General features: G+C 46.6%; 1 long non-coding RNA gene across 1 annotated transcript; it reads left to right on the forward strand.

Moving 5' to 3' along the window:
• Positions 1 to 58,759: 58,759 nt before the first annotated feature.
• On the forward strand, positions 58,760 to 60,228 carry LOC123099953 (uncharacterized). The gene is made up of 3 exons (XR_006448314.1): positions 58,760 to 59,210; positions 59,326 to 59,460; positions 59,892 to 60,228. It is a non-coding gene; the product is annotated as an uncharacterized lncRNA (long non-coding RNA).
• The last annotated feature ends 83,951 nt before the right edge of the window (positions 60,229 to 144,179 follow it).

Raw genomic sequence — 144,179 nt, forward strand, 5'->3', positions numbered from 1 at the left:
AGTTTCTTTTGTTGAGCTTTCATATATTTATAGCTCTAGTGCATCCGTTGCATGGCAATCCCTACTCCTTGCACTAACATCAATCGAAGGGCATCTCCATAGCTCATTGATTAGCCTCGTTGATGTAAGACTTTCTCCTTTTTTGTCTTCTCCACATAACCCCCATCATTATATTCTATTCCACCCATAGTGCTATATCCATGGCTCACGCTCATGTATTGCGTGAAGGTTGAAAAAGTTTGAGATTACTAAAGTATGAAACAATTGCTTGGCTTGTCATCGGGGTTGTGCATGATGAGAGCATTTTTGTGTGACGAAAATGGAGCATGACTAAACTATATGATTTTGTAGGGATGAACTTTCTTTGGCCATGTTATTTTGAGAAAACATAATTGCTTAGTTAGTATGCTTGAAGTATTATTATTTTTATGTCAATATTGAACTTTTATCTTGAATCTTTCGGATCTGAATATTCATACCACAATTAAGAAGAATTACATTGAAATTATGCCAAGTAGCATTCCACATCAAAAATTCTGTTTTTATCATTTACCTACTCGAGGACGAGCAGGAATTAAGCTTGGGGATGCTTGATACGTCTCCAACGTATCTATAATTTTTTATTGCTCCATGCTATATTATCTTCTGTTTTGGACATTATTGGGCTTTATTATACACTTTTATACTATTTTTGGGACTAACCTATTAACCGGAGGCCCAACCCAGAATTGTTGTTTTTTGCCTATTTCAGAGTTTCGCTGAAAAAGAATATCAAACGGAGTCCAAACGGAATGAAACCTTCGGGAATGTGATTTTCGGAACAAACGTGATCCAGAAGACTTGTACCCTACGTCAAGACATCAACCAGGAAGCCACGAGGTAGGGGGCACGCCTACCCTCCCCCCTCCCCAGGCGCGCCCTCGACCCTCGTGGGCCCCCTGTTGCTCCACCGACATGCTCCTTCCTCCTATATATATCTACGTACCCCCAAACTACCAGATACGGAGCCAAAAACCTAATTCCACCACCGCAACCTTCTGTACCCGTGAGATCCCATCTTGGAGCCTATTCCGGAGCTCCGCCGGAGGGGGCATCGATCACGGGGGGCTTCTACATCAACACCATAGCCTCTCCGATGATGTGTGAGTAGTTTCCCTCAGACCTTTGGGTCCATAGTTATTAGCTAGATGGCTTCTTCTCTCTTTTTGGATCTCAATACAATGTTCTCCCCCTCTCTCGTGGAGATCTATTCGATGTAATCTTCTTTTTGCGGTGTGTTTGTTGAGACCGATGAATTGTGGGTTTATGATCAAGTTTATATACGAACAATATTTGAATCTTCTGAATTCTTTTATGTATGATTGGTTATCTTTGCAAGTCTCTTCGAATTATCAGTTTGGTTTGGCCTACTAGATTGATCTTTCTTGCAATGGGAGAAGTGCTTAGCTTTGGGTTCAATCTTGCGGTGTCCTTTCCCAGTGACAGTAGGGGCAGCAAGGCACGTATTGTATTGTTGCCATCGAGGATAACAAGATGGGGTTTATATCATATTGCATGAGTTTATCCCTCTACATCATGTCATCTTGCTTAAAGCGTTACTCTGTTCTTATGAACTTAATACTCTAGATGCATGCTGGATAGCGGTCGATGTGTGGAGTAATAGTAGTAGATGCAGGCAGGAGTCGGTCTACTTGTCTCGGACGTGATGCCTATATACATGATCATACCTAGATATTCTCATAACTCTGCTCGGTTCTGTCAATTGCTCAACAGTAATTTGTTCACCCACCGTAAATACTTATGCTCTTGAGAGAAGCCACTAGTGAAACCTATGGCCCCCGGGTCTATTTTCCATCATATTAATTTCCCGACAACAAGCTATTTCTGACGCCGTTTTTATTTTACTTTCTTTACTTTGCATCTTTATCATAAAAATACCAAAAATATTATCTTATCATATCTATCAGATCTCACTCTCGTAAGTGACCGTGTAGGGATTGACAACCCCTTATCGCGTTGGTTGCGAGGATTTATTTGTTTGTGTAGGTGTGAGGGACTTGCGTGTAGCCTCCTACTGCCGTTGCCGGGGAGGCTTACGCAAGGTCAAGTCAAGATTTGGACTCCCGACAATGAGCCATTTCTGGCGCCGTTGCCGGGGAGTCTACGCAAAAGTCAACATACCAAGTACCCATCACAAACCCTTATCTCCCGCATTACATTATTTGCCATTTGCCTCTCGTTTTCCTCTCCCCCACTTCACCTTTGCCGTTTTATTCGCCCTCTCCTTTTTCCGTTCGCCTCTTTTTCCGTTTGCTTGTCGTTATGTCTAGTCCTCTATCTTCTCCATTGTCTCCCGAGAATGAAGTTCTAAATTTTAAGCAAAGGGAGGGAGAAAATCTAAAAGACGCTTGGTATAGAATTTGCAATGCTCAAAATAGATCTACCCGGAAGCAATCTACTTCTGTTCTTCTCCGCAATTTTTATGTAGGCGCTACTCCTTGGTACAAAAATATCCTTGATACCATTACCGGAGGGAATTTCTTGGGTAGCCATACTTTTGATTCTTATAATGCTTTGATAGATTTGTTTGGCTCACCACCTCTTTTGGTTAATGGAACTATGTTAACTTTGGAGCATGTAATGCAATGACTTGAAATTATTGAAAAAAAAGTTTCTACCGTAGAGTTAATTGAAAATTTGGATAAAAAGATCCATAACCAAATTACCCAATACGGATCTAAAGTAGGAGTCACTTTGAAAAATATTAAGGAGAAGGAACCCATAGTTAATGAAAGAATAAATCAAGATTCCACTAGAATCGATAAACTTGAGGGTATCATTACCAACTTGGGAACCGCTTTTTTGTTCGTTAGTTTTTCTGTTTCCCGGGTTTTTCCGTGATTATTTTCGATCGCAATTTCTGACCCGATTTTTGTTTTAGTTTATCTTTTCGCTCGTTTATCGGAATCAGGCGATTCAAGCGCCTAGATCTTCATTTGGAAGCCCTCTTTCTGTTTAACCAACTTGAACAAGATTTTGCTACTGTAAAATTTGACTTAAGTCTAGATTAGTAAATGGATCTTGTTTCTTTCGCAGTTTGAGTTTTGTTGCTTCGTTTGATTTGATTCTTTTTGCAAACCGGAGTTCTTAAGTTGAACTTTCTGGTTAGATTTCTTCTTTGAGTTTTACCCGTGCTTCTGGTTGAGTGTTTATTATATGTTTGTTTTTTTGCGATAGAGTACCCGGAGTGCGAAGCGTGCTACTACGAGTCTCTAGGTTTCACGGATCATCAGCAAGGCAAGTAACACTTTGATCATACCTCTTTACTACCCAGTTTTATTGCATTAGATCAATCCTCAAATAATTGCATTGTTAGGATTTGATTAACTTGTGGGTTTTGGGAAGTAGATGAGGTAGTACATATTTACCTGTTTATTATCAAACCTATGGGAGTTACTTCTACGTTGCTTATATTCCTATGCTATGCTAGTAGACGTGGATTGGGTTTGAGTGTATCCATGACAGATGTGAGTTTGTTAATTAATGGTTCAACTTAAGGTGGCAACTTAAATAGACATCTGGGTGGATTGCTTGTGGGCACCTGGAGAATCCAGTGTTGTCCTAGGATATCCCCGAGGACCCGTGTGATCATCCTACGGTCCGCCACCCAGGCTCAAAGGGATCATAAGAGTTTTCATGCTAGAAACTTCCATGTGCAGCCACAAGCCATTATGGGCTCTGGCATAGTTGAGTAAGTTGCGTGAAGCTCTTGAAGAGGTAGACTAGCAGATGTAGTGGGTTGTAGGTGGTACTGTCTACCCAGAGTAGAGAGTTAATGCTTCAGAAAGACTGTGTCTCGAATCTCCGACCATGGATGTATTCGAGTCTTGTGGGGAAAAGTGCACAAACCTCTGCAGAGTGTACAAACTAATCATGGTTAGCCGTGTCCCCGGTTATGGACGTCTTGAGTATCTAGTTCTTGGATTATCATGTTGATCTCATCACTCTTAATATAATTTGATTGGGTTTAATGATGATGCTTAATTGGGATTGAGTTGGAGGAACCTTCTCAATGTTTAACAACCACCATGATAGTTAAATAAAATTTATTCCTTTGTTGTAGGGAAAAATTAGCTTTTCGCAAAAACATGTTAACCATAGAGTGTCCACCAGCCATATATGCATGTAGTGATAGCAACTATTCTATTCATTACTCTCTTGTGTTACATTGCCAGCATATTCCATGTGTTGACCCATTTCGGGCTGCAACGTTCATGTTGCAGACTTTTCAGACGAAGAGTAAGGAACCATAGGTCGTTGTCTTTCACTCAGTGATGCCGTTGGAGTGATGGACTCACTTTATCTTCCAAGCCTTCCACTGTTATCGATTTTAGATGGCGTTAAGCCATATTTATTGTAATAAGTTCTCTTTTGAGACATTCGATGTAATAAGTGTGTGATTGCTACTCTGTTATAAATCCTCAAGTACTGTGCATGTCAGCATTACCGATCCAGGGATGACACTGATGCACAGAGATCAGACTGTCTGAGGTATGGTCGCTACATTCTGGTGCTCGGTGAGGAAAGGTCCTCCAGGTCACGCCCGCTTGCCACAATCCTCGAGAGTCTGGAATCAGGATCTGGGGACGAGTCCGGCCTTCCACTGATGAGGGGAGTCCGGCTAAGCGCTAGGCCTGCCGATGACACTGTCCTATCTGGATCTGAGGTAATGAGCTCCGTAATTGTGGAGAGTCCAGTGGGATCCATGCTCCCGTCTTCGGACCCAGTAGACTGCTCTAGATCTAAGGCCAGAACGGTGGTCGGTGTCGTGAACCCCTCAAAGATCAAGTCTCCTCGGATATCGGCGACATATTTCAGATTTCCAAAACTAATTTGGTGACCAGGGGCGTAGCTGTCGATCTGCTCCAGGTGGCCAATCGAATTGGCGCGCAGTGTGAAGCCGCTGAATACAAAAATCTATCCGGGGAGATAGGTCTCCCTCAAGGCAGCATTATTGTAGATGATCGGTGGAGCCATCGAGCCTTTCGACGATGGCACAGTGGAACTCTCAACGAAAGCACCAATGTCGGTGTCAAAACCGGCAAATCTCGGGTAGGGGTCCCGAACTGTGCGTCTAAGGATCGAAGGTAAGAGGAGACAGGGACACGATGTTTACCCAGGTTCGGGCCCTCTCGATGGAGGCAATACCCTACTTCCTGCTTGATTGACTTTGATGAGTATAGGGGTTACAAGAGTTGATCTACCTCGAGATCGTAATGGCTAAACCCTAGATGTCTAGCCTGTATGATTATGATTGCCTCTATGGACTAACCTCTCCGGTTTATATAGACACCGGAGGGGCCTAGGGTTGTACATAGTCGATTTACAGAGAAAGGAATCTTCATATCCAAATGCCAAGCTTGCCATCCATGCAAAGGAGAGCCCCGTCCGGACACGGGGGAAAGCCTTCTACCTTGTATCTTCACGGCGCATTAGTCCGGCCCTCGTCACATGGTCCGGACGCCCGGGGACCCCCTATTCCAGGACTCCCTCAGCCTCGCCCTGCAAGAATTCTTCGACCTACACATCCACGTGTACGAGCACATTGTGTACATAGGTATCTACAAGGCCAGTGAGGACGCTACGAAGTTGGCCTTCTTCAACCGGCTGGAAGCCTTGGATGCCTTTGCTGAGAAGCACCTTGACCTCGCCACGAAAGCCGCCGCTCCTTAGCTGCCGGTCGGTGGCCCGACACACTGAGTTGAGGAGGAGGAGGTCGTACGTTGATGGATGTATCTTTCTTCTTGCCTCCTGTAACCACCACCGCTATCGCATCATCGTGTCCTTAATTCTTATTGTGCTATTGCATTCTCGTTCCAGTCAATACAGACATGTGCGATCCCTTTGCTTAATAATATGCATCACTGTAACTAGTATCCATCCGTCAATTTATAAGTTGTGCTGCTAGTGTTTGGGGCCAGCGCACGATCACGCACGTTCGTGTACATGCCGTTGTGCCGGGCGCGACGCGACGATGCGGTTACCCGCTGCAAAAACTGCCATGCTGGGGACGTGGCATTGACCATTGGGCGGCAACAGTCGGTCATCCGGTGCCCAATAAAGGATGCAAAGAGGGATCCTACACCAGCAAGGACCAGCTTCCCTACCGATAGCTCATCTAACATAACTCCCAAGTTAACTGTGCTGAGGCTGGAGTAGTCATCAGATGGGTGACCGGATGGGAAGTGGCCTCGATGTTAAATTAACTGATTTGATGGGTCACCGTAAACATTTATTTGCGTTGAATGCATATAGTTCTCCATCATATTAGTTGAATTAACCTCGAGGTCCTTGTTTTGTAATTTTTGACATTTTTTGTTTTTTGTACACATGTTGATTGGCTTGAAGAAGGTCTATCTCGTTACTTTTTGATAATTTTTGTTTTTTGAACACATGTTGATTGGCTTGAATGAAGGTCTATCACATTACTTTATGAAATGTTTCCAAAACATGGACCTCGAGGTTAATTCAACTAATAGGACGGAGCACTATATACATTCAACGCAATTAAATGTTTTCAAAAAAATGGTATGATTTCTCTGAAACTTATAAGTCATGTATGTCAAATTAACCTCTGTGTACTTGTTCTCGAATTAACCTCCGGGCCTTTTTGCCGCGTATCACACACATCTTGTTAAGTTGAACCGTTTATGTTCTCTTCCCAAATCGAAAACAGTTCATTAGACTGAACCGTATGCCTTATATCACACACACCTTGATTTGGCTGATCGTTTATGTTGCTTTCCCTAATAGCAAACAGTTCATCGGAGCGAACTGTATGTCGTATATCGCACACGCATTGATATGGCTGCCCGTTTCTATTGTTTTGTCTAATCGCAAACAGTTCGTCTGGATCAACCGTATGCCCTGCATCGCACACGCAACTAAAATATGAACCGTGTTTGATGGCTCCGCCATCGCAAACATTTTGCACATTTTTGACGGGTTTTTTACACCATCGTTTGCGATTATTGCATCACACACAGTTTCGTCGAAGGGTCTCTGATCGTAGTGTCGCGTTAGCAGCATCCTGCAGTAGTGATAGTAGCCTCTTTCTGTGAATCATTTGCTACTCATGTTGATCTCCCTAAGGAGAAGTGGTTTAAATATCATACCCCTATTAAATAAGAAATTAAAGAACTGGTATTAGCTAAAGATGAAACTATTATTTACAGTGTTGATCCAGTGCCTACTGCTTATATTGAAAAACCACCTTTCCCTGTTAGGATAAAGGAACATGCTAAGGTATCAACTGTGGTTCGCAAAAGTAATATTAAAGCACCTAACCCTCTGAGCATATTAAAGTAGAACTTAGTGTTGCTATGGTTAAAGATCTCTTGGTAGAAAATATTGATGGGCATGTTATTTACTTCTATGATGAAGCTCCTAGAATTGCTAAACTCGATGAAAAAGATAAACATAGACCTGTTGTTGGCATGCCTGTTGTCTCAGTTAAAATAGGAGATCACTGTTATCATGGTTTATGTGACTTGGGTGCTAGTGTGAGTGCTATTCCTTTTACCTTATACCAAGAAATTATGAATGACATAGCACCCGCTGAAATAGAATACATTGATGTTACTATTTAACTTGCTAATAGAGATACCATCACACCACTTGGGATTGTTAGAGATGTTGAAGTCTTGTGTGGGAAAATAAAATACCCTACTGATTTTCTTGTTCTTGGTTCCCCACAACATGACTTTTGTCCCACTATCTTTGGTAGACCTTTCTTGAACACTGCTAATGCTACTATAGATTGTCATAAACAAACTGTCGGTGTTAGCTTTGGGGATGAATCTCATGGATTTAGTTTCTCCAAGTTTATTAGACAACCCCGTAATAAAGAATTATCTAGTAAGGATGAAATAATTGGTCTTGCTTCTATTACCATGCCTCCTACCGATCCACTAGAACAATATTTGCTCGACCATGAGAATGATATGCATTTACGTGAAAGAAATGAAATAGATAAAATATTCTTTGAACAACAACCTCTCCTAAAACAAAATTTGCCTATTGAAACTCTTGGAGGTCCTCCTCCACCTAAAGGTGATCCTGTGTTTGAATTAAAGCAATTGTCGGACACTCTGAAATATGCTTATCTTGATGAGAAAAAGATATAACCTGCTATTATTAGTGCTAACCTTTCAGAACATGAAGAAAAAATATTATTAAAAATTCTGAAGAAGCATCGTGCTGCTATTGGATATACTCTTAGTTATATAAGGGCATTTGTCTCACTCTATGTCAGCACAAGATTAATATGGAACCTGAAGCTAAACCCGTTGTTGATCACCAACGACGTTTGAATCCTAAGATGAAATAAGTGGTAAGAACTGAAATACTAAAACTTCTGGAAGCAGGTATAATCAATCACATAGCTGATAGTAGATGGGTAAGTCATGTTCATTGTGTCCCTAAGAAGGGAGGTATCACTGTTGTTCCTAATGATAAAAATGAACTCATTCCACAAAGAATTGTTACTGGCTGTAGAATGGTAATTGATTTTAGAAAATTAAACAAAGCTACTAGAAAAGATCATTGCCTTTTATTGATCAAATGCTAGAAAGATTATCTAAGCACATACACTTTTGCTTTCTTGATGGATATTCTGGTTTTTCTCAAATACCTGTTTCACAACCTGAGCAAGAGAAAACCACCTTTACTTGCCCTTTTGGAACCTATGCTTATAGACGTATGCCTTTTGGACTATGCAATGCACCTGCTATCTTTCAAAGATGTATGACTGCTATATTCTCTGATTTTTGTGAAAAGATTGTTGAGGTTTTCATGGATGATTTTTCCGTTTATGGAACTTCTTTTGATGATTGCTTAAGCAACCTTGATCGAGTTTTGCAGAGATGAGAACAAACTAATCTTGTCTTCAATTGGGAGAAGTGTCACTTTATGGTTAATGAAGGTATTGTCTTGGGGCATAAAAGTTTTCAATGAGGTATTGAAGTGGATAAAGCTAAAGTTGATGCAATTGAGAAAATGCCATGTCCTAAAGATGTTAAAGGTATTCGTAGTTTCCTTGGTCATGCTAGTTTCTATAGGAGGTTTATTAAAGACTTATCTAATATTTCTAGGCCTCTCACTAATATTTTACAAAAGGATGTTCCATTTGTTTTTTATGATGATTGTGTAGAAGCCTTTGAAACACTTAAGAAAGCCTTAACTTCTGCACCTATTGTTCAACCACCTGATTGAAACTTGCTTTTTGCAATTGTGTGTGATGCTAGTGATTATGTTGTTGGTGCTATTCTAGGACAAAGAGTTGATAAGAAGTTAAATGTTATCCCTTATGCTAGCAAAACTCTAGACAGTGCCCAAAGAAATTATGCTACTACTCAAAAAGAATTTTTAGCAGTTGTGTTTGCTTGTGACAAATTTAGATCTTACATTGTTGATTCCAAAGTAACCGTTCACACTGATCATGCTGCTATAAAATATCTTATGGTAAAGAAAGATGCTAAACCTAGACTCATTAGGTGGGTTCTCTTGCTAGAAGAATTTGATTTACATATCACTGATAGGAAAGGAGCTGAGAACCCCATAGCGGATAACTTGTCTAGGTTAGAAAATATTCTTGATGACCCACTACCTATTGATGATAGTTTTCCTGATGAATAAATAGCTGCAATAAATGTTTCTCATAATACTCGGGATGCTGACTATGCTAATTACATTGTCACTTAATATATACCACCTAGTTTCACATACCAACAAAAGAAAAAAATTCTTCTATGATTTAAGACATTACTTTTGGGATGACCCACATCTTTATAAAGAAGGAGTAGATGGTATTATTAGACATTGTGTACCTGAGCATGAACAGGAACAAATCCTACGGAAATGTCACTCTGAAGCCTATGGAGGACATCATGCAGGAGATATAACTGCTCACAAGGTTTTGCAATCTGGTTTTTATTGGCCTACTCTTTTCAAGGATGCCTGTAAAGTTTGTCTTGTCTTGTGATGAATGCCAAGGAATTGGTAATATTGGTAAGCGTAGGAAATGCATATGAATTATTCACTTGCTGTTGAACCATTTGATGTTTGGGGTTTCGATTATATGGGACATTTTCCTTCCTCTAATGGGTATGCACATATTTTGGTTGTTGTTGATTATGTTACTAAGTGGGTAGAAGCTATTACAACTAGTAGTGTTGATCATAACACTTCCATTAAAATGCTTAAATAAGTTATTTTCCCAAGGTTTGGAGTCCCTAGATATTTAATGACTTATGGTGGTTCACACTTTATTCATGGTGCTTTCCATAAAATGCTTGCTAAATATGATGTTAACCATAGAATTGCATCACCCTATCATCCTCAATCTAGTGGTCAAGTAGAACTTAGCAATATAGAAATAAAACAAATATTACAAAAAATTGTCAATAGGTCCCGAAAGAATTGGTCTAAGAAATTAGATGATGCACTTTGGGCCTGCAGAACAACATATAAAAATCCTATGGGTATGTCTCCATATAAAATGGTTTATGGAAAAGCTTGTCATTTGCCTCTTGAGTTAGAACATAAAGCATATTGGACAATCAAGGAACTCAACTATGATTTCAAACTTGCCGGTGAAAAGAGGTTATTTGATATTAGCTCACTAGATGAATGGAGAACCCAAGCTTATGAAAATGCCAAACTATTCAAAGAAAAAGTTAAAAGATGGCATGACAAAAGAATCCAAAAGCGGGAATTCAAAGTTGGAGAATATGTTCTTTTAGACAACTCTCGTTTTAGATTCTTTGCAGGAAAACTCCTCTCCAAATGGGAAGGACCATATACCATTGAAGAGGTTTATCGCTCTAGAGCTATCAAGATTAATAATGCCGAAGGTACTAACCCGAAGGTGGTCAATGGGCAAAGAATTAAACACTATATCTCAGGTACGCCTATTAATGTTGAAAGCAATATTATCAAAACCATGACACCAGAGGAACACATAAAATAAACCTTCTAGAACACTCCAGAACCCTGAAAAAGAGGAGGTACGTGCTACGGTAAGTAAACGAACTCCGAAAAATCCGCAAAAATATTTTCTGTCAGTTTTGGAATATCACAAAATTGGGAAAATAAGAAATAACCAGGAAGGCAACCGAGGAGGGCACGATACACCAGGGCGTGCCTGCCATCCCTAGCGCGCCCAGGTGGGTTGTGCCCTCCTCGGGAACCTTCCCGACTCCCCAAGATAAAAAATCTTTATATACCCCCCGAATGTATTGACCACCGTATCGCGGAGAAATCCTCTGTTCTTGTTTCATGATGTTTTCTCACCAGATCTAGATCTCCATGGCTCCACCAAGCTCCTCCAAGGACAAGTTCTTCGAGAAGGTCATCAACCTGTACTTGTTGGAGGTGATGAAGCACCCTCAATCCATTGAGATGCATGAGGGGGTGCTCCACATCCGTGATGTTCAGGGGCCCAAGAGGACGGGGAGCATGGAGGCCAGGCTCGAGACGGTGGAAAAAGACATCTTCAAGTGCCAAGGGATGGTGGAGTGTGGACTTAGCGCCAATCACTCCATGATCATGGAATCCACCCGTGACCAATTGGTGGATGGCCGGTCCATGAAGAACATCATCTTCACATTCAATAAGCAAATCAATTTTCTGCAAAGCCAAATCTATGATCTTCAAAATCAAGTTTTCGAGTATGAAGCAAGATTTAAAGGTATGAGTTTAGCTGCCAGTTGCAGGACTCGAGAGACTCGTGCATCATCTTTTGATGCTGAGCCCCTGCCCTGGAAGCCGGAGGAAAAACCTACTACCTCATCACCACCACCTTTATCATCTTCCCCACCAAAGGAGACTTGAGTACACGGGTGGGCACTCCCCTTGGCTTGTGCCAAGCTTGGGGGAGATACCCCAGTATCATATCACCATCACTTTCACTATCTTTACATATTTTAGTCCAATCTTTAGTTATATCATGAATTAGTTGAATAAAAGTTTAGCATGATCTATCTTTGAGTTTTAGTTTCATGATCTATCTATGTAATTGAGTGAGAGTTATATAATAAAGATTAGTTTGAGTTTTTGCTTCTTTAATTTCTTGTTGCAATCAAATAAAAAGAAATAAATGAAAAAGATCATATGCTAATCTTATGGTAAGTAATGACATCACATAAGGAAAAGGATAAGAGGTAAAATTTATTGGAGATTGTCGGTGCAACAAACCCTGGGTTTGTTGCCCAGACTGTGCAAAGGCGCGAGAACAAGATTGAAGCACCAGCCCAAGTCAGAGTACAAAGGACCGAGAGATTCGAAGAACTAACACGCAGATCAAGCCAGAGAGGTAGGATATCATCAAGAAAAAGGCCTCCCTTGCCGGGCAGGCGAGCCCGGCAAGGGGCGAGGCCACCCCCAGGAGCAGGCGACCGAAGCGCCCCGGCAGGGCCTGCCGGGGCTCGCGAAGGAGAAACCGCCTCACCAACAACTCTACCACGACCCATGTCATCGATCAGTGCGGTGTCAAGCCGCAGAGTGACTAAGTGGCAGCCATTCGCCACATGGCTGCTTCTCCCTACAGGAGGAACCCACAGACGACACCCGTCCTACCACGTGTCAAGCAAACAGGTGCGGAGCTGGCAAGATAGCCTGGCAAGCATTGCCGGGCAACCAACGATGTGACGCTAAGTGGTGCATTTAATGCGCCCTGTCAGCCCGCAGAGTTAGGTATGGCAGCACTGTTCGCTATCATATCAGTGCATAATGACTAATTTGCCATTGTGGTGACCCCTTGATCTATAAAAGGAGGCCCGTGGCAACCGTAGAAAGGGTTAGAAGATTGGATAACTGACACCCCCATACGCGCGTAGTCGCTACTGCCCCAAGGCAACCCCTGTCAGGCAAGTATACTATGCTTCGCCACCACCTTTTCCACCATCAATCTACCAAAGCAGGAGTAGGGTTTTATGCCTCGCGGCGGCTCGAACCTGGGTAAAATTGCCTGTGTGATCCCTGCCGCGCTGCCCCACGCTCGTCTGCTCTTTGTGCAACGTGTCGCCCCCCTGCCGAACCAGCAAGGGGCCTCCTGGTCCCATAGGTGGTCGTGGTTTCCCGCGACATCTTTGGCGCGCCAGGTAGGGGACTCACTTGTGCGAACCTGAAGGCGTGTGCAGCGCGCCATCTTCATCACCATCTTCATCTTTGACGACGCCATCGACCATGGCGCCCAAGAAGAAACCCGGTCCTTCAGCTCACCCATCCACCTCGAAGGCTCCGCCGCCCGTGGCCTCTAACGCTACGGGGGGTGCGGAGGCACACGAGGACGCGGACGCTGCTGGGGATGTGGTCGGAGCAGGCGGCATCGTCACCACTTCCCCCGCTGCCGACGCAGGAGCAGGAGGCACCGAAGGAGAGTAGCATCAGCAACATCCCGACGGCCACACTCCACAAGGTACGGTGAGGGGGTTACTCCATCAGCGCCCCTCTCTCCCGCTGACGGGCATAGCCACAGCAACGGTGATCGCACCAGGGCAAACCGCCGCCCTCCGGCCGCCCCCACCACAGGTGGGGTCGCAGCGCGTGCACCTCCCCCGGGACGGGTCGACCAAGCCGTTGCGCCCGACGGAGCCACTGGCCCTCGAGCGCCTTCGCCACACCACATCCAGGTGGTCACCCCGGAGCGACAGCGGAGGCGCAGTACTACCGCCGCTGGCACCGTCAGGAGCCGAGCGACGGTACGATCGACTTCATCAACGTCCATGCCAAGTACAGCTTCAGAGGCCATGGCGCGAGCTCAACTGTTGTTGAGGTTTCCACTAGCGGCCGAGCAGATGGACGAATGGCGTGCCACCATCCAAAGCCTACTCGGTTTCGCTGAAGCTGGGGGCTCACTGCGAGCTGGCCGCCACGACCTCCTCAAGCGACAGCAACAGCTCATGCTGCTGACTGTACGGAAGGGGCCATCCCCATGGTGCAGTCCCCACCACGGTAGCCAGCGCGAGCGCAACAAAATCAAGACCCTGACGACGTCTCGATGGCCTCTTCTGACCCTCGAGTACGTCCAGGCCAATGTCGAGCCCCGAAGGATGGGTGGAGAGGAGACGCGCGCGTCGTCATCGAGCAACGCGGTGGCGACCTCCGTCAGACCGACTAGTGCGACGGCCTCAACGTCGACGAGCCTGCACTCGGTGTTGGCGGGTGCCTACCTTTCGAGGTTGGCTGCCCTGTGTTTACACGAGAGCTCCGGCAAGTCCATTGGTCGTACGTTCGCACGTTCAAGCCAGAGATACCTGAGAAGTACGACGGGAGGATGAACCCGGCAGAGTTCCTGAGAATCTACACCATCGCTGTTTAGGCTGCCGGGGGAAGAGATGAGAAGGTGTTTGCCAACTACTTCCCTTTGGCCCTCAAGTCCAATGTGAGGTCTTGGCTGATGATACGTCCATTTTGCATCATGCTTTTATATCGATATTTATTGCATAATGGGTTGTTATTACACATTATGTCACAATACTTATGCTTATTCTCTCTTATTTTACAAGGTTTACATACACATTATGTCACAATACTTATGCCTATTCTCTCTTATTTTACAAGGTTTACATCAAGAGAGGGAATGCCGGCAGCTGGAATTCTGGGCTGGAAAAGGAGCAGATATTAGAGACCCATTCTGCACAACTCCAAAAGTCCTGAAACTTCACGGAGGCACGTTTTGGAATATATAAAAAATACTGGCGAAAGAATCAACCAGAGGGGGCCCACACCCTGGCCACGAGGGTGGGAGGCGCGCCCTACCCCCCTGGGCGCGCCCCCCTGTCTCGTGGGCCCCCTGGCAGGCCTTCGGTGCCCATCTTCTGCTATATGAAGTATTTCGTCCTAGAAAAAATAAGAAGGAAGCTTTTGGGACGAAGCACCGCCGTCTCGAGGCGGAACCTGGGCAGAACCAATCTAGGGCTCCGGCGGAGCTATTCTGCCGGGGAAATATCCCTCCGGGAGGGGGAAATCATCACCATCGTCATCACCATCGATCCTCTCATCGGGAGGGGGTCAATCTCAATCAACATCTTCACCAGCACCATCTCATCTCAAACCCTAGTTCATCTCTTGTATCCAATCTTTGTCTCAAAACCTCAGATTGGTACCTGTAGGTTGCTAGTAGTGTTGATTACTCTTTGTAGTTGATGCTAGTTGGTTTATCTGGTGGAAGATCATATGTTCAGATCCTTTATGCATATTAATACCCCTCTGATTATGAACATGAATATGATTTGTGAGTAGTTACATTTGTTCCTGAGGACATGGGAGAAGTCTTGCTATTAGTAGTCATGTGAATTTGGTATTCGTTCGATATTTTGATGAGATGTATGTTGTCTTTCCTCTAGTGGTGTTATGTGAACGTCGACTACATGACACTTCACCATTGTTTGGGCCTAGGGGAAGGCATTGGGAAGTAATAAGTAGATGATGGGTTGCTAGAGTGACAGAAGCTTAAACCCTGGTTTATGCGTTGCTTCGTAAGGGGCTGATTTGGATCCACATGTTTCATGCTATGGTTAGGTTTACCTTAATACTTCTTTCGTAGTTGTGGATGCTTGCAATAGGGGTTAATCATAAGCGGGATGCTTGTCCAAGGAAGGGCAGTACCCAAGTACCGGTCCACCCACATATTACATTATCAAAGTAACGAACGCGAATCATATGAGCGTGATGAAAACTAGCTTGACGATAATTCCCATGTGTCCTCGGGAGCGCTTTCCTTTATATAAGAGTTTGTCCAGGCTTGTCCTTTGCTACAAAAAGGATTGGGACACCTTGCTGCACCTTATTTACTTTTATTACTTGTTACCCGTTACAAATTACCTTATCACAAAACTATCTGTTACCGATAATTTCAGTGCTTGCAGAGAATACCTTACTGAAAATCACTTGTCATTTCCTTCTGCTCCTCGTTGGGTTCGACACTCTTACTTATCAAAAGGACTACGGTAGATCCCCTATACTTGTGGGTCATCAGCTGATGCACCTATCGGAGACCATTTCATCATGGGCAGACCTGTGCCACGAGTTCATTGGCGCCTTTACTCGCGGTCATCAAGAACCCGACAGGCCCAACGACTTGTACCTTCTCCAGCAGAAGGAAGGAGAACCCTCCATAAGTATTTACAGAGATTCAGCAAAGTTCATAGAAATATCCCAAATATCCATCCAGCAGCCGTAATAGCTGCCTTCTAGTCCAAGGTGCGCAACCGTTGTATTCGTTTCAAGATGAACATGCGGTTGCCCAAGACTGTGAAGGATCTTTACACACTGGTGGATAAGTGTGCTCGGATAGAGGAGGGAAGAAAGTTGCTCGGAGAGGAAGATTGCTCCAGTGTTGATTCAGAGGATGAGGACGAATCAACCAGTCAGAAGAAGAGCAAGAAGCGCAGTAAGAAGCGAAGAGATAAGGCAGTGATGACTGTTTAAGGATTTGGTATGCCTAGTGCCAGCAAGAAGGCCAAAGCTGAGGGGCCCGACAAGGAAGCTGCCGCGTGCACTGACTGTCGGGAGGCCGCGGCTGCCGAGAAAGCTGGGAAAGGCGATGGGCCATACTGTAAGATTCATCGAACCAAGGGCCATGACCTTCAAGAGTGTTATCAGGTTGAACAGCTTATCAAGAAACAGAGAGCAGAGTATGAGAAGCGTGATAAGGAAAAAGGTCAGAATGTTGCTGCCGGTAAGGGCTGGGGTGGTGAAGTAAATTGCCCCGGCAAACCCTTTCGGAACCAAGTAAAGCCCGCCAGAGGTCGAGAGAAGGAAACCTGTGATGATGAATGTGATGGAGGGGATGAAGAGGAAACCAGTGAGCAAGAGTTTCCGAAGGCCACAGACGCCCTGTGCATTGACGGAGGTGCATCTCTGCACACTTCTCACCGCCAGCTCAAACGGTGGGCACGAGAAGTCAATGCCGTGGAACCAGCGCCAGAGGCCCGGAAGCCGCTCAAGTGGTCCCGTACACTCATAATCTTTGACGAGGAGGATCATCCTAGTCGTACCACTGTAGTAGGATGTTTGCCGTTGTTGGTCTCCCCAACAATTCGCAACCTCAAGGTCACAAAGATGTTGGTGGACGGTGGGGCCGGGTTGAATCTGATTTCCCCGGCAGTCATCAGCAAGCTTCAGATAGGAGAAGATGAGCTAGAGGTTACCGACACGTTTCAAGGAGTTAATCCCGGCAGGAGCCATCCTAAGGGAAAGATCACGTTGTCGGTAACATTTGGGGGAGAACTGAACTACCGGACTGAGAGGATTGTGTTTGATGTGGTTGATCTCCCCCTGCCGTACAATGGGATTCTTGGATGCCCGGCCTTGGCTAAGTTCATGGCGGCATCCCACCATGCCTACAACACCTTGAAGATGCCTGGGCCACTGGGAGTCATCACCATACCATCCGATGAAAAGGATGCAATCATTTGTGTGGACAAGATGTACCAGGACTCGGTCGCGGCAGAGACAGCGGCAGCGGTAGCTCCCTCCAAGGAGAGTAAAGGAAAGAAGAGAGATTGTAGGGACTCCGGTAAAGAGTCCGGGAAGCATGCCCCCACTGAGTGCACGGCACCCGTTGACGACGTGACAGAGTGTTCTAACAGCAAGAGATCCAAGGTTGCCGCACCCCAATTGAAGAAGGTCCCGGTAGGGCTAGCTGGCGTTGATGGTACTTTCACTATCAGCGCCACCCTCGATGACAAATAGGAAAGCGCGCTCATTGCCTTCCTGCGGGCGAATATCGATGTGTTTGCCTGGCAACCATCTGATATCCCCGTTGTTCCCAGGGAGGTAATCCAGCACCACCTTGTTGTCTGCCCACATGCCCGACCTGTCAAGCAGAAAGTCCGGAAGCAGGCCTTGGAGAGACAACAGTTCATTGTAGAAGAGATCAAGAAGCTTGAGGCAGCTGGTTTGGTCAGAGGAGTACTGCATCCCACGTGGTTGACAAATCCAGTGGTAGTCCGGAAGGCTAACGGGAAGTGGAGGCTTTGCATAGATTTCACAGATCTCAACAAGGCTTGCCCGAAAGACCCATTTCCCTTGCCGCGCATCGACCAGATTGTGGACTCCACTTCAGGTTGTGATTTGCTCTCCTTTCTGGATGCATACTCTGGGTATCACCAAATCTTCATGTCCAAGGAAGATGAAGAGAAGACGTCGTTCATCACTCCATGTGGTATGTACTGCTTTGTCCGCATGCCATTCAGATTAAAGAGTGTCGGGTCTAGTTTTGCGAGGGCGATCCAGATTGGTTTGAGCCACAGTTACACAGAAACATAGAGGCCTATCTGGATGATATTGTGGTCAAGACCAAGGATAAGGCCACCCTTATTCAAGATTTGGAGGAGACATTTGATAATCTGCGCAAGATCAATATGAAGCTCAACCCAGAGAAGTGTGTATTTGGTGTTCCCTCCGGCAAGTTGCTTGGGTTCTTTGTATCCCATCGCGGGATCGAAGCCAACCCCGACAAGATCAAGGCCATCGAGCAGATCCAAGCACCAAGGACAGTTAAGGATGTGAGGCGCCTGATAGGATGTGTTGCTGCGCTAAGCAGATTCATCTCCAAGTCTACCGAGCGCGCCCTGCCATTCTTGAAGATTTTGAAGAAGGCCGGCCCTATGAAGTGGACCCGAGAAGCATATGTAGCTTTGCAAGAGTTGAAGGCCTACTTGTCCTCTGTGCATACCTTGGTTGCTCCCAAACTCCAGGAGCTATTGTTGCTATACTTGGAGGCAACTAACAAAGTGGTCAGTGCGGCCTTGGTAGCGCAGCGGGAAGTGGATGAGGCAGAAAGTGAGCAGAGACCGGCAGAGTCAGAGAAGGATCAGGACATCAATGAGCACGACAACGAGAGCAACCCCAAGGACGTGGCAAGGAAGAAAGTGGTGCAGCGCCCAGTGTACTTCGTCAGCTCCCTATTACAAGGGGCTAGATCGAGGTAATCTGGCATGCAAAAGTTGATCTTTGGAATCATTATGGCCTCAAGGAAACTTCGCCACTACTTCCAAGCCCATGAGATCATGGTTGTTACTCGTTTTCTGTTGCAAAGGATACTCCAAAACCCTGAGGCTACCGGCAAAATAGTGGAGTGGGCTTTGGAGTTATCCAACTTTGGTTTGAATTTTGAGAGCACATCAACTATTCAAAGTAGGGCATTGGCAGAGTTTATTGCAGAATGGACGCCAACCCCTGATGAGGAAGTAACAGAGACAGTTATCCCCGGCAAGGAATCGCCCCAAGAATGGATTATGTATTTTGATGGTGCCCTTTCCCTACAAGGTGCAGGAGCTGGCATGCTTCTTGTTGCCCCCCTGGGGAGCACTTGAAGTATGTCGTCCAAATGCATTTTGCCCGCGAAGAAGCAACCAACAATACAGCTGAGTATGAAGGGCTCCTTGCCGGGCACAGGATTGCGGCTGAACTAGGAATTAAGAAGCTGATCATTCGAGGAGATTCACAGCTTGTGGTGAGACAAGTCAACAAGGATTACCAAAGTCCATTGATGGAGGCATACGTCGAGGAAGTGAGGAGATTGGAGGAGCACTTTGACGGATTGCAAACAGAGCAGGTACCCAGTGCGGAAAACAGCATAGCTGATAATCTGTCAAAGTGTGCTGCGCAGAAGCTTCCTGTGGAACTAGGGACTTTTGTTCTCCATCTCACTCAGGCCTCCGTATCCCTAGCAACAATGGCCCGGAAGAGGAGAAAGTTGGACTATGGTAAGCCTCTCCCGGTAGAGCCGTCTGCTCCTGGCAGAGACCCTGCCGGAAACAACTCCTCACAGCCTGCCGGACCACCCCCTCCAGCCGGGCCCATGGACCCCATAAATGAGGCTGGTGCTCCCGCAGCAGAGGAGGTGCCTCTAGTCCTCGTTGTCGAGCCCCAGGCTCCAACTTGGGCAAGGCACACTGTCCACTTCCTCCAAATCGGAGAGCTTCCCGGCGACCAAGATGAAGCTGAAAACATAGCCCGGAGGGCCAGTATGTATCAGTTTGTCAATGACACTCTGTACAGAAGGAGGCCCAACGGTATGAAATTGAAGTGTGTCTGCCGGGAAGAAGGAAAGGAACTGTTGGCTGAGAATCACAAAGGAATGTGTGGCTCCCACATTGGATCAAGGGCATTAGTTGGGAAAGCATTCCGGCAAGGATTCTATTGGCCCACAGCCCTCCAAGATGCGGTCGAGCTAGTCATGAAATGTGAAGCCTGCCAGTTCCATTCCAAGAAAACACACCTGCCTGCCCAAGCTCTTCAAACAATCCCTCTATTATGGCCATTTTCGGTCTGGGGGCTCGATATCCTCGGCCCCTTCCCCCGAGCAATCGGGGGCTTTGAATTCTTGTTCGTTGACATTGACATGTTTACAAAGTGGTCGGAAGTGACTGTCGTGCGAAAGGTGACTGCTCAGTCAGCTATCAAGTTCTTGAAAGAATTAGTGTGTCGTTTTGGAGTTCCGGCAAGGATCATCACCGACAACGGCACCCAGTTCATGCAACATCTCATTCGCCTCTGTGGCACACCCCCGGAGCAATGGACAAGCTAAGAGGGCGAACGCTGAAGTGTTGCGTGGACTCAAGAGGAGAACTTTTGATACGATGCAGAAGCACGGCAGGCGGTGGATCGAGGAGCTGCCGGTAGTTCTCTGGTCCCTCAGAACGACACCAAACCGAGCTACCGGGCAGATTCCCTTCTCCCTGGTCTACGGGGCAGAAGCAATTATCCCCACGGAACTCATTTATGGGTCACCTCGAGTGCTTTCCTATGATGAAGTAGCGCAAGATCAGCATCGGCGTGACGACGCTTTGCTACTCGAGGACAACCGTCTCCGGACTGCTACACGTGTTGCACGCTACCAGCAAGCCCTGCGTCGCTATCATAGCCGCAGGGTTCACGCCCGGTGTGTTGAGCAAGGTGACCTTGTCCTTAGGCGCATTCAGTCCGCCAAGGGTACAAACAAGTTGTCACCGAAGTGGGAAGGCCCTTACCGGGTAGTACGAGTCACCAGACCTGGCGCAGTCCGTCTGGAGACCGGAGATGGAACTCAGTTGCAAAACTCATGGAATATTGAGCATCTCCGCAAGTTCTACCCGTAAGGCGCGGCTGTCGGGCCCTGCCCGGCAGCCACCCATTTGTACAGGCCTTGCCTCAGCTGCATGTAACCCCTTATAAAAAGCCAGGGCGATGACCCTGTGCAAGAGAAAATAAAGAAGCGCTGTGGGGGGGCCTCGACCAAGATTGCATGCATGCATGAGCATACCAAGATCACTGCATAAGCATTTCATGAGCATTTGCATATGCATATAGATAGGATCGCATCCTGCATTCATTCTCATCCACATAAACTTGCAGGTTCCTGCCGTGAACTTGACTTTGACAAGGAGTTGAGAAGGATGCCCGGCACAGCGATCCCCGACAAGCCAAATAGATAAGTTTTACCTCCTGTCCATTTAGTGTTCTGTAAGCTATAACTTGTGCATTAGAAAGCCTCGCCACTCTTTTGAAACTTAGGTGCTCCCATCCATGACTCGAATGCTACTTCGGTCAGGGTGGTCGCACTGGCCTTTGGTAAAAGGAAGTTGGCGGGGGGCTGGTCCCTTTGTCTGTAACCCGGTAGACGCAGCTCTCCGGCAGGCAAAGAGGGTACCGGCAGGATAGCCTGCCGGGGAAAACTCGTTTATTTACATTAAAGAGGCATCTCACCTCTGCATGGACATACACATGCACGAGTTCCCAGCAAGGTTCGTCTTTTTCATTAATATGCTGATATAAGTACAAGCGTTACAGAACAAAAACATGGACTCGAGAGATTACATTATTTGAATTAAAATTTGACAAATGCCTGCAAATTTAAGATTGAAAAAAGATAAGTGCCCCGTAATGCCTTTGCCCCTGTCCATCTCCTACAGGAAGAGGTCGAAGAGGCCGAAGGCAGGCACAACTGGGGTTCGGCGCTGATAACCCACAAGTATAGGGGATCAATTGTAGCCTCTTTCGATAAGTAAGAGTGTCGAACCCAACGAGGAGCTAAAGGTAGAACAAATATTCCCTCAAGTTCTATCGACCACCGATACAACTCTACGCACGCTTAACGTTCGCTTTACCTAGAACAAGTATGAAACTAGAAATACATTGTAGGTGTTGTTGGATAGGTTTGCAAGAATATAAAGAGAGCGTAAATAAAAAGTAGGGGCTGTTTAGATAAAGACACAACTAAATTAGTTTTAGTAGATAAATTTTTGTCACGAGAAAGTTATTTGTCCCTAGGCAATCGATAACTAGACCGGTAATCATTATTGCAATTTTATTTGAGGGATAGGCATAAACTAACATACTTTCTCTACTTGGATCATATGCACTTATGATTGGAACTCTAGCAAGCATCCGCAACTACTAAAGATCATTACGGTAAAACCCAACCATAGCATTAAAGCATCAAGTCCTCTTTATCCCATACGCAACAACCCACTTACTCGGGTTTGTTTTCAGTCACTCACGCAACCCACTATAAGCGAATCATGAACGTATTGCAACACCCTACAGCGGGAATCCCTCACGCTTGCGCGACACGGAGAGCACCATAGGACAGCACCAATAATAAAACCTGCAACTCAAACCAATCTTGATCATCAAATAACCCATGGGAAAAAACGGATCTACTCAAACATCATAGGATAGCCATACATCATTGGGAAATAATATATAGCATTGAGCACCATGTTTAAGTAGAGATTACAGCGGGTAAGAGAGAGGTTACACCGCTGCATAAAGGGGGGAAGAGTTGGTGATGATGGCGGTGAAGTTGTTGGTGAAGATGGCGATGATGATGGTGGCCCCGGCGGTGTTCCGGCGCCACCGGAAGAGAGGGGAGAGGGGCCCCCCTTCTTTTTCTTCTTCCTTGACCTCCTCCCTAGATGGGAGAAGGGTTTCCCCTCTGGTCCTTGGCCTCCATGGCATGGGACGGGCGAGAGCCCCTCCGAGATTGTATCTGTCTCTCTCTGTTTCTGCGTTCTGTCTGCTTCCCTTTCACCGTTTTGTATATATATGGAGATCCGTAACTCCGATTGGACTGAAACCTTCGCCGTGATTTTTTCCCAAAAATTAGCTTTCTTGCGGCCGAAGAAGGGCATCAACCGCCTTACGGGGGGCCCATGAGGGTCAGGGGCGCCCCCCCTGCCTCGTGCCTCCCTCGGGCACCGTCTCGCGTGGATTTTCCTTCCAATATTCTCCGAATATTCCAAAAATAATCTCCGTCCGTTTTTAACCCGTTTGGACTCCGTTTGATATGGATATTCTGCGAAACATAAAACATGCAACAGACAGGAACTGGCACTGGGCACTGGATCAATATCTTAGTCCCGAAAATAGCATAAAAAGTTGCCAAAAGTATATGGAAGTTGTATGATATTGGCATGGAACAATCAAAAATTATAGATACGACGAAGACGTATCAGCATCCCCAAGCTTAATTCATGCTCGTCCTCGAGTAGGTAAATGATAAAAAAGATAATTTTTGATGTGGAATGCTACCTAGCATAATCTTGATCATGTAATCTAATCATGGCATGAATATTAAGATACGAGTGATTCAAAGCAATAGTCTATCATTTGACATAAAAACAATAATACTTCAAGCCTACTAATAAAGCAATCATGTCTTTTCAAAATAACATGGCCAAAGAATGTTATCCCTACAAAATCATACAGTCTGGCTATGCTCCATCTTCACCACACAAAATATTCACATCATGCACAATCCCGATGACAAGCCGAACAATTGGTTCATACTTTTTAACGCGCTTCAGCATTTTCAACCCTCACGCAATACATGAGCGCAAGCCATGGATATAGCACTATGGGTGGAATAGAATATGATGATGGGGGTTATGTGGAGAAGAAAAAAAGGGAGAAAGTCTCACATCGACGCGGCTAATCAATGGGCTATGGAGATGCCCATCAATTGATGTCAATGCGAGGAGTAGGGATTGCCATGCAACGGATGCACTAGAGCAATAAGTGTATGAAAGCTCAAACTGGAAACTAAGTGGGTGTGCATCCAACTTGCTTGCTCATGAAGACCTCGGGCATTAGAGGAAGCCCATCATGGGAATATACAAGCCAAGTTCTATAATGAAAATTCCCACTAGTATATGAAAGTGATAACTCAAGAGACTCTCTATATGAAGAACATGGTGCTACTTTGAAGCACAAGTGTGGTAAAAGGATAGTAACATTGCCCTTTTTTCTTTTTTTCTTTTTTTGAATGGGCTTCTTTGGCCCCCTTTTTTATTTAGGCTTCTTTGGCCTCTCTTTTTTTTGGATGGGGCAATGCTCTAATAATGATGATCATCACACTTTTATTTACTTACAACTCAATATTACAACTCGATACTAGAACAAAGATATGACTCTATATGAATGCCTCCGGCGGTGTACCGGGATGTGCAATGATCTAGCGTAGCAATGACATCAAAAAACGGACAAACCATGAAAACATCATGCTAGCTATCTTACGATCATGCAAAGCAATATGACAATAAATTCTCAAGTCATGTATATGATGATGATGGAAGTTGCATGGCAATATATCTCGGAATGGCTATGGAAATGCCATGATAGGTAGGTATGGTGGCTGTTTTGAGGAAGATATACTGAGGCTTATGTGTGATAGAGCGTATCGTATCACGGGGTTTGGATGCACCGGCGAAGTTTGCACCAACTCTCGAGGTGAGAAAGGGCAATGCACGGTACCGAAGAGGCTAGCAATGATGGAAGGGTGAGAGTGCGTATAATCCATGGACTCACATTAGTCATAAAGAACTCATATACTTATTGCAAAATTTTATTAGCCCTCGAAGCAAAGTACTACTACGCATTCCCCTAGGGGGATAGATTGGTAGGAAAAGACCATCGCTCGTCCCCGACCGCCACTCATAAGGAAGACAATCAATAAATACCTCATGCTCCGACTTCGTTACATAACGGTTCACCATACGTGCGTGCTACGGGAATCACAAACCTCAACACAAGTATTTCTACTAATCCACAACTACCCACTAGCAAGACTCTAATATCACCATCTTTATATCACAAAACTATTGCAAGGAATCAAACATATCATATTCAGTGATCTACAAGGTTTACGTAGGATTTTATGACTAACCATGTGAATGACCAGTTCCTGTCATCTCTCTAAATAGATATAAGTGAAGCAAGAGAGTTTAATTCTTTCTACAAAAGATATGCCCACGCTATAACAAATATAAGTGAAGCAAAAGAGCATTCTACAAATGGCGGTTGTCTAAGTGAAGAGAAACATGCAATCCAAACTTCAAATGATATAAGTGAAGCACATGAAGCATTATATAAAGCCATACTCAAAATATATAAGTGAAGTGCAAAGAACATTCTATAAATCAACCAAGGACTATCTCATACCAGCATGGTGCATAAAAGAAAAATGAAAACTAAATGCAAAAGACGCTCCAAGATTTGCACATATCACATGAATGAAACGAGTCCGAAAACATACCGATACTTGTTGAAGAAAGAGGGGATGCCTTCCGGGGCATCCCCAAGCTTAGATGCTTGAGTCTCCTTGAATATTTACTTGGGGTTCCTCGGGCATCCCCAAGCTTGAGCTCTTGCCTCTCTTCCTTCTTCTTACATCGAAACCTTCTCGACCATCGAACACTTCATCCACACAAAACTTCAACAGAAAACTCGGTAAGATCCGTTAGTATAATAAAGCAGATCACTACTCTAAGTACTGTTGCAAACCAATTCATATTTTTTTGCATTATAGCTACTTTAATATAACTTTTTCATGGCTTAATCCACTGATATAAATCGATGGTTTCATCAAAACAAGCAACATATGCATCAAAAACAGAATCTGTCTAAAACAGAACAGTCTGTAATAATCTGAACATTCATCATACTTATGATACTTAAACAATTCTGTAAAAATTAGGAAAGATAAAAAATTTGTATATAAAGACAGTTCAAAAAGAATCAGAACCGTTTGACGTTCCAGTAAAAAATGTAAAATCGCGCACTACAGCCAAAGTTTCTGTCCTGCACCGCACAAACCAACAAGCATTGTAAACATCCTAAAGGCAAATCTTGGCACATTATTTTTATAATACAATGGAATTGTACAAGGGGATAATTATTTTTGTTTAAAAGTTTCTGTAATCAAGATTCACAAAGTTTCCATGGGCATGAACAAAGTTCAAGGCTAGCTCCCATTTTAACAATGCTCGTCTTTCTCACTTTCACCTTTCTTTTTGAAAAAGTTTTAGGTTCCCCTCTTTATTTTTTTGTTTTTAAACTTTATAGAAGCACTCAACAGAAATAAATGAATCTCTAAAACTTCCGGGTTGTCTCCCTGGCAGCGCTTTCTTTAAAACCATTAAGCTAGGCATCTAGTGCTCAAGTAATGGATCCACCCGGATCCCAAGGTATATCAAAGCCAATTTTAATTAACAATGATTTGTAATATAGTAGTGAGCACAAAGCAACATATATCAAGCAATGACGAAGTCTAACTCTTTTCCTATGCATCGGCATGTCATAGAAGAACAATTAATGCACACAAAGTAAAGGCCAATGCATAATATAAACAGTTTCTTGCAATTTTTTCGTGTGGGAAACATAGAGAGGTAGAGATGTAGTTCCTCTCTCATAATCATTGCAAGTAGGAGCAGCAAGCACATGCATATTATATCTATCAAAATCATCATGTGTAGTAAGAAAATGCAACCCATCAATATAATCCTTAATAAGGGCAAACTTCTCCGATATAGTGTAGTCGGGAGAATTCAAAAAGATAATAGGACTATCATGCGTGGGTGCAATAGCAACAATTTCATGTTTAACATAAGGAACTATAGCAAGTTCATCTCCATAAGCATAATTCATATTGGCATATTGGCCACAAGCATATCAAGCATCATCAAAAAGGGATATTTCAAGAGAATCAACGGGATCATAACAATCATCATAGCAATCATCCTTCGGTAAGCACGAAGGGAAATTAAACAATGTATGAGTTGAAGAGTTACTCTCATTAGAAGGTGGGCACGGGTAGCTAATCCGCTCTTCCTCCTTTTGTTCTTCGCTCTCCTCCTCATCTTTTTCATCCAATGAGCTCACAGTTTCATCAATTTCTTCTTCCATAGACTCCTGCAAAATATTAGTCTCTTCTTGGACAGCGGAGACTTTCTCAATAAATGCATCAATATCGGCATTGTATTCATGATTCTCATAGCAATATTTAAGGATAGCTAAATTTTCAGGTCTATAAACAACATCATAAAGATTTTCAAACTCTTTGAACATAGATTCAATTTCATAAGCACCCATAAAAGCAACGAATTCTTCTATTTGTTCCACATCATAGTAATCATATATACCTCTAGCATAAGAAGCCGAGGTTTCATTATCATTAAATTTGCATGAAAAGGGAAGGTGTGGAGCCTTCATCCTAGAGCAACAAGTATAATCATATCTCAAGCATAGTTGCCTAGCATACCAATTCAATATATGAATTTGATCCCATAATAGTTTCCCTTTTTGAGTCAACCAATAATCCCTAAAGTATTCACGTTGATCCAAGGTGTCTCCCATAACATAATTGAATGGGGTTTTCTCAGGATTATCAAAGTAGTACAAAATATCTTTCACATAACCAGCATCGAGGGTTTTAGGAGGTTCCCCATCTCCATGAGTAGCAAGTAAACCTAATTTTTTTGGTATTTCGTGTTCCATATCCATAAATAAAGATAAAGAACAACTTAGAACAGCAAATAAAATCTACTTAGTGATAAAGCAAACAAGCACACACGAGAATATTCACCCCACGCTATTGCTCCCCAACAACGGCGCCAGAAAAAGGTCTTGATAACCCACACGTATAGGGGATCAATTGTAGCCTCTTTCGATAAGTAAGAGTGTCGAACCCAACGAGGAGCTAAAGGTAGAACAAATATTCCCTCAATTTCTATCGACCACCGATACAACTCTACGCACGCTTAACGTTCACTTTAGCTAGAACAAGTATGAAACTAGAAATTACTTTGTAGGTGTTGTTGGATAGGTTTGCAAGAATATAAAGAGCGCGTAAATAAAAAGTAGGGGCTGTTTAGATAAAGACACAACTAAATTAGTTTTAGTAGAGAACTTTTTGTCACGAGAAAGTTATTTGTCCCTAGGCAATCGATAACTAGACCGGTAATAATTATTGCAATTTTATTTGAGGGAGAGGCATAAGCTAACATACTTTCTCTACTTGGATCATATGCACTTATGATTGGAACTCTAGCAAGCATTCGCAACTACTAAAGATCATTAAGGTAAAACCCAACCATAGCATTAAAGCATCAAGTCCTCTTTATCCCATACGCAACAACCCCCTTACTTGGGTTTGTGTTTCAGTCACTCACGCAACCCACTATAATCGAATCATGAATGTATTGCAACACCCTACAACGGGAATCTCTCACGCTTGCGCGACACGGAGAGCACCATAGGACAGCACCAATAATAAAACCTGCAACTCAAACCAATCTTGATCATCAAATAACCAATGGGACAAAACGGATCTACTCAAACATCATAGGATAGCCATACATCATTGGGAAATAATATATAGCATTGAGCACCATGTTTAAGTAGAGATTACAGCGGGTAAGAGAGAGGTTACACCACTGCATAGAGGGGGGAAGAGTTGGTGATGATGGCGGTGAAGTTGTTGGTGAAGATGGTGATGATGATGATGGCCCTGGCGGTGTTCCGGCGCCATCGGAAGAGAGGGGGAGAGCCCCCCCCTTCTTCTTCTTCTTCCTTGACCTCCTCCCTAGATGGGAGAAGGGTTTCCCCTCTGGTCCTTGGCCTCCATGGCATGGGAGGGGAGAGAGCCCTCCGAGATTGGATATGTCTCTCTGTCTCTCTCTGTTTCTGTGTTCTGTCTGCTGCCCTTTCACCGTTTCGTATATACATGGAGATCCGTAACTCCGATTGGACCGAAACCTTTGCCGTGATTTTTTTCCTAAAAATTAGCTTTCTTGCGGCCGAAGAAGGGCATCAACCGCCTTATGGGGGGCCCACGAGGGTCAGGGGCGCGCCCCCTGCCTCGTGCCTCCCTCGGGCACCGTCTCACGTGGATTTTCCTTCCCATATTCTCCGAATATTCCAAAAATAATCTCCATCCATTTTTATCCCGTTTGTGTTGGGAATCGTAGCATAATTTTAAAATTTTCCTACGCTCACCAAGATCCATCTATGAAGTATACTAGCAACGAGGGGAAAGGAGTCCATCTACATACCCTTGTAGATCGCGAGCGGAAGCGTTCCAATGAACGTGCATGACGGAGTCGTACTCGCCGTGATCCAAATCACCGATGACCGAGTGCCGAACGGACGGCACCTCCGCGTTCAACACACGTACGGTGCAGCGACGTCTCCTCCTTCTTGATCCAGCAAGGGGAAGGAGAGGTTGATGGAGATCCAGCAGCACAACGGCGTGGTGGTGGATGTAGCGGGTCTCGGCAGGGCTTCGCCGAGCTTCTGCGAGAGGGAGAGGTGTAGCAGGGGAGGAGGGAGGCGCCCAAGGCTGTAATTCTACTGCCCTCCCCCCTTTATATAGCCCCCCTGGGAGGGGGGCGCCGGCCAAGATCCATCTGATGGGGGGGCGGCGGCCATGGGGGGGGGTAACTTACCCCCCAAGTCAAGTGGGGCGCCCCCCCCCCCCCACCCTAGGGTTTCCAACCCTAGGCGCAGGGGGGAGGCCCATGGGGGGCGCCCCAGCCCACTAAGGGCTGGTTGCCCTCCCACTTCAGCCCATGGGGCCCTCCGGGATAGGTGGCCCCACCCGGTGGACCCCCGGGACCCTTCCGGTGGTCCCGGTACAATACCGATAACCCCCGAAACTTTCCCGGTGGCCGAAACTGGACTTCCTATATATAATTCTTCACCTCCGGACCATTCCGGAACTCCTCGTGACGTCCGGGATCTCATCCGGGACTCCGAACAACTTTCGGGTTTCCGCATACTCATATCTCTACAACCCTAGCGTCACCGAACCTTAAGTGTGTAGACCCTACGGGTTCGGGAGACATGCAGACATGACCGAGACGCCTCTCCGGTCAATAACCAACAGCGGGATCTGGATACCCATGTTGGCTCCCACATGTTCCACGATGATCTCATCGGATGAACCACGATGTCGAGGATTCAATCAATCCCGTATACAATTCCCTTTGTCAATCGGTATGTTACTTGCCCGAGATTCGATCGTCGGTATCCCAATACCTTGTTCAATCTCGTTACCGGCAAGTCTCTTTACTCGTACCGCAATGCATGATCCCGTGACTAACGCCTTAGTCACATTGAGCTCATTATGATGATGCATTACCGAGTGGGCCCAGAGATACCTCTCCGTCACACGGAGTGACAAATCCCAGTCTCGATCCGTGCCAACCCAACAGACACTTTCGGAGATACCCGTAGTGCACCTTTATAGTCACCCAGTTACGTTGTGACGTTTGGCACACCCAAAGCACTCCTACGGTATCCGGGAGTTGCACGATCTCATGGTCTAAGGAAAAGATACTTGACATTGGAAAAGCTCTAGCAAACGAAACTACACGATCTTTTATGCTATGCTTAGGATTGGGTCTTGTCCATCACATCATTCTCCTAATGATGTGATCCCGTTATCAATGACATCCAATGTCCATAGTCAGGAAACCATGACTATCTGTTGATCAACGAGCTAGTCAACTAGAGGCTTACTAGGGACACGTTGTGGTCTATGTATTCACACATGTATTACGATTTCCGGATAACACAATTATAGCATGAACAATAGACAATTATCATGAACAAAGAAATATAATAATAACCATTTATTATTGCCTCTAGGGCATATTTCCAACAGTCTCCCACTTGCACTAGAGTCAATAATCTAGTTACATTGTGATGAATCGAACACCCATTGCGTCCTGGTGTTGATCATGTTTTGCTCTAGGGAGAGGTTTAGTCAACGGATCTGCTACATTCAGGTCCGTATGTACTTTACAAATATCTATGTCTCCATTTTGAACACTTTCACGAATGGAGTTGAAGCGACGCTTGATATGCCTGGTCTTCCTGTGAAACCTGGGCTCCTTCGCAAGGGCAATAGCTCCAGTGTTGTCACAGAAGAGAGTCATCGGGCCCGACGCATTGGGAATCACCCCTAGGTCGGTAATGAACTCCTTCATCCAGACTGCTTCCTGTGCTGCCTCCGAGGCTGCCATGTACTCCGCTTCACATGTAGATCCCGCCACGACGCTTTGCTTGCAACTGCACCAGCTTACTGCTCCTCCATTCAAAATATACACGTATCCGGTTTGTGACTTCGAGTCATCCAGATCTGTGTCGAAGCTAGCGTCGACGTAACCCTTTACGACGAGCTCTTCGTCACCTCCATAAACGAGAAACATATCCTTAGTCCTCTTCAGGTACTTCAGGATATTCTTGACCGCTGTCCAGTGTTCCATGCCGGGATTACTTTGGTACCTTCCTACCAAACTTACGGCAAGGTTTACATCAGGTCTGGTACACAGCATGGCATACATAATAGACCCTATGGCCGAGGCATAGGGGATGACACTCATCTTTTCTCTATCTTCTGCCGTGGTCGGGCATTGAGCCGTGCTCAATTGCACACCTTGCAATACAGGCAAGAACCCCTTCTTGGACTGATCCATATTGAACTTCTTCAATATCTTGTCAAGGTATGTACTCTGTGAAAGACCAATGAGGCGTCTTGATCTATCTCTATAGATCTTGATGCCTAATATATAAGCAGCTTCTCCAAGGTCCTTCATTGAAAAACACTTATTCAAATAGGCCTTTATACTTTCCAAGAATTCTATATCATTTCCCATCAATAGTATGTCATCCACATATAATATGAGAAATGCTACAGAGCTCCCACTCACTTTCTTGTAAACACAGGCTTCTCCATAAGTCTGTGTAAACCCAAACGCTTTGATCATCTCATCAAAGCGAATGTTCCAACTCCGAGATGCTTGCACCAGCCCATAGATTGAGCGCTGGAGCTTGCATACTTTGTTAGCATTCTTAGGATCGACAAAACCTTCCGGCTGCATCATATACAACTCTTCCTTAAGGAAGCCATTAAGGAATGCCGTTTTGACGTCCATCTGCCATATCTCATAATCATAGTATGCGGCAATTGCTAACATGATTCGGACGGACTTCAGCTTCGCTACGGGTGAGAAAGTCTCATCGTAGTCAACCCCTTGAACTTGTCGATAACCCTTAGCGACAAGTCGAGCCTTATAGATGGTCACATTACCATCCGCGTCTGTCTTCTTCTTAAAGATCCATTTATTTTCTATGGCTCGCCGATCATCGGGCAAGTCAGTCAAAGTCCATACTTCGTTTTCATACATGGATCCTATCTCGGATTTCATGGCTTCTAGCCATTTGTCGGAATCCGGGCCCGCCATCGCTTCTTCATAGTTCGAAGGTTCACCGTTGTCTAACAACATGATTTCCAGGACAGGGTTGCCGTACCACTCTGGTGCGGAACGTGTCCTTGTGGACCTACGAAGTTCAGTAGTAACTTGATCCGAAGCTTCATGATCATCATCATTAACTTCCTCCCCAGTCGGTGTAGGCACCACAGGAACATCTTCCCGCGCTGCGCTACTTTCCGGTTCGGAAGGGGTGACTATCACCTCATCAAGTTCCACTTTCCTCCCACTCAATTCTTTCGAGAGAAACTCCTTCTCCAGAAAGGACCCGTTCTTGGCAACGAAGATCTTGCCTTCGGATCTGAGGTAGAAGGTATACCCAATAGTTTCCTTAGGGTATCCTATGAAGACGCATTTCTCCGACTTGGGTTCGAGCTTTTCAGGTTGAAGTTTCTTGACATAAGCATCGCATCCCCAAACTTTTAGAAACGACAGCTTAGGTTTCTTCCCAAACCATAATTCATACGGTGTCGTCTCAACGGATTTCGACGGAGCCCTATTTAAAGTGAATGCGGCAGTCTCTAAAGCATAGCCCCAAAATGAGAGCGGTAAATCGGTAAGAGACATCATAGATCGCACCATATCCAATAGAGTGCGATTACGACGTTCGGACACACCGTTTCTCTGAGGTGTTCCAGGCGGCGTGAGTTGTGAAACGATTCCACATTTCCTTAAGTGCGCACCAAATTCGTGACTTAAATATTCTCCACCACGATCTGATCGTAAGAATTTTATTTTCCTGTCACGTTGATTCTCAACCTCACTCTGAAATTCCTTGAACTTTTCAAAGGTTTCAGACTTGTGTTTCATTAGGTAGACATACCCATATCTACTTAAGTCATCAGTGAGAGTGAGAACATAACGATATCCTCCGCGAGCCTCAACACTCATTGGACCGCACACATCGGTATGTATGATTTCCAATAAGTTGGTTGCTCGCTCCATTGTTCCGGAGAACGGAGTCTTGGTCATCTTACCCATGAGGCATGGTTCGCACGTGTCAAATGATTCGTAATCAAGAGACTCCAAAAGTCCATCTGCATGGAGCTTCTTCATGCGCTTGACACCAATGTGACCAAGGCGGCAGTGCCACAAGTATGTGGGACTATCGTTATCAACTTTACATCTTTTGGTATTCACACTATGAATATGTGTAACATCACGTTCGAGATTCATCAAGAATAAACCATTAACCAGCGGGGCATGACCATAAAACATATCTCTCAAATAAATAGAACAACCATTATTCTCGGATTTAAATGAGTAGCCATCTCGAATTAAACGAGATCCAGATACAATGTTCATGCTCAAAGCTGGCACTAAATAACAATTATTGAGGTTTAAAACTAATCCCGTAGGTAGATGCAGAGGTAGCGTGCCGACGGCGATCACATCGACCTTGGAACCATTCCCGACGCGCATCGTCACCTCGTCCTTCGCCAGTCTCCGTTTATTCCGTAGTTCCTGTTTTGAGTTACAAATATGAGCAACCGCACCGGTATCAAATACCCAGGAGCTACTACGAGTACTGGTAAGGTACACATCAATTACATGTATATCACATATACCTTTGGTGTTGCCGGCCTTCTTGTCCGCTAAGTATTTGGGGCAGTTCCGCTTCCAGTGACCACTTCCCTTGCAATAAAAGCACTCAGTTTCAGGCTTGGGTCCATTCTTTGACTTCTTCCCAGTAACTGGCTTACCGGGCGCGGCAACTCCCTTGCCGTCCTTCTTGAAGTTCTTCTTACCCTTGCCCTTCTTGAACTTAGTGGTTTTATTCACCATCAACACTTGATGTTCTTTTCTGATCTCCACCTCCGCTGATTTCAGCATTGAATATACCTCAGGAATGGTCTTTTCCATCCCCTGCATATTGAAGTTCATCACAAAGCTCTTGTAGCTTGGTGGAAGCGACTGAAGGATTCTGTCAATGACCGCGTCATCCGGGAGATTAACTCCCAGCTGAGACAAGCGGTTGTGCAACCCAGACATTCTGAGTATGTGCTCACTAACAGAACTATTCTCCTCCATTTTACAGCTGAAGAACTTGTCGGAGACTTCATATCTCTCGACCCGGGCATGAGCTTGGAAAACCATTTTCAGCTCCTCGAACATCTCATATGCTCCATGTTTCTCAAAACGCTTTTGGAGACCCGGTTCTAAGCTGTAAAGCATGCCGCACTGAACGAGGGAGTAATCATCAGCACGCTGCTGCCAAGCGTTCATAACGTCTTGGTTCTCTGGGATTGGTGCTTCACCTAGCGGTGCTTCTAGGACATAATCTTTCTTGGCTGCTATGAGGATGATCCTCAGGTTCCGGACCCAGTCCGTATAGTTGCTGCCATCATCTTTCAGCTTGGTTTTCTCTAGGAACGCGTTGAAATTGAGGACAACGTGGGCCATTTGATCTACAAGACATAGTGTAAAGATTTTAGACTAAGTTCATGATAATTAAGTTCATCTAATCAAATTATTCAATGAACTCCCACTCAGATAGACATCCCTCTAGTCATCTAAGTGAAACATGATCCGAGTTAACTAGGCCGTGTCCGATCATCACGTGAGACGGACTAGTCAAGATCGGTGAACATCTCCATGTTGATCGTATCTTCTATACGACTCATGCTCGACCTTTCGGTCCTCCGTGTTCCGAGGCCATGTCTGTACATGCTAGGCTCGTCAAGTCAACCTAAGTGTATTGCGTGTGTTCCGAGGCCATGTCTGTACATGCTAGGCTCGTCAACACCCGTTGTATGCGAACGTTAGAATCTATCACACCCGATCATCACGTGGTGCTTCGAAACAACGAACCTTCGCAACGGTGCACAGTTAGGGTGAACACTTTCTTGAAATTATTACAAGGGATCATCTTACTTACTACCGTCGTTCTAAGCAAATAAGATGCAAAAACATGATAAACATCACATGCAATCAAATAGTGACATGATATGGCCAATATCATTATGCTCCTTTGATCTCCATCTTCGGGGCACCATGATCATCTTCGTCACCGGCATGACACCATGATCTCCATCATTCTGTCTTCATGAAGTCGTCACGCTAATGATTACTTCTACTTCTATGGCTAACGCGTTTAGCAACAAAGTAAAGTAATTTACATGGAGTTATTCAATGACACGCAGGTCATACAAAATAATAAAGACAACTCCTATGGCTCCTTCCGGTTGTCATACTCATCGACATGCAAGTCGTGATTCCTATTACAAGAATATGATCAATCTCATACATCACACATATCATTCATCACATCTTCTGGCCATATCACATCACATAGCACTTGCTGCAAAAACAAGTTAGACGTCCTCTAATTGTTGTTGCAAGTTTTTACGTGGTTTGTAGGTTTCTAGCAAGAACGTTTCTTACCTACGTATGACCACAACGTGATTTGCCAATTTCTATTTACCCTTCATAAGGACCCTTTTCATCGAATCCGTTTTGACTAAAGTAGGAGAGACAGACACCCGCTAGCCACCTTATGCAACTAGTGCATGTCAGTCGGTGGAACCTGTCTCACGTAAGCGTACGTGTAAGGTCGGTCCGGGCCGCTTCATCCTATAATACCGCCGAAACAAGATACGACTAGTAGCGGCAAGAAGAATTGGCAACATCAACGCCCACAACTGCTTTGTGTTCTACTCGTGCATAGTAACTACGCATAGGCCTGGCTCATGATGCCACTGTTGGGAATCGTAGCATAATTTTAAAATTTTCCTACGCTCACCAAGATCCATCTATGGAGTATACTAGCAACGAGGGGAAAGGAATGCATCTACATACCCTTGTAGATCATGAGCGGAAGCGTTCTAATGAACGTGGATGACGGAGTCGTACTCGCCGTGATCCAAATCACCGATGACCGAGTGCCGAACGGACGGCACCTCCGCGTTCAACACACGTACGGTGCAGCGACGTCTCCTCCTTCTTGATCCAGCAAGGGGAAGGAGAGGTTGATGGAGATCCAGCAGCACGACGGCGTGGTGGTGGATGTAGCGGGTCTCGGCAGGGCTTCGCCGAGCTTCTGCGAGAGGGAGAGGTGTAGCAGGGGAGGACGGAGGCGCCCAAGGCTGTAATTCTACTGCACTCCCCCCCCCCTTTATATAGGCCCCCTGGGAGGGGGGGCACCGGCCAAGATCCATCTGATCGGGGGGGCGGCGGCCAGGGGGGGTAACTTACCCCCCAAGTCAAGTGGGGCGCCCCCCCACCCTAGGGTTTCCAACCCTAGGCGCAGGGGGGAGGCCCATGGGGGGCGCCCCGGCCCACTAAGGGCTGGTTGCCCTCCCACTTCAGCCCATGGGGCCCTCCGGGATAGGTGGCCCCACCCGGTGGACCCCCGGGACCCTTCCGGTGGTCCCGGTACAATACCGATAACCCCCGAAACTTTCCCGGTGGCCGAAACTGGACTTCCTATATATAATTCTTCACCTCCGGACCATTCCGGAACTCCTCGTGACGTCCGGGATCTCATCCGGGACTCCGAACAACTTTCGGGTTTCCGCATACTCATATCTCTACAACCCTAGCGTCACCGAACCTTAAGTGTGTAGACCCTACGGGTTCGGGAGACATGCAGACATGACCGAGACGCCTCTCCGGTCAATAACCAACAGCGGGATCTGGATACCCATGTTGGCTCCCACATGTTCCATGATGATCTCATCGGATGAACCACGATGTCGAGGATTCAATCAATCCCGTATACAATTCCCTTTGTCAATCGGTATGTTACTTGCCCGAGATTCGATCGTCGGTATCCCAATACCTTGTTCAATCTCGTTACCGGCAAGTCTCTTTACTCGTACCACAATGCATGATCCCGTGACTAACGCCTTAGTCACATTGAGCTCATTATGATGATGCATTACCGAGTGGGCCCAGAGATACCTCTCCGTCACACGGAGTGACAAATCCCAGTCTCGATCCGTGCCAACCCAACAGACACTTTCGGAGATACCCGTAGTGCACCTTTATAGTCACCCAGTTACGTTGTGACGTTTGGCACACCCAAAGCACTCCTACGGTATCCGGGAGTTGCACGATCTCATGGTCTAAGGAAAAGATACTTGACATTGGAAAAGCTCTAGCAAACGAAACTACACGATCTTTTATGCTATGCTTAGGATTGGGTCTTGTCCATCACATCATTCTCCTAATGATGTGATCCCGTTATCAACGACATCCAATGTCCATAGTCAGGAAACCATGACTATCGGTTGATCAACGAGCTAGTCAACTAGAGGCTTACTAGGGACACGTTGTGGTCTATATATTCACACATGTATTACGATTTCCGGATAACACAATTATAGCATGAACAATAGACAATTATCATGAACAAAGAAATATAATAATAACCATTTATTATTGCCTCTAGGGCATATTTCCAATAGTTTGGACTCCGTTTGATATGGACATTCTGCGAAACATAAAACATGCAACAGACAGGAACTGGCACTGGGCACCGGATCAATATGTTAGTCCCGAAAATAGTATAAAAAGTTGCCAAAAGTATATGGAAGTTGTATAATATTGGCATGGAACAATAAAAAATTATAGATACGACGGAGACGTATCAGGCGCCTCCCCAGGATCAGGACGGCACCACTCCCCAGCAAGGAAGAAGAAACCGGAGGGCAGGCGTGGATGGTGACGCTACCGGAGGACCATATGGGAGGCACGGAGTCGCCGGCAAACACGACTCGTCGGAACGGTCGTCCTCGTTCTTGACGCGTCGTGGGTTGCCGCTGCCGTCCGCATCACTACCACCCGAAGACCTCGGCGCGGCTGTCACGCCGGACGCCATGCTCTCTGGGTCCTCCCACAGAGAGCATGGTTGTCCCTAGGAGCCCTGACGTTAGAAGCCACCACACGTCCCGGAGACGTATGAGAAAGCAAGAAGCCTTCCTGTACGACAGGAGGACGACACCCAGGAGGAGCCAGATTCGCCCCTATTAGCGACGAATCTCTTCAGTGGCTCCTTCCCAGCGCCGCAAGGGGAAGAAGAATGGGGAGCAATCGACTACCACGCGCCATGCCCGCCTCGAGCCGCGACATGGTGTCATTCGCGTCCCCTCCCACTGAAGTCAAGGCCACGGGCGGCCCGGCGGCAAGCACGCCGGGATCGCAACTCCCGGCGTTGTTGCCGCGCCGCCCGAGTCCTCCTCCCAGATCCAGGGAAAGCTTCAAGGTTGAGCCCGGGGCACGACCCCAAGCCCTTTTTTCCAGCATAACCAACAGAAGCAGAAGATAAGAAGAGGAGGAAGAATGCGAGGTTGGATGACTCCGCCCTCCTCCACCCCTCCTTTTATAGGCGGGCCGGGGAGGGGGGCTGCTCCATCAACGGGCGCCCGCCGTCCCCCTCCTCCAATTCAAGACAACCGGGCCCTCACCTTGATGCTCTCTCGTGCCACGCGCCTCCGTTACCTACCCCGCACGATGCATGCAGCATACGTGGCAAAGGATAAGGGTGTGGTGGGAAGAGTGAATTGGCAGTTTCTACCCAGTGCGTTAAAGTCATTCACGGGCCATTACTGGAGCGGCCCCACCACTATTGGCTTTACACGACGCGCGGAGAAACCGAAAGCTGGCCCGGAATCAAGGCTAATGAAGAAGCAAAGAAGACTTCAAAAGACCAGCCCCTTTAGTAACCCTCGATTGTGCACTTATTAGGCCCTACCCCGACGATGCTCGACAGCGCATTCAGGGCAAGCCCGGGGGCTTCTGTCGGTGCAACAAACCCTGGGTCTATTGCCCAGACTGAAGCACCATCCCAAGTCAGAGTACAAAGGACCAAGATATTCGAAGAACTAACACGCAGATTAGAGGGACCAACATCAAGCCAGAGAAGCAGGATATCGTCAAGAAAAAGGCCTCCCTTGCCGGGCAGGCGAGCCCGGCAAGGGGCGAGGCCACCCCTAGGAGCAGGCGATCGAAGTGCCCCGGCAGGGCCTTCCGGGGCTCGCGAAGGAGAAACCACCTCACCAACCACTCTACCATGACCCACGTCGTCGATCAGTGTGGTGTCAAGCCGCAGAGTGACTAAGTGGCAGCCATTCGCCACATGGCTGCCTCTACCTACAGGAGGAACCCACAGATGACACCCGTTATGGGACGTTTCAAGCAAGCAGGTGTGGAGCTGGCAAGATAGCCCGACAAGCCTTGCCAGGCAACCAAGGATGTGACGCTAAGCGGTGCATTTAATGTGCCCTGTCAGCCCGCAGAGTTAGGTATGATAGCACTGTTTGCTATCATATCAGTGCATAATGACTACTTTGCCATTGTGGTGACCCCTTGATCTATAAAAGGAGGCCCGTGGCAACCGTAGAAAGGCTTAGAAGATTGGATAACTCACACCCCCATACGCGCGTAGTTGTTGCTGCCCCAAGGCAACCCCTACCGGGCAAGTGTACTATGCTCCGCCACCACCTTTTCCACCATCAATCAACCAAAGCAGGAGTAGGGTTTTACGCCTCGTGGCGGCCCGAGCCTGGGTAAAATTGCTTGTGTGATCCCTGTCGCGCTGTCCCACGCTCGTCTGCTCTTTGTGCAACGCGTCGCCCCCATGCCGAACCAGCAAGGGGCCTCCTGGTCCCATAGGTGGCCGTGGTTTCCCGCGACGGAGATTGACAAACATAGCATTGGTCAATGATGCAACTCATGAAAGAATTAATAAGGGAAGAGAAGATTCAGATGCAAATACACTATCTTGGACATCTTTTATGATTGTGAGCCCCCATTAACTATTATATGTCAAAATTGTTGACGTTGGACAAGGAAGACAATGTAATGATTTATGTTTGTTCATATTCACATAGAAGTTATATTGTCATAGGTCCTTCAACATGTGGTACTTGCTCAAGATCTTTGCTAGCCAAAATTCCGCACTAAGTAGAGATACTAATTGTGCATCCAAAAACCTTAAACCATATTCATGTTTTGAGAGTCCACCATACCTACCTATGGATTGAGTAAGATCCTTCAAGTAAGTTGTCATCGGTGGAATAAGGAAATAAAAATCGCTTCTAAATGTGTTTGATCATTTAGTGTACGAGAAAATTGAGCATTGTATGAACTTGTGATGGTAATGTAATAAAAGCGACGGACTGCATAATAAAGGTTGCTATCATAAGGGGCAATATAACGTGACGTTCTTTTACATTAAGGGATTTGGCATACAAACCAAAAATTGCATGACAACCTCTGCTTCCCTCCGCGAAGGGCCTATCTTTTACTTTTATGAATTTAATTTTATGCAAGATTCAAAGTATTCTTCCCAATTCCTTTTTATTTTCTCTTTTTGCAAGCATCATGTGGTGAGGAAAGATCTAGGCACATATATCCAGTTGGATATGAGGGAGCATGAGTTATTATTGTTGACATCACCCTTGAGGTGAATACGCTTGGAGGCGAAACTATAAGCCCCTATCTTTCTATGTGTCCGGTTGAAACTTTTTGATCATGGGTATGGTGTGAGTGTTAGCAATCATAGAACATTAAATGATAGTTGAGTATGTGGACTTGCCAAAAGGCTCCGATACGAGACCCTTCCTGAAAATACGATGAATTGTAGTTGCAAAGTTGACTGAGAACATAGTTTGTTGGTTTTCAAAAGAGTTTATGCTTTTTACTTCGATGTTGTGATGAATTGTTACTTGTTCATGAGAAGTTATATGATAAAAGTTATATGTTAAAGCTTTATGATTAAGTTTGCTGCTGTTATGATAATAAGCATGATGCTACTATATCCGTATTTTGCTTTTATCGACACCTCTCTCTCATACCATGTGGACATGTTTTTCGATTTCGGCTTTTGCTCGAGGACAAGCGAGGTCTAAGCTTGGGGGAGTTTATACGTCCATTTTGCATCATGATTTCCTACTGTTATTTATAATGTTTTATGCATAATAATGCTTTATGGAGTAATTCTAATGCCTTTTCTCTCATAATATACAAGGTTTACACAAAGAGAGAGAATACCGACAGCTGGAATTCTGGACTTGAAAAAGCTACGTCAGAGATACCTATTCTACACATCTCCAAACGAGCGAAAAATTTACGGAGAATTATTTTGGAATATATAAAAAATACTGGAGTAAATAACTACCAGAGGGGGCCAGCTCGTGACCACAAGACACCAGGGCGCGCCAGGCCCCCCAGGCGCTCCCTGGTGGGCTGTGGCCAGCCCGGCCCACCTCCGGTGCCAATCTTCTGGTATATAAGTCATTTTGACCTAGAAAAATAAGGGGAGGACTTTCGGGACGGAACGCCGCCGTCTCGAGGCGGAACTGAGGCAGGAGCACTTTTGCCCTCTGGCAGAGCGATTCCGCCGAGGAAACTTCCCTCCCGGAGGGGGAAATCAAAGCCATCGTCATCACCAACAACCCTCTCGTCTTTGGGAGGGCAATCTCCATCAACATCTTCAACAAACCCATCTCCTCTCAGACCCTAGTTCATCTCTTGTGTTCAAGCTTTGTACCGGAACCTTAGATTGGTACTTGTGGGTGACTAGTAGTGTTGATTACATCTTGTAGTTGATTACTATATGGTTTATTTGGTGGAAGATTATATGTTCAGATCCATTATGCTATTTAATACCTCTCTGATCTTGAGCATGAATATCATTTGTGATTAGTTACTTTCGTTCTTGAGGTCACGGGAGAAGTCATGTTGCAAGTAATCATGTGAAGTTGATATGTGTTCGATATTTTGATAATATGTATGTTGTGACTCCCTTAGTGGTGTCATGTGAACGTCGACTACATGGCACTTCACCATCTTTGGGCCTAATGGAAAGCATTGTAGATTAGTTATTAGATGATGGGTTGCTAGAGTGACAGAACCTTAAACCCTAATTTATGTGCTACTTCGTAAGGGACCGATTTGGATCCAAATGTTTAATGTTATGGTTAGATTTTATTTTAGTACTTCTTTCATAGTTGCGGATGCTTGCGAGGGGGTTAATCATAAGTGGTGGTTTTTTCAAGTAAGAACAGCACCCAAGCACCGGTCCACCCACATATCATATTATCAAAATAGCGAACGCAAATCAAACCAACATGATGAAAGTGACTAGATGAAATTTCCGTGTGCCCTCAAGAACACTTTTCTTATTATAAGAGACCGTTTTGGCCTGTCCTTTGCCACAAAAGGATTGGGCTACCTTGCTGCACTTTATTTACCGTTACCATTACTTGTCCGTTACAAATTATCTTGCTATCAAACTACCTGTTACCGACTATTTCAGTGCTTGTAGAAAATACCTTGCTGAAAACCACTTGCCATTTTCTTCTGATCTTATTGGGTTCGACACTCTTACTTATCTAAAGGACTACGATTGATCCCCTATACTTGTGTGTCATCAGCTGGAGGGGACAAGAGGAAGAGCGTCGTTGCATCTACTGCAAGAAAGACGACGGAACTTGGCGGCATGGCGCAGTGGAGTCTCGGCGATGAGGGCATGTTGATGGACACGCGCACGATGGTGGCGATGTGGTGACGTCGATGGCAGAATGACCCGGCGAGGTGAATGCGTTGATCACTCTTGAAGGTGGGACGACGGATGGCGGTGATAGTTTCTGCAGTGTGCGCATGCGGTGCGCGCAGTGGGACGCCAAGACCGGTTGGTGCTCTTAGCTTGCCAGGCGAGCGGCTTCTTGAGGTCACTTAGATGGTATCCGCTAATGCGGTCAGGAGACATTTTATACTTGTAGGTGTAAGGGTGGCTTTGGTGGATCTTTGTATTTATCTTGTCAGACTCTGTTGAATAATTAATAAACATGGCTACATACCGAGTGTAATCCCCCTTTTCAAAAAAACAAAGCATCTAAAACATAACAAAAATTACATCAAAATTCTGAGACCATCAAATAACCACTACTGCTGTCGACTCGTTGTTGTCGCCACTTCCCTACTGTAGCCGGCTTGGCCTCGTCGATGACAGTGGGAAGCCTTCGTGTGCCCCTAAGGAGCAGTGCCCTGGATCCATAGTTTTCGCCGTTGAGCCCTTGTATATATTAAAAAACCTGACACCAAATCGCCACATGACGAGAAACCCTAACCTCACTGTCTATGGAGACGGCGGAAATTTAAACCGGAGCTCCGTTGACTACGTCCAGACGGACGTACTCGAAGAGGATCGGAGCCCGGATGGCAAACTCGAAGAAGAAGCGCCGCCATCCACCCGAGTGCCTCGCCCGTGAAGGCTAAAAAGCCCTAACCTAAATTACTAGCCGGAGTGGAGGCATCGGGATTCCCCTCTTTGCAACCGGCTGCCAGAGCGGCAGACAGAGAAGAGGCAAATTCACGGGCTTGCCAGTGAAGTCTGGAGGAAGAGTTTGCCGTAGCCGTCTAGAGTTAGGGGAGCAAACAAGAGGAAGTCTAAAATATGACGCGTTAATTCGGTGTGAGTGTATCCACAAAACGAACATTTTGTTTTGAAGCAAATGTGAAAGCATTGGTTGCGTGTGCATCCAACTATCCATTCACACATATATGCACTCGATCACGATGTGGATGACAATAAATAGCTAGGGACAGCCACGTGCTAGCTTGGTGTGTCCTATGGAGTTGGAGCGACTACTCTAGCGGTGTGTCAAAGACATTGGATCCGCCTCTCCGGCGTGCATATAAAGCTACAAGTGTTCGCTGGCACCGGTCCCAATTGTCAGCGCCTAAGTACGAGAAAGCAAAGTGTTGACACATGTAAACATGCAAGCATCACACGGCACATGTTCTCGAGCAACTGAGCTACCACCAGTGTAGACGTAGTACACATTGTTCATGGGGCAGCCAACATGGAAATTTTTTAGCGACATTGTACAACTGGTTGACTAGCCGAGATGGGGACTGAGTGAGACTGCTGGGACAGCACAGCAGCCTATTCACTTCTCTGGTAGTATATGCGACCTGCGTATTAATATCGCTCGCAGAAATACCATGCATATTAATATCATGGAAAGGTTTTTTTAATTGTTAGGATTCTTACCACATGGGTCATGGTGTAGTACTCACTTCAGGAAGGAAAAGGACGTCGTCTTTTTTATTGAGCCGTCCCATGAAGCTGAAGGCTCTAATGCGGCTAAGGAAGCACGCGTCACGCATGGCAGCGGGCAACAGGCCTGGAGTTATGCATCTCCAGCGGCAACCTAAAAAAACTCTCACATCCGTTCATGAACAGGGAACAGTCCGCGAACATGGATACGGGAAGGTCAACACCCAACGCTAACCGCATACATTTCAAACTATTTTCAACAAACCGGAAGAAATTCATGCAAACACGACCGGATTTCGTACAAACATGATGGATTTCATACAAATACGGCGAATTTAACTACATTTCGAACATTTAGGACAAAAAAACCGCTCCTAAACCTATCCTACGGCAGCGGCGCCTGGAGTTCAAGCCTGTGTCGTCCTCCTTCCGTTGTCTCCATGAGTACCGGCAATAAGACCGATGAAGTGAAGGTGTGGTCTACGGTGAGGAAGAGTAGAACATGAAGACGGGCCGGCCCAGATGGGACACCAGGGCCCGCCGCCTCCCGTGGCCTACTCATCCTCGAAGGAGCCCGCGCCTTGTCCATCGCCGGTGGACGTGAGGTCCACGAGGGAAATGGTGGCGCCTTAGTCGTCGTTGTCCCATCGGGCCGGCTAATGGTTCATCAGCGGCGTGTAGGAGGTGTAGCTGCCTATGTTCTCCTCCGCGATGGCATGCAGTTGTGCCTCCGCGGCTGCCTCTTCCTGGCGAGTGGCGGCTTGAGCGCGGACGATATCGTAGATGGCACGCTGCTCTGCGGCGAAATTTCGGTTCGCCGCGGCCATGGCCGCCACAACCTCCTCGCTCGCGCGCTCGCCATAGATCTGGCCCTCCGCCAGCCGGTGCTGCTCCAAGAGGAACAGGTTGTACCGATGTTCCTCCTACGTCTGTTGGAACCCCGACAAAGGCGCCGACGCAGGCTGTACCTCCGCCATGGCAGCATTGAACTGCGTCTATGCCTGCTCCATGGTGAAGCCGGCGTGCACGAGAGGCGCGGAAGCCAGGGCGGAGTCGTCGGAGCCCGTCTCCATCATCAGTGACCTCGGGCGAGCTGGTCGGCAAGCCAACCTCGATCCGCCTGGCACGGCAGCTATGCCAAGCGGCGGCAAGGGCAGCCACCGCATGCTTCATCTCCGGCGACATACTATCCCACAGTGCTTTCCCACCGGCGATCATGACAGATGCAGTGCAAGGGAGGAAGATGTGAATGGGCTGGTGTTGTGGTGTGGAGTTAGCCAGGTGTGGTCGCCTTTATATATAGCGGATTCCGGTGAGACGAGGCGTCCGGGGGCGTCAATGCGCGGCGTCGGAGTTGGTTTCTCGGTCGGCGAGCCTGCATAATGGCGGCAGACGGGCGGATAGCGGCATTAGGCGGGCGCGGTAGATATCAGTCTCGTCCTATCCGGTCACGCGTCTCTGGCATTGAACACGCGCGAACGCGTCGCAGGCGGTGCCCTAGGCCAGCGCGCCGCTTCAATAGGTAGACAGTGAGAGGGCGCGTCCGCCCTGAGCCATCTTCAATGTAGAGCGGCGCGCTCCACAGCGGTATAAATGCGGGCAGCTGGCGCCGGGTGGGAGCATGCATGAAAGGTGGAGGGGTTTTTATGGGTCAGGGTGGTCAGAAAACGGATTTGGAATCGATCTAGACTCCTGCAAATCTCCTTACGTTTGTGTTCGATTTACGGAAGAAAACATGGCCAAAACTTGGTGAACCGATACAGGTCGGCGTTGGACGGCTTTCGCGGTTGCACAATGCGGTCCGGACGATTATGAGAGATTTACGTGTTCGACTTGCAGATGACCATACGCGCCCACCGGCGCCGCTCTCGTGTAGATAACATGTGCTGGCGAGCACGAACGAGGCGGACGACGCGCTGCGGTGCGACAGCGGTCCGAGAGGCCGTCATCCACGTCAGGCAGGCATTCACGCGTCTGAGTGGGGCTAGTGTTTCTATAGGAAAAAAAAAGTGGGGCTAGTACCCCTCGGAAGGGCCAGGCCGCAGGTTCAGACGGGTCAACCGCGCAAGACCCTCGTGCTCATATAGTCTCCTTTTCCTCTTTGCTCTTCACACTAGTGTCGGGCTTGTCTTTTGGGTCTGCCCCCACAGTTTCCGCGGGCAACCCTACGTGACGCGAGCCAGAACGATATTTATATGGAAAATACCCTTTGAAACACGATGGTAATTACACCTGCTTACGTATTTTATTTTTAGGTGTGCCTAGTACACATCTAGATGTGTTCTAATTATTGTATATCTAAGTGACCCAAGTCTCTACTATCTAAAAGAAACGTAGTGTTCCGTTTCCCCTCTTACGTTCGTCAAGCCTTTCGTACGATCCCCTCGCTTCCGATTTTCTTTTCTCCCGTCCCGACCCACCCCTCGTCCCATTGATTTTTCTTTCCCCCCTCCCGGTTTTCTCCCTCTGGCTTGCATCTCACGCCGGCGTCCAGCGCCACCGCTACCGACCTCCAGCCTTCGTCCCGTAACTCCTCCCGCGCGCCCTATCTCTCTTCTTCTCCCTTCTCCCTTCCCGACCTCTCTCTCACAAATCTCGTCTCTGACCCATGGATCCCGATGGAGCACCATGGATCCCGATGTGGAGCTCCACTGCGGCCAGATCTGACATGGGAGCGGCCAGATCCGTGCGTCTCCGCGTCGATCCGTGCGTCTCTGCCTCGATCCGCGCGCCTCCATGGTCCGCCGTCTTCTCGAGCGCCGGCGCTGCGCTCAGCCGCCGCTGTCCCATGCCATGGACGCCTCCCTCCAAAACGACATGCCATGGCCGCCTCCCTGCCTCTCCCGCAAGTGGGCCTCTGCGCGACCAGATCCGTTCCTCTGCGCCTCGCTCCGCGCGCTTCCATGGTCCTCCGTCTTCCCGAGCGCCGGTGCCACGCGCAGCCGCCGCCGTCCCATGCCATGGCCGCCTCCTGATGTCCAATTCTTTTTGTTGTTGCTATATTCAACCTCATCTCTGAAATTTTACATCTTCATGTGTTGCTGCTATATGCAGGTGTATCAAGTTTCACAAGGTCAGTGATTATTGAACCATCTGGTTAGGAAGAACTTGTTCACGCTTTTCTTTGTGAACACCAAAATTTTGTTATTCTAGCCTAACGAGTTTGACAGGAGTCTGTACTGGAGGCATACAGTAGGAGCGCGGTGCTGAACAGTTGAACAAAACTCAGCTTCAATTAATCGAAATGGTACCTTGCTCTCACTTTTCTCCACTACCGCAATTCTTTAAATTCCACTAGGTATACGCCCGTGCGTTGCACCGGGAGTTGAATTTTTTCTTTGACGCGACACGGGAGCATACGGGGACACATCATGATGCCAATAAAATAACAAAAAGGAGATTATGTTTTAGTTATGAAGCATAGAACTTCTGACAACTTTGACCTGAGATATACTAAAGCCAAAGAATATCACAGAGGGAAATCAAATTATCTGAACGACATGATGTTATTCCCCATAAGAAGTTAGATTTACATTTAAATTTATAATTTCCAAGTGGTCCTCTTTATATGTAAATAAAAAGGTGGGAGTCAATATTACAATGCACTTACCAAACATGTTTCTCTACGAAGAATTATCACCAAGAATCACCTGCCAATAATAAAAACTGAGAGCAAATCTCACTGTTCTTGCACACCCTTGAGAGCAGACCATTTTTTCCCTTCAGACTATACTCTCGTCTATGAACAGAAAAAGAGAACCATAGGAACTAAATTCAAGTCTGCAGAATAACACAAAGCATCATTAACAGTTTAGTAATATAATTACCATTTTTTTGCACACCATGTGAATGGAGACACACCATACCATCCTTGTTACCTTCTGACTGCACTTTTATTTGTGAGAATTCCAGTAAGTAGATGGCAATTTAGCAAAGGAGCTCATTTAACAGTTTGTATAGCGCATGTAGAAGCTGATCTGCCTGATGCTAATACGTGAATACAAGGAGCTCACCTCGGCTGGTGCGACGGACATGGCGAATGGAGTGCGAGGCAATGGCAGCCGTGGCGCAGCATCACCGGGAGGACGGCCTTGAGGTGCAGAGAAGAGATATCGGTACAATACATATATCTACTTTACCTATGAGTTTGATATAGCTACGCATCTGATGTAAAGGTTGTTTAGGTAGCTCACATCTTTCGCCCCTTCTTAGGGCTACTCAGGTTTGCATTTTTTGCTTTCGTGGTTGGAAGCTCTTCTTCTGTAATTCCGTTGCTCTTCTCAACCCCGTTGCTTAAGCTCTTCTTGTAATTATGTGAACCATAGTTGTGCGGTTATATGATTTGTGGTATTTGCTAAAGTGCGAGCTGTAAGGTTAGTACCTTATGCAACGTGCTAGCACCTACATATTCTCCAGAATTTTCTTCTAAAATGTCCATTTAGTACTGAGCCACAAATTTCAGAGAGAATCAGAATCTGTAGCCTTGCTCAGTAAGGCTCTAAATTGATGTAGTATCATCAGAATCTGTAGCCTTGCTCAGTTTTTTTTGTCTATAAATATATTATACTTCAATTCCGAGCTCGCACTGAAATCACACTTTGTCACAGGATGAATCAGAAACTGAAGATGACGATACAATGGACACAGAAGAAGCTTCCTCTGTCCTCATCGCTGCACTGTAGTCTTTCCATGCTCTGGTGAATGATGACGGAGAAAAAGATACCGAAACTGCTCTACAGACGACAAAACAGTAGACGATGCCAGGACGATTAAGAATCCGGCGGCCATGGCTTCCCTGTACACATGCATGTGTGGCTGGATTTCATTGTCGTGCATCAATCGTTCGTACTTCTGTTTTTTAGTCTATGGAGAATGTATGTGTATGCTGGTTCCATATACTCTATGTCTGGTTGGCAAGAGATCTCCTATATATGCGAGGTTTTGTATCCTTATTTTTTTTGCGAGAGATCCGGGAGGTTTTGTATGTTCTCAGGGGTTGCTATGGATCTTGCCTTGCATACTCAGCTAAATGTGGGCAGTGATGACAATCGACGGAATCTCTGTTAAAAAGTATATGTAATGGCTATCAGCATTCGATAATTTGTTCAGGGTTGTCCTGTTGTCTCTACCTAGGAAGGATAAACAGGGTCGGCCGTCACCACAGATAAAAACATTGTCGAGCCTTACTTTTTGCAAGTTGCCTTATTTCTGCTTCTTTTATAGCAGAGAGAGCAATTTCAGTCATTACATTCCTATTGCACAAATGCTGCTAGATCGCACAGGGCATTTGTACTAGCAGGCAATCAATCACATAAGGTAACCAGAGGCAATCATTCCAAACGCAATCAGTTCACATAAGGTAACCAGACATGATTAATCCTAACGCAATCAATTCATTCAATCACCTTCCTTCTTTCAAACAAACGGTGATCAATCTCTCCATCCTTCTTTCATTGATACTGTGGTCAATATTTTTCCTTCTTTGACTATCACCATGGTTTAGCTGGCGCCAATTGATATTGAAAAAGTCGTATCAGCCAAATTATGTCTTTTTAGCTGGCGCCAATACAAAATGAGGAGCGCTTCTCTTCCCGCCATATCTCTAATGCCATGCTATAAAAGTCATGCAGCGTTCTGACCATGAGTCGTGTAGAACAGAAATCGGGTCTTGGCAAAGATGGGCCGTCCTGGCTCAAAGAGGATCATGGCACCACCACCTGTGAACTTCGTTCCCGCTCCCGTTGGCTCTCCCCCTCCGATCAACAGGCAACATTAGTTCCATTCCTGCTATTAGTTGTTTGCATAAGTATAATCTGCATTATTGTTCTCTTTCTCAATGCTGACCAATTGCAGGCATGTAAGGTTCAACGAAATAGAGAACCTACACATATACAGTAGAGGTTGGGACGCAACGGCAAAGGTTTTGTGTGCTCGCATCAAACATACTCGGAGTGGAACTGCCGTCTTTCACGCCATCCTCATCGACCAGACTGTAAGAATTCAAAATGTATACAGTAAATTTCATTGGGGGGTCAAAATGGAAGCAACATGCTGCTAATGTATGCAATAAATTTCACAGGGGGTCAAAATGGATGCAATTTCACAGGGGGAATTTGGCGGAAGATGTTAGTTTACCTGTGTGCCGTTTGTGATGTGGTTGGCCTCAGCAAAATTCTGTCCGGCAACCCGGCAGGCAGGGGGTCAGCGAAGGGGTGTTGGAGCCTTGAAGGAGTGGAGACGCAGGGCAGTTGGACGGCAACATAACGGCGCGGCCGCACAGGCAGTCGTCGCCGATCGCTAGGGGGAGGGAGCAGGGCAGGGGGAGTGGCCCCTGGCTGCGCGATGCAAGAACCGCGAGGGCGAGATGACAACTTAAGCCGACGCCAGATCCCGGCGGGCGGCGGCTGCTCCTCGGAGGGCAGGTCGCTATGGTGGCCGGTGGTGCCCCCCTCCCTCTCCCTGGTCAGCGGCTGAGATGGGGAGAGGCCGAGAGGATGTTGTGCGCTGCTTTTTTTGAGGGATTGTTTTTTTAGGGATTTTGAGGGATTGTTGTGCGCTGCTGGAAACGGGGAAAGGAAGATACATATGTATTAATCACTTCCGCCTTACACTATCTTAAGATGCGCCAAACTCTGAACATATATGCTCACAAAAGAAAACCAAATGCCATGTAAGAATTGGCCGGATGTGAATGATGTTTCACATAACTGATGTTTTCCCGTTGCAACACACGGGCATTTAACTAGTAAGCATAGAAAGAAAAAAAAATACCCATAAGAATCTTCGCGTAAGATCAATGACATAGGACTTAGATGTGCAATACTTATGGCACATCTAGATGTGCTTTAGCAAAACTGTTTATAAAAAGAAACAGAAAAAGTCAAAACTTTCTAAAACATTTTCCCAACAACTTGAGTTGTCGTTTCTAGGATACAAAAATATTCTTCAACAAAATATTCTCAGACAAAAATGACAAATATTCTCTGACAATAGTGTGCACAGTACAACGTATATAGTGACAAATTTGTTTCTTTACGTCCACAACAACATGAAAGTCCTTTCTTCGCAAATTTTTTGAGTGCAACAATAAATCTAATTTGTACACAAAAAGTTTCAGATTTTTTTGACTTAATATTTCTTTTTTGAAACTCGGGTGTAATTACACCCAAGAGCCATACGTTCCCGTCCATATTAATATGCATTATGTATTTGCATAATTTTAAACATGTACATAAAAATGTTTTTGGTGTATACAAAAATGGACAATGTGTATGAAAAAAGTAAATATAAAAATCTATGTCTTAAAAATTGAAGACATAAACATTTAATTGAAAAAAAGGTTAATCAGGTATTTGAAAAATATTGAACAATGTATAAAAAATGTTTTGACTCTATATGAAAAATATACAATACAAAAATAGACATAAAAAATATTGACCATGTATTTAAAAAATGTAATAGATGCCTACAAATGTATACATAAATATTTATTTGCCAAAAAATGTTAATAATGTATTTGAAAAATGTTGAACATGTATACAAATTTTTATACTACATAATTTTTACAACATATATGCAAAAAGTAGACATCGAGGCATATATATTTAAAAAATGTGCTCATCTTTTTGATATATGTTAAACATGTATAAAAAATATTTTTGATACATATGAAAAAAATAGATATGTGTTGGAAAAGGAAAAAAACACAGAAATAAAGATAAAAGAAAAAGAAATAAGAAATAAGATAAAGAAAATCTAAAAACCCATAGAAAAACCAAAGAACCCGATGTGGAACCGTGTAATATAGTGAAAACCAAAGAAAACAGATGAAAGCGTCAAGAAAAACATTGTGAAAAGAAAGAAAAACCTAAGAAAACAAGAAAGAAACAAAAGGAAACTGAAGGAGAAAGAAAAGAAAAACATCAAAAGAACCAAGGAAGAATTAGAAAAACGAATACCAAACAGTGAAGTACAGTGAAAAGCAACGAAACCGGTGAAAACCGTAAAGAAAGAAGAAAGAAACAAAAAAAACCAAAAAACGGGCAAGTACATTATGTCATCGTGCTTATCGTAATGCTCTATTTATCATGAACTTAATAGCTCGCCATGCATGCTCGATAGCGGTCTTGAGAAGAAGTTAGTTGTGGGTGTAGTTAGATAACGGTATACATATCACAGATGTAATGTTTATACAAAATTATGCCATGAATGATCATAGTCATAAATATAAATATTGCAACTCAACTGTTGTCCAGCTGTAATTTAATCACCATAACACACTTACCTGCTTGGAGAGATGACGCTAGTGAACCTATGACCCCAGGGGTCTATTTCCATTACTGAAATAACATATACTCTCTCCTTCCATCTATATAGGGCCTAATGCGTTTTCTAAGGCTAACTTTGACAAAATGTTAGAGGAATACTATATAACATGCAACTTACACAAAGCATACCGTCAAATTCGTATGTGAAAGAAGTTTCCAATGATATAATTTTCACATTATACATCTCATGTACTATTAATCTTGTCAATAGTCAAAGAAGATCTTAAAAAACACATTAGGCCCTATATAGATGGAATGAGGGAGTATAAAAATACTTTTCGTCATGTAGTCTATATTGTTTTATTTATTTTATCTATCTCAATTCCTATCGTACCATGCAATTTATCCTTATAACTAGTAGGGCAAGAAGGTTCACAAACCTTCTTCAATCGTTGGGGACAAGTTCGCTCGACGTTTTGTGTGCAGGTACCCGTGTCTTTGTTTGCTGAAAGAACTCCTACTGATTCGATAAAACTTACTTCTCTATGGAGAGAAATGCTCAATAATAGGTTATTTCACCCTTACACTGGGGGCTTATTACTCAATCACTCTTACGATAGAGGAAGCAACCATCGCCTAAGAACTGAATTGTGATTGAGCATAACTGAATATTAGAACTCAAACAAAGCCTAACTTTACTTGTTATTATTGAGGATTTTGCACCCTATCGATGGTTAGGAGTCGTTCAAAGAGCATCCGCGTGTGGTTTGGCAAGTTCTAGGGGGAAGAGGAAGATGCAACAGCCGAAGGGAACGGCTCCACGCCGCACCAAGAATGGAACTCGGGGGATGGGGCGCGCTGCACCACGACACTAACGAATGAACTTTGCTACAGCTACGGCAAGTTTAACGGAAAGTACTTACGGACATGAGGTGGAAACCAAGGATTCAACACGATTTGGGCCCCACAGCTAAATTCACGGGGAAAGAATCAATCAGATTAGTCCAGCCTATCCCGTAACTGTGGTCCGTAGGAGGATTCCCGTAAGTCTAGCATTTTTGCTAACGAATCCTCCCTGCCGCCACCAGCTTCGCCGCCAAGCCCTTCGGTGGTGGCGTTTACGGTTTCCCCTGTGTTGCTGGGGGAGGGGGTGGCTATGCGGGGGATGGGGTCGGGATTTTAAAACAAATCTTTGGGCAAATTACGTTAACTCTTCTGTGTGTATCTAACTGAAAGTATCTCTCATCACGCTAATTACTGGGATAAAACGACTAGGATCAAACAATCTGCATTAGATTAACAAGCATGGGGGCAATTACAGGATATGTACAATACATGCTGGAGTCAAACAAGAATATAGTGTAATACCATTCCAGAATTGCCTCGTGCATTACATTCTCATTGAGTAATTAAGATGAAGCCGCTGCTGAAACACGACACTGCTGATTGGCTCGGTGTCATTAGTGGTGCACATTACATAGTCATCACCAGGCGATTTACCTATGCGAATGACGATGACATCATAGAGCAGATCGAAAGTGCAGCAGATATCATAGATTACTGAATAAAGAACCCTCAGAGATCTCTATATTTCAGCCGTTCTAATCATGTAAAGCACTAAACAAAGAGCATGCGATGATCTTATCTATCTAATCACTGTCACTCGGCGTTATTCCTGTCGCTAATTAACTAGGACCTAGCCAGCGGCAGCCGATATGCATGTACGCACTTCCATGTCAATTCATACGGGCAGTGTTTTTGCACCATACATTTCGCAATCATCTTGATTTGGTTTTCTCTCGGCTGGGTTCGTTGGGCTAGAATAGATAGAGCGCTGAGTGTTGGTAGTTTCTAGGAGTACCTTTTTGTGTAAGCAACCACGACCACCATTTCCAAAAAAAAAAAAAAAAAAAACCACGACCACCATTTCCACCAACAAGAAAGTGCTATACCTGTCAAGGGCAAGGATCTGACCCCTCAAACAAACTGAAAGACTTAGAAAGCGCGCGCAGAAAAGCGGAGCAAAGGAAACGAAAGGTCCAACGCTTGTCCACGCCAAATCAGCGCAAAGTCGCCGCGAGGTTGTGAAATCGACAATGCGTGGAACAAGTTGCATACTGCGCTGCTGATCTCCTCATCACGAATTCGATCTTTTCCTTTTTGGCCTTGTGACCGCAGGCCCAAGCACAAGCACAAGCACGTTATACTCGAGCGAGCCGAGCCGAGCCTCCCTGTTTTTCCCTTGTGGATATGCTGTTGTATCCACTACCCTAATCCAGATATGCTTGATATGTGTTCTTGTTTCAAGAATACGTGCGAAACATGTAGCTGCTCCACGTAGTATCTCCATACGCATGATTGCTATGCACTGTAGTTTTGGAGATTATCTGTGAGGGTGAATCGACAGTGGGTTAACTCTTGTTGTTCTGAGCCACGTCATTTACTTAGCTTGTTTGCCCTGCTAATCAACTGCCAAAGAGGGAGCCACAATAGACTTAAGCTGTGGACCATTGCCGACTAAAACTGAAGTTCAAAGATGGACTTAACTGATGCCGTGTCCATCGTCCATCGGCGACTCGACTAGTCCTACCGTGGTTGTTCTGTAGCCTGCGACATGTGGCAGTACGCACGCGCGCGTGCAGCCACACATACACGATGAGGCACGGCACGTGCGTGAGGGTGATAGGCGAGGGTTCGACGCAGGCAGGCAGGCAGGCAGGCATACAACAGTGGTGTTGGTGTGGCGCTCGGAAATCTTGAACGTGATAACCTCGGCCACTAGCGCGCTTGGATGCACGCAGCAGGGTCTCCGTGTCAACGCACGCAAACAGAATCCTACCTGCCTCACTCTGCCGACTCGCCGAGTATGCACGCTGGCCTGATTTTCGCACGATCGAGGTAGATGCGCTCAGCTACGTCCATGTACTTACGCCCAAACGACTGGAATAACAAAAGCAAACAGATTGACGAGCACGCAGACAAGGACAGAGTCCAAAACAAGACTTGAACTTGTAGGCGAAAGCTAAATCGAACCCCAAACTTCAAGTCTTTGAAATCAGCACATCAAACTCTATGATCTTTGTCTATTTTAAACCGTGGGAGCGTTTAGCTGGTATTCGCTGACGTGGCAAGTCAAACCTAACGATCGTTTTCTCGCAAAAAAAAACTAGGATCGTGGCTGGCTTTTTGTTAGGGGTAGGATTGTTGACTAGCCGGCTGGACATTAGAACAAATTGGACAGCCCATTAGCGCAATAGCTCAACCGCTCTCTTTTTTTACTCTAGCTTGCGCTGCTCGGAAAACCCTATTTGCCTGCGGCAAACTGTCGAGCCATCGCATAGACAGGGCGAGCGACTGAGCAATTTGGGCCGGCCCATCTGTTGTACGTAGAAGGTTCCGGTTTTAGGAATCCTCCAGAGGTTTCCCAGCGGGTTTTTTCGGGTTTGGGAACCTTCTAGAAGGTTCCTGGACCGGTCAATCTTTTTTTTCTTTTTCTTTTTCTGTTCCTGTTTCCTTTTCTTTTTCGTTTCTATTTTTTCTTTTATTTATGTCTTTCCTGTTTCTTTTGTTAGACAATTTCAAAAAATTGTTCCAAATTTCAAAAAATGTTCACGTGTTCAAAATTTTATTCACAATTTTCAAAAAATGTCCAGGAATTTCAAAAAATGTTCTTAATTTCTAAATTTGTTCACAATTTCAGTAATTGTTCATGTTTCGAAATTTTTCTTGTTTTCAAAATTTTGTTCATGATTTCAAAATAAGTTCATGTTTGAATTTTTTTCAGGGATTTCAACAAATGTACTTGATTTCCAAATTTTCTTTTTCTTTTATCCTCCCTTTTTTCAAAATATTCAAAATTTGTTTGTGTTTCCATAAAATGTTGAGTTCTCAAAAAAATGTTCTCAAAATTCAAAAATTGTTCTTGTTACACAAAAAAGTTCAAAACTTACTTACGAAATTCATATAACGTACCAGATTTTCAATTTTTTGTTCACATTTTTCAAAAAATGTTCATGCTTCCAAATTTGTTCGGGATTTTTCAAATTTGTTTGCTGTTTCAAAATTTGTTCTCGGCATTCAAAAAATGTTCATGCTTTATGAAATCGTTCGCGCTTCCAAATTTGTTCTTCTTTTCAAAATTTGTTCTCAAGATTCAAAAAAATGTTCATGCTTTAAGAAATTGTCCGCCCTTCCAAATTTGTTATCCGTTTCAAAATTTGTTCCCAATATTCAAAAAATGTTTGTGCTTTAAAAAATGTTCATGTTCAATTTTTCTTCTCAATTTCAAAATTTAGTTCTCTAAATTCAAAAAAATGATCGGGATTTTTAAAAGTGTTCATTTTATCAAAGCTTTGTTCACATATTCAAAAAAAGTTCAAGCTTTCGAGTTTTCCTTCTAAAGTTTTAAAAGTGTTTGCTTTTTAAAAAACACTTTAAAAAAATTGTTCAAGTTCGGAATTTCACAAAATGTTCGGATCTACATTAATTTTTAGCTGCGCGCGCCTTAGTAAACCGAGAAAGGTTATCTATCCCGTTGGCTAGGCTCGTGCGTGCGTAGAAGGAGGTCCCTAGTTCGATCCCTCCCTCGAGCAGTGATTTTTTCACTGCGTTGCCCTAATGGGCCGGCCCAGCTGGAGACGCGCCTGTGCGTCCGCTCGACAATTCACCGCAACGAGGGGATTTTTTCACTGCGTTGCCCTAATGGGCCGGCCCAGCTGGAGACACGCCTGTGCGTCCGCTCGACAATTCACCGCAACGAGGGGATTTTTTCACTGCGTTGCCCTAATGGGCCGGCCCAGCTGGAGACGCGCCTGTGCGTCCGCTCGACAATTCACCTCGTTAGGGCCGGCCCAGCTGGAGACGCGCCTGTGCGTCCGCTCGACAATTCACCGCAACGAGGGGATTTTTTCACAGTGTTTCCCTAATGGGCCGGCCCAGCTGGAGACGCGCCTGTGCGTCCGCTCGAAAATTCGCCGCAACGAGGGGATTTTTTCACTGCGTCGCCCTAATGGGCCGGCCCAGCTAGAGACTGCGTTGCCCTAATGGGCCGGCCCAGCTGGAGACGCGCCTGTGTGTCCGCTCAACAATTCGCCGCAACGAGGGGCGCATAGGAGCTCTCGCGCCGCTCGTGCGTAGGAGTAGGAAGCTCATATACGACATTTCTTACTAGTAGAATGCCCGTGCGTTGCCACGGGCTTTTAAAATATTTTTATTGAGTTGTATAAACATAATGCATGTTTAATTTCACATGTAGACATAAGATACCATGGGAATGTCGGTGCCTTGCCACGTGTTATGAAAATATTTTGCTGGAATTATGTAAACATAACACATGCAAATTTCACATGTAGAGACAAGATAACATGGGCAAAATCGGGTATGTATTAAAGTCCAATTCACTTGCAATGTAAATTCATAAACAAGATAAATTAACAATGTATACATATAGAGCGATGATTCAACTAAAATTCTATTACAAATTAATATCTAGTTGTTGTGCTTGAAATTCTCGCATAATATCAGGAATGTTGTCTTTAGTTTCATTCTCGCGATATTTGAGAATATAATAAAAACTTCTTCCTCGGCTTATACACATCTTACACAAGCAACGTATAACAGAGAATACTTGAAGTCAAAGGTCTTAAAATGTGCAACGGAGAATACTCATGGTGCTAATCGGACAAACTATTTTTTTACCATTCCATCAGAGCATAAAAAAACATAATCGCCAGACATAACCCTGCAATTTTCTAAATTAGTGTTATTAAATAGTGATAACAAAAATAAATGCTTGTATTTTGAATGTTGATGGTTTTGTAGTACAGTTTTCGGAACTATACGAAATTTCTGTGGTTTCTAGTTTTGCCCCTCGCTCACTCACTCACCCACTCGCTCAGTCGCCTCTTCACGCCCATTCCCCTCGCTCACCGACTCCCCCAAATGCTTTGCCCGCAGCGGTGACACACATCCCCTTCACCTGCGTCGGTGACTCAGCCGCGTCGCCGCCCTTCTCCTCAGGCGTTGCCGCCTCGCCTTCTCGTCCGCGCCGCCTCTCCCTCTCGCCCGCATCCTCTGCGCCACGCTCGAACCAAAGTTGGTTGTTTTAGTGAGGTCGAGTAGGAGCGTGAGGAGCATGTGCACGGCGGCCTTGTCCTGCTCGACGACGGCGGCGACGGACGCTAGCGCTCCTCGTCGCCATCGACCTGCAAGGAGGAGCGCCGTCTTGGACGCTGCTATCCCTGACGCTGCTGGTGTTCCGTCGCTGCTACGTGTTCCCCGTCACCTGCTCCCAGGTCGCCCCCGAAGTCGAGCTACCCCCGCTCGACCTGCAAGGTTTGCATCCTTAATTTTCCCCACACCTTTCCAATCTATGGAGCCTAGGATTCGTGGAAAGGCAAGGATTCTGGAACTGATTGTGATTGTTGCTGTGGATGGAATATGGATCCAGATGTACTGTGGCCAAGAACTGCTCTACCGCAGGAGTAGATTGGAAAGGCAAGGTGCAAGGACAGATTGGAAAGGCTGTTGCTGCTCCTGAACGATGCGGCTACTGCTGCCACTGCCTCTCATCTATTCGGGCATGGTAAAGACCACTCGGTTGCACTACTCCATGTGTAGCTCACTGAACTTGGGTGTGAGCATTTTGATGCCTCTGAATTCAGTAAATTCGGTACTCACCGGAGTACACTTTCAGTCAAGAGTACTTTCAGTACCGTAGGAGTACTTGTATTGTTTCTTAGAATATTTGTTTGGAGTAAATGTTGTAGTTTAACTTAAATCAACAAATCTAAAAATCATGTTTATCAATAGATTGTATTGGCTGAAATAAATATCTCTGAAATCATGTTTATCGTGTTGTAGTATTCTTTTTGTTAGGATTTAGTACTCTTGCTTGGCTCAAACCAAACTGATTCTGCTGTAGTATTCTTTTTATCATGCCAGAGTACTTTGATTGATCTACTGGGCTCAAACCAAACTGATTTTTAGAGTATACTCCATGTTACTCCATTTCAGAGCACATTCTTGGAGTGGATCTGCATTTCAAAAAGTCTACAAGTGGGAGTACATGGAGTACTACAGCTTAAATCGAGGAGAAGATGGTGCCTGCTCCGTGATGATGCCGCTGTCACCTACGACTTCCTCGACCACCACCACCACCACGACTTCCTCAAACAGGGTGAGTACTGAGTACTCCTCCAATGCTTGTACTCCTAGTCCTATCAATGTTTACTGCTGTAATCATGGGGCAGTTAGCTGCTGTAATCATGGCCGGAGTAATGCAACATTAGTTGGTAAGAAACAATGTCAGTATGAAACCTCTCTACGGTAACTATTTTTTCTGTCAGGAACAGTACAAGGTTTCTGCTTTATTTGCCCCATTCCATGTTTTGAAATCATTACCAAATCGTATGAAGCATGGTAACAATGTTCAAGCTGATTCGGTGAATCTGTAGTCTAAACTCTATCTTACACCTCACTGGCTAACGAGCGGATGAGCTTTGATGTATAATTAGGAAAATGCAGATGATAAGAAAAATAAGCCACGACAGATCTAAAATATTGTTCTGAATTTTCAAATGCGACATTCTTTCTGTTTGTTTCTTTATTGGTTTTCCTTTTTTCTGTTTTTTGAAATCAAAAAATTCAAAAAATATTGGTCTTTTCAAATATTGTTAACATTTTGAAAAAATCGAAATTTCAATGAAACAAAATTTGTGCAGATTTCAAAATTTGTTCAATTTTTTAACACAAAATTCACAATGTTTGAATTTTCAAAAAAATGTTCCAATTTAAAAAAAATTATTTGGTATTTCGAAGATTGTCACCAATTTTCAAATAATGTTCCTATTTATCAAAACATGTGCGTAATTTCCAAAACTGTTCGCTTTTGAGTTTATGAGAAAGTTAAAAAATGGAACATTTTAAAGAATTTAAAAAAATACCAAGATTTAAAAAAGTCCCTAACAATTCTTGAAAAAGAAGGTCATTTTTTTAAAACCCCAAAACTTTCTGAAATGCAAATATTTTTTAGTTTATGAACAAAAATTGAAAAACCCTGATTAATACGTGAAAAACACAAACGTTTTTTTGGAAAACATGAACAATTTTTCAAAATGCCAACATTCTTTGAATTTGTGAATAAAATTTGGAAAACAAACTTTTTTGGAATTTTGAATTTTTTTTTGAAATTTCTGAAAACAAAATTGAAAACATATAATTTTTGGATAAAGAATAAGAAACTTTAAAAATAAAGGAAAAAGGAAAATGCAACAGAAGCACGAAAGAAAGGAAACCGGAGAACCAGCAAAACAAAAAACTATTCAGGGAACTTTCTAGAAGTTTCCCAAAACTGGTTAGTCTCTATTGTAAAGTGGGCTGGCGCATTACTCGCACTCGCGGCACACGAAGCTAGCCACTAGGCCACTAGTGATGATACATAGCGTGACGTATATAAGAACAGAGAACTGCGTTCAAATATGACAAAAAATGAAAAAAAAATATGGAAACATTTCTTGAAAAATGTGAACAATTTTGAAAAGCTGAATATTTTTTAGACGCGAATAATGTACGAAATTTCAAAAACATTTTCGAAAAAAATGTGACAATTTTTTAATATCCAAAACACGTGAACAACTTTCGAATTATGAAGGTTATTCAACAAATGTGATTTTTTTCAAATCACGAATAGTTTTTAAAAATGCAAACAGAATTTGAAAATACGAAACATTTTTTAATTGTGACCAAAAATAGAAAACATGAACATCTTTTTAACTTTTGGCAATTTTTAGAATGTGCGAAAAAGTTGAAATTCCCGAACATTGTTTGAAATTATGGACAATATTTGAGAAGATGTACATTTTTTTGAAAATTTGTACAATATTTTTTAAATACACAAACATTTTTCAAAAATGCAATAATTTTTTAGAAAAATATGATTATTTACTTTCAATTCCTGAATATTTAAAATTTCTGAAAAAAATTAACACAAACATTTTTAGAAATTTTGAACTAAGTTTTAAAATGCAAACATTTCAAAAAAATGGCTACCTCTCTACGGTGTAAAGGGTCGGGCCAAATTCTCGCTCCCCCCCCCCCCCCCCGTCGCACGCAACATATCCTGGTTTAGACCTCCCATGTTTGATGCTTCCAAGCCGAACATGGTTGTTTGATGCTCGACTCGACCCCCGCTCGCCCCCCGCTCGGGTGACTCGGGGGCTCCCCAACCCTAGCCACCACCGGGCCTAGCCCATCTTCCTCCCCTCCTCCCGCCGCCGCCGGAGGACGCCGCCGGCTTGCGCCCGGAGACCGACGGCGGTGGCGGGGGCTCTTCCTCCCTCCCGCGTCTCAGGGATGGCGGGGCCCCAACATGCGTGGAGGTGCGGCCGATCTAGAAGCGACGGCGTTGGCTTCGACGGCGGCGGCGGTCGGCCCTGCCTCGGGCCACGGGCGGCGGCTGGCCTGGATCGGGCGGCGGCGCGATGCGTTCTTCGGCGACATGTCCTCTGGCTTTAGATCGGCGGCGGCGTCGAGGGCCTGGTGGACTGCTTGGCGGCACCCATGGCAGATTTGTTCTGGCCGGTGTAGCCAGTGGTGGTGGTCATCTTCTTCGTCGGCAGTGGTCGGCCAGAAGCTTGGTGATCGGATCTCGAGATCCATCATCTAGTCCCGGCTGCGAGTTGGGGAGACATGGTTGCCGGTGAAAACCGAGCCGACGGCAGGCGATGGCGGCGTTCTACGCCGTGACCTTGATGAAGGCATCGTCGTGTAACTACTGTCAACCCACTCGTGCTGCTCCGGGGGAAACCCTAGGATCTGGTGTTCCAGATCGAACGATGGCGGCACTGCGGTGTCGTTTCTCTCTTGGCAGCATTGTTTGTGGAGCAGCGCTGGAAGTCAGAGGCAGGAGGTGAAGCGGCTTTGTCTTGCACGGAGCTTCGATGGAGATGTCAAGTCATGCCTGACCGATAGGTGCTACGCTTTGTCATGCTTGGTCGGCAGGTGCTACGCATGACAGATCTTCCAAGGACTTCAAGCTGTGTCGGCTTGTGGTACTTGGCAGCATGGCGCTGAGGTGTATCAGTGGCGACCGTGACGTGCTCAGCTGTTTGCGCGCAGGGAGGAGGTGCCGTTGGGCGCCGTGGTGGCGTCGACGATAGCTTAGACCGAGCAAGGTTGATGCATCAGTACAGTTCTGAAGATGGAGCGGTGGCAGTTGGCGGCGGCGGCCTCTGAGAGCACGCCGGACCAGTGAGTGCCCCAGACCCGGCAAGTGGCTAGGTTGGGGTCTCAGGTCTTAGATGTTAGGCTTGGCTACGATGTCTGTTTGGTATTAGGCTCAGGCTATCTGCACCCCTTCATCAACTGGATAGGTGTAGCGACATTTGTTGCTTAGACGATGGCTTTAGTCTTACTGTTGTATGACTTTGTAAGGTCTTATGAGAATAATTAATAAAGTAGCCGTATGCATCGCACAGATGCAGAGGCCGGGGGTCATCCTCCTTTTCTTAAAAAAATGAAAGTGTCCGAATTAGTTATCGTTCCAACGACTAGCAAAGGAGAGTATGTATATATATCAATATACATAGCATCAAATCTGTATCATTAGATTAGTCATGAAATGAATTTTCACATTTTATTTACTTACTATTGCAGATTTTGATATTTTTTGGCTTCCAACTTAGTCAGAGTTAAAGAAATTTAACTTTCAATAAACTAATACACCATATATTTTGAAACAGAGGGGCTATTGTGTTTGGTGAGTGGGGAGACGATAGAGTGTGTTTTCTTTTTGTTTATAATATGGTGTTTCTGCTGGACCTTTCGCGGTGTGATTGGATGTGATCTACTAATCAACTCATACTTATGTTTGGAAATTTTTTACGTCTGTGTTTGCATGTACTATATTGGTGCTACCGTATCACATGTTGACACTTCTTTTTTTAGGTGGTGAGAGGGATGCCCGGGATTGATATGTTTTTATAGGCTGGTTGTTACTGATTGATACGAAAAATCATTAACCCGACCAAAATTGTGAACCAAACCCAAAATTGAATAGCTCAACTGAATGGGGGAGCTTTAAAATTAAGGAGCATAATGAATTAAATAAATCAATAAGAGAGTTCCTTGAGAAATTGTTGACCCAGTTAAAATTGCGTGACCCAATTCCAAATTCAAGAGCCCAATTGATTGTGAGGCCTCAACTGAATGGGAGAGCTTCAAATTTGGGGACATAGTGAATGAAAAGAATTTAATGAGGGAACTCCTTGAGAAATTATCGACCAGGTCAAAATTGGGTGACCCAATTTCAAATTGAAGATCTCGATTGATTGTGAGGCCTTAAAAAGTTTTCAATAAATATTTTTACACAATTTCAATAATCCAATTGTCTACTTTTACACATTGTACATTTTTATTGTACACGTGGAACATTTTGATCATTGCTGACTATTTTTTAAATATTTGTATGAACATAAATTATTTGATTTTTTAAGTACATGTTTAACATTTTAAATGGCAATAAACATTTTTAAAACTATGTGAACAATTTTTTCTTTCCTTTTTATTTTCTTTACTTTTTTTAACACAAGTCTATATTTTTCATACACATTCATACATGTTTAAAAAAATTCAAATACATTTCTTAAAGCACATGTTTTAGAACATTTTCTTGGACACATGTTAAACATTTTTCAAAATACTTGTTGAAACTTTTTTTGAATGATTTAAATATTTTAAACTAAGCCAAAAAATTTAAAATTGTATAAATATTTTTAAATAATGTCATGAACATATTTTAAAATGTAACCTAAATATCTTTTGAAAGGTAAATTTTTTATTACCTTGTATAAACTTTTTAATGTCAATTTTTTTTAAGTCGTTAACATTTTTTCAAATGTGACAAGCATTTTTTATTGCTATCAACATTGTTTTTTAATTAAGCTAATATTTTTTATACTAGGTTAACATTGTTTGAAATTCATGGTTTTTAATATATTTTTAGTTAATTTTATGTTTCGGAATATGTGTATTGATAATATTTACAAAAATAAGAAGAACAGAAGAAATGAACAAAATTAAAGCAAGGGCAAAACTAACTAACCTGGAACTGGAAGCTACCTGGTCAGCCCATTTATGTTGATTCTTGAGGTGAGCGCACCCGCTGTCCTGCAGTAAGCGGGACACGGTCACTTCTCTTCTTGGGGAGCAACTAACAAGAGGGCATCCTCTTGTTTGTGCTGCGAACGGTTGTTAGGGCATATTTTTCCTTAGTGGTTTTGGTGATTGATGATAATGTTTTTGCGGACTAATCGTGTGCATTGAGCATTTCAGATAAGCTATCATATGCCACAAGACGATTCGTGCCACTCGGAGCTATTGTGAAGATGGTGTTTTTCCTTCGTTTCATTTTTGGTGGATTTGAGTCGTATGAACACCGTACTATTAAGAGGGGATCCGCTTCGGAAAAGTTTGGGTGGAATCAACATGTACATTGTCTCTTTGCATCCTCGATCTTTCCCGTCATTTGAGCTTGTCCTTCCTTGTGCTTGAGTTTTTCAGAACAACAGCGGTAGTACCGCTCTGCTCAGCGGTAGTACCGCTCCAACGGTACTGCCGCAGAACAGTGCTACCCTCACTTCCGCTTGTTCTGTGCATCCTATAAATGGGTGGTAGTAGAGCGGCAATTCAGCGCGGTAGTACCGCTCCAGCGGTACTGCGGCTCTGACTACCAATCTACTACCGTAGGTTTACTGGGCACTGATCAGACAAGCGGAAGTACCGCTCCCCCAGGCGGTAGTACCGCTCCGGGGAACTACCGCGATCTTCTACCGCACTGAGTACCACTTGTTTTATGCCTTTTGGAAATCTCTGTCACACGAGCGGAAATAGAGCGGCAGTGGAGAACGATAGTACTACCGCCTTGTCTTCCTCTACTGTCGCGGATTCCAGCTGCTGTTCAACACCAAGCGGAAGTACCGCTGGTGGGAGTGGTGGTACCGCTCTGGCGGCACCACCGCCTCCCTGACATGCTCATTTGAACGCAGTGGCTAAAATCTTCCGTGCCAGAGGAAGTACAACTCACCTGAGCGGTACTACCGCTTGTGCATGGGCTGTGAGTGCATAACGGTTGGTTTTCTTCCCCCACTATGGAAGGAGTCATCTTCCCCAAGTTGACTTACGTCTTCCTCCCCCAAGGTCCATTGTTGCTCACAAGCTCATTCTTGCCCGGTCTCTCTCCCTAGCCAATCAAACTTGTTGATTCTTTAGGGATTGCTTGCGAAGACCTAGATCCACACTCCCACCAAGAGAAATTTGATTCCCCCCACTAATCCCTTGCGGACCTTATTACTCTTGGGTGTTTGAGCACCCTAGACGATTGAGGTCACCTTGGAGCCACATTCCATTGTGGTGAAGCTTCGTAGTGGTGTTGGGAGCCTTCAATTCGGTTGTGGAGAGAGCCCCAACCTTGTTTGTAAAGGTCTGGTCGCCGCCTTCAAGGGCACCACTAGTGGAATTGCGATCTCGCATTGTGTGAGGGCGTGAGGAGAATACGGTGGCCCTAGTGGCTTCTTCGGGAGCATTGTGCCTCCACATCGCTCCAACGGAGACGTACTTCTTCTCAAAGGGAAGGAACTTCGGTAACACATCCTCGTCTCCCCCGAATCCACTTGTGGTTATCTCTTACCTTTACTTTGTGCAAGCTTTACTTGTGTTGTTTATCTTGCTTGCTTGTGGTGCTGTTATTGCTAGCATCATATAGGTTGTTCACCTAGTTGCATATCTAGATAACCTATTTCTTGCTAACTCTAATTAGTTAAGAAAAGCTAAAAATTGATAGTTGCCTATTCACCCCCCTCTACTCAACCATATCGATCCTTTCAATGGTGCTTGGGTCACACAGGCGACTGCCAAGTGGTGCGCCAGCTGTCGCCATGTGTCACGGGCAATTTCTGTTTAGAATCTGCATCCACATCCGTTTTAAAGGATATGGTATGTACTTTCCACGAATCCGCCATATATGGATGCAGATACAGATTTGGTCAACGAGATATCCGGTGAGTATGGTATCGGTAATATCCGGCAGATGTGGATTATCCGGTATTTTCTGAGCTTATCGAATAGGACCATCCTATTAATTTATCTCATTGGACAAGCTCGAATACCGAATTAATCCACCAATTAGAATCACCGCATATAAATAAAATAAAACTATAACCCTAGTAGCACCGTAGTATATGACTACAATATCAGTTTCTCTTTCATGCGAGCAAGCGTAGAAGCTATAAGGACATGCATGTTTTGCGCATACATCAATACGGAGTCGTTTGGTAGCCCGCATCACCCCCAAACTGGCCCACTGGGTGTAAGAAAAACATGTTTGGTAGCGTACATGGCGGCATGGCTTGCACGTGCACGAACCTTAAAGCATCCCAGAGCCTGGCTTGTTAGGAATGCTCGAATTGGAGGTTTCTAGCGAGCTAGACTGGTCAAGCGCAAAAGGGAGGCATGGTGTACATGATGGTGCAGGGGAAATGGACACAAAGATGGCGGGAGACGAAAATCCATCGGTGCGAGATGGTGTGAAATCTAGCATCACCCCACCCCCATTACTCGCTCACCTCTAGCATTAGACAAACCCATCCACAGTTATCGTCTTATCGCCATGGTGACAGCGGCGACTCAGATCTACGAAAGCGCAGCGGTGCAGACTTCAGTCTTCGGCATTGGGACCCGCTTCTCCTCTTCATTTCTAACTCTATCTCGTCCTTCTTGTCTCCGCATGCACCGAATACGAGGATTTTGCTAGGTGGATTCAATCCAGGACCTATTTCTCCTCCACACACCGGATGGCAAAGTAGCCACATCTCTGTCACCGAAGGCCACATAGGTCCACACCCCATGAACACTAATAGTAAGATTCACTACTACATAGCAACACACCCTTATTACAACCCTTTTGCATCATTTTGATTCATAGATCTTAGGAAATGCTATAATTTTGTATCACGAGTCAGAACTAAATGTCGGCTTACATATACCACACCACACCTGTCATGGACCCCGCTTGCGCATATGCCCAAATCATCCCAACTATAAAAGGGGGCCATGTGCACCATAAGACTATAAGGCCGGATATGGCGATGGTGCGTGTGCGGGTGGATATAGTAGAACCAGGCTAGGAGAAGTTTTTAGTGCCCGAAGCACCTGAAGACATGTCCACGAAGCTTAGACGGTGCATCAATAAGTTGATCCTTTGGCCGAAAAAGACATAATTCTTGAAGGGATGTCCTCTCACCGAAGTTTGCTGCAGGGACAATATAGCGACATACCGAGCCAGCCTTCTCGTCCAGGAGATAGTGAAGACCACGTCACATTTTATGAGTTGCGAGATCAGTCATCGATATGGAGATTGATTATGTGGATCACTTTGAGAACATTGCCTTAAAGGGTTTGTCTCCTACCGCTATGGATCTCCGTCAATGCAATAAAAGAAGCTGATGCCAATGGGGCGACACCAACAAGAAAGAATATGGTTGGCATCGAAAGTCGGTATGTCTTCAAGAATGAGGTTAGGGTGTCCTGCAAAATACACTAGAGGTGAGTTGATGCTTGATAGGGATGCTATTCAGACCCTTGAGAGGGAGGGACTAACTCTGCATCAAGCATACATGATAGATGATACAATGCAGTGAACCCAAGGGATACCAAGACAACTTCCTGGTCCTGGTGCCTGATGGTTTTTCACTTCTATCGTAATTCTTGAGATGATAAATTTAATGCTGAGTACTCGGACTTGTGGCATTTGTTTAACCTAGGAAACTAGACATGCCCATGATCATACTATGAAATCTTTTCCATATCAAAGAGGCCAAGTACATTACGACGGACGTTGGTTTCATCGATCCTTAAATTTGCGGCACCAACTTAATAAAACTCAAAGTCTGTCTCCGAATACATTGTGCCGACATGGGTAGCTCAAAAAATTAAATCATACATCATCATGCCCTGCAAATTCATATAAATCTCTCAACCTAGCCAATTTTTTTTACAAACGTGCGCATGTCTAGTAATGTCCCTTTTGTTCCCCGTATGCAGAATTGACCATTGTATCCTTGTGGTTATCGCCCTCCCTTGGAAGAAAGTGTTTTATGTGATACTATGAAGATCAAAGATGATAATGGTCAAAACAAAAGAGATCTCAAAATGTTTGGTTAACCGGTTGAGACCGGTGCTTGACGGTATTATTTCACCAACGCGGAGTGCTTATATATCGGGGCGTATGATCACAGATAACTATTTAATTGCATTTGAGTGTATTCACCATATCAAGCAGGAAAAAGATCCCACAAAGAGTTTTTGTGCGTACAAGTTAGACCTCTCAAAAGCTTATGGTAGGGTTGATTGGAATTACCTTAAGCAAATGATGCCAAAACTTGGCTTCCCTCATCGGTGGGTTGACTGGATTATGTCATGTGTTACCTTGGTGAGATATTCAATAAAATTCAATGGAGTCATTTCAAATTCATTTGCACCATCCTATGAGCTACGACAAGGTGATCCATTATCCCCATACTTATTCCTTTTTGTGATTGACGGTCTCTCTACTCTTTTCAACAAGGGTATTGTTGTGAGTGATCTATCCCCGTTAAAGATTACTAGAAGAGCTCCGGGAATATCTCATCTCCTCTTCACGGATGACAAACTATTATTCTTCAAGGGAAGTGTGTAGCAGGCTGATACGTCTCCAACGTATCTATAATTTATGAAGTATCCATACCATGTCTACAACAAATTTATATGGTTTTGGTATGATTTGATTAGAACGAACCCGGACTGACGCTGTTTTCAGCAGAACTACCGTGGTGTCTTTTTTGTGCAGAAATATAAGTTCTCGGAATGGGATGAAAATTTACAGTGTTTTTTTATGGACCAAAAGAGACCCCCGAAGCACTGGAGCTAGGCCAGGAAGTGGCCGAGGGAGCCAAAAGCCTGGGGGCGCGCCCCTCGAGCTTGTGGGCCCCTCGGGCACCCCTCCTGGTGTGAGACCGACGCAAAAATGCCTAAAAATACCCCCAAACATCAAAAAGAACCCTCGATGAGAAGTTCCGCCACCGCAAGCCTCTGTATCCATGAAAACTCAACCGGGACCCCGTTCCAGCACCCTGTCGGAGGGGAAAATCATCACCGGAGGCCATCTTCATCATCCCGACGGTCTCCATGATGAGGAGGGAGTAGTTCACCCTCGGGGCTGAGGGTATGTACCAGTAGCTATGTGTTTGATCTCTCTCTCTCTCTCTCGTGTTCTTGATTTGGCACGATCTTGATGTATCGCGAGCGTTGTTAACATATTTGGATCTTATGGTGTTCTTCCCTCTCTACCTTCTTGTGATGAATTGAATCTTTTCCTATGAGGTTTAGTTATGTCGGATTGAATCTTTTGGATGTGAGAGCACTTGATGTATGTCTTGTGATGGGATATCCGTGGTGACAATGGGATGTTCTATTGATTCACTTGATGTATGTTTCGGTTATCAACTTGCGGATTCCCATGGTGACATTGGGGTAATCTATGCATCGGGGTTAATATGCGTTTTCATATTCCTTTCTCCAATAGAAATCTTGACGTACTCTTTGAAATTCTTTGTCTTGGATTGAATATTATGAATCTGAAGTTGTTTGATGCATATCGTATAATCAACTCACGGATACTTGTGGTGACATTGGAGTATCTAGGTGACATTAGAGTTGGTTGATGTGTATCATATGGTGTTATTGTAGTATGAACTCTAGGGCTGTTTGTGACACTTATATGAATATCTCTATGGATTGATCGGAAAGAATAACTTTGAGGTGGTTCCGTACCCTACAAATAATTTCATCTCATGTTCTCTGCAATAGGAACTTTGGAGTGATTCTTTGTTGCACATTGAGGGATTGTTATATGATCCAATTATTTTATCATTGTTGAGAGATTTTGCACTAGTGAAGGTATGAACCCTAGGCCTTGTTTTCAAGCATTGCAATACCGTTTGTGCTCACTTTTATCACTTGCTACCTTGCTATTTTTATACTTTAGATTAAAAAAACCTATATCTACTATCCATATTACACTTGTATCACCATCTCTTCGCTGAACTAGTGCACCTATACAATTTACCATTGTATTCACTACAAATAAAAGACACATCCGTGACATTTTGGCCCGAACGATTTTTTTCCTGTCATGCTTATGACACTTCTATGACATAATTGTGACAAAATCTAGTATCATCATAGATGTGGTGGGCTCCTACTTCTATGACAAAAAACCATGACAGAAAATGGGCTTTTCATCCTGGGTTGGCCAGAGACGCACTTGCATGACATTATTTGGGCCGTCCATGACGGAAAAAATCATGGTAGAAGTGAGGGCGAGGAAAATTTCGGGGAGTTCCCGGTTACGGTGGGTGGCCGGGGCCGAGCGATGCGCGTTTCTCTCGTATACGTACGTACGTACGCGCGTGTGTGCGAGGCATTGGGCTCTAACTGAACCCAAGCGAGGCGTTCGCACTAGCTACGTTACTGAACCCGAGCGATCGATCCCTTGGCTGTTAACTGAACCCGAGCGATTCCTTCGCTACTGCTGCTAACTGAACCTGATCGATCGATCGCTGCTGCTGTTGTTTCTTACTGAAGCTGATCGAACCTGTTGCCTCTTGATGAATAGTGAATGTGGGGGTTGGTTGAACGAGTCGAGACGTACGTGGTTGGGGTTGGATGAACAGTTCCCGGTGGGGGTTGGATGAACAGGACCCCGTGGTAGTAGGTCGTTGCCGCTGGATGAACATGACCCCGAGAGGAGGCCGCCACACCCAAGCTAGTTGGGAGTAGATGAACAGGACCCCGTGGAGGGCTGATTGAACAGTAGCCGGTGGAGGGCTAGATGAACAGTAGCCCATGGATGAACAATATCTGGTGGATGTAGGAGGAAGACGCGGTGGATGAACTGTGCAGGTGGAGGCTGAAGGAAGTCGACGGTGGGTGAACAGTAGCCCATGAAGTCCCGTTTTGCGGCACGCCACACCCCTCCCGATGAACAGGACCCCCGTTTTGACCGTAGCGCTCCAACACAAGTCCGTTTCCTCCGTTATGCGGTACGCCACACCCCTCCCGATCAACAGCACCCCGTTTCGACCATAGGAGCTCGAATACAAGCCCGTTTCCTCCATACTACGGTACGCCAGACCCCGTTTTGGCTGTTCCGTCCAAGCCAGTTGGCTCCCGTTGAACAGGACACATTCTGACCCAGTCTGTTGCCTCCCGATGAACAGGACACTGTTTCTCCGTTCCGACCCAGCCGGTTAGCTGCCCGATGAACAGGACGCCATTGCTGTCGTCCGTTGCCTCTCCATGTACACGTGCCCTGGCCGTATGTATGCGCGATTAGACGTTCGAGACCCCGCTCGTATGTACGTACATGGCCGTATTTTTTGGCATCTGGCTGTACGTACGTGTACACAATTTTGACTGGACTGTCTTAACTGCTACGTCGGGGGCTCTACTACTACACATGCCGCTGCTTGCTCAGCCACGGTTCATCGTTGCAGAGAGACCGATCGACCAGTATGTACGTACACGTTCGCGACCAGACAGACAACCCTACGTACGGTTCGACCGGGTGGGTCCCAGCTACCAGGGAGGATAAGGAGGCACTTCCTTGCGTGCGAAGATATAACTGGTGGGTCCCAGCTGTCAGGGGGAAATGTTTTTTTCGCAAAATACAAAGGCCCTTCCGGTGGGTCCCCACTGTCAGGTGGAGGAATACTTATTTTACGCGTAATAAGGAGGCACTTACTTGCTGCGGCCGTGCACCCATCAGTCAGCCTCTCCACGTACAGTCCTCTTGCGATGGAAGTTGTTCCTTGACCATGTTGACCTCGCCGCGCCGAGAGAACCAAGGCGGTGGATGATGGCGAGGCCTAGGAAGGGGACGACGTGGAGCCGGGGAAGACGCGGTAGTGCATGCCCACACGGAGGAGAGTACGAGGGTTCACTGGTTCGGCTGCGGTGTGAGGCTGCCGTCGCCGCAGAATAACAGGGGTTGTGGGTGAGTAGAGGGATGGTCTGGCCAGTGGTTGGAGTAGGAGGGGCGGTGAGGCCTGCGCGGCAGCACAACCGGCCACGGGAGGCAAGAGTAGGTGGCACGACCCGCGATGGTTTGGGCGTGTAACATCCCAAATTTTCAATTTGGAATGTTATACATAGGTCATTCATGCATATCATATTTTTATTGCATTTCGTTTTGCGATCCTCGAAATTCTAAGCAACTCAAGGACCCACAGAGAGAGTTGGGGATTTCACGTTCTTCATATTTGAATTTTATCAAATATCGAAACAAGGATCACTTTGGTTTTAATTATTTTTCTCTCCGAAAATATTTCATATTAAAATATATGAGAGGAGATAATATGACTTCAAAATAAATGAAATATTGGAGGGAAAATATTAAAATCAAATAAATTAATTTTATTTGGATTTTATTGCTATTTTTTTTTGAATTAGGAAAAATATGCTTTTTTCAAAAATTGCATTAGATGCCCAAATAAATGTTCACTTTGTCCGTAATATTATTACAGGACTGTGAAAATTTATTTCAGGATTTTTGAAGTCCGTTTAGTATTTCTTTCGTTAGTTTTTCTGCGTCAGTTTTTTTTAAAAGTGAACCGACCTAACCGGGCCGTGTCCGACTATGACTCCTGGCCCGGCTGGCTTTATAAGCCGAGGCCCGCGACCCCCCATGGCCCAAGTCGCGCCGCCGCCTGCCCTAACCCTAGCGCCGCCCGCCCGATCCGCCGCCGCCGCTGTCCGTAGATGAGTTTAGTAAGCTATCTCGTTATGCCCCTGATGATGTGGCCACAGATGAGTTTAGTAAGCTATCTCGTTATGCCCCTGATGATGTGGCCACAGATGCCGCGAAGCAGGAGAAGTTTTTTTCGAAACCCTAGATCGTTTTTTTATTTAGATCGGTTTTTTTATTTAGATCGGTTTTTGTTTTCTGCGGTTTAGCGGACGTTCGTCCGTATGTTCGTTTTAACGAACGCCGTTCATCCGTTAGCCCCAGACAGCGAACGCTCGTTCGTTAGCCTGTTCGTCAGTTTTTCTTTTTCCAAGGTTTTTCCGCGATTATTTCCGATCGCGATTTCTACCCTAATCTTCGATCTAGTATAACTTTTCGCTCATTTATCCAAATCAGGTGAATCAAGCGCCTAGATCTTCGTCTCGAAGTTCTCTTTCTGTTTAACCAACTTTAACAAGATTTTGGTGCTGTAAAATTTGACTCTAGTCCAGATTAGTAATCGGATCTTGTTTCTTTCGTAGTTTGAGTTTCGTTGCTCCGTTTGATTTGATTCTTTTTGCAAACCGGAGTTCTTCAGTTGAACTTACTGGTTAGATCTTCTTATTTGAGTTTTACCCGTGCATCTTTGCTTGATTGCTTATGTATGCTATTGTTTGTTTGCGATAGAATTCCCGGAGTGCGAAGCGTGCTACTACGAGTCACTAGGTTTTGCGGATCGTCAGCAAGGCAAGTAACACTTTGATCATACCCCTTTCATACCCAGTTTTTATGCATTAGTTCAACCCTCACACATTGCATGAGTAGGATCTCTTAACATGTGGGTATTTGGGAAGTAGATGATGAGGTAGAACCTATTGCCTGTTTATTATCAAACCCCTGGGAGTTACTTATACGTTATGCTTATATCGCCATGCTATGCTCGTAGACGTGGATTGGGGTTGAGTGAATCCATAACAGATGTGAGTTGTTAATTAATGGTTCAACTTAAGGTGGCAACTTTAATACACATCTGGGTGATTGCTTGTGGGCACCTGGAGAATCCAGTGTTGTCCTAGGATATCCCGGAGGACCCGTGTGATCATCCTACGGTCCGCCACCCAGGCTCAAAGGGATCATAAGATTATTCATGCTAGAAACTTCCGTGTGCAGCCACAAGCTATTATGGGCTCTAGCATAGTTGAGTATGTTGCATGACCTCTTCCAGTGGTAGGCTAGCAGATGTAGGGGATGTAGGTTGGTACTGTCTACCCGGGGTTAGAGTTAATGCTTCTGAAAGACTGTGTCTCGGTCATCCGTTTCTCAAACACCATGTAGTGCGAGAAATCCAACGGAGGAGATCGAGTCTTGTGGGGAAAAGTGCGCAAACCTCTGCAGAGTGTATAAACTAATCATGGTTAGCCGTGTCCCCGGTTATGGACATCTTGAGTATCTGGTACTTGAATTATTGATTTGATCTCATCACTCTAAATTAATTTGTTGGGTTGTTAATGATTACTTTAATTGGGATTGAGTTGGAGGAACCTTCTCAATGATGTTTCAACCACCATGATAGTTAAATAAAATCTATTCCTTTGTTGTAGGGAAAAATTGGCTTTTCGCAAAACAATATAACCTTAGAGCCTCCACCAGCCATATATGCATGTAGTGATAGCATTTATCTGTTCATTGCTCAACTGTGTTATATTGCCAGCATATTCCATGTGCTGACCCGTTTCGGGCTGCAACGTATCATGTTGCAGACTTTTCAGACGACGAGTAAGGTGCCATAGGTCGTTTGTCATGCACTCAGCTATGCCGTTGGAGTTGATGGACTCACTTTATCTTCCAAGCCTTCCGCTGTTATCTTATTAGATGGCCTTAAGCCATATTTATTGTAATAAGTTCTCTTTTGAGACATTCGATGTAATAAGTGTGTGATTGCTACTCTGTTATAAATCCTTCGAGTACTGTGTGTGTCAGCATTACCGATCCAGGGATGACACTGAACACAGAGACTTGACCGTCTGAGGTCGGGTCGCTACAAGATGGTATCAGAGCACACGCTAAATGTAGGACACGACCACTAAGATGAGCCATAGGTCACTCGTCTCTACTCATTTCTGACTCCTCTCCATTTTGTACTCTTTAGGATGGCGGACTCAAGGAACAAGTTTGCACAACCGGATGAAGACACACCCTTTGGATGACACTTGAAGGAAGTCACTAGGTACCTGAACATCGGAATACCAAGCTTCACCGGGACCTACACCACCACTTTACCAGAAGAGGAGCATTGGATGATCTGAGTTCAAGTTCCAGGAAGGACATTCACGCCAGTCACTGAGCCCATAGAGTTTTCCTTTGATGCACCAACCTGGAGTCTAGGCAAGAGCATGTCAGCCCACATTGCTATTGGACATATTGGAGAAGTCTACAATCAGGAGCTGAAGGATACTATCTACCAAATATGTGGGCCCCGAGATGAGCAATGGGAGATAGTTAGCACCAGGAGGGACAGGTCCATTGCAGCTTTCATCCAGGAGCTAAACCAACACATCCGTCGTCAGGAGAATCAGATGTGCGCAAGCATGATAGATTTGAAGAAGGCGATGGCTAGGATCACAGAGCTAGAAGAGGAACTCAAGTCTACACGCGATGGATATGAGGAGGAAATGACGATACTTGTGGAAAAGAATGACGACCTGACAAGGAAGTTAGGAGTTTTTATGGGAGACCCTGCGCCAGGAGGAGAAGATGACGAACCCAAGGAAATTCGTTCTGAAGACTACATCATCATCGACGACACCGACTCCGACCCCGACGATAGTGATGATGATTATGAAGACGAAGCTGGAGCGGATATCATGGAGTCTTCCACCGATCAAAATTTCTAGATGACCACCACATGACTAGTAGTATTCCCCTGTATATAGTAGTAGTCCAAGCACTTTTGTAACGATAGTTCTAGGCCGATTGTATGCCCTTGCTTGAATTGATTGGTGTGTTATGATTGTGTTTGTCTCATGTGCATATGGGTAGTGCTTTCTCACTAGACCTCATTTCTATAATAATCTCTCCCCTCTAAAACCCATCAGATGCCTCCGAGACGTGACACCGGATTTGTCTTCCCACCTGAGATCACCCAGTTGATCCAGCAGCAGAATGCCTTGATGCAAATATTAGTCCAGAACCAAGAAAACAACAACAACAACAACCCGCCTCCAGTTGACAACTTAGCCCGTTTTCTGAGGTTGCAGCCGCCGGTGTTTTCCAGTAGGACCGAGCCAATAGTTGCGGATGACTGGCTACGCAGGATTGGAAGGGAGTTGACCACCGCAGGTTGCACAGATGCAGAGAAGGTGCATTTTGCCGCACATCAGATGGATGGACCAGCAGCTTCATGGTGGGAAAATTACACAGCCACTTTCCCTATAGCCAATATCACTTGGGATCAGTTTCAGCAAGCATTTCGCACAGCCCATGTCTCAACTGGAGCTATGAGCATGAAGAAGTGTGAGTTTCGCAACTTGCGCCAGGGAAATCATACTGTGGCTTAGTACGTAGATGAGTTTAGTAAGCTATCTCGTTATGCCCCTGATGATGTGGCCACAGATGCCGCGAAGCAGGAGAAGTTTATGGAAGGGCTGAATGCCACGAAGCAGATGGTGGCAACATTTAACAACTACCAGGAGTTGGTAGACAAGGCTCTCATGATTGAAGGGAAGCAGCAGCAGATTGAGAGCCGCAAGAGGAAGTATGGACAAGGAAAATACAATTCTGGAGCTCAGCAGAAGCCTCGTTTCACCCCAAACTCGGGAGGACTTACCCATAATCATGGAGGCCATACCCACAATGGAGGAAGTTTGCATAACCTTAGTGGCCCCAAGAATGGAAACGGAAATGGAGCAAGCAGCAATCAGAACCGCTCTAATCCAGCCACGCCCACCAAGAAGGACCTAAGTCACATTACTTGTTTCAAGTGCGGGAAGACTGGACACTATGCCACTGAATGTTCTGAAGCAAGGAATGGCAATGGCAATGGAAGCTCTGGGAAGAAGCCCAACCCTTTCAACAGGGGACAAGTGAACCACGTGAACGTGGAGGAGGTTGAAGAACAACTAGCTGCAATCATCAGTAAGTTTTTGGTTAAGTCATTTACCGCTCTCGTTCTTTTCGATACTGGTGCATCGCCTTCATACATTTCAAGGGGATTTGTGGACAAGTTTAAGTTACCCACCTTAGCCCTTAGGACACCCTTGTTAGTAAGCTCACCAGGTGCAGAGCATATGGCTAGTCGATGGTGCGGTCGGATACCCTTAACCATTGGTAGCCATGTTTTCCCCTCAGACTTTATAATTTTGGAGTCACAAGGAGTGGATGTGATACTAGGAATGGATTGGTTATCGAAGTATGGAGGAAACATTGACTGTGCTAGTAGGTCAATTCTACTCACCACCCCGGAGGGAAAACGTATCAAGTATGTTTCGAGGCATGCACCGAGGAGGGCCCAAGTAAATTCTCTCATGGGAGTTGTTCAGGAGGAAGTGCCTGTAGTGAAGGATTACCCAGATGTATTTCCAGAGTTACCAGGCATGCCGCCAGATCGAGATATTGAGTTTTTGATAGAGCTATTGCCAGGCACTGGACCAATATCGGAGAGACCATACCGGATGCCCGCAAATGATCTAGAGGAGATTAAGAAGCAGATTAAGGAGTTATTGGAGAAAGGGCACATTCGACGAAGTTCATCACCATGGGGAGCCCCATTGCTCTTGGTTGAGAAGAAGGATGGATCTTTAAGGATGGTTGTTGATTATCGTGCGTTGAACGAAGTGATGATCAAGAACAAGTACCGACTGCCGATGATCAATGATTTGTTTGACCAGCTGCAAGGAGCTAAAGTGTTTTCGAAGATCGATCTGCGATCAGGATATCACCAGCTGAAGATTCGAGAAAAGGATATACCTAAGACAGCTTTCACCACAAGGTATGGGTTATATGAGTATACGGTTATGTCATTTGGATTGACTAACGCCCCTGCCTATTTCATGAGTATGATGAACAAGGTGTTCATGGAGTTCTTGGATAAGTTTGTTGTGGTGTTCATTGATGATATCTTGGTATACTCGAAGAATGAAGAGGAACACAAGGAGCATTTGCGTTTGGTTCTTGAGAAGCTCAGGGAACATCAGTTATATGCCAAGTTCAGCAAATGTGAGTTTTGGTTGAAGGAAGTTGGATTTCTTGGACATGTTATATCAGGAGAAGGTATAGCAGTGGATCCTACCAAGGTTCAGTCAGTCACTGAGTGGTTGGCACCCACCTCAGTTGGAGAGATCCGCAGTTTTCTTGGACTCGCGGGATACTATCGGAGATTCATTGAGAATTTTTCCAAGATTGCGAAGCCTATGACGGCATTGTTGAAGAAGGATACCAAGTTCCATTGGACTGAAGAATGTGAAGCAAGTTTCCAGGAGTTGAAGAAATGTTTGACTACAGCCCCAGTGCTGATTCTGCCGGATATACGCAAGGATTTCCAAGTGTATTGCGACGCCTCTCGCTTAGGACTTGGAGGAGTACTTATGCAAGACGGAAGAGTTGTTTCATATGCCTCACGACAACTCCGACCGCATGAGTTGAGTTATGCCATGCATGATTTGGAGTTAGCAGCTGTAGTGCATGCGCTCAAGACCTGGAGACATTATCTTATTGGAAACCGTTGTGATGTGTACACGGATCACAAGATTTTGAAGTACATTTTTACTCAGAAGGAGCTGAACCTCACGCAGAGGAGATGGTTGGAGCTCATAAAGGATTATGATATGAAGTTGCACTATCATCCAGGAAAGGCCAATGTCATAGAAGATGCTTTGAGCCGGAAGAGTTATGTCAATACCCTCATAAGCGGAGGATTGCCAAAGGAGTTAGCAGAAGATCTCAGGGAGCTTCGTTTGGAGATAGTTCCTAGAGGCTTTGTCGCGGCATTAGAGGTTCAGTCAACGTTATTGGGAAAGATTCGAGAAGCTCAGAAGGACAACAAAGAAATTGCTGAAATAAAGGAGAAAATGAGCAAAGGAAAAGCTAAAGGTTTTCATGAGGATGAGCACGACACCTTGTGGTTCGAGGATCGTGTTTATGTGCCCAATAATGCAGAGATCAGAAAGTTGATACTTCAGGAAGCTCATGACTCGCCATACTCGATACACTCCGGAAACACCAAGATGTATTTGGATTTGAAGGAACGTTTCTGGTGGACTGGAATGAAGAAGGATATTGCCGAGTATGTAGCCGTATGTGATGTATGTCAGAGAGTGAAGGCAGAACATCAGAAGCCAGCAGGATTACTGCAGCCTATGCCGATACCCGAATGGAAGTGGGACAAGCTTGGCATGGATTTCATCACCGGATTGCCCAGGTTCCAATCGGGATATGATTCTATCTGGGTAGTAGTGGATCGCTTGACCAAAGTAGCTCACTTTATCCCAGTGAAGACCACATATACATGTGCGAAGTTGGCCAAGATATATATGACCAGGATCGTATGCCTGCACGGAGTTCCAAGGACCATCGTATCAGATAGAGGAACACAGTTTACTTCAAAGTTTTGGCACCAGCTACACCAAACTTTGGGTACCAGGCTAGAGTTCAGTACAACTTTTCACCCGCAGACAGATGGACAGACCGAGAGAGTCAATCAGATTCTGGAGGACATGTTGAGAGCTTGTGCGCTGGATTACGGATCTAGTTGGGATGACAACCTACCCTACGTGGAGTTCTCATACAACAATAGCTACCAGGCCAGTTTGAAGATGGCACCATTCGAAGCCTTGTATGGAAGAAGATGCAGAACACCGTTGATGTGGGATGAAGTTGGAGACCGTCAGTTGTTTGGTCCGGATTTGATTAAGGAGTCAGAAGACAAGGTTAAGCTGATTCGAGATAGACTGAAGGTAGCTCAGTTCCGACAGAAGAGTTATGCAGATTCAAAATGCAAGGAGGTAGTCTATGAAATCGGAGACAGAGCATATCTGTGAGTGTCACCTCTGCGAGGAGTTAAACGTTTTGGAGTAAAGGGAAAGTTAGCCCCGAGATTTGTAGGGCCGTACCGTGTTTTGGAACGCATGGGAGAGGTTGCCTACAAGTTGGAGTTACCTGAAGGACTGTCCGGAGTTCATGATGTGTTTCACGTTTCCCAGTTAAAGAAGTGCCATGCAGAGATGGCCAATATTCCTCTGAGAGACACAGTGCCCCTGGAAGTGATTCAGTTGGATAGTGATTTTACATATGAGGAGAAACCTGTCAGGATTCTTGAGTTTGCCAGCCGAGTTACTCGCAGCAAGGTTATCAAGTTTTGCAAAGTTCAGTGGAGCGACCATACCGAGGATGAAGCCACCTGGGAACGAGAAGATGATCTACGCAAAGACCACCCACACCTATTTTCTAGCCAACCCGAATCTCGGGGACGAGATTCATCTTAAGGGGGGTAGGTTTGTAACATCCCAAATTTTTCAATTTGAAATGTTATACATAGGTCATTCATGCATATCATATTTTTATTGCATTTTGTTTTGCGATCCTCGAAATTCTAAGCAACTCAAGGACCCACGGAGAGAGTTGGGGATTTCACGTTCTTCATATTTGAATTTTATCAAATATCGAAACAAGGATCACTTTGGTTTTAATTATTTTTCTCTTCAAAAATATTTCATATTAAAATATATGAGAGGAGATAATATGACTTCTCCAAAATAAATGAAATATTGGAGGGAAAATATTAAAATCAAATAAATAAATTTTATTTGGATTTTATTGCTATTTTATTTTGAATTAGGAAAATATGTGTTTTTTTCAAAATTGCATTAGAGGCCCAAATAAATGTTCACTTTGTCCGTAATATTATTAGAGGATTGTGAAAATTTATTTCAGGATTTTTGGAGTCCGTTTAGTATTTCTTTCGTTAGTTTTTCTACGTCAGTTTTTTTAAAAGTGAACCGACCTAACTGGGCCGTGTCCGACTAGGACTCCTGGCCAGGCTGGCTTTATAAGCCGAGGCCCGCGACCCTCCGAGGCCCAAGTCACGTCGCCGCCTACCCTAACCCTAGCGCCGCCCGCCCGATCCGCCGCCGCCACCGCCGCCTCGCCGCCTCGCCTCGCTGCCGCCCCGCCGGACCCGACCCCGCCGCCGAGGTAGTAACCGCCGCCACCGCGGGTTTTCGCGAGAAAAACTGTTCGGTTTTTTTGAAACCCTAGATCATATTTTTATTTAGATCGGTTTTTGTTTTCTACGATTTAGCGGATTTCGCCCGCACGTTTGTTTTAACGAACGCCGTTCATCCGTTAGCCGCAGACAGCGAACGTTCGTTCGTTAGCCTGTTCGTCAGTTTTTCTTTTTCCAGGGTTTTTCCGCGATTATTTCCGATCGCGATTTCTGCCCTAATCTTTGATCTAGTATAACTTTTCGCTCGTTTATCCAAATCAGGTGAATCAAGCGCCTAGATCTTCGTCTCGAAGTTCTCTTTCTGTTTAACCAACTTTAACAAGATTTTGGTGCTGTAAAATTTGACTCTAGTCCAGATTAGTAATCGGATCTTGTTTCTTTCGTAGTTTGAGTTTCGTTGCTCCGTTTGATTTGATTCTTTTTGCAAACCGGAGTTCTTCAATTGAACTTACTGGTTAGATCTTCTTATTTGAGTTTTACCCGTGCATCTTTGCTTGATTGCTTATGTATGTTATTGTTTGTTTGTTTGCGATAGAATTCCCGGAGTGCGTAGCGTGCTACTACGAGTCACTAGGTTTTGCGGATCGTCAGCAAGGCAAGTAACACTTTGATCATACCCCTTTCATACCCTGTTTTTATGCATTAGTTCAACCCTCACTCATTGCATGAGTAGGATCTCTTAACATGTGGGTATTTTGGAAGTAGATGATGAGGTAGAACCTATTGCCTTGTTTATTATCAAACCCCTGGGAGTTACTTATACGTTATGCTTATATCGCCATGCTATGCTCGTAGACGTGGATTGGGGTTGAGTGAATCCATAATAGATGTGAGTTGTTAATTAATGGTTCAACTTAAGGTGGCAATTTTAATACACATCTGGGTGGATTGTTTGTGGGCACCTGGAGAATCCAGTGTTGTCCTAGGATATCCCGGAGGACCCGTGTGATCATCCTACGGTTCGCCACCCAGGCTCAAAGGGATCATAAGATTATTCATGCTAGAAACTTCCGTGTGCAGCCACAAGCTATTATGGGCTCTAGCATAGTTGAGTATGTTGCATGACCTCTTCCAGTGGTAGGCTAGCAGATGTAGGGGGTGTAGGTTGGTACTGTCTACCCGGGGTTAGAGTTAATGCTTCTGAAAGACTATGTCTCGGTCATCCGTTTCTCAAACACCATGCAGTGCGAGAAATCCAATGGAGGAGATCGAGTCTTGTGGGGAAAAGTGCGCAAACCTCTGCAGAGTGTATAAACTAATCATGGTTAGCCGTGTCCCCGGTTATGGACATTTTGAGTATCTGGTACTTGAATTATTGATTTGATCTCATCACTCTAAATTAATTTGTTGGGTTGTTAATGATTACTTTAATTGGGATTGAGTTGGAGGAACCTTCTCAATGATGTTTCAACCACCATGGTGGTTAAATAAAACTTATTCCTTTGATGTAGGGAAAAATTGGCTTTTCGCAAAACAATATAACCTTAGAGCCTCCACGAGCCATATATGCATCTAGTGATAGCATTCATCTGTTCATTGCTCTACTGTGTTATATTGCCAGCATATTCCATGTGCTGACCCGTTTTCGGGCTGCAACGTATCATGTTGCAGACTTTTCAAACGACGAGTAAGGTGCCATAGGTCGTTTGTCATGCACTCAACTATGCCGTTCGAGTTGATGGACTCGCTTTATCTTCCAAGCCTTCCGTTGTTATCTTATTTAGATGGCCTTAAGCCATATTTATTGTAATAAGTTCTCTTTTGAGACATTCGATGTAAGAAGTGTGTGATTGCTACTCTGTTATAAATCCATTCGAGTACTGTGTGTGTCAGCATTACCGATCCAGGGATGACACTGAAGCAGAGACTTGACCGTCTGAGGTCGGGTCGCTACAGGGCGGCTGGAGGAAGAAGACCAGAGGCTGAAGAAGCACTGGGGCCGTTGGATGGACATCGTACGGTCACCGCAGCTAGAATCGTTTATATTGACTAAGTTGACAAAACCCTGCGTCCGCGTCAACTTAGTAGGCCCACAAGTCAGCCTCCAAATATGGTGGGTCCCACCTAGCAGCGGGGCTATTCATTTTTTGTACGTAATAAGGAGGCACTTCCTTGCGTGCGATGATATAGCTGGTGGGTCCGAGCTGTCAGCGGGAGGAACTTTTTTTCGTGAAATACATAGGTGCTTCAGGTGGGTCCCTGCTGTCAGGTGGAGGAATCATTATTTTGGGTGTAATAAGGAGGCACTTCCTTGCGTGCGGCCGTTGACCCAGCTGTCATCCTCTCCATATTTGACCACGCCGTGCCGAGAGCACCAGGGTCGTGGATGATGGCGAGGCCTAGGAAGGGAACGACCCGGAGCCGGAGAAGTCTCGGCAGTTGTTTCCCACACGAAGGGGGGTACGAGGGTTTACTGGTCCGTCTGCCGTCGTCGGAGGATAACAGGAAATGTGGGTGCGTAGAGGGATGGCCATGCCAACGATGGGAGTAGTGTGGGGCGGTTAGGCCTGCTGGCAGCACAGCCGGCCACGGGAGGCATAAGCAGGCAGTACGACCGGCGCTGGTTTGGGCAGCTGGAGCAAGAAGACCAGAGGTTGAAGAAGTAGCACGGTCGTTGGATTAACAATACAACGGTCACTGCTGCTAGAATCGTCTGTGGACTAAGTTGATAAAGCCTTTCGTACACGTCAACCTTGTAGACCCACAAGTCAGCCTCCAAATCTGTCCCAAACAGGACACAGCCCGAAATTTCTTGCCTGATTCAAATTAATTTTAAAAATAAACATACCTTAATGTAAAATCCAATGAAATTTTACCTGCACAAAAACAATGAAATTTAAAATATCAAAATCAGAAAGAAAAGGTAATTTGGAACTAATTGCATGTTTGCTGTATTTTTCATTTTACATCCCATTTCTTGTTACTTATAGCCCATTTTCTGGGCAAGCCGAATGCATCCCTCCTCCTCTTGAAAGATTTCAGGCCCAGCAGGGCGTAGAAAAGAAACTAGGCCTCTGTTGGTTATTCTGCAAAAAAAAGTAGCTGGGCTAGCCATTTTTAGAAAGAGAAAACAAAACTGGGCTGGTTATGTGGTAAACATATATGAAATAAAAGCTTGGGCTAGACGGGCCACAGCCCCTGCACAATCCAGTTGATACCCTGCTCCGTCCCGAAAAGAAAAAAATAATATTGCATGAGCTGCTGGGTCCCGGGTGTCAGCCGCTCCTTGTGCAGTTATCTCGCTTATTGACTACGTTGATAGTGGCGTGCGACCTAGATGTCAGGAAACCATTAGGAGGAACCATTTTTTTCTTGTAATAAAGGAGGCACTTGCTTGCCTACTGCCATGATCCTGGTGGGTCCCTACTATCATCCTCACCATGTACAATTATCTCCTTATTGTCGGGGCAAACGACACCTATGGGATCACAAGGAATCCCTACTACAGTTGGCGGGGCGCGGGGCTGCGCAAAGGGCAGGTCTAAAAGATCAGCACGAGGGGGATTTTTACCCAGGTTCGGGCCGCAAACGATGCGTAATACCCTAGTCCTGCTTTTGTGTATATTTGGTGTTCTTGAGTTCTTGAACTAGCTGCGGTGCATGCCCAGTCCAAAAAGTCCGAATCCTTCTCCAGTACGCCTCGGGCCTCCTTTTATATGTCAAAGGGTTGCCACAGTGGCACACAGGAGGTGGAAAGTATGTACCGTGTACAAGTCTATCCCTGACATCGTGGGACAAATGCATTTAATGCGCCACCTACGTGTCCTCTTGCTTTATCGGGGACGGCAACGAAGCTCGTCCCGTCCGTCGCCGCCTCGCCTTGCTTCGACACGCGTCCAAGCTGACGGGGCACGCAGCGCCACGCTGGCTGGCTGGGTGCTGCGCCGGTGCGGTGGTAGGGTCTTCACGAAGATCTGCATGCCACCACGCAGGTGCTTAACTGGTTGGCCTAGAGGTTGCTTGCTACCACGTAGGTGCTTGCCTAGTTTGGCAGGCTGGTTGCCGTGTCGGAACGGTCGTGGGACAGCGAAACCTTGGTAGGTGCGGGCCTGGTTGTGGCACCGCAGATGTTCCCGGCAAGGATCTTGCCGGGGGTCTCGTGTCCGTCCCGGCAAGGGTCTTGCCGGGGGGCCTTCGTCTGTCCCCGGCAAGGATCTCGCCGGGGGTCTTCGTCTTCTAGTTCCCATCTAGATTTGCATGCCTTTGGTCTTCACAAAGATCTGCATGTCACCACGCAGGCGCCCCTGGGCCTTGGTCTTGATGTTTGTCCATGGTGTCAGGACTCTCAGGCTCAAGGGTGGCGGCCTTGCTGGTGTTGGGCAAGTCGCCCCGGCAAGGCTCTTGCCGGGGCTGCGTAGGCTGCCCCAGCAAGGGTCTTGCCGGGGGGAGGGAATCCTTCATGCCCCTTTGCTCTTCACGCCTCTAGCTTGAGTGCTGCCTCGGCAGCCTTGTACCTTCCCTTCCTCTGCCCGCCAAGCCCGGCCACAGGTGCGGCTACGATTGCCCGTGCACAAGTAAAGGGGTACAGAAAGGCCCCTACTTTTGTACACCGACAGGAACCCCCGGGTCTGGGCCACACATAAGCGCGAAGCGTTGTTGGGCTATGCCCAGAACGGTGCGCGGGCATGCGTGGCAAAGTTTTTACCGTAGTACCTTCTTCGCCAGTTGCGCTTCCCCATGATCCGCATTGAGTGCGTGACGTGGGGGTCGTGCATGGAGTGGCCGTAGCACGCTTGCGTCATCCTGTGGTGAATAGTAAAGAGGCGGCTTGCGCCTTCCCCATAAAAAAGAGGAAACCGCAGGGGCGCTACTCATTTACCCTCTGCGCCTTTTCCAATCTTGGAACCGCCGTCCCCTTCTTCTTCCTCAAGCGCAAAATCGAAGCTCTCGCCTTTGCTCGCCACCGCCACGCCCCTATTGCCCTCGATCCTTTATCCCCTCCCAATCGCCATGGCGCCCAAGACAAGCAAGGGCAAGGGAGCGGCCAAAGACGACGGAGGGAAGGAGGCGCCGGAGAGGGAGTTGGTGGAGCTTCGGACACAGCGCATCCTTTTCACCTCGACGGTCGATGCGCGCACCCTCAAGGACATGTTCAGGCCCCTGTGGAGAAGGGAGACATCGGGGCAGCCCGCCACGCGCATCGTCCCTGCCCCCTTCGCCGAGGCCAGTCCAAACCGGTATCCCTTCTTTGTTGATTATTTCTCCTGCGGGCTCTGCCCCCTTTCTCAGATTTCTTCAATGACATCATGCACACCTACGACTTCCACCTTCTGGATTTCAGGCCGTTCGCTATGGCGTGCATGGCCTTCTTTGCCCATCTTTGCGAGGGCTTTGCCGGAGTGCATCCCAGCACGACGCTCTTCCACCATTACCTCACCCCTCACATCCAGCCAGGGGGCGCCATCTCCGGCTGTATTACTTGGATCCCAAGGACCCAGAGTAGGGGCACGTACCTGGAGGGTGCCCAGAAGGAGAAGTGGGACGAGTGGCAGGGCCGGTGGTGCTAGATTGAGGAGGCAGATCCACAAGAGTTCTGTCGGGTCCGTCAGAGGCCGCCGGTCCGCGACAAGGACTGGAGCGATCTCGACGCCGATGACAAGAAGCTCACGGTCGCCATCACCAGGATCCATTGCCTCACTTCGGCTGGGCTCACCCTCGAAATGATTGGGGCTGACTTCATCCGCCACCGGTTTGCCCCACTGCACAACAAGGGGAGGCCGGCCTGGGACTTCAGGAACGCGACCGACATCATGAGGCTCCGCCCCAGCTTGAAGCCCAATTTCACGGTGCTGTAGCATGCTCATCTTTGCCAGAGGCTTTTTCAGCTCAAGGTTGACGAGGCCGGCGGGGTCGAGAGCACCGGCAAGGCCGAGAAGGCCGGAAAGGCCATCAAGGCCGTCAGGTCTCTGTTTGGGTTGCCAGCGGGAGTGGTCCCGTTGAGCAACAACTCTTGCCAGACCACCATCATCGCCATGATGCCGGACTTCAACGCGCACAGCCTCGATCCAACCTGGGGCGAGCCGGAAGCGGAGTTGGTGTAGACATTCTTTGACAACCTGTCGGAGAGGTATATTCGCGACGAGCCACTGCTCGTCCGCGACACCACTAAGGAAGAGCTGGCATACATTGCCGCCAGGGCGGCGGAGGCGGCACTTGCTAAGGAGGCCAGCAGTGTCGGCACCATGGAGGACGAGGCCGACTCGGCCATAGAAGAGAAAGAGCTTGCCGAGTGGGCGGGGTTTGCCGGGGAAGCCAGCGGCACCGGTGCCAGGGCCCCTCTTGTTGAGGAAGCGGTCGAGAAGTCGGCCGAAGGGGAGACCGAGGCGGATGACTCCTCGGCCCCGGGGAGGAAACGCGTCATGTGGCGGGCTAGCTCTGGCGAGCCGGTCCGGCCCGGCAGGACCATGCAGCAGCTACAGGTCCAGCGGCAGCCCGTGAGTCAGACGAGGGCTGCGGCAGCGAAGGAGGCAGCGGTCGCTGCCTCTTCCTCGTCTAAGCGGTGCAGGATCCCATCCCCTTCTCCTCCTCCTTCGGACGACACCCCGGAGGCCGATTTCGACCTCGAGTCCTTCAGCCCGAAGAGGAAGAGGAGGCCAGAGGAGGAGGAGTGAGCACCTCGCCCTTCATCATTTTCTGACCCTCAGCCTGTGCCATCTTATCCTTGCAGCGACACGAAGATGCTAGCCTAGAGGGCGGCAAAGAGGGCCAAGGCTTCGACGGGCGACAAGCCCCCGGCGAGCACTCCGCGCACGCCGGTGTTGGTGGAGATCAGCCCGGACAACAGCCCTCGACGCAGCCCCCGCTTCAGCCCCCAGCATGAGTTCATTACTCACTCCTCATCGATGGGCGTTGGGGCATGAATCCTTGGTGCTGACCTTGCCGGGTTTGCAGGAGGAGAGTGGCAACAGGAGGAGCCGCTGAGGGCCGCCCCCGACACACCGCCCTCATCGACCACGCCGCCCGGAGGGGCGTCCCGGCAAGGGCATCTACCACTGAGCCTACGCGCACGGAGGAAAAGGAGGCGGGCTTGGGTGCCGACGGCTCCGTCCCGGCCATGAACGTTAGCGGGGAGGGAACCACTTCTTCTCAGCTCGGCACGGGTAAGCGGCCTGACTCCCGTCCCTGTTCTTTTTTCCCTCTTCTTTGTTCTGAACCTTGATTTTGGCCTTGTTTCATTCCCCTTTCTGGTTTCCAGACCCACCCTCGACGGACCAGGAGGATAACGACACCGTCATCGAGGAGGTCGCCAAGGATGCCGAAGCCGAGGCCGCCAAGATCGCGGCTGGGGAAGCCGCCAAGTCTGCCGCCAAGGGGCTTGCCGGGGAGATCGGCGAGGCCGCTACCGGGGAGGCTGGCAAGGGGCCTGCCGGGGAGCCCGGCAAGGGGCATGCCGGAGAGTCCGGCGAGTCCACCACCGAGGAGGCCGCCAAGGAGCCCACCGAGGAGGAGGTGGCCAACGACCAACCTTCCTCCCCCACAGCTCCCGCCCCGGGCAAGTACCTGAGGGTGGGCGATGACCTGTTTGTCCGCCTCCCAGGGACGGCGAGCACCAGAGTGCGAGCCGAAGGGGAGGTGTTTGATGACGAGGCGCTCGCCACCGCCGGGCACCAGGTTGTTGACAAACCGAGCGCCGCCGGCGGCGGTTCTCAAGAGGAGCAGCTTCTCCGAGCCATGAGCGCCAACTTCTAGAAGCTCCAGGCACTCCACCGTGCCCGCCAAGACAAAGCGAAATCCAAGATGGCGGCGGTGGACAAGGCGGAGGGGATTTTGAGGAGCGCGTCGCTCAGACGCAGGTCTGATTTGGCGAGGCCCGGGAGGAACTGAGGACTGCCCAGGGTGAGCTGGATGAGTGCAAGCGAGAGCTCATCCTGAAGCAGGCCGATATCGAGAAGGCCCAGGAGGCGGCGAAGGAACAGGCCGCCAAGGACGAAGCTGCCCGGCTGCAGCAGCAGGCTCTGCTGGACACCCAGGAGGAAGACCTTGTTGCTCGTGAGCAGGCGCTTGCCGCCACGCTCCGCGGAAGGACGAGGAAATCGGGAAGATCGTCGCATAGCGGACCCAGGAGCTGGAGCAGAAGCACAAGGATACACTTGATGCTCTGGCCCTGGATCATGCCGGCAAGGTGGAGAAGCTAGAGCTGGAGTGGAATGGGCTAAAAAGGAGATCTTGGAGCTGACGGAGGAGAGGGACATGGCCAACCGCCCTCTGGCGGATTCGCAGGTCGCCATCTCCGACAAGGCCAAGCTGCTCTCCGAGGCCAACGACTCCATCAACGATCTGAAGCTGAAACTGGACGGCTTGGAGGGGACGCTTTCGGAGGCCAAGGCCCGTGAGGAGACCCTGAACAAGGCCTCGGAGGACGAGAGGCAGCTGCAGAAGGATGACGCCGCTGCCCACAAGGACTATGTGGACGGTATAAACCTCTGGATCGGCCGCCTCGTCGTCGTCGCGGGGAAGCTCACCACCCAGCTAGCCGTCATGGGCATGCCGGACGTCAGGTTCTCCGAGGAGGCGAATGTAAGCCCCAACGCCAGGCTGTCCTTGTTCTTCGAGCGCATCCTCAACGCCCTGGAGCAGCTCTGCTCCAATCGAGCAACTTATCTGGCCAACGAGGCCCGGAGCCTCTGCCGGGGCGCCCTGACCAAGGTGCTCACCAAGGTGGCGTTCTGGAACCCCAGCATCGACTTCGCCAACGCGCTGGATAGCTTGCCGGAGGATGCGGACCTCATGGCGCTCTAAGAGCGTATCGAGCCCATCATCAGCAACGTTGACGGAGTCAAGAGAGTGGAGGGCCAGCGCTGGGACTAGGCACCCCGTTTCTCATCGCCGCTGCGAGTTCATGACCAAGACAATTTTATCTTAAGTTAGAACCGCAGCAACTATTGATGTAATATAACTTTGCAGTATTTTGAAATAGTGCATGCTATCTTCCTGTTTGATCTTTCTTTGTATGTATGCACCCTACGCTTAGTTGGATAGGCTTGCCGGCGCGTAAACCCGTGCTATGGCGCTTTGAGGAACGGATCCTTAGCAACCTGCCGGGGGGCGCTTGCTGCCAGGCAAGCCACCTTGCCGTTCTCAGCGCGGCCTCTCGAACCGTTGAGCGGACTCGAAACGGAACAAGAGCGTTGCCAATAGCGGAAGGGTTCCATTGCGTGCAGGTTTTCCATACAAGGAGCAACATCTTTCGAGGAGAATAACCTTATAAAAAGAAAGGGATTGCTCATGGTTTGGTGTGACTTAGCTCTTCGTTGCCACACAGATGACTGTTGCGGCTGCAGACGACACCACTCGCCTGGCTGATGGCACCAGAGTGTGGCTGGTGGCTGTTGCCTTCTTCCTTGGAGCCATCGTGATAAAGGAGTCGATGGCGCGCACTTCTAGACCAGATTTTCATAGCTTGCGCCCCCTACATGGCGTGCCAAAGATGTCGGGGCAAACGACACCTATGGGATCACAAGGAATCCCTACTACGGTTGGCGGGGCGCGGGGCTGCGCAAAGAGCAGGTCTAAAAGATCAGCACGAGGGGGACTTATACCCAGGTTCGGGCCGCAAACGATGCGTAATACCCTAGTCCTGATTTTGTGTATATTTGGTGTTCTTGAGTTCTTGAACTAGCTGCAGTGCATGCCCAGTCCAAAAAGTATGAATCCTTCTCCAGTACACCTCGGGCCTCCTTTTATATGTCAAAGGGGTTGCCATAGTGGCACATGATAACCCACAAGTATAGGGGATCGCAACAGTTTTCGAGGGTAGAGTATTCAACCCAAATTTATTGATTCAACACAAGGGGAGCCAAAGAATATTCTCAAGTATTAGCAGTTGAGTTGTCAATTCAACCACACCTGGATAACTTAATATCTGCAGCAAAGTATTTAGTAGCAAAGTAATATGGAAGTAACGGTAACGATAGCAAAAGTAATATCTTTGGGTTTTGTAATAATTGTAACAGTAGCAACGGAAAAGTAAATAAGCGAAGAACAATATATGAAAAGCTCATAGGCATTGGATCGGTGATGGTGAATTATGCCGGATGCGGTTCATCATGTAACAGTCATAACAGAGGGTGACACAGAATTAGCTCCAATCATAACATCCCAAATTTTCAATTTGGAATGTTATACATAGATCATTCATGCATATCATATTTTATTGCATTTCGTTTCGTGATCCTCGAAATCCTAAGCAACTCAAGGACCCTCAGAGAGAGTTGGGGATTTCATTGTTTTCATATTAGAATTTGATCAAATATTGAAACGAGGATTATTGGTTTTAATTATTTTTCTCTCCAAAAATATTTCATATTAAAATATATGAGAGGAGATAATATGAATCTCCAGAATAATTGAAATATTGGAGGAAAAATATTAAAATCAAATATTTGATTTTATTCGGATTTTATTGCTATTTTATTTTCATTAGAAAAATTGCATGTTTTTCAAATTGCATTTTAGGGCCAAGAAAATGTTCATCTTGTTCTAAATATTTTATTTAGACGGTGAAAATTTGTTTTGGTATTTTTAGAGTTTTATTTATTTTTCTAGGATTTATTTAAGTTTTGGCGAAATTATTTAAAAAAAACTCTAGCGCCCGACTGGGCCGAAGCCGAGCCAGGCCGGCCCGCCGCGCCGCCACCGCCTTCGCCCGCGCGCCCGTGCCCGCGCCGGACTCCGCCGGAGTTCGGGAGTCCGCCGCCGCCCCGGGTTCCCCTTCAACAAGCCGACCCCGCCCCCCCTTTATATGCCGCCCCGCCCCACCGCCACCACCCCGTCCCGCCTGCCGCCCGCAGCCGCCGCCGTCGCTTCCCGCGCCGCCGCCCGCCGCCGCCCACCGCCTGCAGCCGCCGCCGCTGCTTGCCGCGTCGCCGCCGACGCCACCCAGCCCCGCCGGAGCCCCGCGCCCCGCCGGATCCGACGAGGTAGCCGCCGCTGCCGGTTTTCTCTAGAAAATCGATCCGGTTTTTTTCCAGAAACCCTAGTTTTTGTTTTTTAATAGACCAGTTTTTTTCTCAGTTTAGTTTATTTAGCGGACGTTCGTCCTTTAACGAACGGTGTTCACTCGTTAGCCTGTTCGTCAGTTTTTCTTTTTCTCAGATTTTTCGCGATTATTTTCGATCGTGATTTCTGATCCGATTTTCGTTTCAGTTTATCTTTTCGCTCGTTTATCAGAATCAGGCGATTCAAGCGCCTAGATCTTCATCTCGAAACCCTTTTTCTGTTTAATCAACTTGAACAAGATTTTGGTACTGTAAAATTTGACTTTAGTTAGATTAGTAAACGGATCTTGTTTCTTTCGCAGTTTGAGTTTCGTTGCTCCGTTTGATTTGATTCTTTTCGCAAACCGGAGTTCTTAAGTTGAACTTTCTGGTCAATTCTTCTTATTTGAGTTTTGCCCGTGCATATTTGCTTGAATGCTTATGTATGCTATTGTTTGTTCGCGATAGAATTCCCGGAGTGCGAAGCGTGCTACTACGAGTCCCTAGGTTTTGTGGATCGTCAGCAAGGCAAGTAACACATTGATCATACTCCTTTCATACCCAGTTTTTATGCATTAGTTCCAATCCTCAAAACATTGCATGACTAGGATGTGATTAACTTGTGGGTATTAGGAAGTAGTGGATGAGGTAGAACCTATTGCCATGTTATATTCAAACCCTTGGGAGTTACTTCTACGTATTGCTTATATTGCTATGCTATGCTCGTCGACGTGGTTTGGGTGAGTGAATCCGTGCCGGATGTGAGATGATTTAATTAATGGTTCAACTTAAGGTGGCAACTTTAATACACATCTGGGTGGATTGCTTGTCGGGCACCTGGAGAATCCAGTGTTGTCCTAGGACATCCCGGAGTACCCGTGTGATAATCCTAAGGTCCGTCACCCAGGCTGAAAGGGAACTGAGATATTTTCATGCTAGAAACTTCCGTGTGCAGCCACAAGCTATTGTGGGCTCTAGCATAGTTGGGTAGGTTGCATGAGCTCTTGAAGAGGTGGATCAGCAGGTAGAGGGATGTAGGTTGGTATGGTCTGCCCGGAGTAAAGAGTTAATGTTTCCGAAAGACCGTGTCTCGGTCATCCGTTTCTCAAACACCATGTAGTGCGAGAAATCCAACGGAGGAGATCGAGTCTTGTGGGGAAAAGTGCGCAAACCTATGCAGAGTGTACAATCTAATCATGGTTATCCGTGTCCCCGGTTATGGACATCTTGAGTATCTAGTACTTGGATTATCCTATGTATCTCATCACTCTAAATTAATATTGTTGGATTGATAATTACTTTTAATTGGGATTGATTTGGAGGAACCTTCTCAATGATGTTTCAACTACCATGATAGTTAAAATAAAACTTATTCCTTTATTGTAGGAAAAAATTGGCTTTTCGCAAAACTATAACCATAGAGCTTTCCACCAGCCGAATATGCAGGTAGTGATAGCATTATTCTGTTCTTGCTCTAATGTGTTAATATTGCCAGCATATTCCATGTGCTGACCCGTTTCCGGGCTGCAACGTATTATGTTGCAGACTTTTCAGACGAGGAGTAAGGTTCGTTAGGTCGTTGCCGTGCAGCTCAACTATGCCGTTGGAGTTGATGGACTCACTTTATCTTCCAAGCCTTCCGCTGTTATCGTATTAGATGGCCTTAAGTCATATTTATTGTAATAAGTTCTCTTCTGAGACCTTCAATGTAATAAGTGTGTGATTGCTACTCTGCTATAAATCCTTCGAGTATTGTGTGTGTCAGCATTACCGATCCAGGGATGACACTGAAGCACAGAGACTTGACCGATTGAGGTCGGGTCGCTACAAGATGGTACCGCAGCACACGCTGAGTGTAGGACACGACCACTAAGATAAGCCATAGGTCACTCTTCTCTACTCATTTCTGACTCCTCTCCATTTTCTACTCTTTAGGATGGCGGATTTGAAGAACAAGTTTGCACAACCGGATGAAGACACACCCTTTGGACACCACTTGAAGGAAGTCACTAGGTACCTGAACATCGGAATACCAAGCTTCACCGGGACTTACAACGGCACTTTACCAGAAGAGGAGCACTGGATGATTCAAGTTAAGTTCCACGAAGGACGTTCTCGCCAACCACTAAGCCCATAGAATTTTATTTTGAAGCACCCACCTGGAGTCTAGGCAAGAGCATGGCAGCCCACATTACCATGGGACGCATTGGAGAAGTCTACAACAAGGATCTCAAGGACACTATTTACCAGATATGTGGGCACCGAGATGAGGAATGGGAGATGATCAGCACCAAGAAGGACAGATCCATTGCAGCTTTCATCCAGGAGTTAAACCAGCACATTCGACGCCAGGAGAATCAGATGTGCGCAGACATGATAGATTTGAAGAAGGCAAAGACAAGGATCATCGAGCTGGAAGAAGAACTCAAGTCTACACGCGATGGATATGAGGAGGAAATTGCAACACTATTGGAGAAGAATGACGACTTGATAAAGAAGATCGGAGTATTCCTGGGAGACCCCGCGCCAGGAGGAGAGGACGACGATTCCACTTGCCCGGAGAACTACATCATCATCGACGACACTGACTCCGACCCCAGTGAAGATGACTTTGAAGACGAAGCTGGAGCAGACATTATGGAGTCCTCTACCGATCAAAAATTTTAGATGACCACCAAATAATTAGTCGTATTCCCCCATGTATATAAAAGTAGTTGAGCACTTTCAACGATAGTTCTAGACCGTTTGTATGCCTTGCTTGATTGATTGAGTGAAATGATTGTGTTTGTCTCATGTGCATATGGGTAGTGCTTTCTCACTAACCCCTTTTCTATTCCCGCCAGAGCTTACTCAGTTGATCTAGCAGCAGAATGCCTTGATGCAATTGTTAGTCCAGAACCAAGGCAATAACAACAACAACAACCCGCCTCCAGTTGACAACTTAGCTCGCTTTATGAGGTTGCAGCCGCCGGTGTTTTGCAGTAGCACCAAGCCTATAGTTGCTGATGATTGGCTATGCCGTATTGGAAGGGAGTTGACCACCGCAGGTTGCACAGATGCTGAGAAGGTGCACTTTGCCGCACATCAATTGGATGGACCAGCAGCCTCATGGTGGGAGAATTATACAACCACTTTCCCCATAGCCAACGTCACTTGGGATCATTTTTAGCAAGCTTTCCGCACAGGCCAAGTCTCAACTAGAGCTATGAATATGAAGAAGCGTGAGTTTCGCAACTTACGCCAGGGGAACCGCACTGTAGCTCAGTACGTGGATGAGTTTAGCAAGTTATCTCGCTATGCCCCTGATGATGTGGCCACAGATGCCGCAAAGCAGGAGAAGTTTATGGAAGGGCTGAATGATGAGATGAGCATGCAGTTGATCGTGGAAACATTCAACAACTACTAGGAGTTGGTAGATAAGGCCCTTATGATTGAAGGGAAGCAGCAGCAGATTGAGAGCCGTAAGAGGAAGTATGGGCAAGGGAGGTATAACTCAGGAGCTCAGCAGAAACCTCGTCTAACCCCGAACTCGGGAGGACTTGTTCATAACCATGGAGGTCATAACCGCACCGAAGGAAGTTCGCATAACCACAATGGTTCTAAGAATGGGACTGGCAACGGAACAAGCAACAATCAGAACCGCTCCAATCCAGCCGCACCCGCCAAGAGAGATCTAAGTCACATTACTTGCTTTAAGTGTGGGAAGACTGGACACTATGCCACGGAGTGCCCTGAAGCGAAGAATGGAAACGACAATGGCAGTGCTAGGAAGAAGCCCAAACCATTCAACAAAGGACAAGTGAACCACGTTAATGTGTAGGAGGTTGAAGAGCAGCCAGACGCGGTTATCGGTAAGTTTTTGGTTAAGTCTTTTACCGCCCTTGTTCTTTTTGAAACTGGTGCATCGCATTCATACATATCAAGGGGATTCATGGATAAGTTTAAACTACCAACCCAAACCCTTAGGACCCCTTTGTTAGTGAGTTCACCTGGAGCAGAGTATATGGCTAGTCGATGGTGCGACCAGATACCCCTAACCATTGGTAGCCATGTTTTCCCGTCAGACCTAATAATTTTGGAGTCACAAGGATTGGATATGATATTAGGCATGGACTGGATGTCAAAGTATGGAGGAAGCATTGATTGTGCTAGTAAGTCAATTTATCTCACCACCCCAGAGGGAAAAAGGATTAAGTATGTATCTAGGCATGCGCCTAGGAGGAGCCAAGTAAATACCCTCACGGGAGTTGTTCAGGAGGAAGTGCCTGTAGTGAAGGATTACCCGGATGTTTTTTAGAGGAGTTACCAGGCATGCCACCGGATCGTGACATCGAGTTTTTAATAGAGCTATTGCCAGGTATAGGGCCAATATCAAAGAGACCCTACCGGATGCCCGCAAATGATCTGGAGGAGATTAAGAAGCAGATCAAGGAGTTATTGGAGAAAGGTTACATTCTACGGAGTTCATCACCATGGGGAACCCCAGTGCTTTTGGTTGAGAAGAAGGACAAGTCTCTAAGAATGGTTCTTGATTATCATGCGTTAAATGAGGTGACGATCAAGAACAAATACCCACTGCCGATGATCAATGATTTGTTTGACCAACTGCAAGGAGCTAAGGTGTTTTCAAAGATCGATCTGCGATCAGGGTATCATCAGCTGAAGATTCGAGAGAAGGATATACCAAAGACAACATGCACCACACGGTACGGGTTGTATGAATATACGGTCATGTCATTTGGGCTGACTAACGGTCCTGCCTATTTCATGAGCATGATGAACAAAGTGTTCATGGAATATTTGGATAAGTTTGTTGTGGTGTTCATTGATGATATAATGGTATACTCGAAGAATGAGGAGGAGCACGAAGAGCATTTGCATTTAGTTCTCGAGAAACTCAGGGAACACCAGTTGTATGCCAAGTTCGACAAATGTGAGTTTTGGTTGAAGGAAGTCGGATTCCTTGGACATGTTATATCAGGTGAAGGTATAGCAGTAGATCCCACCAAGGTTCAGTCAGTCACTGAATGGTTGGCACCCACTTTAGTTAGCGAGATCCGCAGTTTTCTTGGACTCGCAGGATACTATCGAAGATTCATTGAGAATTTTTACAAGATTGCAAATCCAATGACGGAGTTATTGAAGAAGGATACCAAATTTAAATGGACGGAAGAACGTGAGGCAAGTTTTCAGGAGTTAAAGAAACGTTTGACTAGAGCCCCAGTGTTGATTCTGCCGGATATCCGCAAGGATTTCCAAGTGTATTGTGACGCCTCTCGCCTAGGACTTGGAAGTGTGCTTATGCAGGATGGAAGAGTTGTTTCGTATGCCTCACGACAACTAAAACCGCACGAATTGAATTATGCCACACATGATTTGGAGTTAGCAGCAGTAGTGCATGCGCTCAAGACTTGGAGACATTACCTTATTGGAAATCGTTGTGATGTGTACACGGATCATAAGAGTTTGAAGTACATTTTCACACAGAAGGAGCTGAACCTTAGGCAGAGGAGATGGTTGGAGCTTATAAAGGATTATGACATGAAGCTGCACTATCATCCAGGCAAGGCCAATGTCGTAGCAGACGCCTTGAGTCGAAAGAGTTATGCTAACACCCTAGTGACCACGGGATTGCCAAAGGAGTTAGCAGAGGATCTCAGGGAACTTCGATTGGAGATTGTTGCTAGAGGTTTTGTTGCAACAATGGAAGTTCGGTCTACATTGTTAGGAAAGATTCGGGAAGCTCAGAAGGATGACAAAGAGATTGCCGAGATAAAAGAAAGAATGAGGAAAGGAAAGGCCAAAGGTTTTTGTGAGGATGAGCACGACACCTTATGGTTTGAGGACCATGTTTATGTGCCCAATAACACAAAGATCAGGAAGTTAATACTTCAGGAGGCTCATGACTCACTCTACTCGATACACCCCGGAAACACCAAGATGTATTTGGATTTGAAGGAACGTTTCTGGTGGACTGGTATGAAGAAGGATATTGCCGAGTATGTAGCCGTATGTGATGTATGTCAGAGAGTGAGGGCAGAACATCAAAAGCCAGCAGGATTGTTACAGCCTATGCCGATACTCGAATGGAAGTGGGATAAACTTGGCATGGATTTCATCACTAGATTGCCCAGGACCAAATCAGGATATGATTCTATATGGGTAGTAGTTGATAGCTTGACCAAAGTGGCTCACTTTATCCCAGTGAAAACAACCTATACAAGTGCGAAGTTGGCCAAGATATACATGACCAGGATCGTATGTCTGCATGGAGTTCCGAGGATCATAGTATCAGATAGAGGAACACAGTTTACCTCAAAGTTTTGGCATCAACTGCACCAGACTTTGGGAACGAGATTGGAGTTCAGTACAACATTTCACCCGCAGACGGATGGACAGACCGAGAGAGTCAACCAGATTCTGGAGGACATGTTGAGGGCTTGTGCGCTGGATTATGGATCTTGTTGGGATGACAATTTGCCCTAAGCAGAGTTCTCATACAACAATAGCTACCAAGCCAGGTTGAAGATGGCACCGTTCGAAGCCCTGTATGGACGAAGGTGCAGAACACCGTTGATGTGGGATGAAGTTGGAGACCGACAGTTGTTTGGACCAGACTTGATCAAGGAGTCTGAAGAGAAAGTTAAGCTGATCCGAGATAGACTGGAGGTAGCTCAGTCCAGGCAGAAGAGTTATGCAGATTCAAAACGCAAGGAGGTAACCTATGAAATTGGAGACAGAGCATATCTGCGAGTGTCACCCTTGCGAGGAGTGAAATGTTTTGGAGTCAAGGGAAAGTTAGCCCCGAGATTTGTAGGACCGTATCGTGTTTTGGAATGTATGGGAGAAGTTGCCTACAAGTTGGAGTTACCTGAAGGACTGTCAGGAGTTCATGATGTGTTTCATGTTTCACAGCTGAAGAAGTGTCATGTGAGATGGCCGATATACCGTTAAGAGATACAGTACCCTTGGAGGCGATTCAGTTGGACAGTGATCTGACCTATGAGGAGAAGCCAGTCAGGATTCTTGAATTTGCCAGCCGAGTCACCCGCAGCAAGGTTATCAAGTTTTGCAAAGTTCAGTGGAGCCACCATACCGAGGATGAAGCCACCTGGGAACGAGAGGATGATCTTCGCAAAGACCACCCACACCTATTTTCTAGCCAACCCGAATCTCGAGGGCGAGATTCATCTTAAGGGGGGTAGGTTTGTAACATCCCAAATTTTCAATTTGGAATGTTATACATAGATCATTCATGCATATCATATTTTATTGCATTTCATTTCGCGATCCTCGAAATCCTAAGCAACTCAAGGACCCTCGGAGAGAGTTGGGGATTTCATTGTTTTCATATTAGAATTTTATCAAATATTGAAACGAGGATTATTGGTTTTAATTATTTTTCTCTTCAAAAATATTTCATATTAAAATATATGAGAGGAGATAATATGACTTCTCCAGAATAATTGAAATATTGGAGAAAAAAATATTAAAATCAAATATTTGATCTTATTGCTATTTTATTTGCATTAGAAAAATTGCACGTTTTTCAAATTGCATTTTAGGGCCAAGAAAATGTTCATCTTGTTCTAAATATTTTATTTAGAAGGTGAAAATTTGTTTTGGTATTTTTAGAGTTTTATTTATTTTTCTAGGATTTATTTAAGTTTTGGCGAAATTATTAAAAAAAACTCTAGCGCCCGACTGGGCCGAAGCCCAGCCGAGCCAGGCCGGCCCGCCGCGCCGCCACCGCCTTCGCCGCGCGCCCGTGCCCGCACCGGACTCTGCCGGAGTCCGGGAGTCCGCCACCGCCCCGGTTTCCCCTTCCCCAAGCCGACCCCGCCCCGCCGCGACCATCCCGTCCCGCCCGCCGCCCGCAACCGCAGCAGCAGCAGCCGCCGCCGCCGCCTGCAGCCGCCGCCGCCGCCCTCCGCCGTAGCCGCCGACGCCACCCAGCCCCGCCGAAGCCCCGCGCCCCGCCGGATCCGACGAGGTAGTCGCCGCCGCCGGTTTTCTCTAGAAAACCAATCCGGGTTTTTTTCAGAAACCCTAGTTTTCGTTTTTTTAATAGACCGTTTTTTCTCGGTTTAGTTTATTTAGCGGACGTTCGTCCGTACGTTCGTTTTAACGAACGGTGTTCACTCGTTAGCCGCAGACAGCGAACGTTCGTTCGTTAGCCTGTTCGTCAGTTTTTCTTTTTCTCGGATTTTTCGCGATTATTTTCGATTGCGATTTCTAATCCGATTTTCGTTTCAGTTTATCTTTTCGCTCGTTTATCGGAATCAGGCGATTCAAGCGCCTAGATCTTCGTATTGAAACCCTCTTTCTGTTTAATCAACTTGAACAAGATTTTGGTACTGTAAAATTTGACTTTAGTTCAGATTAGTAAACGGATCTTGTTTCTTTCGCAGTTTGAGTTTCGTTGCTCCGTTTGATTTGATTCTTTTCGCAAACCCGAGTTCTTAAGTTGATCTTTCTGGTCAATTCTTCTTATTTGAGTTTGTCCCGTGCATCTTTGCTTGAATGCTTATGTATGTTATTGTTTGTTTGCGATAGAATTCCCGGAGTGCGAAGCGTGCTACTACGAGTCCCTAGGTTTTGCGGATCGTCAGCAAGGCAAGTAACACATTGATCATACTCCTTTCATACCCAGTTTTTATGCATTAATTCCAATCCTCAAACATTGCATGACTAGGATGTGATTAACTTGTGGGTATTGGGAAGTAGTTGATGAGGTAGAACATATTGCCCTGTTATATTCAAACCCTTGGGAGTTACTTCTATGTATTGCTTATATTGCTATGCAATGCTCGTAGACGTGGTTTGGGTGAGTGAATCCATGACATGTGTGAGATGATTTAATTAATGGTTCAACTTAAGGTGGCAACTTTAATACACATCTGGGTGGATTGCTTGTCGGGCACCTGGAGAATCCAGTGTTGTCCTAGGATATCCCGGAGTACCCGTGTGATAATCCTAAGGTCCGCCACCCAGGCTCAAAGGGAACTGAGATATTTTCATGCTAGAAACTTTCGTGTGCAGCCACAAGCTATTTTGGGCTCTAGCATAGTTGAGTAGGTTGCATGAGCTCTTGAAGAGGTGGATCAGCAGGTAGAGGGATGTAGGTTGGTATGGTCTGCCCGGAGTAAAGAGTTAATGTTTCTGAAAGACTGTGTCTCGGTCATCCGTTTCTCAAACACCATGTAGTGCGAGAAATCCAACGGAGGAGATCGAGTCTTGTGGGGAAAAGTGCGCAAACCTCTGCAGAGTGTACAATCTAATCATGGTTAGCCGTGTCCCCGGTTATGGACATCTTGAGTATCTAGTACTTGGATTATCCTAAGTATCTCATCACTCTAAATTAATATTGTTGGGTTGATAATTACTTTTAATTGGGATTGAGTTGGTGGAACCTTCTCAATGATGTTTCAACTACCATGATAGTTAAAATAAAACTTATTCCTTTGTTGTAGGAAAAAAATGGCTTTTCGCAAAACTATAACCATAGAGCTTTCCACCAGCCAAATATGCATGTAGTGATAGCATTATTCTGTTCTTGCTCTACTGTGTTATATTGCCAGCATATTCCATGTGCTGACCCGTTTCCGGGCTGCAACGTATTATGTTGCAGACTTTTCAGACGAGGAGTAAGGTTCGTTAGGTCGTTGCCGTGCAGCTCAGCTATGCCGTTGGAGTAGATGGACTCACTTTATCTTCCAAGCCTGCCGCTGTTATCGTATTAGATGGCCTTAAGCCATATTTATTGTAATAAGTTCTCTTCTGAGACCTTCGATGTAATAAGTGTGTGATTGCTACTCTGTTATAAATCCGTCGAGTACTGTGTGTGTCAGCATTACCGATCCAGGGATGACACTGAAGCACAGAGACTTGACCGATTGAGGTCGGGTCGCTACACCAATTCATCAATGTAATGTAGGCATGTATTCCGAATATAGTCATACGTGCTTATGGAAAAGAACTTGCATGACATCTTTTGTCGTACCCTCCCGCGGCAGCGGGGTCCTAGTGGAAACTAAGGGATATTAAGACCTCCTTTTAATAGAGTACCGGACCAAAGCATTAACACATAGTGAATACATGAACTCCTCAAACTATGGTCATCACCAGGAGTGGTCCCGATTATTGTCACTTCGGGGTTGCCGGATCATAACACATAGTAGGTGACTATAGACTTGCAAGATAGGATCAAGAAATCACATATATTCATGAAACCATAATAGGTTCAGATCTGAAATCATGGCACTCGGGCCCTAGTGACAAGCATTAAGCATAGCAAAGTCATAGCAACATCAATCTCACAACATAGTGGATACTAGGGATCAAACCCTAACAAAACTAACTCTATTACATGATAAATCTCATCCAACCCATCACCGTCCAGCAAGCCTACGATGGAATTACTCACACACGGCGGTAAGCATCATGAAATTGGTGATGGAGGATGGTTGATGATGACGATGGCGACGGATTCCCCTCTCCGGAGCCCCGAACGGACTCCAGATCAGCCCTCCCAAGAGAGTTTAGGGCTTGGCGGCGGCTCCGTGTCGTAAAACGCGATGAATCCTTCTCTCTGATTTTTTCTCCCTGAACACGAATATATGGAGTTGGAGTTGAGGTCGGTGGAGCTCCAAGGGGCCCACGAGGCAGGGGGGCGCGCCCCCACCCTCGTGGCAAGGGTGTGGCCCCCTGGCCTTGATTCTTTCGCTAGTATTTTTTATTAATTCCAAAAAATAATCTCCGTGGAGTTTCAGGTCATTCCGAGAACTTTTGTTTCTGCACATAAATAACACCATGGCAATTCTGCTGAAAACAGCGTCAGTCCGGGTTAGTTCCATTCAAATCATGCAAGTTAGAGTCCAAAACAAGGGCAAAAGTGTTTGGAAAAGTAGATACGACGGAGACGTATCAACTCCCCCAAGCTTAAACCTTTGCTTGTCCTCAAGCAATTCAGTTGATAAACTGAAAGTGATAAAGAAAAACTTTTACAAACTCTGTTTGCTCTTGTTGTTGTAAATATGTAAAGCCAGCATTCAAGTTTTCAGCAAAGATTATGAACTAACCATACTCACAATAACACTTAGGTCTCATGTTTACTCATGTCAATGTCATAACCAACTAGCGAGCAATAATAATAAATCTCGGATGACAACACTTTCTCAAAACAATCATGATATGATACAACAAGATGGTATCTCGCTAGCCCTTTCTGAGACCGCAAAACATAAATGCAGAGCACCTTTAAAGCTCAAGGACTGACTAAACATTGTAATTCACGGTAAAAGAGATCCAGTCATAGTCGTACCCAATATAAATTAATATTAATGGATGCAAATGACAACAGTGCTCTCCAGCTGGTGCTTTTTAATAAGAGGGTGATGACTCAACATAAAAGTAAATAGATAGGCCCTTCGCAGAGGGAAGCAGGGATTTGTAGAGGTGCCAGAGCTCGATTTTAAAGCAGAGATAAATAATATTTTGAGCGGCATACTTTCATTGTCAACAACCAAGAGATGGCGATATCTTCCATGCTACACACATTATAGGCGGTTCCCAAACAGAATGGTAAAGTTTATACTCCCCCTCCACCAACAAGCATCAATCCATGGCTTGCTCGAAACAACGAGTGCCTCCAACTAACAACAGTCCTTGGGGAGTTTTGTTTGCAATTATTTTGATTTGATTTGCATAAAGCATGGGACTGGGCATCCCGGTGACCAGCCATTTTCTCGTGAGTGAGGAGCGGAGTCCACTCCTCTTGAGAATAACCCGCCTAGCATGGAAGATACGGACAGCCCTAGTTGATACATGAGCTATTCGAGCATACAAAACAGAATTTCATTTGAAGGTTTAGAGTTTGGCACATACAAATTTACTTGGAACGGTAGGTAGATACTGCATATAGGAAGGTATAGTGGACACATATGGCATAACTTTGGGGTTTAAGGGATTGGATGCACAAGCAGTATTCCCGCTTAGTACAAGTGAAGGCTAGAAAAAGACTGGGAAGCGACCAACTAGAGAGCGACAACAGTCATGAACATGCATTAAAATTAATAAACATTGAGTGCAAGCATGAGTAGGATATAATCCACCATGAACATAAATATCGTGAAGGCTATGTTGATTTGTTTCAACTACATGTGTGAACATGTGCCAAGTCAAGTCACTTGAATCATTCAAAGGAGGATACCGCCCTACCATACCACATCACAACCATTTTAATAGCATGTTGGCATGCAAGGTAAACCATTATAACTCATAGCTAATCAAGCATGGCACGAGCAACTATAATCTCTAATTGTCATTGCAAACATGTTTATTCATAATAGGCTGAATCAGGAACGATGAACTAATCATATTTACAAAAACAAGAGAGGTCGAGTTCATACCAGCTTCTCCCATCTCAATCAGTCCATCATATATCGTCATAATTGCCTTTCACTTGCATGACCGAACGATGTGAAAAAATAATAATAATGCACGTGCATTGGACTAAGCTGGAATCTGCTAGCATTCAATAAACAGGAGAAGACAAGGCAATATGGGCTCTTGGTTAAATCAACAATAATGCATATAAGAGCCACTTCAACAATTTAATCATGGTCTTCTCCTACCGACCCCCAAAGAAAAGAAAAGAAATAAAACTATTTACACGGGAAAGCTCCCAACAAGCAAAAGAAGAACGAGAAATATTTTTGGGTTTTCTTTTAATTATTACTACTACAGCATGGAAAGTAAACTAGCTAAAAGCTACAACTATTTTTTTTTATTTTCTTAAGGTTTATCAAACACACAAGAAGAAAGCATAAAAAGGGAAAATAAACTAGCATGGATATTACAATGAAAGAGTATGAGCACCGACATCTAGCAATGAGTGTGCAAACATAAATGTAATGTCGGTGAGAGATACGTACTCCCCCAAGCTTAGGCTTTTGGCCTAAGTTGGTCTATTGCCACGGATGGCCTGGCGAATATCCAAAGTTGTAGTTGGGGTTGTACTGAGAAGAAGCCTCGAATTGCCCCTGGTTGGCAATTGCCTCCGGGTCCCACTGGTAATTAGACTGTCGTGGAGGATCAAATTGTGGTTCCAGCTCTAGCTCTGTGGCTGATGTAGGGTTACAGTAGGCGTGAATGGCCGCCAGCGGAACGAGATACTGGCCTGCAGATAAATCAAACAAGGAAGGAGCAGGCAAGGTAATAGTCTCAGGGTGATGTTTATCAAAGAACAATTTGTATTTAAGCTCCCTTTCCCTATTCTTAACAATAAAATCATGCGCTACCATACTCTTATAATCTAAATAAACAGTAGGCAGCAATTTTTCTTCTTTTTCATAGTGCCTAATAGGTATGTTATAGTATGCAGCAAGGCGTGAAGCATAGACACCTCCAAAGATGGGGCCCTTTGTACGGTTCAGACTTAACTGTTTGGCAATAATAGCGCCCATACTAACAGAGTATCACGGAATAAAGCATGGAACAAAATAATAATATCAGGAACACTAAGGTTTCCACAGTTTCCGCGACCAATTAAGCAACGACTAGCAAATATTGCAAAGTAGCGTAAAACAGGAAAATGTATGCTAGTGATTCTTGCATCGGAAACCTTACTAGTTTCCCCTACAGTAATAGTATCAACAAACCCGTCCACATCTCTATGATGTGGTTCCTCTAAGCTACCCTCGAAAGGTATTTTGCAAATCCTGCAAAATTCATATAGTGACATCTTCTTAACCACATCATATAAATGAAACTCTACTGAAGGAGGTGATTCCTTAGGATAATAGTAGAAGTTTTGCATAAAAGTATTGGTGAGTAAGAGATACTGTTCGCGTTGGTCGCGGAGGAAGTCGGTGAGGCCTGCATTCTCAGCCAATTCATAAAAATCATCATAAATCCCGGCTGCTCTCAAGAAATCATCGGAAGGCCATTCACACGGTCGAACCTCCGCGGTGCGAGGCAGATTATATTTGGCCTCTCTGCTTTTCCTTCGAGCTTCGGCTCGATGAGCCCCTCAAAAATCTCTTCATTATTTTCCGAAAAATTCTGAAATTTTTAGTAACTTCAAATAAAAGTGAACCAAACTCAACATAATTGATAGCAACTACTCCTACAAGTGCCTAGGGCCTATATCATGCATTAGAACTACTTGGAACCATATAAATTTGACATGCAATCTCAAGAACATGGTCACCTAGGCAGCACAAAACTAATTGGACCATTGGAGGAGTCACATACCAAGGAACAATCCCCCAAAGCGGTTTTGTGAGAGGTGCTTTGAGCTAGGAGATCAAAAATCGCAGCAAAATGAGCTAGAACTCGTGCTTGAGCTGGATGGTGATTTTTTTGGGAGGAAGAAGAAGTGTGTGGTGGCTGGCATAAGTGGAGGGGGGCACCATGGGCCCACAAGGCAGGGGGCGTGCCCAGGGGGTGGGCGCGCCCTGGACCCGCGTGGCCAGGTGCTTGCTCCCCTGCTGTGTTCTCAGTGCCAAATATTCCAGAAAAAATAATATTTCAATTTCAGGGCATTTGGAGAACTTTTATTTTCGGGGTATTTTTATATTGCATGGATAATTCAGAAAACAGACAGAAAAATACTATTTTTACTTTATTTCAACTAAATAACAGAAAGTAGAGAGATGGTATAGAAGGTTGTGCTTTCTAATTTCATCCATCTCATGCTCATCAAAAGGAATCCACTAACAAGGTTGATCAAGTCTTGTTAACAAACTCATTCCGAATAACATGGAACCGGAGAAATTTTGAATAGCACTATGTTACCTCAACGGGGATATGCACATCCCCAATAATAAGAATATCATATCTCTTTTTGACAGTAGGAAGAGGAAATTCAAAACCTCCAATAATAATCGATGGAGTTTTTCCAATAGAATTGATACTGTGGACTTGAGGTTGTTTCCTCGGAAAGTGTACCGTATGCTCATTACCATTAACATGAAAAGTGACATTGCCTTTATTGCAATCAATAACAGCCCCTGCAGCATTCAAAAAGGGTCTTCCAAGAATAATAGACATACTATCGTCCTCGGGAATATCAAGAATCACAAAGTCCGTTAAAATAGTAACGTTTGCAACCACAACAGGCACATCCTCACAAATACCGACAGGTATAGCAGTTGATTTATCAGCCATTTGCAAAGATATTTTAGTAGGTGTCAACTTATTCAAATCAAGTCTACGATATAAAAGGAGCGGCATAACACTAACACAGGCTCCAAGATCACATAAAGTAGTTCTAACATAGTTTGTTTTAATGGAGCATGGTATAGTAGGTACTCCTGGATCTCCAAGTTTCTTAGGTATTCCACCTTTAAAAGTATAATTAGCAAGCATGGTGGAAATTTCAGCTTCCGGTATCTTTCTTTTATTAGTAACAATATCTTTCATATACTTAGCATAAGGATTCATTTTGAGCATATCAGTTAATCGCATACGCAAAAAGATAGGTCTAATCATTTCAGCAAAGCGCTCAAAATCCTCATCACCCTTTTTCTTGGATGGTTTTGGAGGAAAAGGCATGGGTTTCTGAACCCATGGCTCCCTTTCTTTACCGTGTTTCCTAGCAACAAAGTCTCTCTTATCATAACGTTGATTCATCGATTGTGGGATATCAAGATCAACAGCAGGTTCAATTTCTACATCATTATCATTGCTAGGTTGAGCATCAACATGAACATTATCATTAACATTATCACTAGGTCCATGTTCATTACCAGATTGTGTTTCAGCATCAGAGATAGAAATATCATTAGGATTCTCAAGTGTGTCTATAACAGGTTCACTAGAAGCATGCAAAGTCCTATCATTTTTCTTTTTCTTCTTCTTAGACGAACTAGGTGTATCAATATTATTTCTCTGAGAATCCTGCTCAATTCTCTTAGGGTGGCCCTCAGGATACAAAGGTTCCTGAGTCATTTTACCCCCTCTAGTCATAACTCTAACAACATTGTCATTTTTCTTACTATTCAATTCATTGAGCAAATCATTCTGAGCTTTAAGTACTTGTTCTACTTGAGTGGTAACCATAGAAGCATGTTTACTAATGAGTTTAAGCTCACCTTTAACTCTAGACATATAATCACTCAAGTGTTCAATCATATAAGCATTTTGTTTTAATTGTCTACCAAAATAAGCATTAAAATCATCTTGCTTAACCATAAAGTTATCAAATTCATCCAAACATTGGCTAGCAAACTTGGTAGGAGGGATTTCAGCTTTATAATATCTATAGAGAGAATTTACCTTTACTACCTGTGTCGGGTTATCAAGACCATGTGTTTCTTCAATAGGTGATGGATTAAGACCATATATTTCTTCAACAGGCGGTAAATTCTTAACATCTTCAGCTTTAATACCCTTTTCTTTCATAGATTTCTTTGCCTCTTGCATATCTTCAGGACTGAGAAATAGAACACCCCTCTTCTTCGGAGTTGGCTTAGGAGTTGGTTCAGGAAGTGTCCAATTATTTTCATTGGTCAACATATTATTCAATAGAATTTCAGCTTCATCCGGTGTTCTTTCGCTGAAAACAGAACCAGCACAACTATCCAGGTGGTCTCTGGAAGCATCGGTTAGTCCATTATAAAGGATATCAAGTATTTCATTTTTCTTGAGAGGATGATCAGGCAAAGCATTAAGTAATTGGAGAAGCCTCCCCCAAGCTTGTGGGAGACTCTCTTCTTCAATTTGCACAAAATTATATATATCCCTTAAGGCAGCTTGTTTCTTATGAGCAGGGAAATATTTAGCAGAGAAGTAATAAATCATATCCTGGGGACTACGCACACAACCAAGATCAAGAGAATTAAACCATATCTTAGCATCACCCTTTAATGAGAACGGAAATATCTTAAGGATATAAAAGTAGCGGGTTCTCTCATCATTAGTGAACAGGGTTGCTATATCATTCAATTTAGTAAGATGTGCCACAACAGTTTTAGATTCATAGCCATAGAAAGGATCAGATTCAACCAAAGTAATTATATCAGGATCAATAGAGAATTCATAATCCTTATCAGTAACAAAGATAGGTGAAGTAGCATAAGCAGGATCATATTTCATTCTAGCATTCAGAGTTTTTTGTTTAAGTTTAGCTAATAATTTCTTAAGATCACTTCTATCATTGCAAGCAAGAAAGTCTCTTTTATTTTCTTCATCCATAACATAGCCCTCAGGCACAACAGGCAATTCATATTTATTGGGAGAGCCTTCATCATCACTTTCATCAATATTATCAGTTTCAATAATTTCATTCTCTCTAGCCCTAGCAAGTTGTCCATCAAGAAATTCACCAAGTGGCACAGTAGTATCAAGCATAGAAGTAGTTTCATCATAAGTATCATGCATAGCAGAAGTGGCATCATCAATAACATGCGACATATCAGAATTAATAGCAGCAGCAGGTTTAGGTGTCGCAAGCTTACTCAAAACAGAAGGTGAATCAAGTGTAGAGCTAGATGGTAGTTCCTTACCTCCCCTCGTAGTTGAGGGATAAATTTTTGTTTTCTCCTCTTTCAAGTTCTTCATAGTGACCAGCAGATATAAATCCCAAGTGACTAAAAGAATAGAGCTATGCTCCCCGGCAACGACGCTAGAAAATAGTCTTGATAACCCACAAGTATAGGGGATCGCAATAGTTTTCGAGGGTAGAGTATTCAACCCAAATTTATTAATTCAACACAAGGGGAGCCAAAGAATATTCTCAAGTATTAGCAGTTGAGTTGTCAATTCAACCACACCTGGATAACTTAATATCTGCAGCAAAGTATTTAGTAGCAAAGTAATATGGAAGTAACGGTAACGATAGCAAACGTAATATTTTTGGGCATTGTAATAATTGTAACAGTAGCAACGGAAAAGTAAATAAGCGAAGAACAATATATGAAAAGCTCGTAGGCATTGGATTGGTGATGGAGAATTATGCCGGATGCGGTTCATCATGTAACAGTCATAACATAGGGTGAGACAGAACTAGCTCCAATTCATCAATGTAAAGTAGGCATGTATTCCGAATATAGTCATACGTGCTTATGGAAAAGAACTTGCATGACATCTTTTGTCCTACCCTCCCGTGGCAGCGGGGTCCTAGTGGAAACTAAGGGATATTAAGGCCTCCTTTTAATAGAGTACCGGACCAAAGCCTTAACACATAGTGAATACATGAACTCCTCAAACTATGGTCATCACCGGGAGTGGTCCCGATTATTGTCACTTCGGGGTTGTCGGATCATAACACATAGTAGGTGACTATAGACTTGCAAGATAGGATCAAGAACTCACATATATTCATGAAAACATAATAGGTTCAGATCTGAAATCATGGCACTCGGGCCCTAGTGACAAGCATTAAGCATAGCAAAGTCATAGCAACATCAATCTCAGAACATAGTAGATACTAGGGATCAAACCCTAACAAAACTAACTCGATTACATGATAAATCTCATCCAACCCATCACCGTCCAGCAAGCCTACGATGGAATTACTCACGCACGGCGGTGAGCATCATGAAATTGGTGATGGAGGATGGTTGATGATGATGATGGCGACGGATTCCCCTCTCCGGAGCCCCGAACGGACTCCAGATCAGCCCTCCCGAGAGAGTTTAGGGCTTGGCGGCGGCTCCGTATCGTAAAACGTGATGGATCCTTCTCTCTGATTTTTTCTCCCCGAACATGAATATATGGAGTTTGATTTGAGGTCGGTGGAGCTCCAAGGGGCCCACGACGCAGGGGGGCACGCCCAAGGGGGGCAGGTGTGCCCCCACCCTCGTGGCAAGGGTGTGGGCCCCCTGGACTTGATTCTTTCGCTAGTATTTTTTATTATTTCCGAAAATAATCTCCGTGGAGTTTCAGGTCATTCCGAGAACTTCTGTTTCTGCACATAAATAACACCATGGCAATTCTGCTGAAAACAACATCAGTCCAGGTTAGTTCCATTCAAATCATGCAAGTTAGAGTCCAAAACAAGGGCAAAAGTGTTTGGAAAAGTAGATACGACGGAGACGTATCAGCACACATGAGGTGGAAAGTATGTACCGTGTACAAGTCTATCCCTGACATCATGGGACAAACGCATTTAATGCCCTACCTACGTGTCCTCTTGCTTTATCAGGGACGACAATGAAGCTCGTCCCGTCCGTCGCCGCCTCGCATTGCTTCGACACGCGTCCAAGATGACGGGGCATGCAGCGCCACGCTGGCTGGCTGGCTGCTCCGCTGGTGCGGTGGCAGGGTCTTTACGAAGATCTGCATGCCACCACGCAGGTGCTTGACTAGTTGGCCTAGAGGTTGCTTGCTGCCACGTAGGTGCGTGCCTAGTTTGGCAGGCTGGTTGCCGCGTCGGAACAGTCATGGGACAGCGAAACCTTGGTAGGTGCGGGCCTGGTTGTGGCCCCGTAGATGTTCCCGGCAAGGGTCTTGCCGGGGTCGGCAAGGGTCTTGTCGGGGTCTTACGGGCGTGCCCGGCAGGGATCTTGCCGGGGGTCTCGTGGCCGTCCCGGCAAGGGTCTTGTCGGGGGGGGGGGGCTTCGTCTGTCCCCTGGAAGGATCTTGCCGGGGGTCTTCGTCTTCTGGTTCCCATCTAGATTTTGTCGGATCACGGGTTCCGGCAAAACCCTTAAGGTTCAAACACTGGGGTGCGCGCGAAGATCTCCTCCCTACCGATCCACGCCCTAGCTCTCTAAGATCTCGCGGACGAACTCGACGAACTCGCAACACATAAAGACACAAGATTTATACTGGTTCGGGCCACCATTGTGGTGTAATACCCTACTCCAGTGTGGTGGTGGTGGATTGCCTCTTGGGCTGATGATGAATAGTACAAGGGGAAGAACTGCCTCCTGAGGTCGAGTGTTCTTGTGCTTGGCTGACTCGTGTGGGTGAGGATTCGATGCCCTACTATGGTGGCTAGTTCTACTTATATAGGCCCTGGTCCTCTTCCCAAATATTGAGCGGGAAGGGAGCCAACAACGGCCAATTTGAAAGGGGACAACTAGTACAGCTTATCCTAACAAAAGCGGTCCTCGCCTGCAAAAGGCTCTGGTGGTGACGCCGTCTTGGGCTCCATGGTGACCTCCATCTTGCTGTCCCGCTGGTCTTGGTCTCGTTGCACCGATATGGAAACCTTTGCTTGATGCCTCGGTACTCCGCGCCTGCGCTTGCCCCCTTGGCACTAAAGAGGAAACAAGGACGCTGCGCGTGCTGGCGCCCGCCTGGTCTCAATCGTCATGGCTCACGTCATGAGGACCTCGCGAGGTTTGCCTTGCCTTGCTCTCTCCGCAACTCGTGAGCCTGCCCAACGAGGCCGCTCCTTAGATAGGTCTTGTGTCGTCTGCCTCGCGAGGCTTGGCCCCTCGCGAGGGTCTTGAATGCCTTGTCGATAAAAATGGGCCGTACGGGCCTGCTAGCTCAGCCACGCCGTGGGCCGCAGGCAGGCAAGTCTGGGGAGTCCCGTTCCCAGGATGCTGATAGTAGTCCCCGGGCCCAAGGCGCGCTCGGGCTTGGCTTCGAGGCGAAGCCAAAGGTCAAGTGCGGAGCGCCGCGGGCCCCAAAAGCCCGTGGCCTCGGTTGACGCGTGGCGGTTGATTAGACATGGGCGTCTCCACTTCCCCACGCTGCCTCGACAACTGCCCGACTTGACTAGTCCCTGTGACATGCAAGGAAAACCATCATTACCTGTGATCGTGGGGGGCGCTGGTTGGCCTTCTCCTGCTATAAAGGAGGGAGGGGACAGAGCCCCCTTCGCCCATTTCTTCTCGTTCCGCCTGCTCCTTCCTCCTCTGCTTCTCTGCTAGGAGCAACTTCAATGGCACCGATCCGAAGGTTCTCAGCTGACGAGAAGGGAAAGGTTCCTCTCGTCACGCCTGCGCTGCTTCCGCCGAAGAATAGGTCGGTCCACCGCTGCGATGCTGCGGCGATGTAGGTGGTGACGAGGCCTTGGTGTGAGCGGCCTCCTCCTGGGTATCCGCTGCCCTTGTACGCCCAAGCAGGGGGCTCAGGAGGAAGGAGCAACAAGCGTCAGTGCGCGCACCGCAGCCAAGGTCTACGCGCTGCGGCGACGAGCACCATCGCTCCCGGAATCCATGCCGTGGACTCCTCATGCGTGGGCGGCGATGCCCCCAAGCTCCTGGATCCGCTTCCCGCACTTCTTCTCTGACCTGATGCCGCCGAGGGGGCCTCTCGAGCTCTGGTTGCAGCATGCCGACTGCGATGCTCCGGCGACAGGAGCTGAGGTTGAAGCCGCCGGTAAGATCTTCATGACGCGCAGCTGGGGCGAGGTCGCGCGGGTTTGCCGTGCGGAGGGCGCCCTCGCGATCCACTTCGAGTTCGACGGCGCCTCCACGTTGTTCTTCAAGGTCTTCGACGCAGAGGGCGCCGCTTGGAGTGCTGCCCCAAGGGGGAGCGCCAGGATGAGGCATGCCCCGCTCGCGGCTACTCCAACAGCAGCGACTCTTGGGAGTCCAGCGGCTCTCCCGAGCTCTACGAGACTCCGGAGACAAGCGACAATAGCTACGTGCCCCCGAGCTCTCGCCGCGCCCGGAGCAGGGCCGCAACATCCGGCCGCCGCTGCCACTGATCTGGATGGGGCTGGCGCCGGCCTCCCGCGGCCCACTGTTGATGATGGCGTCGGTCGCGGGGGTATGTAGATAGGATTCTCTTAGATTCTTGTCTTTTGTTCCCTGCGAGGAATCAAGAAGTACCCCGTGGGAGCGTGTAAAGAGTCTGCAACGTCTTTGTTTGTATTATCCTGATTATGAAAGTTTTGTGAGCGCAAGTCCTGTTTAGGCTCAGTCTTCCCTTTCCAATCTCGCGACAGCTCGTCGCTCTACGCTGATAGGTCCCGGTCCCTAGGCAGGCTTCAGCCGTCGCTGGTATGCCAGGTCGCGTGCCGTGGTCAAGGCCAGGAGGTGAGCGGCCCGAGGTCCAGTAAGAGCCCCTGAGGCGCGATGCTCAGGAGGTCACCTTTAGCACTCAAGCAGCCGTGGTAAGATAAGAAAGGGAGGCGACGTTGCCGCAACAGGGCTGCGGCGAGCGTGCCCCTAGGTTCCAATGGTTAGTCGATATGAGCTCGCGACTTATCTTTGGCGGTCCGGGGTCGATTCCTCGTGATACACCAGGCCCGTGCGCAAACATCAGCAGCGTAGCTAGGTCGGCCCATACAAGTCTCCCCCCTTTCCCATGCTCTCCTTGGTGCTCTACATCCTCAGGTCCCGGCCCTTGAGCGAGCTCAGCCGCCGCTGGTATGCCAGGTCGCGTGCCGTGGTCAAGGCCAGGGGGTGAGGGCTGGAGAGCCAGTAAGAGCTCCTGAGTCGCGATGCTCAGGAGCCCCCCTTTTAACGCGCAAGCGGATTACACGGAAGAGGTGGGAGCTCGCGATGCTGCCTGGTGTTGTTCCCGCGAGATTCCTGCGAGCCAGCACAAAGTATAACATGGTCTGCCGTTATGGTTGCCAGCCTGCCACTGGTTGCTCCGTGATGAAGGTGGAGGCACCGAGGGCCTGGTGAGGTGACGTACGTGGGGCGCGCCGCGAGCCAGGGCTCGACCGCTCAGGTTTATCGACGTGGTAGGGACGGAACCGTGCACCAGCGCCGTGCCGGTGTGAGAGGGCCCTGTGGGGGCGACGATCAAGCAGGTGGTAATCATAGGCAGATTAAGCAACAAGCTTAAATAAATGCAAGGGAGATACATACCACTGGGTCAGACCCGAGCGGCTTGGGGATGATGCAGCCCGAGGGGCGCCCCCAACAAGGTGAGCTAAAGACATGAAAAGGGATACATGCCACAGGGACGGACCCAAGCGGCCTGGGAATGATGCAGCCCGGGGGCACTCCCAGCTAAATGAACTTGGAAAATGTCACCTGGTTTTGTTGACGAAGGAGAGTTGGGGCAGCTGAAGGTACGCTGTGAAGGGATTGCTCCTCACGAGCCACCGGGGCCCTGAGCCTCGGGAGGCTCTGGGGGCTCAGGTGGTTCCCTGAGGACCATCTCCATCTCCGCCAGGACGGCGTGGTGCCTGGCCTCCTGAGCCGCCAGGACACGCCGCAGGTTGCGCTGATAAGCTGACGACATGCTCGGCAGGCCGAAAGGCATGCGAACGTAGCTGTGTGGTGGACCCTCGCAACGGCCCACGCGCGAAGGCCAGAAAGGCTCCTGAGATGCGTCCCTATTGAGCCCTGGAACGTCGATGCAGACGTGCAGCCCGGCATCCTCGCCTGGATGGGGAGCTGTGTCTCATGATCGGTGGTCGCCGCGCATGGCCCTTGCGTCCTGCAGTTCCTGAGTGGTCTTGGTGATGAATTCCTGAGCGGTGGGCGCTCCTCGCCCTGTGTCCTCTTGAGGGAAACGTGCCGCGAAGCACGCCTCCAAGTGGTGCCCAAGCGCCTCCCTCATGATGTTGGCAAGGTCTGAGGCCCTCCAGAAGAGATCCCCCGAGCCCTGCCCAAGGAGGGTGCTGGGCGCGCCTTCCTATGTGACGGAGGGAGGTGCCCCTGGAGCGGGCGCTGATCCTGACGAGGTTCCAGTTACGACGCCATCCTCCTGAGATCCTGCACAGCGCAACTGCTTCTTCTTCTTGGGGATGGCCTCAGGAGGGCCCTCGCCCTTGCTGTCGGGGTCGTCGATTGTTGCAGCCTGGAAGGCACGCTCGAGGGAGCACACCGCATCTCTTTCTTCGCATGGGACCGTGATGATTCCGCCGCTTCCCGGCATCTTATGGACGTTGTAGCCGCGATGGGTCACCGCCATGAACTTGGCCAGGGCTGGATACCCGAGGATGGCATTGTACGGCAGGCGGATGTGCACGATGTCAAAGTCGATGAGCTCCGTGTGGTAGTTCTTGCATTCTCCGAAGGTGACAGGGAGGCGGACCTGCCCTATCGGTGTGGTGGAGCCGTCGGTCACTCCTGAGAAAGGCTTGGTAGGCTGAAGCTGGTCATATGGCACTAGGAGGTTCTCGAACGTGTCGACGGACAAGACGTTGAGTCCTGCACCGCCGTCGATGAGGGTCTTGGTAACTTGCACGTTGCTGATGACTGGTGAACAAAGCATCGGGAGGGCGCCAGCGGTCACTGCGCACTTGAGCTGATCTGCCGAGTTGAAGGTGATGGCGCACTGGGACCACCTAAGCGGGCGTGTGGCTTCAAGCTTGGGGAGGACTGCATTCACTTCACGAGCAAACTGTTTGAAGATACGCTGCGAGGCTGGGGCCTGGGCTCCGCCCAAGATGCAAGCGATAGCACGCGGCTCCTGGAAGCCCCCAGCTCCCTCGTCTTGATGGTGGTCATCATTCCTTCTTGGTGGTGGCGGCAGCGGAGGGAGTCCAGCGTTGCCTTGAGGACGATCCTCACGAGGCTGATCCCTCCAGGCGCCCTCGCGAGGCTGATCCCTCCAGGCGCCCTCACGAGGCTGATCCTGCCAGCGGTCCTCACGAGGCCGGTCGCGCCACTCTTGGCGCGGGCCACGATCGTCCCAGCGTCCGCCACCATGTCCTCCTCCTCGGCCGTAGCCCTGGTCGCCGCGCTCGGGGAGCCGACCGAAGCGTCCTTCGCGAATGGCTCTGAGCTCTTGACAGTCGCTGGTGTTGTGGGTGTTGAGGTTGTGGAAGGCGCAGAACGGACGGCTGCTCTTGGACGACTCTGGTTGGTCCCTCCATGCTTGGTGTCTGGTTCCGCTGCGAGCACGACTGCTCCCTTGCGCTTCACGTCCTTGGCCTTGGCTTTCTTCTCCTCCGGGTCTGCAGCTGGGAGCTCGAGGAGGGAGAGGCGCCCCTCCTCAGCCCTTGCCCACTTGGTCGCCAGGTTGAACAGCTCTAGGGAAGTGCATAGCTCCTCGTGGATAGCGAGCTCTTCCTTCATCTTGACGTCGCGGACGCCATCAGAGAACGCAGAGATGATGGCTTCGTCCGTCACCTTGGGGATCTTGAGGCGAACGTTGTTGAAGCGCTGGATGTACTTCTGGAGGATCTCTCCTGGTTGCTGCCTGACGCGGCGCAGGTCACCCGCAGCCGGCGGGCGGTCACGAGTGCCCTGGAAGTTGGCGACGAAGCGGTCACGCATCTCGTCCCTGGAGGAGATCGAGCCCGGTGGCAGGTTCAGGAGCCAGGAGTGGGCGCCATCCTTGAGAGCCATGGGAAACCAGTTCGCCATGACTTTCTCGTCGCCGTTGGCCGCTTTGATGCTCAGCTCATAGAGCTGTAGGAACTCCGCGGGGTCGGGGGTGCCGTCGTAGCGAGGAGGAAGATCCGGCTTGAACTTGCCCAGCCAAGCGACGCTACGCAGCTCGGGGGTGAAAGCGCGGCATCCGGCTGTGGTCACCGGGGCCCGCCTTGGGGGTGGAGCTTGGCCTTGATGGGGTCCGCGCCCGCCGCTACGGGAGGCGCACGGTCCTGCCGCAACAGCCGGTCCTAGCGCGGTGATGCGAGGAGCGGCGGAGCGTTTTCTTGTGGCGGAGGGACTTCTTGACAGCTTCTCTCTTCACGCGCAGGCGCTGAGCGCAGTAGGTCGCGTCGTGGAGCGGTGCATCTTGGCGCCATGGCGCCGTCTTGATGCAGAGGTGGTGGAGGCGTTCCGTGAGCCACATCGCCCGTGGCCGGCAGAGGGTGAGGCAGAGAGAGGGACGGCGCCGGGAAGCCCCCTGCGGCACGGACGAGCTCGGCGACGCGGTCGAGCCAGTCCTCGTAGAGGTCATCGATCAGGCGGTAGCGCAGGAGCTCGTTCACCATGAGGATCGCGGCCCGCGCATCCATGGGAGCGCGGCGTGCATGGGACGAGGAACCGGCCGGGGTCAGCGATGGAGTGGCGGTGCGGCCGTCCCGCCGCACTGAGGTGTGCAGCGAGGATGCTTGCTGCTCGTTCCCCGCCGGGCCGGTGGCGACATTGGCGGCAGGCGACGGGGAACGACGAGGTGGCCCGCCGACGAGAGCCGTCTGAGCGACGCGGGCGGCGAGGGCAGCCCGGCGCTCAGCCTGAGCGCAGCGAGCGTCCGCCATGAAGACGACGGAGCAATGGGGCGCGGAGCGACGGAAGGAAGCTTCGGCGCACCCCTACCTGGCGCGCCAAATGTCGGATCACGGGTTCTGGCAAAACCCTTAAGGTTCAAACACTGGGGTGAGCACGAAGATCTCCTCCCTACCGATCCACGCCCTAGCTCTCTAAGATCTCGCGGACGAACTCGACGAACTCGCAACACAGAAAGACACAAGATTTATACTGGTTCGGGCCACCATTGTGGTGTAATACCCTACTCCAGTGTGGTGGTGGTGGATTGCCTCTTGGGCTGATGATGAACAGTACAAGGGGAAGAATTGCCTCCTGAGGTTGAGGTGTTCTTGTGCTTGGCCGACTCGTGTGGGTGAGGATTCGATGCCCTACTATGGTGGCTAGTTCTACTTATATAGGCCCTGGTCCTCTTCCCAAATATTGAGCGGGAAGGGAGCCAACAACGGCCAATTTGAAAGGGGACAGCTAGTACAGCTTATCCTGACAAAAGCGGTCTTCGCCTGCAAAAGCCTCTGGTGGTGACGCCATCTTGGGCTCCATGGTGACCTCCGTCTTGCTGTCCCACTTGTCTTGGTCTTGTTGCACCGATATGGAAACCTTTGCTTGATGCCTCGCTAGTCCGCGCTTGCGCTTGCGCCATTGGCACTAAAGAGGAAACAAGGACGTTGCGCGCGCTGGCGCCCGCCTGGTCTCGATCGTCATGGCTCACGTCACGAGGACCTCGCGAGGTTTGCCTTGCCTTGCTCTCTCCGCCCCTCGTGAGCCTGCCCGACGAGGCCGCTCCTGAGGGAGGTCTTGTGTCGTCCGCCTCGCGAGGCTTGGCCCCTCGCGAGGGTCTTGAATGCCTTGTTGATGAAGATGGGCCGTACGGGCCTGCTAGCTCAGCCATGCCGTGGGCCGCAGGCGGGCAAGTCTGGGGACCCCCGTTCCCAAGACGCCGAAAGATTTGCTGGCCTTTGGTCTTCACAAAGATCTGCATGTCACCATGTAGGCGCCCCTCGGCCTTGGTCTTGATATTTGTCGATGGTGTCAGGACTCTCAGGCTCAAGGATGGCGGCCTTGCTGGTGTTGGGCAAGTCACCCCGGCAAGGGTCTTGCCGGGGGGGAGGGAATCCTTCTTGCCCCTTTGCTCTTCACGCCTCTGGCTTGAGTGCTGCCTCAGCAGCCTTGTACCTTTCCTTCCTCTGCCCCGCCAAGCCCGGCCATAGGTGCGACTACGACTGCCCGTGCACAAGTAAAGGGGTACGGAAAAGGCCCCTACTTTTGTACACCGAAACTTATTTCTCTCGGTTGTTAACCATGTTGACAACACCGGAGGGCGGCGCCGCGGCGAGCGAACAAGGCGGAGGACGATGGTGAGGCCTCAGACGGGAAGGAACATGAGCCAGGGAAGATGCGCAGAGTTTTAGGGTGCGATGTGGCCGTGATGCGTGCACGGCAGCACAGCCAGCCGTGGGAGACGATAGCAGGCGGTCCCGCCGGCGCTGGTTTGGCTTTGGTGGTTGAAGGAAGAAGAGACTGAAGAAACACGATAGACGTTGAATGTCAGTCCAATGGTCAAGGGTGGCACAATCGTTTGTTGACTAAGCCGACACCATGTAGCAAACTTTTTTATAGGAAGAAAAGAAAAACTAGGCTCGTTCGCCGGATAACATTCCCGAAACTGCCACCGTTTGATCTTGCGTCGCAACAAAAACTGCCAGGAAAATGCGTTCGTTTGCCGTCCTCCTCCCAGGGAACGTTCGCCACATAACATGCCCAAAAATCAAAGACTTGAGAAGGCGTACAGAACAAGCTAGTGTACTAGTAAAGAGACATTGCAGAGTTTTAGAAAGAAGGGAGACGTGTTCCTGTAGCTGGTTCGAATCCAAACCTAGACTATGACTATATATAGTGCTATGCTACTCTGCAAGTAATGAAACTCACATATCCAACGTTCGCTTCTCCTCTTCTCTAGTTACTCTGCCTAGCATCAGAAGCTCCGGCCGCAGCAACCATGTCCACTGGCGGCTCGTCCACCTGCTCTTCAGCAGGCAACAACCAAATATGCGCCAAGTCGCCACCCGTACCATCCCCTATGGGTCTCATCATACCCCCGCCGGCACACTCACCGTAGCCGGTTGCTCATCGCAACCCGCTACCGTTGGTGTGGTGCCACTGCTGCAAATCATGCAGAGTCATCCGTCGTGTCTCAACTACAATCCTCAACCCTGGCCGAGTCTTCTACAAGTGCCCGAATCATGGGGTAATAACATGTTTAAGTGTTTTTCGCCTGCTTCCAGTTGCTGATTTTTTAAATAGTTTCATTGATGATATTCCAATTTGATTCATGCAGAAAAGGGAAAATATGTGTGATTTGTATTTCTGGGAAGTTGCTGATGTGGGGGAATGGTACTACGTGGATTATTTGGTTAGCCGAGGAATCCCAATGCCAGCAGGTTGGGGTGTTGGACAAGTAACTAAAGGAACGACAGAAGAGGAAGATGCAGGATGTAGTTCATCTGATCATGGCCAAACAACAGCTGCTGAACGGCCTTGACAGCAACGAGGATATGAAAGAGCTTGTGAAGATAATGGGCAAGATCGTTGTGCTCTGTAGGATGATTGTCTCTTTATTTGCAGTGTATGTAGCACTTGTGATGTATTCAGTGGCTATGACATGAGCACTTTGCTGAAACTAGTAATGAATGAAACCTGTTTAGCAGGCTGGGCATAGTGTTGTGAGCATTTAATGATTTCTATTAACGGAAATAGGTGGGTATCCCCTTTTGCTCATAAATAAATAAGTAGCAGAGGCCCTTTTGCTAATAAATAAATAAATTAGCAGAGGCCCTGTCGGGTCAGCTTTGTTCCCATTCGAAGACATTGAGCAAATTACAGTCCAACAGCAAACTATGTCATCAAATACAAGTTTCATAGCCAAATATGAGTACAACTAAACAATAATGTCATCATGTTTTAGTCTTCATACAATCACCAAACACAAATCAACATACATAATAAGTGATGTTCTCACAAAAAAATACTAAACAACAACTTCATTAGGTTTCAGTTGTCATAGCAAACACAATTTCACATAGTAGATAAAAACTCGTCTTCTCACAGGCAAATACGATAGAAGCAATCTAATCATCATCCACAGCAGCATCGTCAACATCTTCGCCATGTGTATCAGTCTGAATCATAATTCCCCCCAGTGTCATCTTCTTGTTCATCCTCAATGTCCTCGAACGTTGGCGTCTTATTGATCAACTCTCGTATGTCCACAGCCCGACATGCAATCTTTTTGCCAGCGTCATTGACGTGATGGTTCTCATATTAGGAACATATGTGGAATCTTCTACATCAGGAGCAGTGTAAGCATCATCTTGGTGTGCAACTTCATTAAACGAATTCCTGTGCTCAAACCTTTGCAATACTCTCCAGTCATCGCTACATGCATATGTGTCTTCCAAGAAAAATATTTGTGTTGCTTGATTTGCCATAATAAAAGGCTCATTGGTCTGGTACGCCGCCTTGACATTGATGGATTTGAAATAATCATCAGCTCTGGATTTTGTGATCCTGGAAAACAGGTTATACCAACGACAGCACAACAGAACCACACACCGATGAACCTCGAAACTAGAGATATACTGCAACTGAACAATGTCTGATATGTTAGCATACATTTCAGTTGTCTCTTTGCCATACGTATCCGTGCTCATGACGGCACTGCTTTGTGTCTCCCCGCCTTCATCACGTGCAAGGGTGTTGTAGCGCACATCTCCAACAACGCAAGATTCATAATGTCTTACCCGAGTAGTAGGACCCATTGCTAGTGCGTAAAGGGCATCATTAACTGCCTGCCCATCCTCCTGCATCTTCTTAACCTATGGTTAGAAAATAGACAAGTTGATCATCTTATGTACTCAATATTAAAAAAACCGACAGTGCAATTCAAAAGCTTACATGGCTCTTGAACCATTTCGCAAATCCTGCCATAACCAGTTTGTCAATGTTTCTTGGATTTTGCGGCAGTAACTCCTTTTTGAAGATTCTGCACAACATAGTGATCGCGTCAAACATCTAAATATAAGAATGTGCAGCAAGTTTAGTAGATTACGATGTATAAGTTGCAGTACTTAGCCCTTACCCGATATAAGGTAGAATCTCAGGACAGTTATTCAACACATACCAAACCATTTTGTCAAAATCTTTAGGTTTGTTGTCTTGTCGACTCTTCCCTGTAACTTGAATAGAACAATCGAAAACATTGAGCTGAGGATTGTGTTCACCCACCTCTTTGCTAAGCTGATAAGCCGTTTCAATGTATTTTGAGCAGAATATCAACGCTTCTGTAGCAATGTAGGCCTCTGCAATGGAACCCTCAGGTCTAGCTCTATTCCTAACATAGCACTTGAAAGTGTCTAGCCGCCTTTCAATAGGGTACATCCATCCATACTATACTGGACCTCTAAGTAGTGCCTCATCAGGTAGATGAACAGCCAAATGCACCATCACATCAAAGAAGGTTGGAGGATATATCTTCTCAAGGTCTTATAGGATAGTTGGTATCTTGTCTCTAAGACGCTCCAAAGCATCTATCCTTGTCGGGGGGATGACCCCCGGGTAGGCCCAAGACGATGAACGATGCTTCAAAAACATTGGGGCCAGCAACGCCCCTCAATCCGGCTCACACTTGGCCGGGTTGCTCAACCCGGCCGGACTCCTCAACCCGGCCGCCCGGCCGGCTCCCTGTCCGGCTGCTCCAGCCGGCCTGCTACGCGAAGTCAACTACGGCATCCAATCTGATACGACACCGACAAGATGGCCATACCGCGACCACTGTTGCTGATAAATCATACACTATTCACTCATCATACGCGACATCATGTACAGTGCTACTTGTCCCTGGGCACTATTGTATAAAGTGACCCAGGGGAGGCACTTTCTTGGGAAGGAGGTCACTCCCTTGGCCAAGAAGGCATAAACTTGACCAAGGTAGCAAGCCACACTACAAAGTCAGCATCCATCCATCCATCTTGGGGACTCACTCACGCATACAAGCTAGCTAGCTGGCAAGCTAGCTAGCCATCCATCCATTCGGCCACATACATGCGTTCTCACCCAGAGCCTTTGGCTCCCACGCCACACACCCACATACGCACAAGGCGATCTACTACCTTCTGTAATACATCTCCAGGAGCGACTCTGTAACGCCAGACATGTGCACTGCATATATATTCAGACATGCAGGAGTAGGGGTATTATCTCTCCGGAGAGCCCCGAACTTGGGTAAATCACCGCGTGCTATTTGCCCAATCCTGGCCCTTGATCTCCAGAGTAGTCTTACCCCCACTTCAAGCCACCCCGTGGCATCTGTCGTCTCACGAACCCGCCCCGCGAGATAACCACGACAGTTGGCGCCCACCGTGGGGCGGTACTATGATACCAGCTGCCGCGGAACCGCGATCCAGGCGGGACCATCTTCTTCATCATCACCACGGCGTCGCGCCGTCACTGCGGTAGCGCTCGGGGGCTCGACATCAACACGCCTCCGGGGCGACCGCACGGGATGGCGCGTCCCCGTCGTCGGCCTTGCCATTTTCGCCATCATCACCGCCGCGATGCCGTCGTCGTCTCTCCAGCCGCGCTCGGGGTGTCGGTGTCAAAACCGGTGGATCTCGGGTAGGGGGTCCCGAACTGTGCGTCTAAGGCGGATGGTAACAGGAGGCGGGGGACACAATGTTTACCCAGGTTCGGGCCCTCTCGATGGAGGTAATACCCTACTTCCTGCTTGATTGATCTTGATGATATGAGTATTACAAGAGTTGATCTACCACGAGATCGTAGAGGCTAAACCCTAGAAGCTAGCCTATGATTATGATTGTTGTCGTCCTACGGACTAAACCCTCCAGTTTATATAGACATCGGAGAGGGCTAGGGTTACACAGAGTCGGTTACAAGGGAGGAGATCTACAGATCCGAATTGCCAAGCTTGCCTTCCACGCCAAGGAGAGTCCCACCCGGACACGGGACGAAGTCTTCAATCTTGTATCTTCATAGTCCAACAGTCCGGCCAAAGGATATAGTCCGGCTGTCCGAGGAACCCCTAATCCAGGACTCCCTCAGTAGCCCCTGAACCAGGCTTCAATGACGATGAGTCTGACGCGCAGATTGTCTTTGGCATTGCAAGGCGGGTTCTTCTCCCAATTCTGAGTACCTATTGAGTAGTGTCCGGCTTCCCATAAATGTTGCACTTCTTGGCTTCCGCGCCTAATAATGGCTATCTTCCACGTGTCGAGCGAATGCGAGAAGCCAGGACATTTTTACATTTGCCACCCTAGCCATGTGAGTAAATCGTCTATTTAAAGAGTCGGGGATCCTCAGATCCAGATCACACCATCCTCCCACAGCGAGTATCCATCGGAGCGCGCCCGGAAAAATCCATCCTACCATGGCCGGTCACCGCAACTCCTCCTCTCGCTCCCGTAGCCCTAAGCCAGGCAATTGGAAGAAGTGTTCCGTCTCCCACAGACAGTTAGTAGAGTTACAGACCCAGGGGTTTCTCCCTCCTGCGTATATGGTCCCCGTCCGAGCTGGACTAGCCACTTACAATGGCGGGGAGCAAGCGGAGAGCTTTCCCAACCCATCTATGGGGAGCGGGTATGTGCTACCTCTTGAGCACTGCGTTGGTTTTCCCTTGAAGAGGAAAGGGTGATGCAGCAAAGTAGCGTAAGTATTTCCCTCAGTTTTTGAGAACCAAGGTATCAATCCAGTAGGAGGCTACACGCAAGTCCCTCGCACCTACACAAACAAATAAATCCTCGCAACCAACGTGATAAGGGGTTGTCAATCCCTACACGGTCACTTACGAGAGTGAAATCTGATAGATATGATAGGATAATATTTTTGGTATTTTTGTGATAAAGATGCAAAGTAAAGAAAGTAAAATAAAAACGGCAAAAGAAATAGCTTGTTGTCGGGAGATTAATATGATGGAAATAGACCGGGGGGCCATAGGTTTCACTAGTGGCTTCTCTCAAGAGCATAAGTATTTTACGGTGGGTGAATAAATTACTGTTGAGCAATTGACAGAACTGAGCATAGTTATGAGAATATCTAGGTATCATCATGTATATAGGCATCACATCCGAGACAAGTAGACCGACTCCTGCCTGCATCTACTACTATTACTCCACACATCGACCGCTATCCAGCATGCATCTAGAGTATTAAGTTCATAAGAACAGAGTAACGCTTTAAGCAAGATGACATGATGTAGAGGGATAAATTCATGCAATATGATAAAAAAACCATCTTGTTATCCTCGATGGCAACAATACAATACGTGCCTTGCTGCCCCTACTGTCACTGGGAAAGGACACCGCAAGATTGAACCCAAAGCTAAGCACTTCTCCCATTGCAAGAAAGATCAATCTAGTAGGCCAAACCAAACTGATAATTCGAAGAGACTTGCAAAGATAACCAATCATACATAAAATAATTCAGAAGATTCAAATATTGTTCATAGATAAACTTGATCATAAACCCACAATTCATCGGTCTCAACAAACACACCGCAAAAGAAGATTACATCGAATAGATCTCCACAAGAGAGGGGGAGAACATTGTATTGAGATCCAAAAAGAGAGAAGAAGCCATCTAGCTAATAACTATGGCCCCGAAGGTCTGAGGTAAACTACTCACACTTCATCGGAGAGGCTATGATGTTGATGTAGAAGCCCTCCGTGATCGATGCCCCCTCCGGCGGAGCTTCGGAATAGGCCCCAAGATGGGATCTCGTGGGTACAGAAGGTTGCGGCGGTGGAATTAGGTTTTTGGCTCCGTATCTGATCGTTTGGGGCTATGTAGGTATATATAGGGGGAAGGAGTACGTCGGTGGAGCAACGTGGGGCCAACGAGGGTGGAGGGCGCGCCCAGGGGGGTAGGCGCGCCCCTACCTCGTGGCTTCCTGCTTGATTTCTCTTACGTAGGGTCCAAGTCCTCTGGATCATGTTCGTTCCAAAAATCACGTTCCCGAAGGTTTCATTCCGTTTGGACTCCGTTTGATATTCTTTTTCTGCGAAACTCTGAAATAGGCAAAAAACAGCAATTCTGGGCTGGGCCTCCGGTTAATAGGTTAGTCCCAAAAATAATATAAAAGTGAATAATAAAGCCCAATAACGTCCAAAACAGAAGATAATATAGCATGGGCAATCAAAAATTATAGATACGTTGGAGACGTATCAAGCGTCCCCAAGCTTAATTCCTGCTCATCCTCGAGTAGGTAAATGATAAAAACAGAATTTTTGATGCGGAATGCTACTTGGCATAATTTCAATGTAATTCTTCTTAATTGTGGTATGAATATTCAGATCCGAAAGATTCAAGATAAAAGTTCAATAGTGACATAAAAATAATAATACTTCAAGCATACTAACTAAGCAATTATGTCCTCTCAAAATAACATGGCCAAAGAAAGTTCATCCCTACAAACCAAGTTTAGTCATGCTCCATTTTCGTCACACAAGAATGCTCTCATCATGCACAACCCCGATGACAAGCCAAGCAATTGTTTCATACTTTAGTAATCTCAAACTTTTTCAACCTTCACGCAATACATGAGTGTGAGCCATGGATATAGCACTATGGGTGGAATAGAATATGATGATGGGGGTTATGTGGAGAAGACAAAAAAGGAGAAAGTCTCACATCAACGAGGCTAATCAATGAGCTATGGAGATGCCCATCGATTGATGTTAATGCGAGGAGTAGGGATTGCCATGCAACGGATGCACTAGAGCTATAAATATATGAAAGCTCAACAAAAGAAACTAAGTGGGTGTGCATCCAACTTGCTTGCTCACGAAGACCTAGGGCACTTGAGGAGGCCCATTGTTGGAATATACAAGCCAAGTTCTATAATGAAAAATTCCCACTAGTATATGAAAGTGACAAAACAAGAGACTCTCTATCATGAAGATTATGGTGCTACTTTGAAGCACAAGTGTGGTAAAAGGATAGTAACATTGTCCCTTCTCTCTTTTTCTCTCTTTTTTTGGGCCTTCTCATTTTTTGGCCTTTCTCTCTCTTTTTTATTCCTCAGTTGGGACAATGCTCTAGAAAATGATGATCATCACACTTCTATTTATTTACAACTCAATGATTACAACTCGATACTAGAACAAAGTATGACTCTATATGAATGCCTCCGGCGGTGTACCGGGATATGCAATGAACCAAGAGTGACATATATGAAAGAATTATGAATGGTGGCTTTGCCACAAATACTATGTCAACTACATGATCATGCAAAGCAATATGACAATGATGAACGTGTCATGATAAACGGAATGGTGGAAAGTTGCATGGCATTATATCTCGGAATGGCTATGGAAATGCCATATAGGTAGGTATGGTGGCTGTTTTGAGGAAGATATAAGGAGGTTTATGTGTGAAAGAGCGTATCATATCACGGGGTTTGGATGCACCGGCGAAGTTTGCACCAACTCTCAATGTGAGAAAGGGCAATGCACGGTACCGAAGAGGCTAGCAATGATGGAAAGGTGAGTGTGTATATAATCCATGGACTCAACATTAGTCATAAAGAACTCACATACTTATTGCAAAAATCTACAAGTCATCAAAAACCAAGCACTACGCGCATGCTCCTAGGGGGATAGATTGGTAGGAAAAGACCATCGCTCGTCCCCGACCGCCACTCATAAGGAAGACAATCAAAGAACACCTCATGTTTCAAATTTGTTACATAACGTTTACCATACGTGCATGCTACGGACTTGCAAACTTCAACACAAGTATTTATCAAATTCACAACTACTCAACTAGCACAACTTTGATATCACTACCTCCATGTCTCAAAACAATCATCAAGCATCAAACTTCTCTTAGTATTCAACACACTCATAAGAAAGTTTTTACTATTCTTGAATACCTAGCATATTAGGATTATTTAAGAAAATTACCATGCTATTTAAGACTCTCAAAATAATCTAGGTGAAGCATGAGAGATCAATAGTTTCTATAAAACAAATCCACCACCGTGCTCTAAAAGATATAAGTGAAGTACTAGAGCAAAAACTATAAAACTCAAAAGATATAAGTGAAGCACATAGAGTATTCTAATAATTTCCGAATCATGTGTGTCTCTCTCAAAAGGTGTGTACAGAAAGGATGACTGTGGTAAACTAAAAATCAAAGACTCAAATCATACAAGACGCTCCAAGCAAAACACATATCATGTGGTGAATAAAAATATAGCTCCAAGTAAAGTTACCGATGGAAGTTGACGAAAGAGGGGATGCCTTCCGGGGCATCCCCAAGCTTTGGCTTTTTGGTGTCCTTAGATTATCTTGGGGCTACAATGGGCATCCCCAAGCTTAGGATCTTGCCACTCCTTGTTCCATAATCCATCAAATCTTTCACCCAAAACTTGAAAACTTCACAACACAAAACTTAGCAGAAAATCTCGTGAGCTCCGTTAGCGAAAGAAAACAAAAGACCACTTCAAGGTACTGTAATGAACTCATTATTTATTTATATTGGTGTTAAACCTACTGTATTCCAACTTCTCTATGGTTTATAAACTCTTTTACTAGCCATAGATTCATCAGAATAAGCAAACAACACACGAAAAACAGAATCAGTCAAAAACAGAACAGTCTGTAGTAATCTGTAACTAACGCAAACTTCTGGAACTCCAAAAAATCAGGCAAAATAGGAAGACCTAGAAAATTTGTTTATTGATCAGCAGAGATTGGAATCAATATTTTATCACGTTCTGGTGATTTTTAACAATTATTTTCGTGAACAGAAAGTTTCTGGAATTTTCTGCAAGATCAAATAACTATCATCCAAGAAGATCCTATAGGTTTAACTTGGCACAAACACTAATTAAAACATAAAAACACATCTAACCAGAGGCTAGAACAAATATTTATTCCTAAACAGAAGCAAAAAGCAAAAAAACTAAAAATAAAATTGGGTTGCCTCCCAACAAGCGCTATCGTTTAACGCCCCTAGCTAGGCATAAAGGCAAGGATAGATCTAGGTATTGCCATCTTTAGTAGGCAATCCATAAGTGGCTCTCATAATAGATTCATATGGTAATTTTATTTTCTTCCTAGGGAAGTGTTCCATGCCTTTCTTTAATGGAAATTGGAATCTAATATTCCCTTCCTTCATATCAATGATTGCACCAATCGTTCTAAGGAAAGGTCTACCAAGAATAATGGGACATGAAGGATTGCAATCTATGTCAAGAACGATAAAATCTACGGGCACATAGTTCCTATTTGCAACAATAAGAACATCATTAATTCTTCCCATAGGTTTCTTAATAGTGGAATCCGCAAGCTGCAAGTTTAAAGAGCAATCATCAAAATCACGGAAACCTAACAAATCGCACAAAGTTTTTGGAATCGTGGAAACACTAGCACCCAAATCACACAAAGCATAGCATTCATGATCTTTAATCTTAATTTTAATAGTAGGTTCCCACTCATCATAAAGTTCTCTAGGGATAGAGACTTCCAACTCAAGTTTTTCTTCATAAGATTGCATCAAAGCATCAACGATATGTTTGGTAAAAGCTTTATTTTGACTATAAGCATGAGGAGAATTTAGCACGGATTGCAACAAGGAAATACAATCTGTCAAAGAGAAATTATCATAATTAAATTCCTTGAAATCCAAAATAGTGGATTTATTAATATCTAATGTTTTGATCTCTTCAATCCCACTTTTATCAATTTTAGCATCAAGATCTAAAAACTCCGAATTTTTGGAACGCCTTCTAGGTAAAGGTGGATCATATTCAGTCCCATCATTATCAAGATTAATATTGCAAAACAAAGATTTAATAGGGGACACATCAATAACTTTTAGATCTTCATCTTTGTTTTCATAAAAATTAGAAGAACACGCTTTTATAAAGCAATCTTTATTAGCACGCATCCTAGCGGTTCTTTCTTTGCACTCATCAATGGAAATTCTCATGGCTTTGAGAGACTCATTGATATCATGCTTAGGTGGAATAGATCTAAGTTTCAAAGAATCAACATCAAGAGAAATTCTATCAACGTTCCTAGCCAATTCATCAACTTTGAGCAATTTCTCTTCAAGCAAAACAATGAAATTCTTTTGCGAATTCATAAAATCTTTAACACTAGTCTCAAATTCAGAGGGCATCTTATTAAAATTTCCATAAGAATTGTTGTAGGAATTACCATAATTATTAGAGGAATTGCTAGGATAAGGCCTAGGATTAAAGTTTCCTCTATACGCGTTGTTACCAAAATTATTCCTACCAACGAAATTCACATCCAAAGATTCATTACTATTCTCAATCAAAGTAGACAAGGGCATATCATTAGGATCAGAAGAAACACTTTTACTAGCAAATAATTTCATAAGTTCATCATCTTTCCACTCAAAACATTAATTTCTTCTATCGCATACACTTTTTTATTAGTAGATCTTTCAGTGTGCCATTGAGAATAATTAACCATAATATTATCTAGGAGTTTAGTAGCTTCTCCTAAAGTGATTTCCATAGAAGTGCCACCCGCGGCCGAATCTAAAAGATTTCTAGAAGCAAAATTCAATCCGGCATAAAAAATTTGTATAATCATCCACAAATTCAAACCATGTGTAGGGCAATTACGTATCATTAATTTCATCCTCTCCCAAGCTTGTGCGACATGTTCATGATCAAGTTGCTTAAAATTCATAATATCGTTTCTAAGAGAGATAATCATAGCGGGAGGAAAATACTTAGAGATAAAAGCATCTTTGCACTTATTCCAAGAATCAATTCTATTTTTAGGCAAAGACGAAAACCAAGCTTTAGCACGATCTCTAAGCGAAAAAGGAAATAGCTTCAATTTAACAATATCATTGTCAACATCTTTCTTCTTTTGCATATCACACAAATCAACAAAGCTATTTAGATGAGTAGCGGCATCTTCACTAGGAAGGCCGGCGAATTGATCTTTCATGACAAGATTCAACAAAGCAGAATTGATTTCACAAGATTCAGTATTGGTAAGAGGAGCAATCGGAGTGCTAAGGAAATCATTATTGTTGGTATTGGTAAAGTCACATAATTTGGTATTATCTTGAGCCATTGTGACAAGCAAGCAATCCAACACACGAGCAAACAAGAAGCAAGCGAAAAAGAGGCGAACGAAAAAGAGAAGGCGAATAAAACGGCAAGGGTGAAGTGGGGGAGAGGAAAATGAGAGGCAAATGGCAAATAATGTAATGCGGGAGATAAGGGTTTGTGATGAGTATTTGGTATGTTGACTTTTGCGTAGACCTCCTCGGCAAAGGCGCCAGAAATCCTTCTTGCTACCTCTTGAGCACTGCGTTGGTTTTCCCTTGAAGAGGAAAGGGTGATGCAGCAAAGTAGCGTAAGTATTTCCCTCAGTTTTTGAGAACCAAGGTATCAATCCAGTAGGAGGCTACATGCAAGTCCCTCGCACCTACACAAACAAATAAATCCTCGCAACCAACGCGATAAGGGGTTGTCAATCCCTACACGGTCAATTACGAGAGTGAAATCTGATAGATATGATAGGATAATATTTTTGGTATTTTTGTGATAAAGATGCAAAGTAAAGAAAGTAAAATAAAAACGGCAAAAGAAATAGCTTGTTGTCGGGAGATTAATATGATGGAAATAGACCGGGGGGCCATAGGTTTCACTAGTGGCTTCTCTCAAGGGCATAAGTATTTTACGGTGGGTGAACAAATTACTGTTGAGCACTTGACAGAATTGAGCATAGTTATGAGAATATCTAGGTATGATCATGTATATAGGCATGACGTCCGAGACAAGTAGACCGACTCCTGCCTGCATCTACTACTATTACTCCACACATCGACCGCTATCCAGCATGCATCTAGAGTATTAAGTTCATAAGAACAGAGTAACGCTTTAAGCAAGATGACATGATGTAGAGGGATAAATTCATGCAATATGATAAAAAAAAACCATCTTATTATCCTCGATGGCAACAATACAATACGTGCCTTGCTGCCCCTACTGTCACTAGGAAAGGACACCGCAAGATTGAACCCAAAGCTAAGCACTTCTCCCATTGCAAGAAAGATCAATCTAGTAGGCCAAACCAAACTGATAATTTGAAGAGACTTGCAAAGATAACCAATCATACATAAAAGAATTTGGAAGATTCAAATATTGTTCATAGATAAACTTGATCATAAACCCACAATTCATCGGTCTCAACAAACACGCCGCAAAAGAAGATTACATCGAATAGATCTCCACAAGAGAGGGGGAGAACATTGTATTGAGATCCAAAAAGAGAGAAGAAGCCATCTAGCTAATAACTATGGACCCGAAGGTCTGAGGTAAACTACTCACACTTCATCGGAGAGGCTATGATGTTGATGTAGAAGCCCTCCGTGATCGATGCCGCCTCCGGCGGAGCTCCGGAACAGGCCCCAAGATGGGATCTCGTGGGTACAGAAGGTTGCGGCGGTGGAATTAGGTTTTTGGCTCCGTATCTGATCGTTTGGGGGTACGTAGGTATATATAGGAGGAAGGAGTACGTCGGTGGAGCAAGGTGGGGCCCACGAGGGTGGAGGGCGCGCCCAGGGGGGTAGGCGCGCCCCCTACCTCGTGGCTTCCTGCTTGATTTCTTGACGTAGGGTCCAAGTGCTCTGGATCATGTTCGTTCCGAAAGTCACGTTCCCGAAGGTTTCATTCCGTTTGGACTCCGTTTGATATTCTTTTTCTGCGAAACTCTGAAATAGGCAAAAAACAGCAATTCTGGGCTGGGCCTCCGGTTAATAGGTTAGTCCCAAAAATAATATAAAATTGAATAATAAAGCCCAATAACGTCCAAAACAGAAGATAATATAGCATGGAGCAATCAAAAATTATAGATATGTTGGAGACGTATCAGTATGCCTTGTCCCGTACTTATTAAGGGGACTTGGATTTCCAATCCATCCGTTCCTCCGCGGGCTCCTGGAGTTCTACGGCCTCCAGCTGCACAATTTTACTCCTGCCTCCATATTACACATTGCAGGCTATGTCGCCCTTTGCGAGCTGTTTTTGGGTTGCGAAGCTCATTTCGAGCTATGGAAGAGGCTATTCTGCCTCGTGCCCCGTACACAGGAGGGGTCAATATATCAAGTAGGCGGAGCCGAATATGGCGCATCGCCGGGACCGGATATCTGTCCGGTACTCCAAAGAAGACATCCAAAGACTAGCCTTCGGAGTGGTTTTATATGGAGGACGTCCCCCTTCCAGATCCTATTCGGAGGGGCCTTCCTGAGTTTGATAACGCCCCTCTGAAGAAACGCCGCAGCTGGCGCCCTCGGAGCCCCCAGGAGGAAGATAACAGGGAGGTCCTGTACCTGATGGGCCGGATACAAATGCTGGCCAAATCAGGATTGACAATAATCGAGGTTATGTCAATATGTATAATGTGGGGGGTGCAGCCGCTTCAATATCGGGGACAACCCTTGTGGCACTTCAATGGAGAAGATGATGCCACCCGCTGCGGTCGTAAAGGCCCAGACTCAGTCGCTGCTCTAGCGAAAATACTGTCCGATTTATATAAAGGAGAGGAAGAGGAGTTCATCCGCATTAAGACACGGGATGGATTCTCCATGTACAACCCCCCAAACTGGGTGAGCTGCTACTTTTTACTCCAGACCTTCCCGCATTCTTTATCGTAAATATTTACCTTGCTATTTCATAGCAAGAACTACGAAAAGCCATGAGGGAGGTCCACAGCCCATCTCCACAGCCAGAGGACCCTGGCCGGGCCCTCGACCCCAGACTCGAAGAAGATCCGGACACATTTGTGGAGCTCATTGACATGACGTTCTATCAATTGAGCTGCGACGGTGCCTTGGTGGCCATCATAGCCGATTATCCCGGACTGCTCCCTGCATCGCATGTAAGTAAAACCGGAGTCCCAACTTCCGAGAAGGATCCCATTTTTTGCACTTCACCTACCGCACACATTTGATGTCTTACAGGGAAGGCCCTCGGGACGCCATGTCGAACCCGCAGCGGCCCACCAACAAGGGGCACCGAAACCGGGTAGGCTTAAAAGGAAGGCGGTCAGGACTGAGACGCCGTCGTAGCGGTATGGAAAAGAACCCCGCTCCGTGGTTGTCGTCTTTCATAATATAATAATGTCCATGTTCTTTTAGCAGAAAAAACGCTCGCCAGACTATATCCGGAGAGCCTGCCGGCCACGCCCCCACCAGCCGGGCTCCAGCGCCGGACTTAGAGGCAGACGCTAACGTGGGGCCAAAACCGGATGTTCCTCCTACAGAGGATGCGGATAGGCTGTCCGCTACGAATTCCGAAGTGGAGAGTGCCATGAATCCCAGGCATCGCCGGGCCATACTCCGTGACGCTTGTTTCTCTCAAGAGGCGTTCGATGCCTTCAACTCAGGAGACGCGTACGTCCGAGCTGCTCAAAATGGTCTTGCCAGAGCCACGGACCAGTATGTAAAGGATATACGGGTAAGAAAATTTGATAATTATGTATATCAGTAGCCCCTGAGACTTGAAACAGTTGACACAACTGATTTAAGGATCATTATTTGTGTAGGTTCTTACGGAGAAGAATACCCAATTGTCTCAAGAGTTAGAAGAGTGCAAGGCCCAGCTACGGGCCGCAGTTGCCGCAATGAAGGAGTCCGAGAAGGCCTCCTCTGGTAACACTTGCCTCTAAAAAAAGAATGACATGTACCGGTTAGTATGCGGCATGCATGCAAATCTAACAATAGATTCTGCAGATGATCCCGGGGTTAATCCGGAGGTAGTGCAAGGGGATGAGCAACATGCTCAACGACAGTTAAAGGCTGGCGAGCGCGTGCTTAACCAGGTTAGGCGGGAGAAAAACGATCTCCAAGATGCCAATATCCGGCTGAGTGTTGAACTGAAAGATGTTCGAGCCTAACTTGCTGACTCCGTAAAGGAGAATAAGAGGCTTCGACGCGACATTTTTAGTAAGTGCTTGACCGAACTTTTATAGAGTTCGGCGAAGAAACCGGCTAACGGAGTTATATCTGTAGGTATGCTAACGGGTCGTCCCGCAGAGGAGATGCCCGGGTCTACGGGTGATCTTCTGCCAGAGCTCTCACAACTGCACGAACAAGTTCGGCAGGTGATGCAGGGCATTGCCCAAGCCTTGTGGCCATCTGCCTCCCTGCCAGAAGGCATGGTGGAGCTTGTAGAGAAGCTCAAGGGAGCGCGGCGGCGCTTCCAATTATGGAAGATATCAGCCTGCCGACAAGGAGCAAGGGAAGCCTGGGCCATGGTGAAGACGTGATATACCAAGGTTGACCCGAACCACATGGCCGAGGTCGGACCTGTGGGGTCCGATGGGAAAGAGATCCCCGTCAGTTTGGTGTATGACCAGGTGAAATTAGCCGCAAAGTATTCCCAACAGGACTGTAGGCTAGACAGCCTGTTGGATGGTATAGAAGAAGAATTTAGTCAGTCTAAGTGACTGTGTACTTCAAGTGACATGTATTGTCCCTAGCGGGATTGTAAATCATTTGTCATGGCGGACCTTTTCGCTTCGACCTCTGGACCCGACAGTCAGAGTGTACCCGAATACCCGCTCAGTTATGTAAAAATCGGGGTACGCGTGGAAACCAGGCGTAGGGGTCATAAGTGCTTGAACAGACAAGTACCCAACTAGCCATGTTATATTACACGGATAGTAAGAAACATCTTCCAGGGAGAATAGTTCCGTTAAGGGTTCCTTTCCCTGGGTACGCATGCATTAATGTGCATGTCCGAACTGCGAAAAGAGACGCAGGATATAAACATCTGGGGGCGTGTATTACAATAAGTAAAAGTCATCTTCTGTTCGCCGACCGAATATTCCCTTAAGAACGCTAGCTTTCGGCTTCACCCAGTCCGAGGTACACATCCGGCTGACCCGGTAGTAACAATCGCAGAGGTGCTCCCCTTATGCCCTAGCCGAATTAACGGGAACGTAGGGCATAAACACAAGAGCCAGGCAACCCAGCTTGTCCAAAACTTAAGTCATATCGATGCATATAATGGCGAATAAAAGGTACATGTGGAAAAGCAACACATGTGCAGGGGGCATAGAGCCCGGAACATAGTTATATTAAGCTTCTCTATAAGAAGCCCCCAGGTATAATGAGCACGTCTAGCGCGTCAAGGGTGTGTAATCAAGACACATTCTAACCTTTTAAGGCCGTGAAGAAAAAGGGAGAAAAGAAAGAAAAGACAGATAACGGATATATATAAAAAATTGACGGAGGTAAGGAGACGAACAGAGAGTCCGGCACTAGGCGTAAAACCTCGGAGTCTGGCCGCGTTCCATGGGTTTGGCTCGAGTCAATTGTCCGATGCATCCCGCAGACGGTATGCTCCACCGGTCAGAACTTTGTCAATAATGAAGGGACCTTCCCATTTGGGCTTGAGCTAGTTCTTTTTCTTCTCCGGTAGGCGTAGAACGAGTTCGCCAACGTTATAAGTTTTGGCCCGTACTTCTCTGCTTTGATATCGTCGAGCCTGTTGCTGATAGAATGCGGAGCGGGCTTTTGCCACGTCACGCTCCTCCTCCAGGGCGTCCAAACTGTCCTGCCGATCGAGCTCGGCTTCTTTCTCTTCGTACATGCGCACTCGAGGTGAGTCATGAATTATGTCGCAGGGCAGTACCGCCTCTGCGCCGTATACCATAAAGGATGGTGTGTATCCGGTAGTGCGATTCAGTGTGGTCCGCAGCCCCCATAGTACAGAGTCGAGCTCCTCAACCCAGTGCGTATCTGATTCCTTCAAGGATCGCACTAATCTGGGTTTAATGCCGCACATGATAAGACCATTTGCTCGCTCGACTTGACCGTTAGTTTGAGGGTGATAGACGGAGGCATAATCGAGCTTAATGCCCATGTTGCTGCACCAAGTTTTTACCTCGTCGACTGTAAAGTTCGAGCCGTTATCGGTGATGATGCTGTGGGGGACGCCGTAACGGTGTACAACCCCGGATATGAAGTCTATCACTGGTCCGGATTCGGCCGTTTTAATTGGTTTGGCTTCTATCCATTTGGTGAATTTATCCACCATGACCAATAGGTATTTTTTCTTATGGCTTCCCCCTTTAAGGGGTCCGACCATATCAAGCCCCCAGACCACAAAGGGCCAAGTAATGGGGATTGTTTGGAGAGCGGTAGGTGGCATATGGCTTTGGTTTGCAAAAAGCTGGCAACCGACGCAACGTTGAACGAGGTCTTGTGCGTCTGCTCGGGCCGTCGGCCAGTAAAAACCTGTTCGGAAGGCCTTGCTTACAAGGGCCCGTGCTGCAGCGTGATGGCCGCCAAGTCCAGCATGAATTTCTGCCAATAGTTGTCGTCCTTCCTCTTCGGAGATGCACCTTTGAAGTACTCCGGTAGCGCTTTTCTTATAAAGCTCTCCCTCGTGGACCTTGTAGGCTTTAGACCGCCGCACAATGCAACGTGCCTCGTTTGGGTTCTCGGGGAGTTCTTGCCTAGTTAGGTAAGCCAAGAAGGGTTCTGTCCACGGGGCGATGACAGCCATAATCATGTGGGCCGAAGGTGTTATTTCGGTGGCAGAGCCTTCGATTACGTCAGAGTGTTCGGGATCTGGCGTTGTGTCCGGGTCCGGACTATTGTTGCCGGTCTCTCCTTCCCATACCACGGATGGCTTAAACAGCCTTTCCAAGAAGATATTAGGTGGGACAGGGTCGCGTTTAGCGCTGATGCGGGCGAGGATATCCGCCGCTTGATTGTTTTCCCAGACCACATGGTGGAATTCAAGCCCCTCGAACCGAGCTAACATCTTGAGGACGGCGTTGCGGTAAGCCGCCATTTTCGGATCCTTGGCGTCGAAGTCTCCATTTATTTGAGATATTGCGAGGTTCGAATCCCCACGCACCTCTAGGTGTTGAATGCCCATGGAGACTGCCATCCGGAGACCATGTAACATGGCCTCATATTCTGCCGTGTTGTTGGAGTCTGTGTATAGTATTTGGAGTATGTATTGGACTGTATCTCTGGTGGGGGATGTCAGGACGACGCCAGCCCCCAGACCAGCCAACATTTTAGAGTCGTCAAAGTGCATAATCAATTTGGAGTACGCGCCGTACTCTTTAGGGAGTTCGACTTCTGTCCATTCGGCGACGAAATCAGCCAGTACTTGTGACTTAATGGCTCGTCGTGGTTTGTATATTATATCGAACTGGAGGAGCTCAATAGCCCATTTAGCAATCCGGCCCGTGGCATCGCGGTTATTTATTATGTCGTTGAGTGGTACTTCAGAGGCCACCGTAATTGAACACTCTTGAAAGTAGTGTCGTAGTTTCCGGGATGCCCTGAAGACCGCGTATGCTATCTTTTGATAATGTGGGTACTGTGAGGATAGTGGACACGTAGTATACCGGCTTTTGAAGTGGAAATTTATGTCCATCCGTCTCTCGTTCGACGACGAGCATTGCGCTTACAACTTGGTGTGTTGCCGCTATGTATAGCAGCATTGGTTCGCCGATATTTGGCGCGGCCAAGATTGGGTTGCTAGCCAAGATGGCCTTTATTTTTTCCAATCCGGCCGTGGCCGCATCCGTCCACTCGAAGTGTTTGGTGCGTCGAAGAAGGCGATAAAGAGGTAGTGCCTTTTCTCCTAACCGGGAGATAAAGCGGCTTAAGGCAGCCACACATCCAGTTAATTTCTGGATTTTCTTGAGGTCTGCTGGGATAGCCAACTGTGACAGAGCTCGGATTTTAGCCGGATTTTCTTCGATTCCTCTATTGGAGACGATGAAGCCCAAGAGCTTTCCGGCGGGTACGCCAAAAACGCATTTTTCCAAATTGAGCTTGATGTCGTATGTTCGGAGATTGTCGAACGTGAGCCTCAAGTCGTCTATTAAGGATTCGACGTGTCTGGTTTTAATGACCACATCGTCTACGTATGCCTCCACTGTTTTGCCGATCTGTGTTTCCAGGCATGTCTGAATCATGCGTTGATAGGTTGCACCGGCGTTTTTAAGCCCGAAAGGCATGGTGTTAAAACAGAAGGGGCCGTATGGGGTGATAAATGCCGTTGCTGCTTGATCGGACTCCGCCATCTTGATTTGATGGTATCCAGAGTATGCGTCGAGGAAACACAATGAATCGTGTCCTGCGGTAGCATCGATAATTTGGTCGATGCGGGGGAGGGGGAAGGGATCCTTGGGGCAAGCTTTGTTAAGGTCCTTGAAATCGACACATAGGCGCCAGGATTTGTCCTTCTTTGGTACCATCACCAGGTTTTCTAGCCAGTACGGATGTTTTATTTCTCTAATGAATCCGGCCTCAAGTAACTTGGCTAGTTCTTCTCCCATAGCTTGTCTCTTAGGCTCAGAGAAACGCCGGAGAGTCTGCTTGACCGGTTTCAACCCCTTTAGAATGTTAAGGCTGTGTTCGGCCAGCCTGCGTGGGATTCCTGGCATGTCTGAAGGATGCCAGGCGAATATGTCCCAATTCTCGCGCAAGAACTCCCGTAGTGCGGCGTCTGTTGTGGGGTTCAGCTGCGCCCCGATGGATGCTGTTTTTGTGGGGTTCGTTGGATGGACCTGGAATTTGACCATTTCATCCGCTGGTTTCAAAGAGGTGGACTTGGATCTTTTGTCGAGTATCACTTCGTCCCTGTCCACTGTAGAGCGCAACGCAGTTAGTTCTTCGGCCGCGAGGGCTTCGGATAACGCCTCGAGGGCTAGTGCGGCGGTTTTATATTCGGCGCAGAGTGCTATGTCCGGGTCACTAGCTAGAGTGATGATTCCTTTGGGCCCGGGCATTTTGAGCTTCATGTACCCGTAATGGGGTATAGCTTGGAAGATCGTGAATGCCTCCCTCTCTAAAAGGGCGTGGTATCCGCTACTGAACGGGGCCACTTGGAATGTGATTTCTTCGGACCTATAATTCTCCGGCGTGCCGAATACCACATCTAGTGTGATTTTTCTCGCACAGCGTGCCTCCCGACTAGGGATGATTCCTCTGAAGGTCGTGCTGCTTTGCTCAATGCGGCTCCTGTATATTTCCATTTTGCTAATAGTTTCTTTGTAGATGAGGTTTAATCCGCTGCCGCCGTCCATGAGCACTTTAGTAAGCCGGAAGCCATCCACGATTGGAGTAAGGACCAAAGCGGCTGGTGCTCGGGCTGTTCGGAATTGAGGTTCGTCACTGGCATTGAAGGTTATGGCCGTGTCGTTCCATGGATTTATTACTGCAACGTGGCAGACTTTGGCAAGGCTGTGGAGTGCTCACTTGCGCCTATTATTTGAGGCGAAGGTCTCGAAGACTGTTAATACTGTATTGTTATTGTCCATGGGATGGTGCTCTGCGGTATGTTGATGAGGATATCCTCGCCGCTCCTGGCCACCTGCCGGAGTACCCAACATGCTCTAAGGCTATGTGTTGGCATGGTATCCACTGTACTGTGAATGGCCCATTGAGCCATCCCTCCAATACGGTTCCACGCCCTGTAGTGGGCTTTTGTTTCTTTGTAATTGGATCGGGTGACTTACCAGAGTACACCCTTTTAGTTCGGACGGGGGGTTTAGTGAGAGCCAGAGGATCCCAGAATTTTTTTTGGGTTTTCCAGGCGCTTTCCATCGCACAGTACTTCTGTACTATGGCCGCCAAGTTAGCGAAGTGTGCTATGTCACGGCGACTTATGGCGTTGAGGATTCCCTTGTCCGTGCAATTTTTGCAAAAGAATGAAATTGCGTCTTCCTCGCGACAGTCCTTAACCTTGCTCATTACAAGGAGGAATCTGGCCCAATAGTGATGTACTGTCTCTTGGGGCTCTTGTCTAATGTGGGAAAGATCACTTATATCTGGGTGGGTGGGTAGATTTAGGTCCGAACCCCGACCCGATCTGAGACCCAGGGGCGGAGGAGTTTCCGATCTTGGAAGTTCGGGCTCCGGGATGTTGCCCAATAGTTCTGGCCCAATGCCTGATTCTAAGTTCGAAGCTTGGGCCATGTCCTCCCGTAGACGGGTATCCGGCTCGGAGAGCTCGGGAATCCGGACATAGTTTGTCCTTGAAACAGAGGAAGAATCGCCACATTGCTCCTCCACCACCGCTATCTGATGGGTGACTGGCGGAGAGTTAATCTCCCTTTGGTCGGGTTTAAGCCCAATCCGATCATAGTCCGTAGCGACTCCCAGGGCGGCGATGCGATCCAAGAGCTCGTTCAAGGAAGAGAGCTCCATTGGACCCATCTGCTCGGCGAATCCCGAGCCGACGTGGAGGTTGTTTTTATGGCCCTAGAAGTCATCGTTGGCGTCACGGCCGAACGGGCGGTCATGAAGAAGCCGCCTAGTCGGAGAGTTTGGCCTGCAGCCAGGGCTCCCCCAAAGGTAATGTTGTCCTTGACAACAAGGCAAGCCATCAAGCCTTATCGTCACGGCACAGTGGAATCTCAATGAAAGCACCAATGTCGGTGTCAAAATCGACGGATCTCGGGTAGGGGGTCCCGAACTGTGCGTCTAAGGCGGATGGTAACAGGAGGCGGGGGACACAATGTTTACCCAGGTTCGGGCCCTCTCGATGGAGGTAATACCCTACTTCTTGCTTGATTGATCTTGATGATATGAGTATTACAAGAGTTGATCTACCACGAGATCGTGGAGGCTAAACCCTAGAAGCTAGCCCATGATTATGATTGTTGTCGTCCTACGGACTAAACCCTCCGGTTTATATAGACACCGGAGGGGGCTAGGGTTACACAGAGTCGGTTACAAGGGTGGAGATCTATAGATCCGAATTGCCAAGCTTGCCTTCCACGCCAAGGAGAGTCCCACCCGGACACGGGACGAAGTCTTCAATCTTGTATCTTCATAGTCCAACAGTCCGGCCAAAGGATATAGTCCGACTGTCCGAGGACCCCCTAATCCAGGACTCCCTCACGGGGGCTCTCCACCAACCCGCCTCCGAGGCGTCCGCGTAGGACCACGCGTCCTCATCGGTAGCCTCTGCTCCGTTGGCCTCGCTGTCTTCTCCGCGTACGCTCCACATCACGCGCTTCACCAACTCGTCGCAAGCGTCCACGGCCTCGCGCCCCGCTGTCCAAGCAGCGGCAGCGCCGCTCGACCTGGTCCCTCTTCCCTGCCTCCCGCTGCACCCAAACTGCAGCCGCTCTCGCCCACTCGCACATTAGCCATACACTTCCCATACAATGCCCATACAACCATACCACCCCAACATGTTGGTCAGATGCTAGATGGACAATAGTACTCCCCCTCCCTCCTCCTTGTGTACTTCGTGTACTTCCTCCTTCTCTAGCGACTCGGGGGAGATCCAATTGCGTCGCCGCCGGACTCCCCCTCCCTCCTCCTCGTCTCGCCGCCGCTTGACGCCCTGCAGGCGAAGCCCGGGCAGGTCCAGGGACGGCGGCGGCGGGGCGCTTCCCTGAGTTGGCCTCTCTCTCCCTCGGCCAGGATCTCATTGGCGGCAACCCATCGGATGCCTCGGCTGATCTGTGTGGCGGCTGGCCACGAGATGCCTTGGCCGGATCTGCGGGAGAGGGTGGTGGGGCTGCGGCGCTCACCGGCGGGCGGCGGCATGGCGTCGATGCTGGGAGGCCCAGATGCATGGCGGTGGCTGGATGGTATGCACAAGGCGACGGCGCTCCGGTGATCTGGCGTGGCGCCTTCTTCGGCCGGTGCGGTCCCTGATCTGATTCATATCTCATCGGCCTGCCTCGGGACTTTCCAGCTTAGAGGGATCCAGTCCTCCGGCCATGGTGGTCCTGTGGTGAAGAAGGTGGACGTGGTGGAGCAGCTAGGCTCATTTTTCTGGAGGAGATGGAGACTGCGGGCGAAAGCCAGACTTTGACTACGGCCGAAGCCAACGACGACGGCGCCTATGGCGTCGCTACCTTGATGAAGGCGTCGACATGTAATCTCCGGCTTCCCTCCTAGAACACTTGAGGGGAAACCCTAGGTCCGGGTTTGCCCGGACCGGATGATGGCGGCACTTGGGGTCGTGTTCCCCGTTGGGGGTATCATCTTGGAGTTGGGCCTAGTTAGCGAGACTAGTGGCTGATGGCGGTTTGCCGGTTGCTTTTGTGCAGTCAAGCAGGGATGATCCGTTGCTGCAGTGTGGCCTTGCGAACATGGTGCATAGTGGTAGTCCAGGGATGTGATAGCGGTACAGATAGCCAAGTCATCTTCGATGATATTGACGGCTTGTTGCAGCCAAGGCGGCGCAGTGTAGGCTCG

The sequence above is a fragment of the Triticum aestivum genome, chromosome 4D (genome assembly GCF_018294505.1).
Source record: "Triticum aestivum cultivar Chinese Spring chromosome 4D, IWGSC CS RefSeq v2.1, whole genome shotgun sequence".
NCBI lineage: Eukaryota > Viridiplantae > Streptophyta > Magnoliopsida > Poales > Poaceae > Triticum > Triticum aestivum.